The following is a 144,179-nucleotide window of genomic DNA, read 5'->3' as shown; positions in this document are numbered from 1 at the left end:
AAACGCATCGTGCAGCCCAAACCGTAAGTGCTGGAGCTTTGAAACTTTGTCAGATGGTAGTACAAAAATCGAGGAGAGGTTATCAAATTATGAGCCAGATTGGCCTATAGGTGGCGCTATAGCAATCAATTGCACGAAACTGCTCATAACTCCTAAACCGTATGTCGTAGACTCAAGTGTCTTATATCATTGGAAAGGTGAGTCCCTGGCAAACAAAACGTATATCTCCGATTTTATTTCCGTCATAATAGATTTTCCGCCATTTTGAATTTTGTCAATAAACTACTTTTGCGAACTAGTCGATGGATTTTAGCCCGATCGGAACCAAACCAGTGCAGAAATGTTCTCTGGTGTCTGAATATCAATAATTATTGAAAAAACGTAGAAATTTCGATTCACGGTCGCAAAGGGGCGGAAAACGAATGTTGTGGGAGGAGCCTATTTTACTAAAATGGCTATAACTCAAGAAAAAAATGAGATATCTTTACCAAACTTGGTACACATGTGTATAGGCTGAGTCTTTGGTCACGATAAAAAAATCGCGACGATTGAACACTTGGTGGCGCTATAACACGAAAAAAACATGAAAATGGCTATAACCACCCGACCGCTAGTCCGATTGACTTGAAAATTGGTATGCAGTGTCTTGGTCCAAGGTACCATATATGTCTATGAGGACATTGGCGTATTTCAAAAAACATGGCTGCTATCGGCCAATGAAGTTTGAGCACCTCTAAGACAAGGTTAACGTTGGCCGATCGGAATGAAACTCGATGGGCATGTTTGACTCATGGCCCTAGAGGTCTGTTAGAATTTTGAAAGAAATCGGCCACTAGTTGGCGCTAACGAGTTTTATGGCTCTGTAATCACGTGGTGTTGCACACATCCACGAAATATGCTTTTCATTTGATAGGTCTCCTCATACCAAACAACTTTGCCTCTGGAACTATTGCTGTCAATTAATATTTTCATTAAATATTTGCGATTATGTTCAAAACCTACTTTTGCGAACTAGTCCCTGGATTTTTGCCCGATTGGAACCAAACTAGTCTAGGATAATTCTCTGGACTCTCTAGATCAATAATTATCGAAAAAAAGTTTAACTTTTGCATTTGGATGGCTATAACAGGGTCATTTAGAAGAGGGGCGTAGCAAAATACACTCAAAAGCCTATAAATCCTAAAGGAAAACTCAAAACTTCACGAAACTTGTTATGTATATGTGACATAACATGCTGAAGAAGCATGCAGAGTTTCATGGAGATCGGACCATAGGTGGCGCTATAACTGTTAAAAAGCTTTGAAAACCATGTATTCCCTATGGTGAATTGCCTGTATTGGCTGTAAATGGTATTTTCCATCTCTGTAATCAGGTGGGGTAAAAAACATCCACATAATATGCAGAAATTATGATAGATCTCCTCATACTGAACAACTTTGCCTCAAGAACCAATACTATCAATCAAATTGTTATTTATTTATTCACAATTATGTTAAAAACGTATTACCTAAAATTGCCACCAGATGGCAGCAGAAGACCACTCATTGGTTCATTCTGCTTACTAAGCATATTTAAACTTTATAAAATCATTATAATAAATGTTGCAAATGACATTTTGTCAATGTTTATCAATTAATTTGTTCATTTGATTAATGTTTTTACAATAATTATTAAATTACAATTAAAATAATGCCTGAAAATATGTTTTAAAGGGGAAAACCTGGAATAAGCTATTTGTTACCCATCATTTATTTCAAATATCTATATCTCCAAACGTGCTTAACTCACATGCACATTTTGTTGAAGACATTAACTTGGAAAATGTGCACATTAAATGAAAAACAGACATTTAAAATGAAAATGAGCCAATGAGTGCTTCTCTGCTGCCACCTGCTGGGCTTAAATGGTCATTTTGTCATACTATTTACTTATCATGTTCTATAATTCCTATTTAGACATTATAAAGTCACTATCACAATATTTACAATTACATTTTGTCAAATTAATTTATTTCAAATATATTATGGCGTATTACCTAAAATTGCCACCAGATGGCAGCAGAAGACCACTCATTGGCTTATCCTCTAAACTAATATTGTTCAATCATATTTAAACTGTGATCGTGCAGACCAAAGCGTAAATGCTAGAGACTTGAAACTTTATCAGATGGTAGTACAAAAATCGAGGCTAATGTTGTCAGAGTATGAACCCGATTGGCCAATAGGTGGCGCTACAGCAATCAAAAGTGCAAAATGGCTCATAACTCCTACACCCTATGTCGTAGACTCAAGTGTCTTATATCATTGGAAAGGTGAGTCCATGACGAACAAAACGTATATCTCCGATTTCATTTCCGCCATGATAGATTTTCCGCCATTTTTTATTTTGTCAAAAAACTACTTTTGCAAACTAGTCCTAGGTTTTTTGCCGGATCGGAACCAAACCAGTGTCAAAATGTTTTCTGGAGTCAGATTATCAATAATTATCAAAAAAACGTCGAAATTTATATTCACGGTTGTTAAGGAGCGTAAAAATAATCGTACAGGGGGGAGCCTATTTACTAAAAGGGATATAACTCAAGAACAAAATGAGATATCTTCACCAAACTTGGTACACATGTGTATAGGCTGAGTGTTTGGTCACGATAAAAAAATCGCGACGATTTAACACTTGGTGGCACAATAACGTGAAAAAACATCAAAATGGCTTTAACCACCTGACCGCTAGTCCGATTGACTTGAAAATTGGTATGCAGTGTCTTGGTCCAAGGTACCAAGTATGTCTATGAGGACATTGGCGTATCTTAAAAAACATGGCTGCCACAGCCAATTAAATTTTGACCACCTATTAGACAAGTCTCATGGCTCTAGAGGTCTGTAAGAATTTTGAAAGAAATCGGCCACTAGTTGGCGCTAATGAGTTTTATGGCTCTGTAATCACGTGGTGTTGCACACATCCACGAAATATACATATCATTTGATATATTCTAAGGGAAAACTCAAAACTTCACGAAAATTGGAGGGCATATGTGACATTAGATCCTTAACAAGCTTGCAAAGTTTTATAGATCTCGGACCATAGGTGGCGCTATAACTGTTAAAAACCTTTTAAAACCATGTTTCCTATGGTAAAATTGCCTATATTGCCTGAAAATTGACTTTTCCATCTATTATTTCAGTGTTTAAAATCTTGCTAAATAAAACTTAATGTCTTTAGATGCTTGTGTGCTTAAAGGCCTTAAAGGCTTGAACCCCGCTAAATGCTGCTTGCAGCTTTAATTAGGGGTTCAAGCACGAAGTGCTGAAACCCTATTGTAATTGTAAGGGTTTTTATTATTATTATTCTCCGCTAAAACGCATCGTGCAGCCCAAACCGTAAAGGCTGGAGCATTGAAACTTTGTCAGATGGTAGCCCAAAAATCGAGGAGAGGTTATCAAATTATGAGCCAAATTGGCCTATAGGTGGCGCTATAGCAATCAATTGCGCGAAACTGCTCATAACTCCTAAACCGTAAGTCATAGACTCAAGTGTCTTATATCATTGGAAAGCTGAATACCTGACGTAAATAATGTATATCTCCGATTTCATTTCCGGTAGGCAAATTTTTCCGTCATTTTGAATTTTGTTGAAAAACTACTTTTGCGAACTAGTCCCTGGATTTTAACCCGATCGGAACCAAACCAGTGCAGAAATGTTCTCTGGAGTCTGAATATCAATAATTATCGAAAAAAAGTTGAAATTTCGATTCACGGTTGCTAAGGTGCGGAAAACGAATGTTGTGGGAGGAGCCTATTTTACTAAAATGGCTATAACTCAAGAACAAAATGAGATATCTTTACCAAACTTGGTACACATGTGTATGGGCTGAGTCTTTGGTCACGATAAAACAATCGCGACGATTGAACACTTGGTGGCGCTATAACACAAAAAAAACATGAAAATGGCTATAACCACCCGACCGCTAGTCCAATTGACTTGAAAATTGGTATGCAGTGTCTTGGTCCAAGGTACCATATATGTCTATGAGGACATTGGCGTATCTCAAAAAACATGGCCGCTATCGGCTAATGAAGTTTGAGCACCTCTAAGACAAGGTTAACGGAGGCCGATCGGAATGAAACTCGGTGGGCATGTTTGACTCATGGCCCTAGAGGTCTGTAAGAATTTTGAAAGAAATCGGCCTCTAGTTGGCGCTAACGAGTTTTATGGCCCTGTAATCACGTGGTGTTGCACACATAAACCAAATATACATATCATATGATAGGTCTCCTCATGCTGAATAACTTTGCCTCTAGAAGCATTGCTGTCAATCAAAGCGTTCATTAAATATTTGCAATTATGTTTAAAACCTACTTTTGCGAACTAGTCCCTGGATTTTTGCCTGATCGGAACCAAACCAGTCTAGGACAATTCTCTGGACTCTCTAGATTAATAATTATTGAAAAAAAATTGAACTTTTGCATTTGGATGGCTATAACAGGGTCATTTAGAAGAGGGGCGTAGCAAAATACACTATACAGCTTATAAATCCTAAAGGAAAACTCAAAACTTCACGAAAATTGTTATGTATATGTGACATAACATGCTGAAGAAGCATGCAAAGTTTTATGGAGATCGGACCATAGGTTGCGCTATAACTGTTAAAAAGCTTTGAAAACCATGTATTCCCTATGGTGAATTGCCTGTATTGGCTGTAAATGGTATTTTCTATCTCTGTAATCAGGTGGGGTAAAAAACATCCACATAATGTGCAGAAATTATGATAGATCTCTTCATACTGAACAACTTTGCCTCAAGAACCAATACTGTCAATCAAATTGTTATTTATTTATTCACAATTATGTTAAAAACGTATTACCTAAAATTGCCACCAGATGGCAGCAGAAGACCACTCATTGGTTCATTCTGCTTACTAAGCATATTTAAACTTTATAAAATCATTATAATAAATGTTGCAAATGACATTTTGTCAATGTTTATCAATTAATTTGTTCATTTGATTAATGTTTTTACAATAATTATTAAATTACAATTAAAATAATGCCTGAAAATATGTTTTAAAGGGGAAAACCTGGAATAAGCTATTTGTTACCCATCATTTATTTCAAATATCTATATCTCCAACAAAATGTGCATGTGAGTTAAGCACGTCTGAAGACATTAACTTGGAAAATGTGCCAATTAAATGAAAAACAGACATTTAAAATGAAAATGAGCCAATGAGTGGTTCTCTGCTGCCACCTGCTGGGCTTAAATGGTCATTTTGTCATTCTATTTACTTATCATGTTCTATAATTCCTATTTAGACATTATAAAGTCACTATTACAATATTTACAATTACATTTTGTCAAATTAATTTATTTCAAATATATTATGGCGTATTACCTAAAATTGCCACCAGATGGCAGCAGAAGACCACTCATTGGCTTATCCTCTAAACTAATATTGTTCAATCATATTTAAACTGTGATCGTGCAGACCAAAGCGTAAATGCTAGAGACTTGAAACTTTATCAGATGGTAGTACAAAAATCGAGGCTAATGTTGTCAGAGTATGAACTTGATTGGCCAATAGGTGGCGCTACAGCAATCAAAAGGGCGAAATGGCTCATAACTCCTAAACCGTATGTCGTATATCGTATATCTACGATTTCATTTCCGCCATGATAGATTTTCCGCCATTTTGCATTTTGTCAAACAACTACTTTTGCAAACTAGTCCTAGGTTTTTTGCCGGATCGGAACCAAACCAGTGTCAAAATGTTCTCTGGAGTCAGATTATCAATAATTATCAAAAAAAGTCGAAATTTATATTCACGGTTGTTAAGGAGCGTAAAAATAATCGTTCAGGGGGGAGCCTATTTACTAAAAGGGCTATAACTCAGGAACAAAATGAGATATCTTCACCAAACTTGGTACACATGTGTATAGGCTGAGTCTTTGGTCACGATAAAAAAATCGCGACGATTTAACACTTGGTGGCACAATAACGTGAAAAAACATCAAAATGGCTTTAACCACCTGACCGCTGGTCCGATTGACTTGAAAATTGGTATGCAGTGTCTTGGTCCAAGGTACCAAGTATGTCTATGAGGACATTGGCGTATCTTAAAAAACATGGCTGCCACAGCCAATTAAATTTGAGCACCTATTAGACAAGTCTCATGGCCCTAGAGGTCTGTAAGAATTTTGAAAGAAATCGGCCACTAGTTGGCGCTAACGAGTTTTACGGCTCTGTAATCACGTGGTGTTGCACACATCCACGAAATATGCATATCATTTGATAGATCTCCTCATACCAAACAACTTTTTCTCTAGAACTGTTGCTGTCAATTAATATGTTCATTAAATATTCCTGAGTATGTTCAAAACCTACTTTTGCGAACTAGTCCCTGGTTTTTTGCCCGATTGGAACCAAACTAGTCTAGGATAATTCTCTGGACTCTCTAGATCAATAATTATTGAAAAAAAGTTGAACTTTTGCATTTGAATGGCTATTACAGGGTCATTTAGAAAAGAGGTGTGGCAACATACACTCAAAAGCCTATAAATTCTAAGGGAAAACTCAAAACTTCACGAAAATTGTTTTTGCATATGTAAGATAACATCTTTAACAAGCATGCAAAGTTTTATGGAAATCGGACCATAGGTGACGCTATAACTGTTAAAAGCCTTTTAAAACCACGTATTTCCTATTGTAAATTGCCTGTATTGACTGTAAATGGTATTTTCCATCTATTATTTCAGTGTTTAAAATCTTGCTAAATAAAAATTAATGTCTTTTGATGTTTGTGTGCTTAAAGGCCTTAAAGGCTTGAACCCCGCTAAATGCTGCTTGCAGCTTTAATTATTATTATTATTATTATTATTCTCCGCTAAAACGCATCGTGCAGCCCAAACCGTAAGGGCTGGAACTTTGAAACTTTGTCAGATGGTAGTAAACAAATCGAGGAGAGGTTATCAAATTATGAGCCAGATTGGCCTATAGGTGGCGCTATAGCAATCAATTGCGCGAAACTGCTCATAACTCCTAAACCGTATGTCGTAGACTCAAGTGTCTTATATCATTGGAAAGGTGAGTTTATGACGAACAAAACGTATATCTCCGATTTCATTTGCGCCATGATAGATTTTCCGCCATTTTGAATTTTGTCAAAAAACTACTTTTGCGAACTAGTCCTAGGTTTTTTGCCCGATCGGAACCAAACCAGTGCAGAAATGTTCTCTGGAGTCTGAATATCAATAATTATCGAAAAAAAGTTGAAATTTCTATTCACGGTTGCTAAGGGGCGGAAAACGAATGTTGTGGCAGGAGCCTATTTTACTAAAATGGCTATAACTCAAGAAAAAAATGAGATATCTTCACCAAACTTGGTACACATGTGTATGGGCTCCGTTTTTGGTCACGATAAAAAAACCGCGATGATTGAACACTTGGTGGCGCTATAACACGAAAAAAACATGAAAATGGCTATAACCACCCGACCGCTAGTCCGATTGACTTGAAAATTGGTATGCAGTGTCTTGGTCCAAGGTACCAAGTATGTCTATGAGGACATTGGCGTATCTCAAAAAACATGGCCGCCAAGGCCAATTAAATTTGAGCACCTATTAGACAAGGTTAACGGAGGCCGATCAGAACGAAACTCGATGGGTATGTTTGACTTATGGCCTTAGAGGTCTATAAGAATTTTGAAAGAAATCAGCCACTAGTTGGCGCTAACAAGTTTTATGGCACTGTAATCACGTGGTGTTGAACACATCCACAAAATATGCATATCGTTTGATAGACCTCCTCATATTGAACAACTTTGCCTCTGGAACCATTGCTGTTAATCCAATTGTTCATTAAATATTTGCGATTATGTTTAAAACCTACTTTTGCAAACTAGTCCCTGGTTTTTTGCCTGATCGGAACCAAACCAGTATAGGACAATTCTCTGGACTCTCTAGATCAATAATTATCGAAAAAAAGTCCAACTTTTGCCTTTGGATGGCTATAACAGGGTCATTTAGAAGAGGGGCGTAGCAAAATACACTCAAAAGCCTATAAATCCTAAAGGAAAACTCAAAACTTCACGAAAATTGTTGTGTATATGTAACATAACATGCTGAAAAATCATGCAAAGTTTCATGGAGATCGGACTATAGGTGGCGCTATAACTGTTAAAAAGCTTTGAAAACCATGTAATCCTATGGTGAAATGCCTGTATTGGCTGTAAATGGTATTTTCCATCTCTGTAATCAGGTGGGGTTAAAAACATCCACATAATATGCATAAATTATGATAGATCTCCTCATACTGAACAACTTTGCCTCAAGAACCAATACTGTCTATCAAATCGTTATTTAAACATTCACAATTATGTTAATAACCTACTTTTGCAAACTAGTCATAGATTTTTCAACCTGATCAGAACCAAACCAGTGCAGTACAATTCTCTGGACTCTTTAGAGCAATAGTTATTTTTAAAAAAAGTTAAACTTTTGCATCTGAATGGCTATAACAGGGTTATTTCATGATGTGGCCTTGACCAAGTGTCCCCAAATGCCTATATCTATTCAATGAATGCTCAGATATTCTTAAAAACAAGTCAGAACATGTGTACTATGCCTCTAAACAAGCATGAAAAATTTCAGACAGATAGGACAATATTTGCCTCTATAACAGTTAAAAAGCTGAAAATTATGAAAATAATGGTATATTAAGCCAATAAGTGGTCGTTTGCTGCCCCCCGCTGTTCATTTTATTGTACTACACTCTAATATTGATCTACAAGTCATATTCAGCTTAAAATAAATCACTATTTTAACATTTGCAATCACATTTAGTTAAAATGAATCTATTAAGTATTACTATTGACAATTTTCACATTGAGAAATGTGAATCTTGAAGGAGACTGGCAGGAAACATTTTGTTTACTGCAACATCATAAAGTTCAAATGTCTGTATCTACAACAAAATGTGTGTGTGTAGTCCTATGTTTCTGAATACATTTTTAAAAATCTGATAAATAGTTACAAAGAGCTATGTTAAATGATTATAGACCATAGCATTAAAAAAGTGTGTGTGTGTGTGTGTGTGTGTGTGTGTCTGGCCTTGACCAAGTGTCCCCAAATGCCTATATCTATTCAATGAATGCTCAGATATTCTTAAAAACAAGTCAGAAGATGTGTACTATGCCTCTAAACAAGCATGAAAAATTTCAGACAGATAGGACAATATTTGCCTCTATAACAGTTAAAAAGCTGAAAATTATGAAAATGATGGTATATTAAGCCAATAAGTGGTCGTTTGCTGCCCCCCGCTGTTCTTTTTATTGTACTACACTCTAATATTGATCTATAAGTCATATTCAGACTTTAAAAAAAATCACAATTTTAACATTTACAATCACATTTAGTCAAAATTAATCTATTAGCTATTACCATTGACAATAATTGTCACATTGAGAAATGTGAATCTTGAAGGAGACTTGCAGGAAACATTTTGTTTACTGCAACATCATATAGTTCAAATGTCTGTATCTACAACAAATTGTGTGTGTGTGTAGTCCTATGTTTCTGAATACATTTTTAATAATCTGATTAATAGTTACAAAGAGCTATGTGAAATGATTATAGACCATAGCATTAAAAAAGTGTGTGTGTGTGTGTGTGTGTGTGTGTGTGTGTGTGTGTGTGTGTGTGTGTATAAGCATGCATAATGGAATTAACATGGAAGACCAATTTGATATATAACTGATTTTATAGTGTTTATTGCAAAGCAACTGTGAAAAGACTTTATTAATAAGTAGAATGTCCAGCAGAGGGCAGCAGAAGACCACTAATTGGTTCATTCTGTCCACTAAGCATATATATAAACTCTAAAAAAACATTATAATAGCATTGAAAATGACATTTTGTCAATGCTTATCAATTAATTTGTTCATTTGATTAATGTTTTTACAATAATTATTAAATTACAATTAAAATAATGCCTGAAAATATGTTTTAAAGGGGAAGACCTGGAATAAGCTATTTGTTACCCATCATTTATTTCAAATATTTATATCACCAACAAAATGTGCATGTGAGTTAAGCACGTTTGAAGACATTAAAAAACAGACATTTAAAATGAAAATGAGCCAATGAGTGGTTCTCTGCTGCCACCTGCTGGGCATAAATAGTCATTTTTTTCATACTATTTACTTATCATGTTCTATAATTCCTATTTACACATTATAAAGTCATTATTACAATATTTACAATCACATTTTGTCAAATTAATTTATCTCAAATATATTATGGCGTATTACCTAAAATTGCCACCAGATGGCAGCAGAAGACCACTCATTGGCTTATCCTCTAAACTAATATTGTTCAATCATATTTAAACTGTGATCGTGCAGACCAAAGCGTAAATGCTAGAGACTTGAAACTTCATCAGATGATAGTACGAAAATCGAGGCTAATGTTGTCAGAGTATGAACCCGATTGGACAATAGGTGGCGCTACAGCAATCAAAAGCGCAAAATGGCTTATAACTCCTAAACCGTATGACGTAGACTCAAGTGTCTTATATCATTGGAAAGGTGAGTCCATGACAAACAAAACGTATATCTCCGATTTCATTTCCGCCATTATAGATTTTCCGCCATTTTTAATTTTGTCAAAAAACTACTTTTGCAAACAAGTCCTAGGTTTTTTGCCCGATCGGAACCAAACCAGTGTCAAAAAATTTTCTTGAGTCAGTTTATCAATAATTATCAAAAAAAAGTCGAAATTTATATTCACGGTTGTTAAGGAGCGTAAAAATAGTTGTTCAGGGCGGAGCCTATTTACTAAAAAAGCTATAACTCAAGAACAAAATGAGATATCTTTACCAAACTTGGTAGACATGTGTATAGGCTGAGTCTTTGGTCACAATAAAAAAAATCGCGACGATTTAACTCTTGGTGGCGCAATAACGTAAAAAAACATGAAAATGGCTTTAACCACCCGACCGCTAGTCCGATTGACTTGAAAATTGGTATGCAGTGTCTAGGTCCAAGGTACCAAGTATGTCTGTGAGGACATTGGCATATCTCAAAAAACATGGCTGCCACAGCCAATTAAATTTGAGCACCTATTAGACAAGTCTCATGGCCCTAGAGGTCGGTAAGAATTTTGAAAGAAATCGGCCACTAGTTGGCGCTAATGAGTTTTATGGCTCTGTAATCACGTGGTGTTGCACACATCCACGAAATATGCATATCATTTGATATATTCTAAGGGAAAACTCAAAACTTCACGAAAATTGGTGGGCATGTGTGTCATAACATCATTAACAAGCATAGAAAGTTTTATAGAGATCGGACCATAGGTGGCGCTATAACTATTAAAAACCTTTTAAAACCATATGTTTTCTATGGTAAATTGCCAATATTGCCTGTAAATGGACTTTTCCATCTGTTATTTCAGTGTTTAAAATCTTGCTAAATGAAACGTAATGTCTTTTGATGCTTGTGTGCTTAAAGGCCTTAAAGGCTTGAACCCCGCTAAATGCTGCTTGCAGCTTTAATTATTATTATTATTATTCAGACCTAAAACGCATCGTGCAGACCAAACTGTAAGGGCTAGAGACTTGAAACTTGGCCAATAGGTAGTACAAAAATCGAGGAGAGGTTATCAAATTATGACCCCGATTGGCCTATAGGTGGCGCTATAGCAATCAATTGCGCGAAACTGCTCATAACTCCTAAACCGTATGTCGTAGACTCAAGTGTCTTATATCATTGGAAAGCTGAATACCTGACATAAAAAACGTATATCTCCGATTCCATTTCCGGTATGCAAATTTTTCCGCCATTTTGAATTTTGTCAAAAAACTACTTTTGCGAACTAGTCCTAGGTTTTTTGTCCGATCAGAACCAAACCAGTGCCAAAATATTTTCTGGAGTCTGAATATTAATAATCATTGAAAAAAAGTCATAATTTCGATTCACGGTTGTTAGGGGGCTTAAAATTGATGTTCAGGGCGGAGCCTATTTTACTAAAAAGGCTATAACTCTAGATCAAAATAAGATATCTTCACCAAATTTGGTACACATATGTATGGGCTCAGTCTTTGGTCACGATAAAACAATCGCGACGATTGGCCACTTGGTGGCGCTATAACATGAAAATAACATGAAAAAGGCTATGACCACCTGACCATTAGTCCAATTGACTTGAAAATTGGTATGCAGTGTCTTGGTCCAAGGTAGCATATATGTCTATGAGGAAATTGGCGTATCTCAAAAAACATGGCCGCCACAGCCAATTAAATTTGAGCACCTATTAGACAAGGTTAACAGAGGCCGATCGGAACGAAACTCAATAGGCATGTTTGACTCATGGTCTTAGAGGTCTGTAAGAATTTTGAAAGAAATCGGCCACTAGTTGGCGCTAACGAGTTTTGAGGCTCTGTAATCACGTGGTGTGGCACACATCAACCAAATATACACATCATATGATAGGGCTCCTCATACTGAACAACTTTTCCTCCAGAAGCATTGCTGTCAATCAAATCGTTCATTAAATATTTGCGATTATGTTTAAAACCTACTTTTGCGAACTAGTCCCTGGATTTTTGCCTGATCGGAACCAAACCAGTATAGGACAATTCTCTGGACTCTCTAGATCAATAATTATCGAAAAAAAGTTGAACTTTTGCCTTTGGATGGCTATAACAGGGTCATTTAGAAGAGGGGCGTAGCAAAATACACTCAAAAACCTATAAATCCTAAAGGAAAACTCAAAACTTCACGAAAGTTGTTATGTATATGTAACATAACATGCTGAAAAATCATGCAAAGTTTCATGGAGATCGGACCATAGGTGGCGCTATAACTGTTAAAAAGCTTTGAAAACCATGTAATCCTATGGTGAAATGCCTGTATTGGCTGTAAATGGTATTTTCCATCTCTGTAATCAGGTGGGGTTATAAACATCCACATAATATGCATAAATTATGATAGATCTCCTCATACTGAACAACTTTGCCTCAAGAACCAATACTGTCAATCAAATCGTTATTTAAACATTCACAATTATGTTAATAACCTACTTTTGCAAACTAGTCATAGATTTTTCAACCTGATCAGAACCAAACCAGTGCAGTACAATTCTCTGGACTCTTTAGAGCAATAATTATTTTTAAAAAAAGTTAAAATTTTGCATCTGAATGGCTATAACAGGGTTATTTCATGATGTGGCCTTGACCAAGTGTCCCCAAATGCCTATATCTATTCAATGAATGCTCAGATATTCTTAAAAACAAGTCAGAACATGTGTACTATGCCTCTAAACAAGCATGAAAAATTTCAGACAGATAGGACAATATTTGCCTCTATAACAGTTAAAAAGCTGAAAATTATGAAAATAATGGTATATTAAGCCAATAAGTGGTCGTTTGCTGCCCCCCGCTGTTCATTTTAGTGTACTACACTCTAATATTGATCTACAAGTCATATTCAGCTTAAAATAAATCACTATTTTAACATTTGCAATCACATTTAGTTAAAATGAATATTTTAAGTATTACTATTGACAATTTTCACATTGAGAAATGTGAATCTTGAAGGAGACTGGCAGGAAACATTTTGTTTACTGCAACATCATAAAGTTCAAATGTCTGTATCTACAACAAAATGTGTGTGTGTAGTCCTATGTTTCTGAATACATTTTTAAAAATCTGATTAATAGTTACAAAGAGCTATGTTAAATGATTATAGACCATAGCATTAAAAAAGTGTGTTTGTGTGTGTGTGTGTGTGTGTGTGTGTGTGTGTGTGTGTGTGTCTGGCCTTGACCAAGTGTCCCAAAATGCCTATATCTATTCAATGAATGCTCAGATATTCTTAAAAACAAGTCAGAACATGTGTACTATGCCTCTAAACAAGCATGAAAAATTTCAGACAGATAGGACAATATTTGCCTCTATAACAGTTAAAAAGCTGAAAATTATGAAAATAATGGTATATTAAGCCAATAAGTGGTCGTTTGCTGCCCCCCGCTGTTCTTTTTATTGTACTACACTCTAATATTGATCTATAAGTCATATTCAGACTTTAAAAAAAATCACAATTTTAACATTTACAATCACATTTAGTCAAACTTGTCACATTGAGAAATGTGAATCTTGAAGGAGACTTGCAGGAAACATTTTGTTTACTGCAACATCATATAGTTCAAATGTCTGTATCTACAACAAATTGTGTGTGTGTAGTCCTATGTTTCTGAATACATTTTTAATAATCTGATTAATAGTTACAAAGAGCTATGTGAAATGATTATAGACCATAGCATTAAAAAAGTGTGTGTGTGTGTGTGTGTGTGTGTGTGTGTGTGTGTGTGTGTGTGTGTGTGTGTGTGTGTGTGTGTGTGTGTGTGTGTGTGTGTGTGTGTGTGTGTGTGTGTGTGTATAAGCATGCATAATGGAATTAACATGGAAGACCAATTTGATATATAACTGATTTTATAGTGTTTATTGCAAAGCAACTGTGAAAAGACTTTATTAATAAGTAGAATGTCCAGCAGAGGGCAGCAGAAGACCACTCATTGGTTCATTCTGTCCACTAAGCATATATATAAACTCTAAAAAAACATTATAATAGCATTGAAAATGACATTTTGTCAATGTTTATCAATTAATTTGTTCATTTGATTAATGTTTTTACAATAATTATTAAATTACAATTAAAATAATGCCTGAAAATATGTTTTAAAGGGGAAGACCTGGAATAAGCTATTTGTTACCCATCATTTATTTCAAATATTTATATCACCAACAAAATGTGCATGTGAGTTAAGCACGTTTGAAGACATTAACTTGGAAAATGTGCCCATTAAATGAAAAACAGACATTTAAAATGAAAATGAGTGGTTCTCTGCTGCCACCTGCTGGGGATAAATAGTCATTTTTTCATACTATTTACTTATCATGTTCTATAATTCCTATTTAGACATTATAAAGTCATTATTACAATATTTACAATCACATTTTGTCAAATTAATTTATCTCAAATATATTATGGCGTATTACCTAAAATTGCCACCAGATGGCAGCAGAAGACCACTCATTGGCTTATCCTCTAAACTAATATTGTTCAATCATATTTAAACTGTGATCGTGCAGACCAAAGCGTAAATGCTAGAGACTTGAAACTTCATCAGATGATAGTACAAAAATCGAGGCTAATGTTTTCAGAGTATGAACCCAATTGGACAATAGGTGGCGCTACAGCAATCAAAAGCGTGAAAGGGCTTATAACTCCTAAACCGTATGACGTAGACTCAAGTGTCTTATATCATTGGAAAGGTGAGTCCATGACGAACAAAACGTTTATCTCCGATTTAATTTCCGCCATTATAGATTTTCAGCCATTTTGAATTTTGTCAAAAAACTACTTTTGCAAACTAGTCCTAGGTTTTTTGCCCGATCGGAACCAAACCAGTGACAAAATGTTCTCTGGAGTTAGGTTATGAATAATTATCAAAAAAAAGTCGAAATTTATATTCACGGTTGTTAAGGAGCGTAAAAATAGTCGTTCAGGGCGGAGCCTATTTACTAAAAAAGCTATAACTCAAGAACAAAATGAGATATCTTTACCAAACTTGGTAGAAATGTGTATAGGCTGAGTCTTTGGTCACAATAAAAAAATTGCGACGATTTAACTCTTGGTGGCGCAATAACGTAAAAAAACATGAAAATGGCTTTAACCACCCGACCGCTAGTCCGATTGACTTGAAAATTGGTATGCAGTGTCCAAGGTACCAAGTATGTCTGTGAGGACATTGGCATATCTCAAAAAACATGGCTGCCACAGCCAATTAAATTTGAGCACCTATTAGACAAGTCTCATGGCCCTAGAGGTCGGTAAGAATTTTGAAAAAAATCGGCCACTAGTTGGCGCTAATGAGTTTTATGGCTCTGTAATCACGTGGTGTTGCACACATCCACGAAATATGCATATCATTTGATATATTCTAAGGGAAAACTCAAAACTTCACGAAAATTGGAGGCATGTGTGTCATAACATCATTAACAAGCATGCAAAGTTTTATAGAGATCGGACCATAGGTGGCGCTATAACTATTAAAAACCTTTTAAAACCATATGTTTTCTATGGTAAATTGCCAATATTGCCTGTAAATGGACTTTTCCATCTGTTATTTCAGTGTTTAAAATCTTGCTAAATGAAACGTAATGTCTTTTGATGCTTGTGTGCTTAAAGGCCTTAAAGGCTTGAACCCCGCTAAATGCTGCTTGCAGCTTTAATACATTTTATTTAGGCTATTTTATTGTTTTACCCTTGTCCCAGGCCCATTTGCCCATCATATGTAAAAAAAAAAATATATATAAAAAAACATTGATATAGGGTTTATTACTGAATTAATTATGAAACTGGATGAAAGTTTTTATTTAAATTTTTTCTAATATACATATTCTCAAAACTACAAATGTAGTACTACTGTAGCCTAATTTTTTATCACTACCAACAATTTTACCCTCTAATAAAGTTTTATCAAAAGTTTGTTGGTTACAAATGACACAAAAGTGTCCGGAAAGAGCATGCGGTGAGACGTGATGTGTAAATAAAACAAATAAAGACTATGGTAAATATCACCTGTAAACCAAATTTTTTATTGTGTACCTTTTTCTAGTCACGCTGTAATTTTGTCAAATTATGCAAAATGTGTGAAAATATTATTTAAAGGATACTTAATTTGTTAGCTATAGCAGGGCAAATTTTAATTCCAAAAATTATAATTCCCATTTAAAAAAAGTTTCTGAAAGCTATTAAGCACATCATTTGAAATGTGTTGGACCTTTCAGAAAAATCATAGACATAAACTAAAGAGAGTGTACAAAGTGTGTTTTAAAAGAGACTTTCAAAATCAGTGCAGCTCCATTTCTGTTCTGTTCTGTTGAAGCTGCTCACAGCACTGACATGATTTTCTAGAAAACCTGAAAACAGTTGAAATTCAGCTAAATCTGCATTTGTAAAAAATAAAAATAAATTATAATGAAAGGAAACCTAACCGGGATATTGCTGACTCACAACCTCCCCCGTCAAAATCAAAATGTGTGTGTATTAGTATGAGAGACAGAAATTAGGGATGTGTTTGTTTCAATAAGGTAACCTCATTTTAACAAAACATAACATAAATAAACTATAAACATTAATTGAAATATTAGGATGTAATATCCAAGCCATGTTAATTTAAGTCTAAACATGGAGAGTAAAGAGCACATTCACTACTATAACCTCTCTCTCTCTCTCTCTCTCTCTCTCTCTCTCTCTCTCTCTCCTGCAGCATGTGCATGTCACCGTGGGAACGCTTCTGTCGGAATCCACTGAATCAGTTGCCATAGAAACTGTGTTCAATAATAGCTATAGTCACTGAATTAGTATTTATGCAGTCTGAGAATTGTTTCACACCCCCTTCTTTCTTGCAGAGAGGGCCTTGATATATATATATGTATGCAGATATATATTTACACACACACACACACACACACACACACACACACACACACACACACACACACACACACACACACACACACACACACACACACACACACACACACACACACACACACACACACACACACACACACACACACACACACACACACACACACACACACACACATTGCAGGGTTTGCAGTGTAAAGAGGGCATATTTCAGGTCAATCAAACTCTTTAGCTAAAATGCATTAAACATTTGCAGAGGTGTATATTGGACAAACACACACACACACACACACACACACACACACACACACACACACACACACACACACACACACACACACACACACACACACACACACACACACACACACACACACACACACACACACACACACACACAACACACACACACACACACACACACACACATACCTATATCATATCATGTGTGCAAATTGGGGGGCTATACACACACACACACCTTGCATTTTAGCTAAAGAGTTTGATTGACCTGAAATACGCCATCTTTACACTGCAAAACCATCACAGATGCTGCACAGAGCATGTATTTACACAGAGTATACTCTAATGTCATTTTTGTGTGCAATCGTACTTTGTTTTTAAATATAGAATGATGAATATAGAAAATGCAAAATTAGAAGAAGAAAAAAAAAAGCTCTGTCATGACAATAACAGTGGTTAAGGCTGCATCAATACTGCACCATCTACATTCATTACTGGGGGATTAAGTGGGTCAGGGCTGGCATATTTTATATTTTATATTTTGCATGGGTTTAATGCGCCATTACGTCTTTACACAGATTTTAGAGCAGGCAAAGAGCCTTAACTTGGCTGTGTAAACCACACACAATGCTTAAATGTTCTCATGCATCAAATCACATCAAGGTCTATTTCTTAGACAAGCCTATTATTAGTATGGTATCAAATTGTATTCTACCTGTAAAACACAGCACACCATGACACACACATGCAGGGGTGCATCAAAAAAGAGAGCATAATTCAATTATAAAATGAAGAGAATAAAAGAATTACAATAATTGAAATAAAGTTTCCCCCTAGTGGAAAGCAGAGATGGGGAAGTGCATGCGAGCAGTCAGACAGTCGGTGAAGCTGGACCTCAGTGAGTCTGTGCGTGATCGTGGGAGACTCGCATCAGCTCACTGCCCACTCCACGCCCCCGCAGAGTCTCCCAAACTCTCGGTCGCAGGAGGAGAGATGATGTGGGGGATGTAAGACACGGGGATCAGCAGACAGCAGCTGGATTCTCGGGCGAAAATCAGCCGCTCTGATGGAGTGAAGACAGCAGATACACGGTGAGATACTCTCCTGCAAATGTTCACGTTTAGGCTAACATATACTATTATTGTTATTATTATGTTGTATTATTCTCAGCTGAGCGTGGTCATAATGAAGCAGATTTCATTCCTTTATATCGCGGCGGTATCTTAACGTTTCCTTGCACCGTCTTCCTTAATATTTACATTTCAAACCACTTTTCTAGAGCAATTTTCCATGTTGAGAAGCATGCAAACGACTATGAAATCATTTTCTGCTGGGATGCATGCGCGCTGTTCAGAAATGGTTACTGGCTGCTGATTTTAGGTGTGAGTTGCTGAAGGTAAAAGCAAATGTTTGATTGGAGGAATGATGTGCATTTGGGTGCAGCTGTTCATAAGGCTTTATGAACGTTTATTGCGGTGTGAACAGCTGACGAATTCATGCAGCGCAATTCGGATTCTCGGCTATACAAAGATTGTGTGCTGGCATTTCCTTAAGACGCTTTTTTTTTAGATTGAATGCATGCCCAGGGTAAGGTTTAAGATTGATATTTATGCTGCTATAATGCTCATTCTCTCACTTTACTTCGCAAAAAACTTAAAATAGAGCCTTTATGTGGCGATTGGTGCACGTTAGCTCTTACAGAGGCTTGAAGTGTGTGTCTGCTGTTTGGAAGTTCATTTGTGGACACTGAGCTTTGCGTCAGGCAGGGAGCTGACGTGAACAGACACCAAATTTGATGCTTCGAGACTAAAAATAGTTCTGAGCCGAAGATATTTGCAGCTGGCCTGTTAGACGAGTCTGTAACACATCAAATTATGAAACTGCTCCGTTTTTGAGAATGGTGTTCAGCACCGCGGACAGCGACAGATAATCAGCAGTAATATTTCAAATTACAGAATCAAGTCATGAGAAATGTTGCTGCTTGCTTTCTTAACTGGTTATGTTAAGGAAATAATACCATTGTACAATGAACAAGTATGGTACACTCAAAAAAATAAATAAAAAGGTCCTATATGGCACCCAAAATGGTTCTTGGTTCGTAATCATAGGGGAACCTTTTTCAGTGGTTCTTCAGAGGTCCTTCACCCTTCACCGGTTCTTTGACTAAGGTGCTATATAGCACCGCTACCATATACAGAACATGTTAAGATATGGTGCTATATAGCACCAAAAGTGGTTCCTCTATGATTACGACGAAGAACCATTTTTGGTGCCATACAGAACCTTTTTTTTTTTTTTTGAGTGTATTGCAAAGGTTTATTTTTTTTTTTAGCAATACTTTGTTTTGCTATGGTGTACTATGTTGAAATGGTGGTTGTGGAGTTCATCTAAGCGCTATGTAAATATGATGGCACTAAAGTATTAATTTAGTATATAAGGCATATAGGCAAATTTCACTAAGGATATAGAAAAGATGCCCCAGTCATATTTCACTCCAAAAATCAAGAAAACTAAAGAAATTATATTTTGCACATAGAAAATGAAGCCTATTTGTGACCCTGGACCATAAGTCGCACGGGTATATTTGTGGCAATAGCCAACAATACATTGTATGGGTCAAAATTGTCCATTTTTCTTTTATGCCAAAAATCACTAGGATATTAATTGAATATCATGTTGCATGAAGATATTTAGTAAATTCCTTACCGTAAATATATCAAAAATGTGTTATTATAAGTAATATGCCTTGCTAAGGACTTCATTTGGACAACTTTAAAGATGATTTTCTCAATATTTAGATTTTTTTGTACCCTCAGATTCCAGATTTTTAAATAGTTGTATCTCGGTAAAATATTGTCCTATCCTAACACACCATCCATCAATGATAATTTTGATAATTTTACACCCCAGTTCTCATTACCCATTTGGAGAAAAAAAAAAAACATTATTTCTTGATCATGTTATAGGTTTATATATATATATATATATATATATATATATATATATATATATATATATATATATATATATATATATATATATATATATATATATATATATATATATATATATATAAACCTATGAAATTATCAAAAAATAATGTTTTTTTTGTTTTTAATGTATATATGATAGCTGAATATGAATATCTGAGCTGAATATCTTCAGATATATACCAAATTTGATGCTTTGAGACTAAAAATAGTTCTGAGCTGAAGATATTTAGAGCTCGCGTGCAAATCGAATCTGAAAAGCATGACATTCTGTAACTGCTCCAAATGACTACAAAATACAGTCTAATTTCAATTAATATCATGCGAAAAAATGCATTTATTGTGAATCATTTATTAATCATGGTAGGTTATTTTCTGCATATACACTGCAGTGGCAATAAGAATAAGCTTGTCTTAAAAAATGTCAGAATGCAAACATGCAAATCATGTATCATGATAGATCATAAATCATGATCTTAAACGCAAGACATATCCCAATATGCTGGATCTACATTGATCACATGACCACTTTCCTGTCTGCAGAAAACAGTTTTTTGTTTCTGACGTCTGCAGTTCGAGGCCAGAGAAAAATGTTTTGGTATGCGGTTGTGTGAAAGGAGACACAGATTGCTCTCGAATTGGAGGAGAATTCATTCTCAGCTCTGTAAATCACTGAACGCTCAGTCTAGTTGAGTCAAGTGGTTTTGTTGTCATCCGTCTCATTACAGACCAAGTGTAGGAGAAAAACGAACTCAGCACATCATGTACGGCAATGAAGGTGACATCAAGATCTAAACATGCCACAATAAACAATAAAGAAGAAGCACAAACGGCAGTAAAGGTAGTTTAGAGGACGTGTCAGGAACGTTTAGGACATTTAGTATGAAGGAGATAATCTTATTGCTCCTCTGCAGGATGGTTCTCTTTGAAGCTGCCAATATGAGTGATGAATTGCCTCAGCAGTTCTGATGCGACTGGGTCACAGGGTCAGCGGTGCACCGCTGATGAATGCTGTTCTTTCAGCTGCTGTAAAAGTGATTGCACCTGCCTCGATCCGTGTGATCTAATGAGCCAAACAGCAGCTCAAAGGCACCACGGAGCTCTTTGTGGGGCGAAAACGCTTGACTGCGCAGCCCCTTCTGATCACGGGCCCTCACGCGCAACCTCAGATGCAGCCTTCAGTCTCACACACACTGCTGTCGCGTGAAAGAGAAAGCCAGGGGTGGGGTCTCTCAGAGGCGTGAGAATGAAGACATGATATTCATTTCCATCATCTGTCGGGAGACCAGAGAGAATTGGATACGATTTGTCCCGACAAGACAGCGGGGTATGTCGCCTCGCTCCTATGGCGCAGCACTGATACGCAGACCCTCTGCAAGTGCTTCTCAACATGCTGCACAATTGGCAAGTTTATTTTGGTCACGTCAAAGAGCTCTCCACTACACTGATGTGTGCACACTCGAAGATCCATAGGGAATGCTGGGAAAAGCGAAGGCTTTGTTTAGGTGGCACATAATCCGATTTATCTATCAAATTTAATCTTTGGGACTGTCTGCACTGTCATTTTGCAAGTGACAGTGAAGTCAATATCTGATATCTACACATATACAGAATATTGACTGACAACCTTGATATCTTTTAATACACAACAAATGCATGAGACACGTCAATTCAGACAGCTATTAGAAAAAACGACTTAAAATCCATTTAGATACTACAGTGGTGGTCAAAATGATTAGAACACTTGGCATCTGGGAGTCGTCTTATTGGGCCTGGATTTATTTCCAAGAGGACAATGACCTGAAACATTCTTCTAACTATTGCCGGAACTCCCTATCCTGGCTGCACCGTCCTATGTACTTCCGCTCAATTTTCATTTTCCTTCAGTACCCCGTCTGGGATTGCGGTATACTCTCTGTTTTTCTCCGTTCAAATTTCAACCGGTCCAATCAGCGAACAAAGGGAGTGGCTGAGAACGATGACGTTGATGTCGTGCGCTAGTTTGAGATAACATACGTCATAGATATCCATAATAAAGGCTAGATGTCTTACGGCAGAGTCTCTAACGTCATCACCGGCGGCCATCTTGTCACAGGCAGGGCTCTGCAGAACCTGATGTAAGGCGAGTGATCTGCATGAACACAAATACTCTTATCTCACTGAAATCTTGACGGTTTTACAAATGGTTTGGGTTCTTACAAACGTTATTAACGTGGCTATAATTATGGATGCTTGAACAAATTATGAATAATTTTTCATAAGTATGCAGTGTCATAACTACATCTCTGACGTTTATAACAAACCAAACAGTTTGAAAATCAGTAGAAAATTGAGCAAGTTATGGTTATTTAAAAAGTGCAAGCACCCATGAAAACAATGTTACGAGTGAACGAGCTGACTGTGACAAGATGGCCGCCAGGTGCGGACGTCGACTTCCATTGGCCAGCCGCGCGGACGAGACGTCTAGCCTTTATTATGGATATCTATGACATACGTCCCGACCAAACATTACCGATTGGTTATGGCAGATCCAAAGTGGCTCTGGGCAGATCCAATAGTTTTAAACTTCAACAGAGTTCCCGCCTTCAAGGAAGTTAACGCTTGTCAATGGAGAGTGGCCAGACTCTCTGTACAAATGAAATGTACGAGAGTCTGGTAGGACCAGGCTAGGAACGCCCTTGCGACGGAAAGAATCAGCTGGGACATTGAAAATGATGGACTGGCCCCCTCGAAGTCCGGACCTCAACCCCATCGAGCACATTTGGGGCGAGTTGGAAAATAAACTGGACAGATCTATTGTACATTCAAAGGAAAGCCATTGGCTTCAGTTGCAGAAGGCATGGGATAACACTAGTGTTGAAGTTCTCAGAGGAAATATATTGACACAATGCCAGAGAGATGTGCTGCTGTAATTGCTGCAAGAGGTGGACATACCAAATATTAAAGTTAAAAGTGGATTAAAACAGTACGACTTGATTCATCTGATATTTGTTGGTCAGAGCAACCATCTGCATGTTTCATCATGTTTTGGAGGCAAAAAACGGTCAATATTTTCAGATCTGTCAGGTGTTCTAATAATTTTGACCATCACTATATGTACTTTCATAAATACAATCTTCTGCCTTTCATATTTATGTGGTTTGACTTTGGAGTAAGTCTGTGAAAATAATGATTGGCTATAAAAGTGCTACAGGAGATTTGAGTCGGAAATGTGTCTGTCTGAACAAAGACAGAAATGTTGACAGAGTGAACGATTGAAAGATGATGACGGTTGTTTGTCCACCTGTGTGAATTGAAAGAGAGTGGAAAAAAGTAAGTACAGCATCTTCAATATGTCATGTGTGACATAACGTCCATTTTGGCCTTACAAAAGTGAGTGAAGAATCAGACATCTGTAATGTCCCCCCCCCCCCTGGTGTTTGGAAGGGCCAAACACAAAACTGATAAAAACAGATCAAATTTATACATTGAATGCAACGTAAATCACTTTGGAAAAAAAGCATCTGGCAAATACATAACTGTAATGTTCACAATCCCTCCCTGAATTGTTCCAGGTGTTTCTTGTTTAATTAGTCTGTGTATAAATAACCCTCATGTTTCTTGAGATCTCTAAATTATGCAAATTAGAAAACAATCTATTATTAGAAAACACAGATGTTGGTGCAGAATTGCAATAGCTGCATGCACAAGCAAGCAGTCTGTAGCCTACATAGGAAATTGTTCCAAAGCAGCATCTTAACTGAACTCATGAAATAAACTGAATTCTTGACCAAAGACAAGGGAAACTTGAGCAGTGTTTTTACACAGACTTATGATTAAGCGAAGAAGACTTGTGAATTGTGATCACAGACAATGGCAATAGAATTAAACTTCAAAATATAGCTCTTGACAGAACTAAAGCCCTGGCCGATGTCCTTAAAGGGATAGTTCCCTCCAAAATAAAAATTCTGTCATCATTTACTCACCCTCATGTCATTCCAAACCTGTAAGACTTTCTTTCTGTGGGCTGAACATAAAAGAAGATATCTGAGGAATATTGGGGTCTAAACAACAGAAAAACAAACACAGACATTTTTCAAAATATGTCTATACTTTACACCCAAAACGCTTCAAAATATGAATGAAAGAGATTGTAAAATAAATCCCTATGAATTAACTGGTTTAAGTCTTCTGAAGAGACATGATTGCTCTATATGATGAACAGATTTAATTTAGGCTTTTATTCATATATAAACATTGATCAGCTAATATACACTCAAATATGGCAAATGGAAGCTCAACCATACTTGCTTGACACGCAAAAACAAACCTCATTGCTTCTTGCGGAAGCTCAATTTAATTGATGATTGATTTTTATTTTCTGGTGAACTTATCCATTAAAATAGGCTGGTAACAATACACGTCAGGTCAGGATACATACAAGAAGGCCCGTGGGTTTCGGCAGGCTGATCTCCTGAGAAACGACGTCTTTGTGCCACATCTCTCCAGTGAGTCTATCATGGAGATGAGTCATCCATGCTGCCTATGCGAGACAGGAGATTAACCTCACTGTCTCGAATCCATGAGACCCTGGTCTCTTAAAGATGGATTTTTTTTATTTTTTTGCGATTACACTTTCAAAGAACAGAGTTATTTTCCCTGTTCCTCTCCACCTCCCGTAATCAGTATGCAAAAACAGCATTCCTTTAGCTTTCCCTGGCTGAGCTGGCTCGGAAATCACAGAGAATTACTTAAGAAGGCAGGCAGGAGGAGCAGCAGCTCGGGGTCTGTGGGTGTATTGGTGTGATGCAGGAGGGTTGTGAATTCTGCACAGCTACACATGCTTGATGTTCCTAGTGTTCTTCTCATATTGCCAGAGATAGACTGGGCTTTGGTAGCACTTTGACCTCTTCTGGTGGGCCAGTCGACTTTAGGGACGGCTGTAAAATGTAAATATACAATGGCTTAAAGGTATATATGCAGTATATATAAGTAAAGCAGTACTGGGTGCAGCAAAGATGGATATGTTGTTAGGAAATCATAATATACACAAGTAAAATAAAATAAAAAATAACATTATACATAAGGCACATTTTTGTTGTTTTTATATAACAGCCATTTAAGGTTTATCAAAGTATAGTGAACATTCAGTATATAAGAGAGTGTTTTAATATATTAGGCAATCATTTGTATTATATACTGTTCATACACTTTTTAAATGTTTTCTTATGCTCACAAGGCTGCATTTATTTGATTAAAAAAGTACAGTAATATTATGAAATATTATTACAATTTAAAATGATCATTTTCTATTTTAATATGTTTTAAAATGTAATTTATTCCTGTGATGCAAAGCATCATTTCTCCAGTCTTCAGTGTCACATGAGCCTTCAGAAATCATTCTAATATGCTGATTTGCTACTGTTAACTATTGTTATTGTCAATGTTGAAAACAGTTGTGCTGCTTGATATTTTTTTCAGAATAAATATTGCAACATGTCTTTAATTTTTGATACATTTAACGCTGAATAAAAGTATATTTCTTTAAAAAACGTACTCACCCCAACTTTGTATTGGGTTGTTATCTTCTGTATGTTGTGTCCTGGGCCGGCATGGGTTATTGGCTGTTTTTTAGTCCCAGTACATCTTTGCATATCACTGCTTTATATCACCAGAGCTCAGGATCTCAGGAGTGAAAGGAAGAACACAAGGAAAAAAATCAAACAAATATTTATGGAAAAGTAGAGTAGGACTGTCACTTTGTTCAACAAATCAGACTGTACATCTCAGATTTTATCTTGTGCTGTTAGTTTCTCATTTCCCCCACTGACCTCAAGTAAGTCACTTAATGTCACCATCTTCCATAGCTGAACCACACTGACAACCCTCTGTGACAATACATGATCGACTGCCAACTTATAGTCAAGCCAATTTCATCCTCCTCCCCATTCATGTAGCTCATTGTTTCAGTTTTAAAAAAAGAGGATAGCTTCATCCTCAGTGACTGTATCAATATGCTATGTGACTTTGGGCTCACTGAATTTCATAAGATTGAACTGATTTTGAGGTCTGTGGTATGTTATTAATGCTGTTATTAGACTGGACGCCCTCCTGCCCCAACCCCTGTCGCTCGCTCTAATCATCTTACCAAGATTGTTAGCTCATACATTGCATGATGGGAAGGTTTCTGATTGAGGGTGAACACCCACCCCTAAGCATGGGGTATTTTTTGTCTGATAATTATAATCATCTTTCACACTAATCATTTTCAGCTCAAAAAAATCCTATACTGCCAAGAACAACTTGGTTTATGGTTTATTTGCCTTACCTTGCAATTGCAGTGCTTCAGATATCAAATGAAACTATTTTGAACAACAATTTTTGTGTTAGTAAATCTCTGGTATCTGTGTGTAAGATAAATGTATAACATAAATCATTTGTACGTGTGCAGAGCTGACTGAGCTTGTCACATGTCTTGATGCTCTCTGCACCACTCAGGAATTCAATTTTCTTTTCTTTACTGGACTGCCATTATCATCTCCTCTCCTGCCTTCATTACAGAGAAGATGGAGAGAAGACTGTGTTAAAGAGTACAGGGTTGTGCAGAGTGTCAGGACACAGTGTTCAGAACGCAACTGATTAAGGCAACACTTTTATAAGGTTGTATACATTAACTTTAGTTAATGCATTGGGTTACATGGTTAACTAACAATTAACAATAATTTTAAAGTGTTAATAGATGTTCAGATTTTGTTTGATTGATCTGAGTTGTGTTCCATTCAGAACTAAATCGAGAATGCCTGATAAATTCCAATTAAATTCTTGAATTTGAGTGTATTTGAATGTACGGAAGTACAATCCAAATAAATTGAAATTGAAAGAAATACAATTAAGTAAAAAGCAGAGTTTGTCAAATGTACCTCATGACAAAGCACTTTTTATTTGTTTTTCGTTCCAGGTTGATCAGAATCTGAGCCAGGATGTGCCAACAGTGCTGAGGCCGGAGGAGGAGAGGGGTGGGGGATTCTGGGATTCTAGAGGTGGAGAGCGAGACATCATGGGTGATGGAGGGGCCTTGCGCACAGAGGGCAATGCCCTTCTGAAGGCGGTGTTCCAGGGCAAACTCCGCCTCGCACGCCTCCTCCTGGAGGGTGGAGCCTATATCAACGAAGGAAACGATAGAGGGGAGACGCCAATCATAGCAGCCTGTCTGGCAGGATACGATGATCCGCAGACCCGGCAAAGAATGGTGCGGTACCTGCTGGAGAAGGGAGCTGACCCAAACATCCCCGACAAATCTGGTCGGACCGCCCTGATGCATGCATGTGCAGAAAAGGCAGGCAAAGAGGTGGTGTCGCTGCTGCTGGAAAACGCAGCCGATCCCAGCTTGAAAGACTACTCCGGGTCCTCGGCACTCGTACACGCCATCAATAAGGGTGACAGGGATACTCTCCAGGTCCTGTTGGATGCCTGTAAAGCCAAAGGCAAAGAGGTAATCATCATTACAACCGATACATCTCCCTCTGGCACTAAAAAGACCAAACAATACCTGAACTCTCCACCGTCTCCGGGTATAGTGGACAATCTCTCCCCTGCTTGTATGTCTCCATCCGAAGTGGAGATCCATACCACTGGCCCTGCCCCTGGTAAGGAGGAGGAAGGCATCTTCAGCTTCGCTGTGACTTCAGCACTCCCACTACCCTCCAGCAGACCCCAGGGGGAGAGAAGACCACCGCCCCGCAAGCTTCTGAAAAGACTGAACTCTGAGCCCTGGGGTCTGGTGGCTCCTTCCGTACTTGCTGAGAGAGCAGAGCGGATAGAGGGCGATTTAGCAGAGGAGGACAAGTTGGTCTCAGAGATGAACGGGATGACAGTTTCTGGTCCAGGCAGACCTCTCCTGTCCCGAAGGCACAGTATAGAGACCCATGACCCATCCTCTCCGAAGCTAATGGACCGGTCCTGTTCGGAAGACTGTGCAGCACTGTGTGGCTCTTCCTGGGCGGATAAAGTCCATCAGCACCAGTCACTGTATCGCAGAAACACGGCCCCTGAGACTCAGGACAATGTGGCTCAGGCATCGACGGGAATCCGTGGCTTACCCCACCCCAAACTCACCCGCATGGAACACTACGAGTCGGACACCCACCTGTGCCCTACCTCCATCCCTGGATCTCCAGATTCTGGACGTGTCTCAGTGGAGCGCCGCAAGTACAATGCCTCTCCCTTGTCGCTGCTCACTAGCTCTTCCCGAGAGTCTCTGGAGAGCATTCCCAACTCTGTGTCTCCTATCACAATGCGACGGCGTCCAACAGGACTGTTGGAACGGCGGGGATCAGGGACCCTCCTCCTGGACCACATCTCCCACACACGACCTGGGTTCCTTCCTCCTCTCAACGTCAACCCCCAGCGACCCATTCCTGATATCCGTGCCAACGGAAAGCCCACTTCTCCTGTTCACTCAGGGAGCAAGATCCTGCTGCCGGTTGCACCATCATCTCCAAAACGTGGGCCAGACTTCAAGATGAAGAAGAAACTGATGAGGAGACATTCGATGCAGACAGAGCAGATGAAGCAGCTTTCCACCTTCCGGGAAATCCTCACAGAAAAGGTCATGGAGATGAATGGAGATTGAGAGCAAGAGAGAAGGAGAATGCAAGAGAGTCAGTGCTGGCCGAGAGGCTCCTCACCGGGTTCATATCTATATCTTCTTTGAGGCACACCTGCTCTGGTCCAGTTCAGCTCATTTAAAACAAAATACATAAATCGAAAATATGCATTGTGAAAACAAATTCAGAATATGAAAGAAAATGAGTCATGGTCTCTCCAGATCATAAAGGGATCAGTTATTACAAATGATCTGTTCCATGTTTTTCCATGGAGACCATTCTAATGTTATTTGGGATTATTTCTTGACCATTGAGAATGTGTGACGATGAAACCATTAGTGTCTGTGGAAGTGCTTTTGGTGTTTGAATTTGCTGCAATCCCCAGATGAGACCTCACAGATTTGGTGTTCTACAGGTTTCTCTATGTATTAGCGCTGTTATGGCTACCAGCTTCCTTCCTGTCATGCACTGTCAGAAAAATTTCAAAAAGTGTATTTTAGGGGTACAACATATTGTCAGTGGGGGCAGTACCAGAACTAAATGTGTTTTAAATTAAATCTGTATATACTTTATATACTCCAAAAAGGTACTTTAGAGTAGTCCTAAGTACCCTTTTAACGAGTTTGTTTGCCCATATAATCTTAAGATATTAGGTTAAACCTATTTGGCTTGCTGTCCACTGATGAGGGGCTTGATGAAGCAGCTTCAACTCGAGCTCTGATATACCCCCACAGTGACTAAATAATATAGGATATGATTATGTAGGGCAAGGTACCAAAGATGAAGGTGGAGTTTGGGAAGGTGGTGGGATGCTGGAACAGCTGAGACTGAGGTGAGGTAAGCAGCTGCTTATATACTCTGGCTGTTGGCTGTTGATTGGACGATTAGATTGGCTCGCTCCTCCCTAAATTACGTTTAGGAACTTCACTAAGTACTTTAGGGGTAAATAAGGTGCAAAGATGACCCATTAAGGGTTCTGCCCAAGTGACAAGCTGCTGTACCCCTAAAGGTACACTTTTTGCACATTTTGTTTTTCTGAGAGTGTGGCTTTGTGATGATCCTGTGGAATAATCGGGTTAATGTTCACGTGTTTTCCATTGATAGGAGTTCAAAACTCAAAGACTAATTTCTTTGGCATTGCAATACAGTAAATACAAATAATTTAATTCAAATGTGATTATTTACTTATAAATAATATAATGCTACATTTGTTTTACTGCTGCTTTTTTAGTTTTTGACTGAATTTTAGTAGTTGCAGTCCTTGAAGGTCTTTTAATTTGGCAATGGCAACCTTCCTGATTTTTCCACAGGATGTTCCCTAAAGAGGACTGGAGATGGCTGACTGTTGAATATTCCTGTAACAAATGATAGTCTTAGATGAACATGTTTCTGAAGAACATTTGAAAGTGCAAAAAATGTTTAAACTAGATGAGTATTTTACTATAGGCCTATAACAAACAACAAAAAAAAAACAATACAAAAACATAATTGTACCAGTTAAACATACTGCATGTTTCAGGGCTTTTGGATGGGTTGTTTATCTTTCTTAAACTCTTATAAGTGATACAAAATAAGTGAAGTGCAATTCTTGAAACTCAAAATCCCAAAGAAACTCTACAAACCCCATCCAAAACCACACAGATCCACCCTGACCCCACTCAGACGAGGGGAGGGAGAAAGCCCTCGCCTAACGCACACTCCCATCCGGAGACACAGAGCACAGATATTGTGTACATACTGTACAGAGTACAATTGTGTCTCGAGCGTTTGAACATGCAATATTCCGTGCTGCCTCAGCACTGATTTCATATTATTATTATCGTGAATGTGAACAATCACTCGTCTGTGGTAACATGCTGCGGTAAATAGTTCAAGACGAGCTGGGAGCTCAGTTTACATTCAGAGGAGGAATTTCTGCACAAAATACATGAGATTGAATTTCCCTAACGAGCTGCAGTGCACAGTGTGTCCGTGTCAAACACATAGTTCAACTCAAGCTTATGATGTGAGTGAATTTAGTGCTTCTGCTTTGAGATGTTCTACACTTGATGTGAATTAACCTTAGTGTACTTGAAATATATCACGAAAACAAAAAGGAATATTTTTTTATGCCTGTAGGGTTTTATTCTTGTTGTTTTTTATTTTTATTGAAATGAATTTTAATGTTTAAAAACCCAATTGTTGGTGGTGCAATTTCACTTTGACGGTAGCTTTTGTGTTCCAGGAAATAATGTATGAGAAACCGGAGCTCAGTGGCTACAGCAATCTTCCTGAAAAGGGCCGCGATAAAACCCATCCGTCTCCTGTTAAACAGACAGACTGAAATCCAGATCTCTGATTACCCAGCTCTTTGTTATCCTGATGTGATTAGGAGAATCTCGGCACTTTGCTGTGTATCCATTGATTTTAGCGATTCTCCTCCTTTCATTTAACTCACAAGCGAGATAACCCGAGTCACAGGAGTTTGATTTGTTTCTAAATATGTTTGTATCTAAATATATCCAATATTTCTGACCTGCTGTACAAAACATCCATTTAAATGGGTTGAAATGTGTTCAAGTGTACCTGAAAAGATGTTAATAGTGTAAAGGGTGTGTTAGGTGCTGTACACAATAGACCTCTGTCTGTGCTACACTGTCGTTGGGTAGTTTGAGCTGTACCCCAGTGTTCTGCTCTCCATTCACATAGAAGGGTCACAGTTACACTATAAATGCATTATTTAATGGATTATGGATTAACTATTTCTTGTTATTTTGTATGTTTAGTGTGATACACAGGTCAAATGTAGTAAGCCAAATAATTTAAAAAAAATAATAAATTATTTAAAAGTAAGAACTCTTTGTTGTGCAACCTCTCTGAATAATAGGGAGGGATTGTTCCTTTCATGAGATTCAATTTGCTTTGAATAAATGCTTGACTGAATCAACAGCTTCAGCAGGTTTGCGCTAATAGGGTCACAGACAGGAATGAAAAACACTGTTAAATGCAAAATATATAATTGTTCATAATTAACATTGCAAAATAAACAAATTAACTTTTTAAAGAGAAGGGAAAACACTTTCCGCACCGCTTCTGATACTAACATGGACAGTTTGTAGCCTATAACATGTCCCCATTCTCGAAAAGCATTACAAAAAAAGTAATGGAACATAAACATGTTTTGTGAAAACCAATGCAAGAGCCGTGAAGTAAACAGACATATTAATAATTGTCGTGCCTATATGCAGTTCCTTGTAATATTAACATATTTGAATGTTTTGCCAAACAAACTGTGTTTTGGTACTGTGTGTTGGATTGCATTATGATGCTAAACTTAATGAGAACCACTGTCTTATTCAATGAATTAATTCTTCCAGTTTAAGAATGGCTAGTGAAAGAGACAAAGCTAGATGTCTGAATGCTGCTGCTTTACCGTATCCAATGAAACCAAGCAGATCATTCCGGACTCTGGGCATGTTCCATAAACAGTCAGAGGAGAAGTGACCTTCATCCCGGAGGAATTGCTCTTCTCATCCAATCTCGGAACCTCTGGCTGTCTCATCTCTTCTCTGTTTGTTAGACACACAGCAGTGTCAGCGACGCCTGATAGCACGTGTCCTGTAAAAACACTGCTTGTCAGTCTGACACACACACACACACACACACACACACACACACACACACACACACACACACACACACACACACACACACACACACACACACACACACACACACACACACACACACACACACACACACACACACACACACACCCAGCTGTGAGGCACCATGATCCAAAGTACAGATCACAGAGCCACTGAACTCAGACATCAAAACATCAGCTAACATGAAAATCTCTCCTACATAAAGCTACATAGGGTAAGGCTCAAAAGTGAAGCTTAAAAAAGCATGTTTTTTCATAACACTGGGACACAGTAATTTACAGGCACAGACAGACTATTTTGTACTGTGTTCATATTTGGCTTATTTCATGAGTTTAATCCATGAGTGATTGAAGGTAAATATAGTTGGCTTGCTGTTGATGGAGAGCTTGAACCCAAAACACTATTCAAGCTCTAAATGGCACTTCTCACAAACAGTCACTATTTTTTTTCCATCAACAAACAGTCAGTGAAACGAGGTGTGTAACCTTTAAAAATGTTAATCATTAACTGAACGGGTTCCAACTAAATTCTGAATTTTACCTAAGCTTTTTACTATGATTTCAGTAGTTAACTACATATATATATATATATATATATATATATATATATATATATATATATATATATATATATATATATATATATATATATATATATATATATATATATATATATATATATATTTACATTTACATTTATGCATTTGGCAGACGCTTTTATCCAAAGCGACTTACATTGCATTCATATATATATTAGTGTTGTAGTACTTCAGAACCATTTTTTTAAGGTCTTGGTCTTGTCTCTCAGTCTCGACCACATTTGTACTCGGTCTTGTCTCGGTCTCAGAGTTAGAGGACTCAGGATTTTGCTTCAAGACCGGTCAAGACCACAACTGCTGGGATATTACTAAACTGCCATTGCATTGTCTGATTTATTTATGTAAAACTTACTGCTTCAGATGCAATCAATAACTTATTTCTAATTTGATTTATTTATTGTGCCGGTTCAGAAATTAATGAGGGATTGTGTCAAAAATGTCACCAAAATAAATACAAATGCTCACAAAATTCAAGATATTGTTGCAAAAAAGTACTTGAATGAGATCTGGATTTTTATACTATAACATTATCACAAGAGCAAGAGAGCTGTTTTCACATTTATTTATTATTTGAGCATGACGGCAAACATGATATTGCTTTTATACAAACATTCAATATATATATATATATATATATATATATATATATATATATATATATATATATTTTTATTTTTTTTTTTTTTCTTAAACATTCTCAAAAATTTACCAATTCAGATGCAATTTTGTTGTTCATTTGATTGGCATAACAGCTCTATATGGTGTCTTATTCTAATTATATTTATTGATTAAAAATTAAAAAGTAATTTATCAGGCATTAATGTGGATCTCTATGAATTTAAAGAGTGCTGGTCTGGTCTTGACTCTGCCTTGGTCTTGTCTTGGTCTCAACCCCTCAAAGTCTTGGTCTCAAGACAAGACGCACAATATGTCTCATGTGTGTGTATGTGTGTGTGTGTGATATAGCTACATATGTACGATTAATCTATTTGACAGCACTAAATATATATGGGGTAAGAAGAGGGTTGGACTTGACAAATGCATCCCAGAAATAAGGAGGGGCTATTTGGGGTGCAGACAGACACTTTTAGGGCCCTATCTTGCACCCAGCGCAATTGACTTTGTACACCGACGCATGTGTCATTCCTATTTTGCACCCGCGCAAAGCGCACTTTTCCCTCCACAGAAGCACGTCGCTAAACTAGTGAATGAACTTGCGCTACCTGGGCGGTTCAGCGCAAAAAAGGAGGCGTGTTCCGGCGCAAACAATCCCTGGTGCTATTTTGCTGTTCCATTAAACAATTGCGCCACTGACCAGAAAAAACCTAGTCTAAAGTCAGTGGCGCGTTGCGCGTTGTTCATTATGCTATTTTAATGGCGCATGCTTGACCATAATGTATAGCGTGCACAACGCGCATACACTTTGCTCATGTAACCTACACAGATGCAACAGTTATTTTTGCAAATCATAAATTGTTACACTAAAAAAATATTAACACATGAGATGACGGAAATCATTGTGGTGTGCCACGAAGATGTGAAAAAATAGGCATAAATCTAGCTTACAAATGATTCAGGCTAATTGTAATAATTAAGGATAAAACCTGTTTGCCCAATAGTGGCAAGACATATATGTATATAAGGACATCTGACAAATTGGTTTGTCCGTCAAGAACCAGGAAAAAAAATCGACTGAAAAACTGAAAAAACTGAAAGACATAAAAAAAAAGAAGACTGTGAAATCACCTTTACCATAATGTACAACATTACAACTTCACTTCTCTGTCTTTCACTGCTCTTACAAGCACATCAGTCTCCTCGGCTGTGAACCGCTCCTGGCGTGCGCCTGGTAAATACGCCATAATAATAGCAATCCATAATGGAACTTGCGCACCTGCTTTTAAAGGGAATGTTGGATGACGCTCTGATTGGTTTATTCACGTTACGCCCAAACCACACCTATGAATAATGAAGCTCCTTCAGACCAACCCATTTTAGATTTGCGCCGGGCGCAAGAGCCATTTATCCCGCCGGGAAAATAGCAACAGCGCCGAGACCCGCCCACAAAGTTACTTGCGCTTCGCGCTTTGACACTTGCGTTTCAGATCGTTAAAATAGGGCCCTTAATGTTTAAAACGTTCTACGTTTCATGCTTGTTAGTTTACCAAAAGATAATAATAATCACAGCTAAATTCTTGCTACTCTAATGTTCAAAAGTATTGTAGCGTAGTCCTACACCCTGGACTATTTTGAATACTGAAGCAACACTATATGTTAATACAAACAACGGTTGCGTTGGAGTGATGGAAGAAGAATGATTACAGAAGTGAGGTAAGCAGCTTTTTAAATACCCTTATGTTGTGAATGACAGGATTAGATGTTCCATGTTCCATCCGAACTTGAGTTTATAAGTCCTTTATAAGTTCGAAAACACTTCAGCACAAACAAGTGAAGTGAAAGCCATACAAACGTTCATACATAAAAGTGATGTGTTCTTGTTTATTTGTCCCCTGTCCGCCCTCTGCTGGAGTATATGTATACTGCACACACCTGCACATTCTTATTTTATGAAAAAAATTGCTTTTAAACATGAGCAACAGTAGTTTTACTAACCCTAACCCTTAGATTTAGAGCTCAGAGATTGTGAACCAAAGCTAAGATCCTAGCAAAATGTGAGTGTGTGGAGTTTAATATAAATATTGTAATCAAGATTAACAAAAGACACGTATACCTTTTAAAATACCCTTTCAAGAAGATCAAAACATATTAAGATATACATATATCAGTGATTTATGAATAAAGAAGAAGAATAATGACTGGCAATGAATTTTGTTTATTCTCCCAGACTGGTTATTTGTGAAAAGTTTCATAGAGATTTTAGAAATATGTATTTGCTGGTAGGTCACTATCCCAGTAGCGGAAGTCTGGAGTTGTTCTAACCTCACTGAGCCTTTGTGAAACAAAATAAAACCAAGGCTATGTATGTAATAGAGAAAAAGCTCTGGATAAAAAGCATTTGTCAAAATATGCTGTAGTCCAGTGGCTAAAGATCTAAGCTGAAAACAGAATCACTGTAGGTTCAACCCCACCAAGAGCTTGTATCAGACATTTGGCTAAAATGTAAATAGTATCTTCCTCCCAACATCCAGTACATTTAGATTAGCAGTATCTAACACAATCTGAGGAAAATAATCACTTGGCTATATTAATAGACTGCTTTACCTTGATGCTGTTCTTGTCTTGAGTCTTGGCATTTTCATTTTTTCTTTCATCAAGTTGTAGCTAATTAAGGTAAAAGGCAGTTCATGAGACTCCACCTCCTAAGTGAAATTTATGCATAAAATATCTGTGATATTATGGGTGGCACAGTCATGGCTCAGTGGGTAGCGCTGTCGCCTCACAGCAAGTCTCTTGTTAGATTCACGGTTGACCAAGGAGGATGTGTGTGAAGTTTGCATGTTTATGAGACTCCACTTTGTGCTCAGGTTTTGTTCATAATCCAAAGACACGAAGGACAGGTGAATTGGACACTTAATTGTGCATAGTTGCATGTGTGTGTGTGTGTGTGTGTGTGTGGTAGCCCAGCAATGGACTGGTTATTTGTTCAGGGTGTTTCTCTTTTTGACTCCATGCAGCTTCCCTGGCCGTGACCCTAAAAGCAGGTTGGAAAATGGATGGATGTTTCTGAAACCTCACACTATTCTGGGATATGTAGCTTATTATTATACAGTATGCAGCAGTATAACTCTGGTCACTATTCTGATAAAATGTCATAAAACACCAAACATTTGAATAAGCTGGCAAGAGACTGTTTTTGATAATGTTTTATGATGATTCATATCTTGTAATCTTGTATTTACACCCATTGCACCTAATAATTACAGCAAAAAACTAAAACAAACGTGTTTATCACAAGTTCAATACAATACAAATGTTAGCATCTGTGACATGCATGCTGTTGATTACATTCTGAAAATAATTTATAACTCGTCAGGCTCGTACGGTTGTAAAAACAATGAGAAAACATGTTTACAGTGGTACATTTACAAAGGTAGCCTATGGGAGTATCACACTATTAATAATTAATATGAAACTGTCACACTGTTTTAAAGTTTAGCTCTCTAATACTTGATCATGTTAGCATGAGACTGTTTAAATTATATCCAGGAAAGTGAATAAGGAGCTCCAATAAAGCTCTGTAGCAAATTGATTTCATCAACAGATAAGAAATTGACCGTTAATTTCCTAATTAGTTTGATGGAATGTCAAAAGGACCTGGATTATAGTTCACTGGAGGTGCAGAAGGACTTGATTGTAGCTAGGTGGAGGTTCAAAAAGACGTGAATCATAATTTAGTGGAGGTGCAGATGGGACTGCATTAAAATTTGGTGGAGGTGCAGAAGGACTTGGGTTGTAGTATGCTGGAGGCGCAGAAGGACTGGGGTTGTAGTATGCTGGAGGTGCTAAAGGACTTGGATCGTAGCCTTGAAGCTCAATATTGTTGCCAGTCATGTAAGGCACATCCCTGTTTATGTAACTGACTGCAATATGTCTTGACTAAAAGAAACACAACAAAAAGAACATTATTGTGTTGCATTCATTATTGGATGTATCTAAATGGGATGCAGTGACTCCTAGTGGCAGCTGTTAATCTAACGTCTAATGCATTAATTAACCAATCAGAATGGATATGAAAATGAGGTCACTTGTTTCTGTCAAAAATGCAGCTAAACTCTGTATTTTGTTCTGTCTCAATGAAAGTACTAATATCCAACACAAATTGATTTAAAAATTTTATCAATGACACAAACAACCTCTTATATAACTGTTGGCTGATTGTGTTGCTTCTGTAGAGCTTAGAACCATCATTAAACAAATACAACTCTTTCTGTCAAGCTGCTTTTGTGAACTGCTTCAATTTATTCATTGAAAAGAAGAGCTGGTTTTCAGTGAAAAGTTGAATTCCTCACACAAAGCTATCCTTATTAAATATATTTAGAATGCTAGTAATATATAGCTGGCATCATGGACATAAGGATGACTTTTATTTAGCTTTTTTGTTATTCTGCAGAATTAAAGTCTCAGTCCTCGTTCATTTTCATTATATTGCATTCTAAATAATTTCACCTTTTGTGTTCCATGGAAAAAAAGTACTGTAATAGGGGTATTGAACGCATGAATGAGGGTGAGTAAATATTGTCAGAATTCAATTTTGTCTTACATTTTTTACAGATTATTTAAAGGCAAAATATGTCATTTTCGCCGCTAGAGGTCGCTTATTCAAAACAAAGGCGTAGCTTGATGATGCCTTGATTTTGCGGGATCATGGGAGATGTTGTCTTCACCTCAAAAGAATCCGACGGGACCCGGGCAGAAATCATATTCATGGATGAGCTATTGTATTAAAGATTTGTGACCCATGCTGGCAAAAAAAGGGGTCGGAATGCGCACAGGATAATTTCAAGCTTCAGGCAAAACAATTGAAAAATTACGATTTTGGTCAATTTTGAGGTTTCCAAGGTTTTCTAGTGATCACAATGCTCAAAATAGCAATTATACATTATACAATTATACTAAAAGTATCTTTATTTGTACGTTTTTGGAGAGGAGTACCTTTCCTTTGTTCATGAAAACGATCTTACTCGCACAAACAAGCCTCAGACAGCGCGCGATCCTGATATACAAGTAGGCCTACACAGTATTTCAAAATGTCTGTCTTGGCAAGTATTCACGCGAACATTATCTGTTATGTCTTATGTGAACATTTGGTTAACTGTTTGGGAAAAAACATCTGATGTGTGACATTATTTTAGGTCTGTCTGTTTCATTAATGTTAATCAAACAATTGTGGTATCATGGAGAAAAAAAAAGTTGAATATATATTTTTCCTATAGGTATTTGGTGTGTGTGTCAAATTTTGTGCTATTACCAGGGATTTTAAGGTATGGTTGATAGGTGATTTTTTTTAGGAACCTTCAGAAAACTTTAACTCGATTTTTCTCAAAATTGAGAATGTTGACTCTGTCAACCTCAAACAGGTGTAGCGCAGTCATTTTTGTCCGATTAAAACAAATCGTACACCATTTTGAAGGTTTTTCAATAGAGAATGTAATTCAATCTCATTTTTGACCATTTGCTCATTGCGACTCATTTTGCCAGCACAGGTCACATTTATTAACATTACTGGTATGAAGCAGGATGGGGCTGAAAACCGTTGGAGCGGAACGAGGCCGCTAGAGCGATTGCTAATGAGAGACAAGCACGACAGGCGACACACGGCTCAAGAGCAGTGGAGCTTTTATTATGCCACAGACGAGCGCTTCCACTTCTTACACTCATGCGTGTATGTGGGGTAACGCAGCGCTATTTTATCATATTAGATACATTTGAGTGTGTTGAAAGTTATGCTATAATGCTACTCTATGCGTTCACTCGGCGGCTACTCTGAGACACTTGTTGCACACTGCAGTAAGCTAGATTGATATTAGGCATGGTAAAACATTGTATTTGTGGTAAATTAAGAAAATGAGATTCAAACTATATAACAATGATTCATGTACTGTCTATGAGTATATCCAAACAGTTGCTCACCTGTCTAATAAAGCACATGATATATTAAAGCGTCTTTTATGTTTCCATGGTTTCTACAAAATCGAAAAACCGTTACCCAGAAATCGTGGGTAACGGGGATATGATGTCATTGATAGACTGGTTAAAATAGTTTATTTCTCTGGATTTAAACATCCTTGGAAACATTTGGGATAACGTAAGAACACATAACATTGTTCTAGTGGCTTTTGGATATTTGAATAAAAAAATCTTACATAGTGTGCCTTTGAGTTAATAATCTTTGAACTTCATCTTAAAGAGTTTTACCTTTGTCCTGCAGCAATCACAAGAAGTTGAGGCAACGATAACAGAGATGATGAAGACCAGAACATCACAGACAACCAAGATATTTAGAGTCACACCCTGAGTGAGTATAGACAAGATGATTTTAAACTTAAACACATTTCTACATTTCATGACAACTCTCAGAAAATGTTTTGCATGGTAATGGATATGACAATATTAATGTATTTGGTCTTGGCGGAATAGATCTACTACGTTGCTGCTGAATTGCGGCTGCTGTTTATTATTGCTGTTGCAGAGCAAGTACAGGAACTTGCTACTGCCAATACATAGGTCGATACGCTGCTGTGAGTATGTAAGACATGCTGCTGCTGCGCAAATAACATACCGTATTTTCCGGACTATAAAGGCCGCAACATACTCCGCAAGAACAGAGAAAAAAGTTCTCGCTCCCAGGGCTGCAAGAACAAAATTACGTCATTTTGTTCTCGGAGCCCTGGTTTGGGAGTTCTCGCAGCTCGTTCTCGACACATCGTCTGAGCAGAACTTTTTTCTTGTGGGTGTCCGAGAACTATTGTGTGATTGGTCCGAATTTTAAAGTGAGCGGGGTTAATGCGGAGAAACGGAGATTTTCGGCACCTGCTTTTCTCGTGAAGTATGTAATGTCCTGGCCAGAACGAACTTTGTTCTTGTTCTTTCCACCTCGAGAAAACAAACAAATTTCTTTGTTCTTGCAGAGTATGTAGCTACAGGAGCAGCATAGAGCGCCCTCTCGCGGCTGTAGACGTAGCTAAATGTTCATTCTTGTCAGTCAGTATGAATTAATTTTGATATATAAGTCGCACCTGACTCTAAGTCGTAGGACCAGCCAAACTATGAAAAAAAGTGTGACTTGTAGTCCGGAAAATACGGTATATCAATTACCCATAGCAGATCTATACAGGTGGAGCTGGGGAAGGTGGAGGATTTTAGACGATCTCTGAAAGCGCACTGCAAACTGTTATAGTGAATGGTAACCAGCTATTTAAATGTTGAGCAGCAAGCTCATTGGCTGCAGATGCGACATGACCCAATCAGCTTGTGCCAAGCAGTTAATGCTGTAATTATTATCAGCTGCGTTAAGAACCCATCGACCTGTGCCATCTAGAATTAGGTTTCATGACAGAATTAGGCATTTTATTAGTCATAAATAGTCATTTGTCTTGAAGAAAGGGTCAGAAATGGCACATTGTGACTGATAAAAACGTTATGAAGCACACATTAGTGTAGTAAATGGGGTACAGTTGAAACTTCTTTTATTTTTAATCACACTTATATTAGCACTTTTGATGTAAGTTTGGCAGATATATTTGATTTTTTTGTGAGATTCAAAGCAGGACATCTACTTACATCACTGTCAAGACAGTGAAATGGGATGGAGATAGCAGCTGCTATGGCATTGAAGCAGTTTAGAAATTGCGAGATTCTGACCTGAAATGGAAAAAAAGACCCTTTAGATATATCAGGAATGTTTAAAACATAATGCATTGCACTCTAGTACTATACTGTCCTTTAAATATTTTCTATTACATTAGATATTCAGACTAACCTGACAAGTGTTAAGCTTGCATGCAGCTAATACCGTCATAGATCCAGTTGAAACTGACTACAGTGAAGAAAATGAACATTATTGAGTATGTATTCATCGCACAATGTTGTCCTGGTGTTGATAAAATACTTACAATTAGACATGACCAGAGGAGATACAAAAATCCTGTCCAGATTGTTAAGACAATCATCCCCATACCCATTGATATTTCCAAAAACCTGTAAGATATAAAACAAGACAGTATCTGTTTCCCCATTTCCCCCCAAATCAAAATGAGCATGTAGCAGAAAGAAAAAGTTTTAAACAGTTTGCTTTACCCCCAGGACCTTTGGCCTGATCGTCATGAATTTAGACACCACACGCTGGTCAAATAGTGACGCTGGCTGCTGCAAAATGCTAGTCACATCATCACGTCTAGGCATCTTTAAACACACTGAGAGAGATATGAACGTTTCGAATCTGATGCATTTAACGATTTCGGTTGCAAGCTAACGTCCTCAAAAGAATATACTAATATTGGCTCCGGTTTATTAACCCTATACAAAAGTTAAAGGCATGCTTTTCTCTTTACTGTCAAACTAATCAGAGTGAAGAGGAACCAAATGTCTCTGTGAACATTCTCAGAGCGGAAAATCTGGATTTACTGGAAGAGCTGCTCAGACGACACGAGAAGCTAATCACTGTTGGCGAATTTACCTTTGTTTTTTCTCAATGCAACTTAAAAGTACAAACTAAAGATAACGGCACATGAGACTATTTTCTGGTGGTCAAAAAACAAAGTTTGGAAGGAGCATGTTCACTTGATGCATGTCAACATATAAAATCTGCACAAACTTACAAAACTGCCATCTGTGTAAATGATATACTTGATATACAATGAGCCAATAAAGAGGATTGATATATGATAGTTTGCACTGGTATTCTATTCTAGCCGCCTAGTCCAGCTTTTCCATAACCCACAAACACTGAGAGACAGACGATAGAATTGCAAAATACTCACACTATGTAACAATATATCAGCCCCCAACTTAAAATACATTCATATTAGTAGTATGTGAAGAAATATTTAAAACTTATGAAAGGAGTAATTATTGAGGTTGATGGCGTGTTTGTCTTGAGTCATTTTCCTTTTGTGTTTGTTTTAGTTTTTCTTAGTAAGTGTAGTTTTTTAGTCCACAAAATATGAAGAGAATGGGTCTCAAACATCACACTTTCAAGATGTAAACATTGGGTGAATTCAGGCTATATACTGTAGATAGGATTTTATAGCATAGGAACAAATATCCTTAATTTTGGATGGTTTTTTTTGGAAGAAGAGACTTGCTGATCTTGAGGCATTTAGAGAAATTAGCTTGGCATGTTTTGCAATCCAGGAAGTAGTTATCATCAAGTATATCGCTGCGCCACTGCATTGTCAGAATGGCCGAGTGGTTTAAGGCGTCAGACTCAACAGGTCATGATTATGAGTGTTGAGCATTCTGTTCTCCGGATGGAGTCGTGGGTTCAAATCCCACTTCTGGCAAAAGGCTTTTGGAGTGACAGGATTAGAGGACACCGCTTCAATGACAGAATGTAAATAAGAGGGTTTTGTAAGCTCAGGATGTGTTAGAGCAATGCAATAACTGATCACTATGATAGTTTTTTGTTTGTTCAAATAAAATACAATACAGTACAGGAAACCTAATGCCTTTATTTGTATTATGTTAATCGTATATTTAAATAGTTAAATGCTGAAATAGAAACACAAAATAAAGTCATATGACAATTTTAGAGTCTATTTTAGACCTCTATCCATCTACTGTAGCCCAGATTAAAGGAGAATACATGCAGAGAAGCTATGAACCACAAGGGGGCATCCCTGCACAAAGATTTTAGAGCCAAAAGTATTGTAATCTCTAATATATATATAATGTGTAAAATGTTATTGTTACTAATTCACTGATGAAGTAACATCATCATACATACAACATTCATACATAGTTGTTCATAGTTGTTTTTTTGTTTATATTTAAATAAAAGATCTGCACACTGTTATTCTCCCCTTTATTTAGAAAAAATTAAAAGTGGCAACGTTTCGGTCAAAGACCTTCGCCAAGCACGAAGTGTCCTCATTTGCCACAACAAAGCACAATTAAAAATAAAAAAAATTTGACAACAAAAACAATAGTGACCAGTTACAACTGTGATGTGCAATATTATGGACCTCCATCAGGCATTAAAATGTCTTCAGATGAAAACTAAAGCAAAACTGAAGGATGATAAAACAGAAAAATAATCAAGTACTGTACAAAACTACAATATATGATACATTTAGGGTCTGCAAACAGTTTGTGTAACAGATGGGTCTTTGGTTCAAAAACAGTTTGTGAAATCCTGAGTTACAAACCCTTAAATGCATTTAAATCAGGCCTGTCAAATTATTAATCACGATCAATCGCATTCAAAATAAATGTTTGTGTGTACATAAAATATGTGTGTGTACTATGTATAATTATTATGTATATATATAAATACACACACATGCATGTATATATGTAAGATTTTTTTATATTTATATATGAAATATTGATATTTATATATAACATAAATTATATAATATATATATATATATATATATATATATATACATACATGCAATTATTTCATAAATATACACATATACATAAATATATATATATGTATGTGTGTATTAAAATAAACATAATAATTATACATAGTACACACATATTTTATTTAAACACAAACTTTTATTTTGTATGCAATTAATCGTTTGACAGCCCTATTTTAAAATGTAAATAAATATTTTCATTACAATGTTATTTGTCATCCACTCTGTGCTTGTAATAACAACCCTGTCAAGCACGAGGACAACTTCCAATGAAATTAAAATAATAGTTTGATTATCATTATGCAATTATGTTTTCTTAATGAACATTATTATTATTAGAAACTTACTATAGTGGTTCTCTGGGTTGGCTGGTTAAGCCCTGCTGTACAACCAACCCCTATGCTGTTAGAGGTTGGATAGTTTTACCTTGACATCCCTTTTTGTTTTTATCTCTCATTCTACAACACATTAGGCCTAATAATAACACCATAATACTTCTTTCAAATCATCATGCTCTTCCTCACCGCGAGTTCTTTCTCTTCCCTAATGGACTTTGTAGGCCACCCAATAGCCAATCAACCCCTCCCCTTCTTATTAATATTCATATTCTAGCGTCGTTCCGACGATGTTATTGGCTAGGGAAAAAGCCGGTCGTCTGAGAGTGAACGGATGAGATCACCTGTCAATCTCAAAATGGGCGGGATTTGCCAAGCCCCGATATATGTAAAAATACCATTCACACGCTCTCAGTGGCTGTGACACGAGAGAAGGGGCATTTCGACATATCATATTCAAATCAGTCTCCGGCGAGGGACGGAAGAAGTGCCTAGTTTGAACAAATGGAGGAAGATAGCAATGAACAGATGAAACCTCTCTTAACCACAGTAAGCATAAAGTTATTTGTTGTTGTCTCTTCAGAGCGGAGAGTTTGGAAGCCTAGAGCGTTTCTGCGCGCGTTTATTTCAAAGAAAGAAAAGAGTCGGGGGGATGAGGGAAATGGATGGTGGGACTGGTTAAAAGCATCACTTTCTCTGGGTTGTTTAACGAGCCATGATATCCACATGGTCTTAGTGGACTTGAAAGGTGCCTGTTTTGCGATTGTATTGCCGTGGAAATGTACTTTCATTGTTTTGGGGTGATCACGCTTCTGCCAGGAAGTGTCGTTCAGATCATTGCGTCACAATAACGGTGAAAAGACGAGCGCATTAGACTATGAATCTCTCTCTCTCTCTCTCTCTCTCTCTCTCTCTCTCTCTCTCTCTCTCTCTCTCTCTCTCTCTCTCTCTCTCTCTCTCTCTCTCTCTCTCTCTCTCTCTCTCTCTCTCTCTCTCTCTCTCTCTCTCTCTCTCTCTCTCTCTCTCTCTCTCTCTCTCTCTCTCTCTCTCTCTCTCTCTCTCGATAAAAAGGATGTGGAGTATTTATACTTTATAGTATAACACACGTTATGGCTTTTGTTGTGTTTGATTTTTTTTATATATATAGAAACATACAAGCAATAATGAGTCTTTATTCTCTCTCTCTTTGATTTTTTATATATAATATAATATAATATAATATAAAAAACAGACAGTTTCTTGGTTGTATGTCACCATCACATTTCCCTTAAATAGTGATGTAATATTCCAGAAATTCAGAGATTAAACCAAAAAACAAACAAAACTAAGTCATAATCACATCATCCGTTCAGAATATGAACACTTAAAGGCACAATATGTAAGATTTTTGAATTAGAATATTCAAAAACCACTAGATCAATGTTATTTTGTTGACTTGTGTACTTGCATTATATCAAATGTTTCCAAGAATGTTTAAATCCAGAGAAATAAGCAATTTTAGCCAGGGCACGGACCATGTCCGTGCATCGCCTATCAAAGACCATGATATTTTGTAGAAACCATGAAAACTATATATTAAATTTGAAAATGTCTCTCGCAGTGGACATGCACCTACGATGACAATTTCAGACCCCTCCATGATTTCTAAGTGGGAGAACTTGCAAAATAGCAGCGTGTTCAAATACTTATTTTCCTCACTGTATATATACACACTCACCTAAAGGATTATTAGGACTTTCAACACACTCAAATGTATCTAATATAATAAAACAGCGTAAGAAGTGGAAGCGCTCGTCCGTGGCATAATAAAAGCTCCACTGCTCTCGAGCCTTGTGTTGCGCTTGTCTCTCATTAACAATCGATCCAGCGGCCTCGTTCTGCTCCAACGGCTTTCAGCCCCACCCTGCTTCATATTACAGTAATGTTAATACATCTTTAATACATTAGCTCATCCATGAATATTATTTCTGCCCGGCGGTAGAGGTGAAGACAACAACTCCCATGATTCCATAGGAATTTATTGTGCCTTTAAGATTGAAGTCCACTCATTTTTGTCACTTATGTTTGTCAGTAGAGGACTGTTATAAAATGTCAACCCAGTTAACATGAATTTTTATAGTAAACAATTGATTATTCACTCTCTTTCTGCTTTTATCGTTTTACATGTATGAGAAAGTGTGCACTAGGGCTGTAACGATTTGACCAAAAATAAAAACCTCGATTAAGTGAACATTTGACCTCGATTACGATTAATGAATGATTATTTTGCTTTTTTTCTTCTTTTTTTTTTGCCCTCATAAGGTTTTTGAGTAAGTTCACTGATAAGGTTTGTACTGTAAATATTTTCTACTATTAAAGGTGGAATTTTTTTTCTAATGAAAAAGTGCATTGTGATTTTAAAATACTTGAAGGAAACGGTTCACTTTCAGCAGTTATTGTCTATGGAGCAGATTTCTATTTGTTGTACATCAGATCACATACAAGAGCAAAATAATCGTTCATTAATCGTTATCGAGGTAAAATGTTAAAATAATAGTATGAAATTGAATGAATAAATGTAAAAATAAAACACTACATATACTTCACTATTAAATATACACTGATTATTATTAAGCTACTGTATTAATGTTTTTCAGTCAAGAGCAGTGAGTGATTTTCTCTTTGTCTTTTGTTGTTGTATTAACATTAAATGGATAGTTCACTCAAAAATGAGAAATGAATACAGGTTTGGAACAATATTAGAGTGAGTAAATAATGACATAATTTTAGAGGTGAACTGTCCCTTTAAGGACAGCGTGTTCACTGGCAAGGCTGCTTTCAATTTAAGACCTACATGCATCTGATATACAGACACACGCGATTTTACTTTCACTTTAGACATAACCGACTGTGTTTATGTTAACCTTGTGTGTATTTGACAGTATTAGCGCAGTAAGACTACTTAGTCCAGTAATCATGTGTTTGACATGCGTTTAGTGCGCGCGCTCGGAGAAGCTCTTGTTAAAACAGTGCATATGCACGCGAATGAGCCGGCAAGGCTTTAAAACGCATGCAAATGATGAACTTTCGTGATTGTGAATAACTATAGTGTTCCGTGAGTATAACTCTACCAGTAACGTGTGATGTGAATATATATATATATATATATATATATATATATATTACTCACCTAAAGGATTATTAGGAACACCTGTTCAATTTCTCATTAATCCAATTATCTAATCAACCAATCACATGGCAGTTGCTTCAATGCATTGAGGGGTGTGGTCCTGGTCAAGACAATCTCCTGAACTCCAAACTGAATGTCAGAATGGGAAAGAAAGGTGATTTAAGCAATTTTGAGCGTGGCATGGTTGTTGGTGCCAGACGGGCCGGTCTGAGTATTTCACAATCTGCTCAGTTACTGGGATTTTCACACACAACCATTTCTAGGGTTTACAAAGAATGGTGTGGAAAGGGAAAAACATCCAGTATGCGGCAGTCCTGTGGGCGAAAATGCCTTGTTGATACTAGAGGTTAGAGGAGAATGGGTCGACTGATTCAAGCTGAAAGAAGAGCAACTTTGAATGAAATAACCACGTGTTACAACCGAGGTATGTAGCAAAGCATTTGTGAAGCCACAACATGCACAACCTTGAGGCGGATGGGCTACAACAGCAGAAGACCCCACCGGGTACCACTCATCTCCACTACAAATAGGAAAAAGAGGCTACAATTTGCACGAGCTCACCAAAATTGGACAGTTGAAGACTGGAAAAATGTTGCCTGGTCTGAACGGTCTCGATTTCTGTTGAGACATTCAGATGGTAGAGTCAGAATTTGGCTTAAACAGAATGAGAACATGGATCCATCATGCCTTGTTACCACTGTGCAGGCTGGTGGTGGTGGTGTAATGGTGTGGGGGATGTTTTCTTGGCACACTTTAGGCCCCTTAGTGCAAATTGGGCATCGTTTAAATGCCACGGCCTACCTGAGCATTGTTTCTGACCATGTCCATCCCTTTATGACCACCATGTACCCATCCTCTAATGGCCACTTTATCCAGCAGGATAATGCACCATGTCACAAAGCTTGAATCATTTCAAATTGGTTTCTTGAACATGACAATGAGTTCACTGTACTAAAATGGCCCCCACAGTCACCAGATCTCAACCCAATAGAGCAACTTTTGGGATGTGGTGGAACGGGAGCTTCGTGCCCTGGATGTGCATCACACAAATCTCCATCATCTGCAAGATGCTATCCTATCAATATGGGCCAACATTTCTAAAGAATGCTTTCAGCACCTTGTTGAATCAATGCGACGTAGAATTAAGGCAGTTCTGAAGGCGAAAGCGGGTCAAACACAGTATTAGTATGGTGTTCCTAATAATCCTTTAGGTTAGTGTGTATATATACAGTGAGGAAAATAAGTATTTGAACACCCTTCTATTTTGCAAGTTCTCCCACTTAGAAATCATGGAGGTGTCTGAAATTGTCGTCGTAGGTGCATGTCCACTGTGAGAGACATAATCTAAAAAAAAAAATTCAGAAATCACAATGTATGATTTTTTACTATTTATTTGTATGATACAGCTGCAAATAAGTATTTGAATATTTGGTACAGTAGCCTTTGTTTGCAATTACAGAGGTTAAACGTTTCCTATAGTTTTTCACCAGCTTTGCACACACTGCAGGAGGGATTTTGTCCCACTCCTCCACACAGATCTTCTCTAGATCCGTCAGGTTTCTGGCCTGTCGCTGAAAAACACGGAGTTTGAGCTCCCTCCAAAGATTCTCTATTGGGTTTAGGTCTGGAGACTGGCTAGGCCACGCCAGAACCTTGATATACTTCTTACAGAGCCACTCCTTGGTTATCCTGGCTGTGTGCTTCGGGTCATTGTCATGTTGGAAGACCCAGCCTCGACCCATCTTCAATGCTCTAACTGAGGGAAGGTTGTTCCCCAAAATCTCGCAATACATGGCCCCGGTCATCCTCTCCTTAATACAGTGCAGTCGCCCTGTCCCATGTGCAGAAAAACACCCCCAAAGCATGATGCTACCACCCCCATGATTCACATTAGGGATGGTGTTCTTGGGATGGTACTCATCATTCTTCTTCCTCCAAACACGTTTAGTGGAATTATGACAAAAAAGTTATATTTTGGTCTCATCTGACCACATGACTTTCTCCCATGACTCCTCTGGATCATCCAAATGGTCATTGGCAAACTTAATACGGGCCTGGACATGTGCTGGTTTAAGCAGGGGAACCTTCCGTGCCATGTATGATTTCAAACCATGACGTCTTAGTGTATTACCAACAGTAACCTTGGAAACGGTGGTCCCAGCTCTTTTCAGGTCATTGACCAGCTCCTCCCGTGTAGTTCTGGGCTGATTTCTCACCTTTCTTAGGATCATTGAGACCCCACGAGGGGAGATCTTGCATCCAGTCCGAAGGAGATTGACCGTCATGTTTAGCTTCTTCCATTTTCTAATGATTGCTCCAACAGTGGACCTTTTTTCACCAAGCTGCTTGGCAATTTCCCCGTAGCCCTTTCCAGCCTTGTGGAGGTGTACAATTTTGTCTCTAGTGTCTTTGGACAGCTCTTTGGTCTTGGCCATGTTAGTAGTTGGATTCTTACTGATTGTATGGGGTGGACAGGTGTCTTTATGCAGCTAACGACCTCAAACAGGTGCATCTAATTTAGGATAATAAATGGAGTGGAGGTGGACATTTTAAAGGCAGACTAACAGGTCTTTGAGGGTCAGAATTCTAGCTGATAGACAGGTGTTCAAATACTTATTTGCAGCTGTACGGCTGTGCAGCTGTATACAAATAAATAGTTAAAAAATCAAACATTGTGATTTCTGGATTATTTTGTTTAGATTATGTCTCTCAAAGTGGACATGCACCTATGATGACAATTTCAGACCCCTCCATGATTTCTAAGTGGGAGAACTTGCAAAATAGCAGGGTGTTCAAATACTTATTTTCCTCACTGTATATAATGACACATGTACATATACATACATTAAAAAAGAGTAAATCGAACAATCAGCATTTTAGAAGTGTGCTGTGCGTGCGTCTCTCTCTCTTTCTAATTCCTCAAAAGCTTAATTCCCATGTAGTCATTATGGCTTCAGCTTATATTTCCATTGCGTCACAAAATATTTGTCTTCAATAGATACTTACATCCTTGATGCACTTTGAATTCATGTGTATATTTAAATAGGGACAGTACTACGTCACTTACTGAAACAGTAACAACTATTAAGTAAAGATACAGTATGAATATTGCTCGCTTGCTATAAGCAGTTAAGTCTAAGTATATAAGCTCATATAAGTAAATACATACAATGCTTGTGAATTCAATAGAAACATCTTAAGTGGAACACTAAATTGCAGTAGCCCAAGCAGTGGCTGTCTGGCTGAAATTTTATTTATCTTTTTATTTAAATAGGCAGTGTGAATATTGTTACTTTTTGTTTTATCTTTTCAAAGCATGTAAAGCATAACATAAGGGCTTATGTTTTCATATAAACAGGAACCAGTAGGCCCTCTCTACACTGAATTTTTTTTTTTTTTTTCTAATGACAGCGTTACACTTTTAAAATGTTGGTAATACTCAAAGATAACAATCTCTGACTTGCTACCATCACTCACTCAAACACTCTTGTGTTTTCCCCACAATTTTCGCTCTTATGTTAGTGCAGGTATGTTGTCAGTATTATGTAATGCTGATTAAGGTTTAAATGGAACATCTGAGTTGGACTGGAATCCAGATAAGGAAATGCTTGCAAGTTATTGCATAAGTATGTATATTGTTTAGACATCACTAAACAAAGTTAGCATTCTATTTATCTGAAATGTTGCAATGGCAGTTTCTGTTGTATAACAAAGAGCCTTGTTTTAATTTCTTCCTGTTGCTTAGTTCACTGTTACTCATCACTCAAGTGTCTTCAGGACAATGATGCTCCTCCTCTGTTCTCTGCCGTGACTCTATCAGGATATTATGCGACGAGGGAAGATTTCATGGTTCGTTGATTGTGCGGTAACGTTACAGCACCGGTTCAGAATGGAAGATTAGACAGGAAGTTTTGTCATTGTTCTCCGGCTGGAGGATCAGCAGCTCTCGGGGTTGCTGGGACCCAGCAGACAATGCTGTTGATAAAGCCACAGAGGGCACAGCCGTAAGCTCAGCAGATTTAGAGTAGTTGGGGACAGTAGTATGAGACTCTTTGACCTGACAGTGTGCAGTAGTCAACACAGCTGCTCTGTTATAGCTAATTCACAACGTGTATTTCCAGTCTCACTTGTTTACCTATGTTGAACTTGAGAGACATAATGTTATATTGATCAGACATATGGTTGCCACAATGGTCTATATCTGTGCGTTAACTAGGCCTAGAGGGACTCTGGAAACCTTTTATTTTATGGGAGAGTCTGCAGAATGGATTTAAATGGAGCTGAGAATACTATAGTTTTATTTTGGATCACAAATATTTAATAAATGAGCACAGAAGTGGTGGGATCTTTTATATAGATTATTTTAAATGACACAATCCCTAATCACATGTAAAAAAAAAAGTGGGTTTTGTTGTTTCACATTTTTGACATATAAGATTTTGTTAATCTTAGATGAGGGTTTAAGACTGTTCAGCAGTGCAAAGTCTGTTTGCCAATGCCTAGTATTAGTTTAGTCTGTTTTATGTTTATAAAAGCGTATCTGAGAGAAGTATGGTAATACTTTTTCTTTTTTTTATTTGTTCTTATTTTTAGAGATGCACCGAAATGAAAATTCTTGGGCAAAGCTGAAGCAGAATAATAATAAAACACTTGGCCGAAGCCGAATACCGAGTGCGGTGTTCCAAATTTTTTTTTCTTCCATTATGCCAACTTTTTCACCATTGCATAAATTAAATAGTAAAAATTAGCTTTTTACTATTTTGTCTTGCTTTTTTTTAAAGATAAATAAATGACAAAACTACTGTGCTACTCAGCACATCAAAATACAATATTTGTTTATTAATTAGTGAATTCTTGAAGCATCCATTTACATTTGTTTCTAAGTATTTCCTTTCAGACAAACCATGTAACAGTGGTTCCTCCTAGATTAGAATGGGGCGTTTTTATTTTATTCTTCTTTGATGAAGCCCCCATCATTCATATAGACTGGCTTTAATTACAGGCATTAGCAGCTTTACTGGCTGAATGGCACGACTTCCTATAAAGGTTACTCTGTTGTCAGGGGCAACAGGTATGCATTTCTCTTCAGAAGCATTGTATATCAGGTCTTGACCACATTAATACATTTTTGTTTTAAAATGCATCTTTTTCTCTCCGTTTTGGCCTTCCATCCACACTGAGATGGTGTTAAAAAAAAACAAAAAAACGCTTTTTGAAAACGCTCTCTATAAAGTTGATACATTTGAAAATGCTGTTTTCGCGTTGTAGTGTGGCTTGTGAAAACGGAGGTATTTGAAAACGATGAGACCTGTTTAGTCAAGTGACGTTGTACCAATTCATGTTTATACCGGTATTGTGCCTGTTATCTGCTATTTGCTTTCACACAGTTGCTAAATATGTTACCTTGTACACTCTTCATATAACAGTACTGCAAAGATGACAGAAAATGTACTTGCATTTGCTGTCCTGGGACAAAACATGAGAGCAGTTGCGTTTTAGACGTATAATGGTTATTTAGTGCGATCTGGATGCATCAGTGAATGGTGAGATATTTTGATCCTGCCAGAATAATTGCGTGATAACTTTATTATGTCTTGGTCTGTCTGTATCATCCCAGTGAGCTTTTATGAGTGTGAATTTAGCGTTTTCCAACGTTTCAGTGTGTATGAGAAACTTTTGGAAAATGCTTGAAAGCGCTAGTTTTGAAACGAAAATCACCGTTTTCAAATGTACCCGGATTAATGTAGAAGTAGCCTCAGTTTGCATACAGCTTTAGTAGCATTGTGTCTGTGTGATAGCAACATTTGTTCTCTTTTACACATTTTAACTTTTTACTATTGGATATTATTTTTGTTTTTTATGGTCTTATAATATCTGGTTGCCATTTATGTGGGGTTTACAGTATAAAAACAGCAAGATGTGTCATTTAGGTACTTACATTTTTTATTGACATGGCAAATTGTAACAAAAAATGACAGTGCTCTAACAACAGTTGTTAGCTGAATAGTACATTAATAAATGACAATTGACATTGTAATGAACTGAGTTCCAGTGAAATATCTTCACAATCCTCTATGATGTCTTTATGTCCTTCATTGTGTGTATTCTGAGTGGCAGTTTCTCTCTGCAGATGATGATGTTATGGTATGTGACAGCATCTGAAATACACATTGGCCCTCATTTATCAATCTTGCGTAGAAACGGACGTATATGTTGGCGTAAGATTATGCTTATGCTCTCACCGCCTGATTTCTGAAGCTGTGCGCACCTCTGAAATCCAGGTGTACGCAATACCTGCCCTTGATAAATGCCGCGGCTGAAAACGATCGTCATTAGAATAACACGCCCCTATATATTCAAGTCTCTGCCTCCCCCACGCCCTCATTTTACGCCATGGACACACGGAAGATGGCAAAGAAGCGAAACTTCTCTGACGTGGAGATCGAGACCATCACCGGGGAAGTGGAAAAAAAACTAAATTGTTTTATTTGGGAGTTTAAAGAGTGGGATTAAAGGCGCCCACAAAAAGGTGTACGGTGGAAATCCAGTTTAAATAGCTGTTTGGATGAGAAATTACCTATCACAATTCATTATTTTACAGCAAATAATTAACATTTAATTTCGTATCACGTCACATGTATTGGAGTGTACAATAGTGATGATGATGTGATGTGGAGTACCATTCATTCACATTAATATAATTGCATGACAATTTGTAAGATTCTTCTTATTATTATTATTATTATTATTATGATTTGTATTATTAATGACGCTTATTGTTATTTAGAAGAAGAATGTTGTTGTTATTATTATTATTATTTATTTTATTATTATTTAAAAGAAGGAGAATGTCATTTTTATTATTTTGTCAGTCTGAATTATTTTCAGTCCCAGTCCATGCGCAGCTGCCGGGCCTAACCTTGAACCGTCAGGTAAAGCGCACAGGCTCGCAACTGGAGGAATACATATGCCTACAAATCAAATGCTTTGGTAAAGTCACACAAATTAAACATTGAAGTCCATGTTGCACAAAAATAAACACTGAAGTTTATAATAACTATATCCCTATTCGCACGGGATTAGTATATGTGGGGACCTCTGGTGATTTGTAATAATTGCAGAGAATGTCTGCGATCTTAATCCCGTGTGAATCGGCCATGTCTGTAATATGTAAAGTAAATATTCCCCCGCAAATAACCATATTTCGCCAAACACCGAGGTCCTGTGATAACATTAGTCATTAGATCAGTCTATGATTGAGATGCATGCCATGAATGCACACTGTTAGTTCGTCCGTAAAGCCTCGTTTATACTCGACGCGCCCGCACGAACGCGAGGGTGCGCGCGGCAAAAATAAACGCGTGCAGTCGGCGTAGCGCGGAGGCTCGCACTGCGGAGCCAGGCGAAAGTAAACAATGCGCGCTCTGTGCGGCCGTGCACATTTTACTTTCGGTTTTGAATTAGCGCCAATTCGGCTGTGGGTTGCTTGAATTGTGGGTTCATTAGCCTATTATTTTTAATGAAAAACACAACAACAAAACAAATGACAAACTCCCTTAAATAGGCGCTTTTACGTTTCGCTTTGAAACCAAATCTTCCGCGATCATCTCCGTCAGCTCCTCACTTAAATCTGATGAATGACTCCTGCCGCTGCCGAGACTCACGGTCGGATCCTGCTTTATTAAGCAGATACGTTCAGTTTTTATTTGTATTGTCTGTTCTCTAACTGAACTAAATAATTTTATTACTATACAAAAAAAATAAGACGGTGGGCGGTGCCACGGTGGGCAAGTGATGTAACCGGTGTTGAGTCTGGACACCGGTAACACCGGCAACACCGACTATCGTAGCAAGCCTACAGCTTATCCCGTGCGAATGCGCCACGCAAAATTCAGATGTGGGGGAGTAATTTCTAAATCACACGAGGTCCCCAGATAATAGCCTACTTATCCCGTGCGAATAGGGCTTTAGTTGTTGTTGTTGTTTTTTTCACAGTGGGTCATAATATAGCATATCTTTGTCAGTGCGTTTTGTGGTGTTAGGAATTGTTTTTCTGCGCATTTTTGCACTAACTCAAAACGTGCGTACACCACCTCCTGAGCTGGCGTAGGATTTGAGCGTGCCGTACGCCAACGTCCATATTGATAAATCTCAAAGTCACCTTGGTTTTGGGTGTACGCCAGGTGTACGCTGGAAATTTGGTGTACGCACTTTTGATAAATGAGGGCCATTGAGTTTAGAGTTACAGTGTGTCTCTTCCAGTTGATTGACTGTATTAAAAGGAAAAAGTGATATAAAGTAATGGAATAGCTTTGATGTTTTTTGATGGGGGGGGTTATGTTTAGGCATAAAGTAGTAAAGGGGACATAACACACACACAGTTTCTGCCCATCTCTTGTTAATCTTGAGTACCCATAGAGTAGTATTGCATCCTTCATATGTCCGAAGAGTCTTTAGTTTTATCATATTTATAAAAGACTGATATGCTGTACTGATTTTTTCCGAAAATATCCAAACTCGTGAAGGCGTGCAGTGGGCGGAGCTAAAGAATCTCGATCTCGCACACAAAATACATCATGGCATTAACCCTGGATAACTTTCAATTCACTATACATTCATGTTGTTGACATTATATGCACTTACACTAGGGCTGCACGATTTGGGGAAAATATCTAATTGCGATTATTCTGGTTAAAATTGCGATTTAAAATGCGATTATTATTTATTAATTTTTACAAATGAAAAGTGTGTATATAACATTTTGTTTATATATTAATGTGACTAATAATTATAATTATTATTACTACTAAATAAAAATAAGAAATATTACTATTACAATAACATTCATTATTAAAATATTTAAATAGAGCATTTGAGAATAAATATAACAGTATAATAATAATATTTATATTTTACAGAAAAAAAATTTATGGGTTACCTGTTAGTATGCAGACAGCCTATGACTAAAAATCATTGGAAAGATCTAAGGCTTTATTGTAAAAAACAATTATTATTATACAAGTCTTTAATATGAAATATGAGCCTCTTATGCATCCACTGTGGGGATTAGAACTCCTGTACATTGAAGAAAAACATATGGATTGTCATATACATTTATTTAGAGAGAAGTAATATTTTTCTTATTTTCTACCCAAAAGTTTAATTCATACTAGAGGCCAGAGGGCGCCCTCGAGCAGAAACGGCACATTTGCGCCAGAGTAATCGTTTTCAGGAAATCCCTATGGGAAATCCCTAATGTGAAGCTCACGCTGCAGGCTGAATAAAACGAAGATAGAAACACGAAGATCATACTTCTACGACAAGATATGGTGTATTTGAGTTCTTCAAGCCTTCTCGCGTACTTTCATAATAATAAAAGTATGCAGTGCTGATTGACATTCTGTGATAAGAAGCCACATCAGCTCGACTGACGATATGAAGTGAGTTAAAACATTGTATTAAACGTTGTATTTGGTTGGACAACAGGTTTATGAACGCTTCGCATTACTAGTTTGTGAAGATGTTTGACACATGTTGCTCAAACTCGCAGTCTTTCAGACGGAGCAGCGTTTACTCCTTATCATTGAGCCGCTCTTCACTGACACGCTGGGCATTTATTTATTTCATTAAAATCGCAGCCTTTGCGCTTTCATAATTGCACATTATGAAAGTGCAATTAGGAAAGTGCCAAATCGCGATTGCGGTTCGATTTCGATTAATCGTGCAGCCCTAATTTACACGCAGATTGGCAACAAAACACAGACATTTAATGCAGTTTCACTCACCGCCTGCGGTTTCACTCATGACCGGGAACAAACAAACACACTTGCAGAACTCTGTTGCTGCCCTGGAAAACTGCATCCACTGTTTCCTTAAAGCTTGGTTATTTGGGAAGCTGAACAAGGTTATCTTTCCCTCACAAAATACTACTGTAAATCAGCCGTGGGCTGCTGTATTACCTAAAACTGTGTCTATTAATGCAGGTTGTCTGTCATTCTTACTACTTTGAGTAAAGATAAAGGATGGAGCAAGATTTGTTTTGCAAACATTAATGTTTACATCAGCTGGGCTAACGTATGCACTGTTATTGATGCAGTTCCCACATGTGCACCGCAATACATTAGAATATGTGCGCGTTAATGCTGATGGTGAGGAATTACAGTTGAAACACCTCATAATGTACCTCAAACTGAGTAGCATCACTGAGAACCTGTTGTTGGAGACCTACAAAACAAAATTAGGAAACTTTTAAATGGCATAATAGGGGCACTTTAACTGAAAAGAGCTGCTCACACTTACATGTTTTGTTACACTAAAAAGAGACAAATCAAGCTTATAGCATCAGTTCTGGCAGGTCACATTAGTCAAACTCGCATTAGCTGTCTGTCAGCTACTCACGTCTACCTATAGGAATACGACGTCTATCACCGCATATATATTTATATATAGCTCCTCAGTACTATCAGAAGCTATCGTGTTTCTCGAGAGCTCATTTACCCTCCTCCACCCCCAGCTCCTCCTCTCGTCCAGTCAGGATTTGGTATTCTAACTCTCCTTGAATCAGACTAAATTCCTGAATTATTTTGTACATTTAATATCAACGTTAATGATATCTGCAATACATTATGTTGGTTCTGTTCTGTTTACCCTAAGGGCGGTTATTGCTGCTCTTATCCATGCTAGGCTGCATGGATGCGCAGGGAGTTCTTGCCCAGAACAGAACAATACAATCCAAACTATATGCTAATAGTCAATTAATCATCTTTGACGATAGTGGTCCTGACAGAAAGACATGATTGGTAGGAAACCAGTTTCATTTTTTTTTAAGTTAAAATGTATAGACATTTAAAAAAAATCATGTACCTGTTGAGAATGTGTTGACAGTATGTGTAGTTGTATTATGTTTAGCTGAGCTCCAGAAAATCAATAATTAGGTGGCTTTGACAGTTACAGATTTGAAAAACAAAAAGGTGGGAAAAAAGAACCCTAAACTCTAACAAAGAACCATTTCAGCATATAAACGGTTCTTCAAGACGGTACTAAATAAAACTGTTACTGCGTGTAAAGAACTTTTAAAGAACCATCTTTTTTTAGCGTGTGGACATGGTGTAAATAAGAGGATAATTGTGCTATATATATTATGATTGTATAGTAGCTTATATTGCTTCATGCCCTTAAACACCCTAGGGCAATTGCATGCTGTCCTGGCTTCCCAGTGCTCAGGCCATGTATAGCTCCAGTGCTCGTGGAAAAACACATGCACGCTCACAACACCACCCCCTGACACACTGAAACAGCTCTCGGATATAAATATCGTCTCTTGTTTAGGTCTTTGCAACCAGGAGTGAGACCCATCCGACGTCAGCATAAGAACTGTCCACTGGCACAGTCGTGCATAATTCTCTCTCACTTCTGCTTCCTAGTTAGAGTGACAGATCTTGGTAGAAGCAGACTGACAATTTTAGGAAGTGCGTGGAGACTTCCTCTTTCACTGATCCTGATTGTAACTTGTGATTCCTTTTTGCTTTTAACTAAATGTTTAATGCTTTGATCTTTGGTTTTAAGATCTTTATCTAGTGGACCATATTAATGAGCTATAGCTGAATGATCAGTATCTCTGGACCTGGGCCATCATTGAAGCTTTTGTGGTCTTAAGTGCAGTTTGATTTTCTCCAAGTGACAAAGGTATAAAGTTCCTCCCCAGGGTCTGTGAAACATGCAGGACTTCTGGGGAGATGTTGTGAATTTGAGGACCACCAGAGGAGCTACAAAATTCTCGGTATGTTTTTTTTTTTGTGTGTATCTGACCTAATACAATTTTATTTTTGTTGAGCTTTGTGCATGATTCAGATTCTGCGTAGCTCATCAGATATGCTTTGGCTTGGTGTTAGTGTTTGCTCTGCGGGTTCGGTTTCAAAATATTGCCTTAAGAACTCTGTATATTGTACAGTACAGTATTTTCGACCACACATTATTGTTATTTCTGTTACAAAGAAAGTGTCACAAAACTGGGATAAAGTATATACTTTGAATATAAACACTGATGTCTATGGAAGAAATCAAAATCTTATTAACCCATCATGGCGCTTCTAATAATGATCACATCGGTGGCGACAAGTGAATGTTAAAAACATTTGTCATTGAATCATTTATTCAAGAGAATTGAAATCCAAAGTCTTTATGGCTACGTTCACACTGTCAGTCCAAATCCGATTATTTGTGTATCTGATTGGAATCAGATCTAAAATTATTGACGTCGACACTATGTATCGCAACTGTTCAGATCCGATTTGTTTGTCCATGGCGGCTCTTTCGTTTTCCGGAATATCTGCATTGGTTTCTATGGCAATGATGTTGCGTTGGTAGGCATAAGAAAAAAACAGCAACAACCGCAACATAGAGGGTTTTGCAATACAGATGTTGTCTTATTTACAACATGACATTGTACTTCTGAGGCCGCGGCAGAACCGTATGAGGTTGGTTCGTGCTGCTTTATTCTGTGCTGTTGTCTCTGACGGTTTGTCTCCGTTATATTGTAATTTTCTGCTTGTTTCCTATAATAATGTCTGACGTTTAAACTTTACGTGGTGTGAGACTTGGAGCTTAAACCGATTTTTGGCCGTTCAGACTTGCTAAATTTGATCGGCTTTCAATTGGATATGCACAAAAATCAGATTTGGACTGACAGTGTGAACATAGCCTATAAGTGACTCATTGAATCATTAATTCACACCGATTTAAAAAAAATAATTCATTCAGATTCATCAAACAGATTAAATAGACTGCAGCAATTAACATTTTGTCAGAACCTATATTAAACGTTTTTTTGTTTAGTTTTCTGTTCAGAATCGTGTGAGGATCGTGATCTCTATTTGAATATCTATGTGATTCTCAATTTATCCAGAATCGTGCAGTAGAAGTTTTTTCGTCCCGCTCCCGCTAGGTTCGATTCCGCACCCACCCGCTCCTGCTTAAAATTCGCACTGTTCACCCGCTTACTGCTTACTTAATTTTCTTTCCAACCTGACCGATCCCACTAAATTTAGACCTTGTTTCCTGATTCAAATTTCCCCTAAAGAAAGAGAATGACTGGGAAAACAAATATAAAATGTTGGTTACTACTATATTTTTTATATTTTTGTCATGTTACGGTCAACACAGTAAAAAAATGTCATAGAGAAAAATAGGCTAAATCAAATAGGACATCTAACACTCAAAATGAAATGCCAAAAATACAAATAAACGGAAACTGTCAGCTTACTTGCTATAGCTAAATTTTTTTTTGTAACATCCATTCAAGAAATGTCACTGACTGGAGACAGTTTCATTACCGAACATCTCTCCTCCAAAATCTGATCACAAAGGCTGAATTTTCTCTCTGAGGGTGCTCTCGTGGACGGGATGCAAAGAACATATATTGCCAGGCTCAGGACAGGGAACTGGGAACAGTTTTGTTCACTTCAAGTTCAAGTGCAGATACGCTGTTGTCAAAGGATGTCGGGAGCGGCCGCTCTCGTCCAAAGTAGGCCTACACCAGAGTTACCGACTGATACAGTCTTTGATATGGAAATTGACTCCCGCGCCGCAAGAAAACTGACCGTGTCCCCTTGGGAAAGCAGACCTCTATCGTGCAGCTGTAGTGTTTAGTGTGACATTTAATTTACATGAGATTGAAATTTGGTGGCATTCTGGTGAAAAAGTGCAAAGCGTGTCAATATGGTCTCGACACCTTGTCTGTCACGTGTCGTTATGGTATTAAATTCTAAGTCCACATTTGACCTTTTGCTGCGTTTTGCCCTTTGGGGTGATATCTGATGCCATGGCACTCATGCTTGGACAGAGGCCCGTGGTGGGACTGAACCACCTTGGGTTTTTTTAATACACGGGACTGTACTGGAATGTACTGGAAGAGAACATACTTATCTCACATCTCACTGCATAATATAGTCTAGCTAAACCTTGATACACCTTGATTCCAGTGGTATCTACATGAATGTGTATCCATGAATGTGACAGAAATGTGTGTGTTGTGTGTGCATAAACCACATTCTACAGGCTTAAGTCTATGAATAGTGAATACTGTGCACTTGTACCAATCCGCTTGTTAAGTCTGCTGTGATGTCACATGTCGCAGTTTTGGGGTCTAAATGTTCTCCCTCGGTTTCACAGACAAGGCCCAGACTAAAATGAGCAGTTTTAACTGAAAGCAACTTGCACTGACACATCTTAAAATATGTCAGTGCCATTGTTTTGTCTCAAGATGCACACCAGTAATGTTTTTTTTTTCTAGGGCATGTATACAAGAGTGCTAATATAATCTTGTCCCCTCTACAATTTCAATAAATTAAATAAAAAAAGACTCATCAGACATCAATAAGGATAAATGTAGAGGTGAGATGATGGTTCAGAAACATGCACAGAAAATAATATTGAGTTAAAAACACAAAACAACCACTAAATATCCTTTTTTTTCTTGAAAATCTTGGCTCTGTTTTATGTTTTCTGAGAACTGTTCTGCTTATAGGTATTTTAAAGGTCCCATGGCATGGCATTTTTCTATTATTTTATAGTGTTTCCTGAGGTGTACTTATATTGTTAGTATGATTTTTACATCATAAAATGTCATAATTTAGAAATAAAAGGCATTTTTTCTATACTGCTGTTTGCCCTGTGGCTGACTGCCCTGCTTCAAGAGGCGTGTCTGCTGTGAGACTTCAGGAAAAACGCCCACTGTTGTGATTGGCTGACATCTTTGCATTTTAAATGAGCGGAGGGGGCGTGGTTTAACGAGGCACGAGCAGGCACGAGTCTGCCAGAGACAGATGGACCTGTGTTCACTTCACATCAGTTCTCTCAGCATGTCTCAGTTCAGGGTGAACTGTTGTAGTTACTAGAATATACTTCAGGTTATTAGTTTATTTCTAGTCGGAGGGGCTGTCACTCATGTCAGAAAGTAAGTAAATTATGGATCAGCGCTGACTCGAGACGCGAACCGTTTAGAACGATTCAGTCCGATTTGGTGAACTGGTTCGGTTCACTAAAAAGAACCGATTCAAAAGAATGATTCGTTCGCGAACAGGACATCACGGAGACGGAGCGATTGCTAACAAAGTTATTTATAGTAACTACTGAGTTATGAGAGCGCTGTCAGTCAGCGCGAGTTTATTGTGTTTGTATCTGAGAGTTCTGAATAAACACGAGTCCCAGTCACACCGAGTCCTCTTCATCATTATTCTACCAACTTTGTAACACATGCAATGTACCATTACAGCGAGATGAACGAGTCAGTAAGTTTGATTAAAGCATTATTTCTAGATATGTTCCAATCATATGAATAGCGTCAGTGATGCGCATTGAGTAACTTACACAGCGCAAACAAAGACACAACAGCAGTAATCGAATGTAATCCAGTTTATTGTGGGGAAAGCTGGCTAGCCTAGCCCAGATACCCTCACGCTTACCCCCCTTCTGCTTAATCTCACGCCGCGTTTGGTGCCTCCGCTGTGGGCCAGATGCAGTACTGGGGGTCGGGGATGTTGAAGGCCGAGCTTCGGCGTGTGTGAGGTTTATCTCTAAAGATGTTACTGCTGATGTTAAACAGAAAAGACTGTATGCACATTTTAGAACAGATAGACGCGACGAGGACGTACAAAACACTGACTCACAAGATAGAAAACACGAAAACACCGTTCTGTCGGGAGAGAGAGAGAAGCCGCAGTGTGTGCACGAATAATAAATAATTAGCTACACATCAGAAATCAATGATCACAGATCAGAAGGAACTGAAGAAAGACTTCTGTTTTCATTTGTACATCCAAACACTGAGAAACTGCCAGTTCACTCGTTCACAAGTAACGTTAATGATCTCTCGCGTTTGCATGGGCGTGCCAGATTCTCTGGGCGGAGGAAAGGGAGGAAACCGTTCCTGCTTGGACGTCAAACCAGGAGGCTTCAGGATTGGCTAGTCTGGCCTGTCATTTTCTCAAAGGCAGAGAGAGACAGCCAGAACTCGGGTTTACACCGATCAACATTTCTATCCACTTGGGGACAATATTCAGGCTAGGGGAACTCATATTAATGTTGAAATACCTCATAAAATGAAAATTTCATGCCATGGGACCTTTAAGGTAACCTCATTGGTGATTTAGCCCTGGCACTATTGTATCACACTATTGGCTGTCTCAAATTGTGATGGCCAACGTATTATCCAATTGTTGGTTGGTTATGGTAGAATTTATTTTTACACTGCTCTTTTGAATGAGCTCAGAAAAATGTGCCCTGAAATAGTTCCGGGGTAAGTATAGCTGGGAATGTGATCTGACCATGGTTACATCATCCTTGTCATGCAGTTGCCCAGAGGACGTAGTTGCGTCTTTGTTTATCCCATACTTCTAATATGCAGTGATAGTCAACAAGTTGTCCAACAAGCAACTAGTTGATTTGTAAGTTTGGCTCATTTATTCTTAGATTTTTAGTTTAGAAATGTTTAGCCCTGCTTTAATTAACATGCTGACATTGTTCTGTCCCCAAAGTTTTCTTTCTGGAAAAAGTCATAAAATGAAAGCATCACCACTACCATAACATTCAAATGTAACACTCAAAGATCGGCTGTCTTTGGCTGATGCATTGCATATCATGCCTAAAAACGTCACACCATGAAAGTGAAGTTCTTTAAGATTCCCGTGACAAGTTAAGTTAAAATAATCCCAAATTTTAAATGCAACTGCATTTTCTTTTTGTTGCACTTTGTATAGTGGTTTTTGAGTGCAAGAATGATCTTACACACCGCTTAAGGTCGGCATGAGGATGCTTTTTTTAACTTCGTAATTTATCATAACTAAAATAAAATGTCATACATTATATATATTAACTTGGGGTGTGCGATACATATCGTCTGCGATTTAATATCGTAATTGTTGTTTTAACTATGTGCGGTCTGACATTATTGAGTATATCCCTCACACACAGAGATAGATGCATACACTACGTGATGTAGTCTTGAAGATTAGACTAGTTTGTGTGCGCATTTAGAGTGCACACTTTCACTGCGTTATTTAATCTATATTTATATAATTTAATATAGTAAATAAATATCACACGAAGAGTGCAGTTTTTCTCCAGGTATTAGCATGATAACAAATGTGAAATCGATATTATACAAGTTTACTAAACAAGTTAATATTAAAGGTAGGGTAGGTAAGAATGATCTAAAACACTTTTGTCCAAATTTGTTTAAACTTTCTGTATATGTCAATTAGGGGTGGCACGGTACATGGAAAAAAACCGAACCGTTCGGTTCGCTTGTGTCGGTTCGGTGTGTGTGTGTCGCACGGTTCGCGCCTGCGCAATGTATCCTCGTGCCCGCATGTTACCTCAGACAGCTGGTGTCCTTTTCGCGCGAAATAAGAGGTTTGTGTGGACATACAGTAAAGTAAAAGTGGAGTGCTGCAGGTCACGTCACATGTAGAAATGAAAGTGGGAGAGATAAGGAAGGCTGCCGGAGTTGGAGGATGCGCTAGCATCGTATAGCAGGGGAGATGCAGTGCGAGAGCGGGTGCTGCGCGACTCGCGAGACAAACCCTGCCAGTGTGTGTATGCGCAGCGGGCACGCGCGGCGCGGCACCCGCTCTCGCACTGAACCGCGGCTGGTGTGAGAGAGAGTGTGTCTGGTGTGTGTGTGTGTGTGTGTGTGTGAGTCTGTGGGAGATTGAGTGTGTGTGTGAGTCTGTGGGAGAGAGTGTGTGTGTGTGTGTGTGTGTGTGTGTGTGTGTGTGTGTGTGTGTGTGTGTGTGTGTGTGTGTGTGTGTGTGTGTGTGTGTGTGTGTGTGTGTGTGTGTGTGTGTGTGTGTGTGTGTGTGTGTGTGTGTGTGTGTGTGTGTGTGTGTGTGTGTGTGTGTGTGTGTGTGTGTGTGTGTGTGTGTGTGTGTGTGTGTGTGTGTGTGTGTGTGTGTGTGTGTGTGTGTGTGTGTGTGTGTGTGTGTGTGTGTGTGTGTGTGTGTGTGTGTGTGTGTGTGTGTGTGTGTGTGTGTGTGTGTGTGTGAGTGTGAATCTGTGGGACAGGCAAATATAGTCTGTCACATTTTCCGGTGTTCTCCTCCGACCCCTGTCTGTCTCGTACTTTGATTTATGAAGGGCAACATATCTGCTGCAAATGCGACCGTGTTCCCCTCTGTCTCATACACACATTCATATAACATGCTGTGTATAAGTAGTTCACATGATAAATGTAACATTTAAAAGTTAAGATATGCTTCTAGTTCTAATAATTTAAACATGCCTTTGAAGTTTGGGCAAAAACTTCTGGCAGTGTTGTGTTTTCGTGTATTTTATGTTATTTTTTCCCAGCGCTGGATGTCATATGGTGATTGTGAAACACACGGGACACTTGGTGAAATGTGTTAATCAGGTCAGCTGAATTAAAGCCACAGTGCATTGTTCTGATCAAAATTGATATGATTAACATGAAAAATGTACGGCAATGTGTCGGACTCGGTTGACAGCCAGTTAGGAAACAACTTGATATAACAATTTTTAATACTGTATCCTAATTGTGGATGATTAAGCCATATATATCATATGCTGAAGTAAATTTCTGGAGTGTTAACGATAAAAAATAACAACAAAAAGAACCGTACAGAACCGAAAACCGTGACCCTAAAACCGTGATACGAACCGAACCGTGGCTTTTGTGAACCGTGCCACCCCTAATGTCAATACATAATTAAAATTTAAGTACTCTGAAAAAGAGAGTATAAAAATCGAGTGACTCTAGACTTCTTAATCTGCAATAAACACAGCTCATTATTTTCGTTCGGGCCGAAACAAGTGATTGGCTTGGGCGACTGTCACTCTCTCTCGCTACCATGGCTACCACCGCTTTTGCTACAGGATCTGCCCACATGCGCGCGCCCCAGTGTTGCCAAGTTGGGCTACTTCAAACACTGTTGCCGCAGGCTGTTTTTCATGTCCGCGGGTTGAAGCGACCCCAATTATGTGATATTTTGCCCCGGGATTGGCGAAATTTTAGCAGGCAGCCCTACCAAAAAGACACATATTGTACCCCCCAAATGCGATTTTTACCGGAGAAACACGATTGGGCTTGTTTTGGGCTAGTTTTAAGTAGCAATTGGGCGGATTTTGTTGTCAAAACCTGGCAACCCTGGCGCACCCATTTGATTTGAGGAGTTCAAGAGGCTGTATTTCTGCTGGACAGGTAATCATTTGATTATACATTTTTTTGGTTTATGTTTTCATGAAGTATGTATCACTAGCACACGTAGCTGCCTAATAGAGCCCGACCGATATATCGGCGGGCCGATATTATCGGCCGATATTAGGCTTTTTCCAAACTATCGGTATCGGCATTTATGATGGCCGATAAATGAATATTTTTTAAAAAATAAAAAAAACGGACGAAACACCTCTCAAACACATTGAGTGTTGGCGTTTCATAGTTTGTCCACCAGAGGGCGCTCTACAACGTGCCGGCTGGCAACACCACCAGCTGATCCAGCAGAGTCATGCTGAGCTTCAGCGCTCTGAGCGCTGCATTCACAACACAGATCATCCGCGAAATGCATGTAAGTTGGCAACGAGACATACATTGCTTGAATTGAATAACAGTTAAAAGAACATCCCCATCAGTTCTCTTAACTCAAATAACATGACACAATTTGTAACTGCCAAGTCCAGTTTTGCTGTTACATGTAAGCCAAGAGAGCTGGTAATTACGCTAGGTTACAGTTGACTGACTTATTTTACCTCGGACAATGTGACTGAATAAAATGTATTTCTTTAATAGTCTGACAGTTTGACATCATGAGACGTATCATCTCTCCCCTGCCCGTTATTTTGAAAAAGTATACATATTTCTAAATTATAACTTATCATAGACGCTAACCACAAAGCTAGCTAATGCCATGGCTATCAGTGGGAGACCGCTAACATTAATGCGCCTTGAAAAACACAACAAACTTATTCTGCCTAAATAAAGTAATGATTACTGTATTTATAACTAGTATATTTGTAGTTCCAGTCTCTGCATTGTAAATCGTAAGTTAGGCTCGTGAAGAGTGAACGAAAGTGCGTGACTTCGTTCAGACGCCGCATTAACGAGTCAAATAATGGATTACACGAGTCATCATCAGTAACGTTAGTAGATTTTAGAAGGCAGGCAGCAAATGATGATTGAAAATGGTTTGTGGTAGCTTGATGGATAGAATTAAAAGTGCATGTAAAGGGATAAGCAAGTTGACATTGTAATTATAAGGTGGCTCATATTTATACTGTATATAGTTTATGTTTTGCTGTTGTTGTTATTTATCAGAACTTCTAGAACTTAACTGAATATTTTTTTTTCCAGTCTTGCTAAAAGTTATATTTATAAAGCTTACCACATCTATTAATACTGGTAACTTTGATTTTTTTGTTTTTGTTAGCCTATTGTGTTTTCGTCCAAACGACTTTAAGTTTCATATCTTAAGTTTGTATTTTTATACATTTTATTTATCAGAACTTTAATATATTTTATGTTCCTCTGTTCTGTTGTAACAATAAAACAAACAAGTTTATTTTTAAACTGCATTATCATATTATTTTAGAGAGGCTGAGGGATCATGAATAACTACAAATAACTGATGTATAAGGGAAATCTGTTTGTGTTTTTTTACGCGTTTCTGTTATTTTATTTTTTAATTTTTTATATATATCGGCTGATATATCGGAATATCGGATTTTTAAGTGACCAAATATTTGTATCGGTATCGGCCTTAAAAATCCTTTATCGGTCGGGCTCTACTGCCTAATATAGCTAACATAACATTACTTAGCATAAAGTTACAATGTTATACACTTAGCGATCCATTAGTAGAGATGATAAATACTCAATATGCTTAGCTCAAGTTGATCGCTATCGTGTTGAATTTCGCAAAATGTAACTTTAGATAACAAAATGCATGTGTAAAAGCTAGTACACCGCATCCAGGAACTTTTTTTAGAACTGAGTTAGCTTTAGCTACTACCCTCTGTCTAAACTCTTTTATCATGTTCACCGGGAACTTTACCTGCACGTTTATTTCGGCCCTTGGTTTGTTTTTATATTCTCTACCAATGTTTACTAATGTTTTTATCTTGTATCTGTGTGTGTCGTAGTCACTGTGTTGTGTGTGTATTTTAAACTTTACCAGTATCGTTATTCTAGCTTGATAGTGAGTACTAAAATACATCTTATTTGTTTATATTCATAATGATAAAGTTAGATTTTTTATTACATATGATTCTGACATGATGTCACTACATGCACTTCTTCTCCGCTCGCCTCAGGTAAATAATGCGCTTTTCAGCTGAGCGGTGGGCGTAGCGCGTTCATGTGTTTTGGGGGCGTGGCTTTGGAAAGAGCCCAGAAGGGAGAAGGTGGAGTGAATGGAAATAATGAGCTGTCTTTAAAACAGTTGTGAGAGGTCTACAGACACTCAATTTTTATACTTTCTTTTTCAGAGTACTTACGTTTTAATTATGTATTGATATATAAAGAAAGTTTAAACAAATTTGGAAAAAAAGTTTTTTAACCAAATCTTACCTACCCTACCTTTAAGTGACTTAAGTGACATTTTAAACACCATATTGTAATTTAAGACACACACTGTAATTGCGTCTATGAACAACACACGCAATGTTTCTTTACTGAATGATTCCGATTTTTGAATGAATCCGTTGAATGAAAGATTCAATTACTAAGATAGATTAAAGGTTCAGTGCACGCGTGTAACGTTACCGAACGGTTTCCGGGTGCAATCTTTAACAGTTCACAGTCGGCTTGTTTGAAGCGCGGAACACACTTTAATCCGAGTTCCCATCACAGTTCAAGTGGCCGCGCGAATCATCTGAACGCGATCATCTGTATTGTTACTTTAAGCTGTTAGCAATTGGCTTCAGGTGAACACGTACCAATCTATTTCACTTGGCGTCCTTATAATAGATTAGTCAACTAGTCACTCATATATATATATATATATATATATATATATATATATATATATATATATATATATATATATATATATATATATATATATTAGTGCTGTCAAACGATTAAAATATTTAATCGCGATTAATCGTATGAATGCCATAGTTAACTCACAATTAATCACAATTAATCGCACATTTTTATTTATTCTAAATGTCCCTTGATTTCTTTTTGTCCCATTATTTTTTCTTATTTTAATGCTCTTATCAACATAGAAAAGTGGATCGGCTTGCTTTGTTCAAATGTTTGTTTTATTGAAAACAACATTGGCATACTTTAGTGTTCGATTTCACACCAACATTCTCACTTGGAGCAAATAATCGCTCACACAATGTAACACTGCCCATCAATAAAAGGGTGAAAAAAAATACTTTGTTGCACAAACAGCCCCTTCAACAGCCCTTTCTAAGGGATCAAAACAGGGTGATACAAAATAAAATTACAAAGTGCACATGCAAGGTAAACTAGGACTCCGCCTATAGTGCAGTTAAACTAGGGGTCGCCAACTAGCGGACTCCGGTCCAAATCCGGACCGCGAAGCCTTTTGACGTAGGCTAATGAAACAGTTAACGTTGCAATGCTCACTGTTGCGTTCAGACCCAGACGCGCGGTCAAGCATGCAGGTACACCGGACGCGACATGCACGCCGCTTAATTCGCGCCGCAGAATGTCTATTTGCGTCTTTGCATTGACTTAAATCACTCGCGCAAAACGCTTCATTCGCGTCCGGTGTGAATGCACCATCAGAGCAGAAAGCAGCGCTCAAGACAAGCACTTTTAGTTGAAGACCCCTGAGTTAAACCATGGCATAATACGTTTCTCATTTCGGCGTCTCACGCTTGCCATCCACGTCTACTCTTTTAATGGCCCAAACAAGTGTGGGCAGCCGCAGCGTGCCTGATGTTTTGTTTCCGGTCTAGCTACATCCGGAGTGGTGTTGTAGTTTTTCTAACGTTACTAGTTGCTGCAACAGCATGTGAAAAAACTACAAAGTTTGTTAGACCAAAAAGAACGTTAATCTCGCGATAAAAAAATTGACGCCGTTAAAATAGGTTTGCGTTAACGTCGTTAATAACGCGTTTAACTGACAGCACTAATATATATATATATATATATATGAGTAACACTTTTCAGAATTGTATAATTATTATTATTGTTTTATTTTTTTAAGTGGTGTCACAGGAAAGAAAGAGGTTACTTTGTTTTCTCACAGACCTATGCAATGTTCTGTCTGGAGACTTGTCCTGTGCAGCAGCAATCGTAGGGAATTGTGGGAATTGGGGTATTGTCTGGGGAATTTAAACAAATATGCTGTAGAGGGACTCAAGCATAGTCATGAGAATACCCTGGCTCGCATCTGGAAAAATGTCACATAATCACCATCTCCAACACACCAGCTCCTTCTACATTGACCACCAAAATGTTCTCACAGACATGCGGGGATCTCTTGGGAAATTCAGGATAATGACGATGTAGTGCATTCTCTTGTGTCCCAAGCATACTTTAGGATCCCTTCTAGGCTGAAAGTGGAAAGACTTTCTCATTTCATGATAATCATTCTGCCTGTAAATTGCGGCTTTGTCCTGATAATGGACAAAATGGAGTTAACTTGGTTTGTGCCCAATTTAAGCTCATTGTCTTTGTATAAAAGTGAGTGGGCAGCATGTAACAATTATAATCACTCGTTTACATGGTCACCAAATGTGACTCAACCTATTAAACAGATGTGGTTGGAAAATATCGTGCAGTAGACGTATTATAGACTGGAAGTCGACATGTGAAGCATGCATTTAAAGAAGTTTAGTCTAAGCCCTGACTTAGACAAAATTATACTTTATTGAAGTGTCCTGTGTCCTAGTCCCTCATAGTGGAGCATCGATAAGCAAGGGCGGAGAAACCATTATCATTTGTGGGGGACATATTCCCCCTCACTTTTTAGAAGATAGTCATTATTTTTCAAAGACTAATGCCTTAATGTGTCACCGCCACTTTTCAGATCTTTCCTGCTTCCCTGCACAAAAGACAGGTGCCAACTGACAGCAGCTGTTAGTTGATAATATGGTCTTATAGTACGTCTTATTTTAGAGACATGTTATTATGGCCACTGTTTATTGTAAGTACTGCAAGTATTTTAAGTGGTGACTGATGCCAAAACCTATATTTTTACATTTAAGTGTTCAATAATTGATGAGCAAAACCATTTTTGATGTAATAAGTACATGATCATTAGACCACAGTCATAAAAGTCAAAATGCATTAAAAAGAATGTAATAAACGTTTTATTATTATTATTATTATTATTATTATTATTATTTTTTTTTTTTTAGTAGTAATAGTATTTATTGCAAATACAGTCAAACCAAGATTTATTCCGACACATTTTTCTCACATTATCACCGTTTATTTGCTATAGTTTAGAAAATGGTAATAAAATATGACAAGAACTCAGATTTAAACTAAAAATTTATCTTGATAAATTCAGGTAACTTAAATAGAAAGGTATGTAATGGATTACAATCGACCAATCAGATGTTAAATTTAAGTACACAATTAGATTGTACCAATTTAGGTCAACCAATTACAAAGCAATTCTTAATTCTGTTCAGTCTGTGGTGTAAAAGGTCGCATTAGCAATTCAAGAAAAAACACTTGAGCAAAACGTGGTCAGGTCAAAGTGTCTGAATAATTTTGGTCCCAATTGTTTATCAATTTTTGTATGAAGAATTTTTGGGTATAATATGTCACAGTTTACTTTATTTTGTTTTCCTCACTTACGTAAATTAACTATAGTGTCCTGCACTCACTAGTAAAAAATTATATCTGGTGTCTGAATTTTTTGGGCTTGACTGTAATATGATGGCATAAATAATAATAATAATAATAATAATAATAAAGTATCTTCATTACTGTTTAAAGCTTGTCTAATAAACAAGCTACACATTAAAAAAATAAATAAAATGTATTTGGCCACAATTTATGTCTGTAGCTAAATAACGTGGGATGAGTTACAGTGTATGCCAAAGTTTAATATTTTAGGTTAGGAGTTTTTTCTGATCCCAAAATGTTAGTGTGAGCAATTGTAACTAATTATATATATATATATATATATATATATATATATATATATATATATATATATATATATATATATATATATATATATATATATATATATATATATATATATATATATATATATATATATATATATATATATATATATATATATATATATATATATATATATATATATATATATATATATATATATATATATATATATATATATATATATATATATATATATATATATATATATATATATATATAATGTATGTATGTTTATATATGTATGTATATATATATATATATATATATATATATATATATAATGTATGTATGTTTATATATGTATGTATATGTTTTGTTTCTTGGAAACATTACAGATTTGATAAAAGCTCTAAATTAAGTGAGTTTTTGCTTAAAACAAGCAAAATTGTCTTCCAATGGGGTAAGAGAAATAATCTTATTTCTGTTTGGGACAGAAACAAGAAACAAGATTGCAAACAGAAACAAGATTATTTTTCTTACCCCATTGGCAGATAATTTTGCTTGTTTTAAGCAAAAACTCACTTCAGTTTCATTTTATTTTCCAGAAAACAAGAAAAAATGTCTTATGTCATTTAACCTATCTAGTAATGCATCTTGATTTAAGATTTTTTTTATATATATTTAGACTAGAAACAAGACAAAAATACTAAATAAGAGCATTTTATTATCTCTATATCTAGAATGGCTTTATTGTGTATAATGGCACAAAACTGCAAGTTTATAACAAAAATAGTCTGTAATTTGGCCTTTATTACTCATTTAATACATGTCTACATTACAAATGAAATAAAATTAGATATTAACCTACATTTATGACAAATTACCACGGTTACAGTTAGTGTTACCAGAGTAAATCCATGATAAATGTTGGTGAATTGTTGTCTGAAAAGTATTTTAACTGGACCAGCTCAGAGTTTCTCCTGATTTGCAGGTTAGTGTTGTTGATTAAGTCAGCGCTGTTTTAACTGCTTTAAACTAAATAAAATCACAGAGAGATGCAGCTTGTACCGGAGACCTCTACGCCGAACTCGAACACTTCTCATTGGCTGTTTAGTGGTCATGTGATCGAGACACTCATTTGTTCAGACTCAGCTCGCAAGTTGCGCTGCGCACAAGTAGCACAGTTTCGTTCCAATTTGGGCATGGTTTCCTTGGCCTAAAATCTAGTACTGCCACCTTGTGTTGACATTGTGAAACTGCACGATTCGTAAATTATGCATGGCGGGCCACATATAATATATTTTAATAGACAAGCTGCGGGCCGTTTGAAATTCATCCTCGGGCCGCATTTGGCCCGTGGGCCGGACTTTGGACACCCCTGATTTATGTGGACATGCCGTGTGTATTTCATTTTTTAACTACTATGTTCTTGTTGGCAGTAGTGCTGTCCATGTGCTTTTTTTCATTTGACTTAAAATGAACTCTTGTTGTTTATTTTGTGACCTGTTTCCTTCAGTTTTGTGCCAAGGAGTGTATTGTCAAAAACAATAGTCTTAAGCCCAATTACGTTATAAATTCTAAAAACTATTGCACAATTCTCAGTTAGCCAGATGAAAGCAGCAATGGCACCCTCTCGTGTTGCCATGGATTGTTTGTTTACTCTGTTGTGACACAAATTCATCTGTCTTTATCTCTCTCCATTCAGGGCAATGATGAGGAAGCTGTTGTTGATCAGGGGAAAACCAGCTCTACCATCAACACAAACTTTGAAAAAGAGGAACTTGAAAGTAAGTCACTCCCTCCTTTCACATAACCCCTCCTTTTATTTACCCCTCAAAATCATATGCTTTGTTTTTTTTTTCTTTTTTTGCATGCCGTCTTATCCTCAAGCATACCATCTGGTCTTTTGGCACATGGACGTCTACAGTGAATACCTGAGGTTCTTTCACTTGTTACTTTTGGGAGTGTTTTAAAACACAATGATTAAAACCATCAGCTTCATTTCACTCTTTGGCGGAGTTCAATGAGGTTTTTGATCTTAAACGTGTCTTAAACCGCCCCCTTCCCCTGTGAGGGCTTTCCCATGGGCCAACGTCATGTTTCCATGTGAACTGATCCTGCTATCAGCCTTCTGCATGTGTTCTGGAAGCTTGTGCGTGTTGGAAAGGAGGCACTAGGTGCTTTGCCAGATGAGTAAGGCAAGGAATGTCTAGAACTCTCTGGAACTCAGTCTTAAAGTGACTCGTGCATAGTGTGAGGGGACATATGACCTACATCTGGCTCTTACAATTATGGCATTCATAGTCTGGGAATTGATTCCCTTACTATGGCGTGAATGGAAACACAGATGTGAGTTGTGGTGGACCGATATGTACTGATTTATACATAAACAATCCAATTATGTTATATTGTTGTATTGTTATAATTCAATTTGATTATTTATGTATTATTATTTATATGTTGTATTTATATTTATGTCAGGTCTTCATGATATGCTTTTAAAGAAATATCGTAGTGTAGTGTTACAGTGCACATTCTGTCAGTTGCAGTTCTGGAATGACAACCACGTCCCAACACACTGTACACAGCAACGTACATTAGCAACATAGTGGTAGGGTTACGCTCACGTGACATTGCAGTTCTTCACAGTGACGAAAGTTTATTATTCGCATGCGTTTTAAAGACTTGCCAGTTAAAGGTCACGTTTTTCATGTTTTTTTGAAGCTTTGATTGTGTTTACAGTGTGCAATATAACATGTGTTCATGTTTCATGTGTAAAAAAACACAGTATTTTTCACACAATTTACTTATCTGTATACTGCTGTTTTCACTGTCCTCAAAACGGCCTGAGAATTTCCTCGTTCTATGAAGTCCCTCCTTCAGAAATACGTAACGAGTTCTGATTGTGCCAGCGATTCCCGTGTTGTGATTCGACAGCAGCTTAGCTCACGTTGCCCGGGAAGGTCACGCCTCTTACCATAACGGGGAGATGAACGCGCTCAAACTACAGCCCCTGAAGGCCAAACAAAGGTGATTTGACTCCGGGATGAAAATAACAGCGTCTGAACTACATGGCGACAAACGCAACCGAACCGAACGCAACACTTCCTCTTCTCCACGAGGGAGCAACAAGACCACGCCCCCTTTTTCGTGTATTCTTGTGGGCGGAGGTTAGTCGACAAACTGCTCTACTGACGTAATTAAAGCAGGATGTACATGGATGTAGTCCAAACCGGCCGTTCGCTGTAGGCTTTGAAAGGGAACTTCTGTCAAATAAAATATCTCGCTTGGCATTGAACTTTGAGCTTTATAATTTTACAGGTATTATTTATGCTCTAACAGCAACATTACACACTAACTAAAGTTTGAAAAATGGGATCACGAAGAACAGGACCTTTTAAACTTTTTTTTTTGCACACTGTTCTGACATACACTTTTCTGAGTGGATACACCTGATGCTCACACACACTAAGTGCGTTCACACTTGTAGTTTGGTCTGGACCAAAACAAAACACATAGTCCTGGTCCGCTTAGCGTTCACACTTGCATTTTTAACAGCGAACCTAAAGTTACCGAACCAAAGGCATAGGGATACGGTCACAACCTGATTGGTCGGCTTTTATGACGTATTTTCCGCAATGGAGCTTCCTCACCGAACATTCAAAACAATGCTGTGTGCTGGATTAAACGCCATCATTTTATGCGTGTACATAGTTTTATTTTTACCAGCTGAGAACTCACGAAGAGCTCATAAAATGTTCAAAACATTCAAAACAGAAACAGGATTTCCTCCGTTGTATGCAGAAACGAAGATCTGCATATATTGATGAGGCACTTTACCTCCTCGTTGCTCCACGTTTGCCCTCTACTCATTTTGGATACACCAATCTTTCCGCGTCGTCTGCTGATCAGCTGACTTGTATCGTCACATCTTGTGACATCAAGTCCTGTTTTTGGTTTGTTAACATGTCTTTGGTCCGTGTTGCGTTCATATATCAATTGAACCGCACCAGAGTTTGTTTGGAAGCGGACCGAGAGCAATCTTTTTAGCGGTCCCGGTCCGCTTGTTTGGTGCGCACCAGGGTTCGGATGGCAGCGTTCACATATGTTCAAATGAACCGCACTAACCGATCAATCGCACCTGGGTTCGTTTTAATCGAACCAAACATGACAAGTATGAACGCACCCTAAAAGCCTGTCACACAGCTTGTGAGTACTGAACTAAGTTTTGCGTCTTATTACACTTAAACTGTCAAAAGGTTTACATAAACACAGTCAGTTATGTCTTAAAATCGGATGTCTGTATATAAGGGTGCTTTCACACTTGGTTCGATTGCCTGGACCAAACCTGAGTTTGATTGTCCCCCCCTGCCCCCGTTGGACTGTGTTCATATTATATTATTTGGGTCCGAACTGGGGTGCGTTTGCATCATCGAAGCTGCAGCTGTTTACCCGGTTGCTTAGTAACGACAGCGAGGGTGAAGGTGGCAAAATCCATAGCTTGCTCACCTCACTTTTATATTTTTGTTTTTGAACTGTTGGTTTTGTTTCCAAAACTTCAGTACGTAATGGCACTTGCGTCTGTCTGCCGCGAATGTACTGCAAATGCTCTAAAGAACACTGAAGACGAGCAGAAATTAGATCTACAGCTCTCTGCTTGCAGTACGTCAGTCACGGTCGCCAGGAAAATGAGTGAAACACACATTTTTATCAAATCATACGTCATCTTCTGCGATTTAGTATGATTGCGTTCACATCAGCAGCGAACCGTACCGGAGTTCACATGAACCGTACCCCAGACCACCCTTTTTAAGCGGACTCGGGTACAGTTCGTGGGTGCGCACCCGAGTTCAGAAGCTCACATCATCCAAACGAACCCGAACTCTGACGTCAATCTCTGACATCTAATCTGCTAGTGTGAAAGCACCATTAGATCCATGCATGAGGTCTTAGTGACAGCAGCCTAATATACCTGCTGCCGTTTGTCACAGACCTACGGCCATCCAAAGCGCTTTACATTTTTGCCTCACATTCACCCATTCATACACTCATTCACACACTGATGTCAGCCATGCAAGGTGCCATCCAGCTTGTCGGGAGCAGCTGGGGTTAGGTGTCTTGCTCATGGACACCTCGGCACTTGGTCAGGTGGAACCAGGGATCGAACCACCAACCTTCCAGTTTGTAGACAACCTACATGAACCACTGAGCCACTGCTGCCCCGGTTCAGTGTGTAGAATATATGGGGATCTATTGACAGAAATGCAATATAATATACATAACTATGTTTTCAGTGGAGTATAAAGACCTTACATAATGTACTGTTATGTTTTTATTACCTTTAGAATGAGCCATTTCTATCTACATACACCTTACAGTGAAATCGCAATTTTGCGGCGTCATGTTTCTACAGTAGCCCTAAAGGGACAAACTTCTCTACAGAGCGCTAGTCGCTCTCTGCTCTCTCCGATGACACAATTTTTGTTCTGTGTCGACCCCCGTAGCTTCTCTATGTGCTTCGAAAGGGAGGGGTGAGCGTTTTGTGATTGCAATTCACAACCTCGCCACTAGATGCCGCTAAAATTCACACACTGCACCTTTAATCATAACAAAAGACATAGAAAATCATGTATTGCTCTTCACTGAATAACTTCACTAGCTTTAATAAGAATCAGAATATAAGTTATGCAGTGAAGTCTATTTAGTGTTTTACTTTTAAATTTGTTTATTCAATTTCTCACTTGAATGCTACTGTTAAATACTTTAAAAAAAAATTTAAAACGCTGTTTATTTCATTTGTATATTATATTGTATTTGTCCTATTATTTGAAATTTGCTTCTTTGTTCTTATGTTTAATAACAAAGATAAAGTAATGAAATAAAGATCTTCATTTTTGCCCTCCCCTACTTTGGTCGAAATGTTCTGTCATTCTTTTTTTTATATATATACCTTGGAAGGCTAAATTTTTTAAATGGGCAAATTAGTTTAGCTGGATTGCTCAATGACATAATAAAAGACATGACAAAGAATCGTGATAAAATCGTGAATCGTGATCTTCCTGAAAAAATCTTGATATGATATTTTTGCCATATTGCCCACCCCTATTCTATGTTCACTTACACTACAGTTCAAAAGTTTGGATTCGTAAAAGTTTTTCATGTTTTTGATATAAGTCTCTTTTGCTCACCAAAGCTGCTTTTATTTGATAAAAAAATACAGTTAAAACAGTAATATTTTGAAATATAAATTTTTAATGAATCGTTTCTATTTTAATACATTTTAAAATGTCGTTTATTCCTGTTATGGTAAAGCTAAACATTCAGCATCATTACTCCAGTCTCTAGTTAGACTGGGTAAACCCAGCTTGATCTGCCAGCGATTTGATTTCCCCCGGCAACTCAGTCTGGAAACCCGTACGCTCATTTCCACTGCTTCTGTTACACTTTTGCGGGAACCAATCACAGACTGGCTTATCCACCTGGCCTGCTATTGGAGGGATTATCACGATGACGGAAAGAGAAGCGATGGGTCGTTGCCCGTTGATCACTCCTCTTGTGTTCCGATTGGTTGAAGGACTATCCAATTGCGTACAGAGTCATTTGAATTATGCTTGTTTATCACGCCTCTTGTGGTCCGATTGGTTGAAGGACTATCCAATTGCGCACAAAGTAATTTAATTTATGCGCGTTTATGCTCGCGTGTGGCCGTGTGCAGTAGAAAATATAGAGCAGACTCCCCTGACCAATGTTCAATCTTAAATTGAGTTTGTTCTGGTGAAAGCCAGACAAGTCTCTATTATCACATGATCCTTCATAAATTATTCTAATATGCTGATTTAGTGATTTATTTAAGAAATATTCTTATAACTTCAGTTGAAATTTTTTGTAATATTTTTGTGGAAACCATGATAATATTTTCTGGGTTTTTTTAATGAATAAATGCTATTCTTTTGAATTTCTTACTTGAAATCTATGTTCTGTGCATTTTTAATTTTTTATTTACAAGCAGGTACTCAACCATACAAAATATTGAAGTACATGTTCTTCTGTCCATCACAGCCTTATTTTCATTTGTGTTCTGCAGAAAAAATGGCATCTTCTCAGATTAAGGTCCATTTTTAAAACAACTTTCAGGACAGGTTTACGTTTCAGGCACTGTGCCATACAGGTTTAATGTAATTCTGATATGATTGTAATGAGTTAAAGAGGGAACCTGTAAAAAATAGCATGCGCTTGCCTACCGCTCACTTTAATAGCATTATGATGGATTAGACAACAGCTCAAGTTCTAATTCATTAAACTGGGCCTGCTCGGGTCATGCATTAACTGCACTCTCTGTTCCTCATGTAAAACATTCTTGTTTGTTCTCTTTTACTTTGTTTTTGACAGCCAATGTAGTCTTAAGGGAAGTTACAGGAAACCCGTTGCATATTATTCAGTGTAATGATTATAAAAGCACATGTCAATTCCTACATTTCTAATGTAGCCGATTTAAGTTCTTTAGCACAATGTTTAATCTGCTCTTTTCCATACAATGAAAATAAATGGTGAGCACTGTCAGCAAACTTTTCAAGCCAATATTTTCAACATTTTATAAATATTTTCAATATTTCTGTTAAATGATTAAAATTTCAGTCTGTTCTCCACACAAAACTAATGTGCGGCTGCATACGATTTGGAATATAGTGCATGAATCATATAGACTACTTTAATTGTCCTTTTTGGGGCTTGATTGCCACAGATCCCATTTACTTTCATTGTATAGAAATGAGCATGAGCATTCTGCCTAACATACTTTTGAATGATATGAGGATGAGTAAATGAATACAACTTTTCCTTTTTTTTATTTTTCTATACCTTAGACAGGATTCTTTAATTTGTGATCTTTGTTCATGCCGTTCTGCCTGACGCATGTAATGATATAATCGTAACAGACGTAGGTCAATGTCATTTTGGTGCCAATTTTAGCTCCTCCACTTCATGCACTTTGATATCTTGATCATTTTCTGTTTTTCCTGCCAAATGAGTGCCTTGGCTGATTATGGTAATTAGTGAGGACCAAGATTGGTTTTCACAGGCATGCAGCTCTGCATAGGGCTGTTGTTTTGTAACTGGTGATTAGGGGAGTGTTGAGATAATGTGGGAGGAAGGTTTAGTATTGGTCGTCCCACCTCCACCCCCTTTCCATATTGCTTGCCGTTGAATGTGTTGCTTTGTATCCACACCACTGTTTTCTTCTAAATCTAAGTAAGGCTCTGTTTTGCATGCCATCTAATTGCCATTAGAGACTTAATTTAGATTTAATGATATGCTTTGGAGACCTTTGACCCCAGTGTGTGTGGAAGTCAACAGTGACTCTGTTTACGTCAAGTTGGAGAATACATGCTTTGAAGGATTGATGCACATGAGATAAGTGATTTGCTGGTTTGGTGACACAATTGCATTGCCTCTATGTGTCTGGAAAATTTGCCAGATGTTTTTTTCAAGAGCTGTTGTGGCTGACAAAGTGTGTACTCGAGTCTCAGCCTCCCATGCATTCTCTGCAAAGACAAGCGTGTGAAATTGGTGTAGACACAGCAGGCATTTGAACAGACCACACATGTGTTCACACACTTCCCACCCTTACACTATGAGCGTTCCCTGCTCAACGGCCGGCTAAATGAAGTTAGGTTCAAATTGCTTGGTTTTTTTCTTTTCTTTTTGACATCATTCTTGTGACGCATGCAGCATCTGCTTCCCAGAAATCTGCCTTCAACACAAAAACTCAAGCATGGGTGGCAGACTTAACTTTTAAGCTCCTTAAAGCACAGAAGAGACAGTTAAGATGTTATTTATGTCTTTGTCAAAAGCACATCAGTTCTCTTGCACAGTTTGTTCACCATGTCAGATTGAGTTTAGGAGGGTTGCTCTGCAGAAGATTAGGATGTGTGTATTGGAACATAAGAGCACGTCACATTTTACTCAAGAGGTTTGGTTTAAAAAATACCTGCCTCCATGACACTGGAGTGTTCTGGGTGTATATACATGTTCAATGTTGGTTATCCACCCATATAAGAGAGTTTTTTCTCAGTTGAGATTGAATGATATTGGATATTTAATTGTGCATGTTTATTCCCCCTATATTTACATTTAGATTACTTTGGGCATCAACACTCACTAAACCAAACCCTAACCGTATGGTAATTACATGTTGTTAATTAATATTACTCAGTACTTATTTGAGTAAGTACAATGTAACTGTCACCTTGAAGTAAAGGATAACCAATGTTTATATTTTGAGAACATTTAATAATTTAATAACACTTTTAAATGTAATATTTATCAAATCTCAAAATGATTTTTTTTTTCATTCTGTACATTAGAATATTGCAATGGTTAAATGTGCTCGTGGCATTTAAAATTATGTAAAAAAAAATATTAAAAGCATATTTAATAATTTTCTTTATATAAAATACTATGCATTTACACACCCCAATAAGATATAAACCTGTGCTTGGTATTAGTGGATGGAGTCCATGTGTTTTGGGTAGATCTTGTGCAACATTGTTCATTTGTTTGTTGTCAACATATTTTTTAATGTTTTAATTTTTGCTCATTGAAATGTGGTTCAGGAAGTGCTTACTTCTAAGATGGGAATTTCTGTGTCTGGAACACTGTTGTATTTGATCTCTTCTTATTATTGTCCATAGTGGACCTTTAAAGGGCCTCTTCTCACATGCAGTACCAGACAGGTGGATAAAGTCTTTCTCTTTATAGGTCACAGGGCAGTTTACGTGGGCGTACATGTACCTTTAGGAAGACAAAGCAGACGTAGGCATCGCCACCGTGGGCACAAGCATCATCGGAAAAGGAAGGACAGAGGGTCTGAGCGAGAGGATGGGAGAGAATCACCATCATACGGTAAGAATAACAGTCTAGAATGTCTCTATGCAGCTAATTTTCATGAAAAAATTGTAATCATTTCCTGTTTATTCCTGTTTAATTGTCTGAGTATCTTGACTCATTGGCCTCTCTCACTCATGGCTGCAGACACTCCCTCACAGAGGGTCCAGTTTATCCTCGGCACTGAGGATGATGATGAGGAACACATTCCTCACGACCTCTTTACTGAGCTCGACGAGCTGTCCTTCCGTGATGGAAACGCTTACGAATGGAAAGAGACAGCCAGGTGAGGACACAACATGAAGCCTGAGAGTGCATGTGTGTTGGGTGTTCTTGTGTGTACTGGTTTATTTACATTTTACATTTACATTTAATCATTTAGCAGTAGCTTTTATACAAAGCGACTTACAAATGAGGAGAGCAAAAGAAGCAATCAGACCAACTAGGGGCAACAGCATGCAAGTGCTGTAACAAGTCTCAGTTAATCTAGCTCAGCACATAGGTTTTTAATTTTTTTATTATAAATAAACAAACTGAAAAACAAATAGAATAGTTAAGTTTGTTAAGTGCTAGTCTTTTTTGATCAGGTGCTGCTGGAAAAGATGTTGTGTCTTTTTAGATGTTTTTTGAAAATGGCTACAGACTCGGCCGCTCTAATTGAGATAGGCAGGTTGTTCCACCAGGTGGGAACGGTCCAGGAAAAGGTCCGTGAGTGATTTTGTGACTCTTTGGGGTGGCACTACGAGGCGTCGTTCACTTAAAGAACGTAAGCTTCTGGAGGGCGCATACAAGCGAACAAGCGAGTTTAGGTATATTGGTGCAGAGCCTGTGGTTGCTTTGTAGGCAAGCACCAGTGCCTTGAATTTGATGCGGCAACTTAAAAGTTAAGTCTGCAACCCATGCTTGAGGTTTTGCAGCAATTGGCAGCCAGTGCAAACTGATGAAGAGAGGTGTGACGTGGGCTTTCTTCTGCTCATTGAAGACCACCCTTGCAGCTGCATTCTGGATCAGTTGCAAGGGTTTGATAGTGCATGCCGGAAGGCCTGCTAGAAGAGCATTACAATAGTCCAGTCTGGAGAGAACAAGAGCTTGGACCAGTTGTATTGTAAACTGCTACCGGCTACTATATATATTGCCCAAAATAATAATTAGCGGATAATTTTAGAGTGATTTAACACTAAATTAAATAAATATATAATGAAGTTATTAAATATGTCATGGAATGGTGTACAATGAATAAAAGTACAATAAAATGCAAGCATAAATAAATAAGGCATGAAATACTTTTAGACTAATTTATTGATTGAAACATTTCATTATGTATTCAGTTATTTTGTGATTATTTCGTATATCATGAAGTTTTTCATTTTAAGGCATATTTCAGGTGGTTTCGTCTCCTTTTTTCATGTTACATGGCAAAACAATTATTTCATGCCTTATTTATTTGTTCCTACATTTTATTTTATTTATTGCAACATATAATTTCATGATATATTGATTTATTTAATTTTGTCACTCCATAATCAAGGGCCATTTTGACATTATTTGCAGTGGCTGATTAACAGAACAAAAGTGTACCAAGTTCCAAAAAGTTGTCAATCGATAATGTGCATTTTTTTTGTTGTAAATTGAGTATGAATATGATATAAAATGCATGTAATTTCAGAAATGTTGTTTTCATTTTTTAATTATTTGTTGTATTATATTTTATATGCCCCATTATATTAACCAGTGTCCACCCTGTTCTCTAGACATGGACTTCAGCTTTGGTCTTAAAAAAGTATTTGGACAAATTTTAAAATGTCTGAAAGTCGTTTTATTTAAAACACAAAATATCAAGTGGCATCTGCTAACAACATAATACTAGACATTTTATCAGAACACTTTTCATAGCCATTTTTACAAAGACTTTAAAAGGTAGTTTTGTATGATGTCATTTCCTCTCAAGTTCATCACATAAACCATGGACAACCTGAACAATTGTCCACCGGAAAGTGTCAAAATACTTGTCTTAATACTTGGTCAACATCACATCTTATTTGTTGCAGGTGGTTGAAGTTTGAGGAGGACGTAGAGGATGGAGGAGAACGCTGGAGTAAGCCCTATGTTGCCACGCTTTCCCTGCACAGCCTGTTTGAGTTACGGAGCTGCATTCTCAATGGCACAGTCATGCTGGACATGAGAGCAAACACCATTGAGGAGATAGCAGGTAACACTTGGCTGTTAGATAAACCCTCATATCTCAGCATGAACACAATGAACGTCTAAAAAATGAAGATCTCTTTCTGCTCCCAGACATGGTATTGGACAACATGGTGGCATCCGAGCAGCTGGATGAGAGTTTGAGGGAGAAGGTACGGGAAGCCATGATGAAGAGACATCACCACCAGAATGAGAAGAAGCTCAGTAATCGCATCCCGCTTGTACGCTCCTTCGCCGACATAGGCAAGAAACATTCAGACCCGCACTTGCTTGAGAGGAATGGTGAGACTTTTTGCTGTGCTTGACTTTTTCTAATATTTACTCAAAAGAATTAGATTCTCTTAAACCCACTGCTTACTGATCCTTTGTTTCCACTCAAAAACAAGAAATGGAGGCAAGTAGGGGTGCATAGGGTCCTTGTGCCTGTGGACAGCAGTTTTTAAAGATGCCTGGCAGGGAGTGTATGTGACTAGATGGTCTGTTCCTTCAGTGCTGAAAGGATTGAATTGGACTGTGAAGTGCATGGCGCATTTCATTGACTGATTTCTGGCCACTGTGTGCTGTGTTGGTTGCATTTCCTGCTTTTAATCACACCAAACACTTTCTCAATGAAGAGCTAAAGTGATGGTGTTGTCATTGTCAAGGCCTGTTCCACAAGAAATGCTTGAACCAATTGCGTGACAGAACAGCGGCGTAATACAGAAAATAATTATGGGTTATTATATTATATTATATTATATATTTAATTATATTATATACAAATGTATTTATTTTTATCGTCTTGACATCTAATTTTCACGAGTAGTGACATCATATACCATTTTAAAAAGTTTGGGGTCGGTAGGATTTGTAAAATTTATTTTTGATAGAATTCTCATGCTCCATCAAGGCTTTTTATTAAAAAAATGCAGTATTCTTTGATGAATATAAAGTTTAAAATGGCAGCATTTATTTGAAATTGATCTCTGCTTTTACTTTTTATCAATTTAATGCATCCATGCTAAATTAAAATATTAATTTCTTAATATAAAGTTACTGACCCCATTACTTTTGAACGGTAGTGTACTTGCATAGAAATGGTGATTTTAATATATGTTTAGAAGAACTCAAACACCAAAATCAATTTTTTAAACTGATTGGATCATATGAAGGCTGCATGTTCGTGTCAAAGCATATTTGGAACTAGCTTCAGCAGACAATTTTAAAAGAAAAGAGTATTTTGCTAAATTCTTTTGCTTCATAATTTGTGTAGCAAAGATTGTGTTGATTAAATATATTTACAGAGCGTTTTCCAAAAAAAATCTGCTTAGTTGAGAGTGTTGCGTTGCAAAAATAGGCTGCTGTTCTCTGCTGCTTCTGTGAAACAGGCCTGATTCTCAGAGTTGAGTGTGGGTTCTGTGATGGTTTACAACAAAAAACAAGCTCGTCTGATTTATTAAAAGGACGATCAGCGTGTGATGGTCATGTCTTTGGGTTTTGAATCGTGACTGATTTGCACTTTCCGTTCTTGCTACCATCTCACTTCCTCACTTCATTCTAACCTTCCCAACTCTCTCATCTCAACATGTTTGCTCTTTTATTTTATTCAACAATGTTATTTTATTCCATCTGCAGTCTGTTTACTTTGTTTTCCTCTCTTCATACTTTTCCTCATCCTTTGACCTCCTGCATCAGGGGAGGGTATCTCTGCCTCCCGTCTGTCCCTCCTTAGACGTTCCTACTCCACTTCCACTCCCCCCAGCTCGCGCCGTCCCTCCAGAGAGTCCCGCGGTTCCTGTTCCTCCATCATTTGTGCCAACTACACCCCTTCCGCCACCCCCAACGGCTCCCCTTCTGCCACCCCTCAAAACACACCCCCTACCGCCCACCGTGCTTCATCATTTCTCCGCTCCCCAGAACCTTCTCAGCAGGGGCCAGAGCTGCTGGTGGCGCGGGGAGAGAGAGAGGACATTCCAGAGGTCATGGTGTTCCCGCCCGAGGAGGAGGAAGAACCGCAGTCACGGTCTTTCACCACTCAGGATGAGAAGGTGGTTCATGACCCGGCCGGGCTGGCACAGCTATTGCCCCTACCGCAGTCAGGCAAATATCCAGCCCATCAGCATGATGTGTCTCCTGCATGATACATTTGCTCAGCCTCTCACTCTTTTTATATTTGTCATGAGTGTTTGAGTTCAGAAAACGAATTACTTTAGATACGAAATTAATGTGCTACACTGTGTCAACTAAGTAGCTCTAAGTAATGATGGGCATTTTGAGTATTGTTTTCGATTATGGCACATACACAACTATTCAAAAATGTTTTCTCACTTAGTTTATTTTATTCAGTACATTTTTTGTTATATTTTTTAAAATAAATTAATACTTGTTATTCAGCATGGCTGCATTATATTGATCAAATTATGACATTTAAAGTATCCTACATTGTTACAAAAAAAAATACTATTTTAAATCAATGCTGTTTAAAAAAAAAAAAAAATCTTTCTATTCATCAAATAATTTGATTCTGTATTAATGACTCAAATTCAGTTTTGCCATCACTTAAATTATATTTGAAACCATAATAAAATAGAAAAGTTATTTTAAATTGTAATAATATAAATCAAATAAATGCAGACTTTGTGACCTTAAGAGACTTTTTTCAAAAAGTAAAAAAAAACTTACTTGCCCCAAACTTTTGAACTGTAATGTATGTTTTTTTTTTTTTTTGGAAAGAAAAAAATATTATTGTATTATATAAAATGAGTAATATAAATGTAAACCTGAAGTCTCTCACCAACAGCTCGCTAAACTCAAACTTCAGCAGGAAAGTTGCACGTGTTTGTGTGTGTGTGTGTGTGTGTGTGTGTGTGTGTGTGTTTATACATAAAATAAGCTTACATTTTAACCATAAAATATTTATATATATTTTTAATTAATTATAAACCCAAATCTGGAGTCATATATGAAAATCAATTATATTTATCAGTAAATAAAATAAATACATTTGAAAAAAAATAGAAAGAAAAAACACATCCAAGACAATCTGATTACACACTATTTTCAACACATTTCCTCCAACACGCTCATTCTCTCCTGTCTCTTTCTAACCTGTCTCAGTCACACTCTTCCCTCTGTCACCCTGATAAGTATTTGAATGTCTTTGTGTGCCCACGTTTTTTGAGTTTCACCATGTCCAGTCAATCAGACGTTTTAAGGAGAGTTTTATCTTTCCCTGAGAATACACGCATGCATACAGAACATCCAGTAACAGCACCTGCAATTCTCATACAGTGGTTCAGATATTAGTGTTGTCTTTGAAGAATACTTAAATAGTCTCTATATAAAACATCAATGTCATGAAGTACAGTGGCCTTAAAAGCTATTTATATTTGCACCTCTAACATAGTGGTATTTAGAAAAGTTATGCTAGTTCTAGCATAATTGGGGTGATCATCAAATATTTCGTATTTAATGATCACCCCAATTATGCTAGACATTTTCTCATAACTTTTCTAAATACCACTGTGTGACTTGCAATGGTCCTCCACAATGGATGAGGGCACAGGTTTCTGCTCTAGCTATTGTGGCATATGCACACAAGAAACCAGATCAATAAAACAAATCACCACAAATTAAGCACACTATGAAGGGTGGTAGTACCGCACAGTTGTTATGAAGGGTGGTAGTACCGCACAGTTGTTATGAAGGGTGGTAGTACCGCACAGTTGTTACTAAATGATGTCATGCTGAGGAGCAGAATGTTTCCTGTGACACTTTAGGTCATTGGCCTCTTGGAATACACTTAATTCCATAAGTGTAAACTGAGCCTGTTGAAATGGGAGTGGGTGATATCATGGAGTTGCTCCATGTTGTACATTGCTGCGTTCATGTTGGCAGAGTGTGCCGCTCGCGTGCTCGCAAACCTTCGTTCTGAGTGCCTGACCAGGCCATAGCAAGGAGGCAGTGACATTAAACAATTGCGATGACTGATTTGTCAGTGGGAAGGCCATAGAAGGAGGGTCTTTTTGCTCCCTTTATTTTTAAGTTTGCATGACGTCAAGCGGCAGGCTCAGATAGCAGGACAGCTTGTTTCCATGAAATGTCATCCCTGGCCTACACAGTTTTACAGTGCCTCTTTATGGATATTGGGAGAGGGTTTTCGATCGCTCTGCTGTGTGAAGCTGAAAACCTCACACAGAAGCCAGGAACAGTTTGCTTAATGCTCTCCTCAAATGAACTCCTGTCCTGTCATTCCATAAAAAAAGGTTTGATTTCTATCCAACAAAATCTGTGGGTTGGAAAATCTTAAAGACAACTTTCTAAATGTTTGAAATTCAGCCTTGCAGCATAGTATCCATGAGCGTACACACGGTTGTGTGATGTTATCCAGAAAGCATGTGACCTGCTCTGCATGTCCACACTCTAGACCACACAATGGGTGTGCAGTTAACCGTCCCGGCATATTTGAGTCATAAACACACATCTAACACTGTCCTCCTCCACCACTTTCCTCTTTTCTCATCCCGACAGGTCTCCTTGCATCCCCCCAGTCGGCCCCAGGGAGCCTGGAGAACAGTAAGCCCAGTGAAAGCCGAATGAACGGCGCTGGTGGCAGCCGGGAAAACAGCACTGTGGACTTTAGCAAGGTGAGCTTCCTCTGCAACACATCCTGCTGTAAACGTTGTGGATAGGCATCACTTAAAGGAATAGTTCAACAAAAATGACATTTGTCTCATCATTTTCTCATGTTTTCTCTTGGCTTTGGAACATAATAGAAATTCTTGGACAGGAATGTTCATGCTATTTTCCATGCAACTAAAGTGCACAGTGACCAGAGGCTGCCAAGCTTATTTATGTTACACAATATTAAATCCATGCAATTACAAATAATTTCCAGATGATCATGAGACCCACTTTATTTCTAGTTCACCTACCTATTGTTATTTAACTTTTATAAAAGAAACTAGTCCATGGCATGTATCATTTCTTAATTCCTGTGATTCATAGTAAGCCCGTATGTTAAATAACTGTGGGATAAGAAAGATTGTTTTACCTGTTTTAATATTTAAAAGCACTGTGGATAATGTTTTGTGTAATTTGAAGCACTTTTGAACTTTTAAGGTGAATGATTTCTTAGGGCTGAACAGTAATCAAAATAAAATTGTAATATGACGGCGATTTATGTAAAAAAATATATGCGCTGTGGTTTTCAGAGTGAATCGCGTCACTGTGTTCATTTGGGAATGCAACATGTGCCAACCATTTCTCCAGCTTCTCATTACAAATCTTTTTTGGGGAGCTGGTGGGATGAAACAAGAGTAAAATAGCTTTAAGGGTTCCCTGTGGTTTTCAGCCAAAATAAAAGCATGATGGTTTAACTTTTGAAACGAAATTAAGACTTAAATATTAGTGTAACGAGGTATGTTCGTGTGGGAAGAAGGAGGCGGGAACCGGCGAACAATACAACAAACTTTAATCAAATAAACAAACAAACAAAGTGAAAATAAAAGCGGCAGCCCCTCACGGACGACTGCCGCACACATACATAAACAAAACCATAAATAAAAATACAACTTAAAATCCAGGCCAGGGGCCCGTTCTTCGTACCTCGCTTAATACATCTAAGATGATTTGACAGATCCCAGATCTTTTAATCGTGATAACTGATCTCTGGCTAATTTGGTTCTTCAAACGAATTTGCGGATTGGATTAAAATATCTGGATTAAATGATCTAAGATCACTGCGCGTTCTTGTGTTCCCTGAAGAGGGCAGATGCATCGATACTCGAAACCATGATCAGCAATGCAGCGATTGGCTGGCGTCAAGACAGCAACGTAATGACATCATATAATTAAAAAGCCACCTGGCAAAAAAACTTGACAAATTACACAAAAAAACCCCACGAATTTCTGAACGTTTATAAGGAAACAGCCAAACGACCAAACCAACATAAAAGTTATAATAGATAAATGATAAATGTTTTTTTTTTTTAACATGATTACCAATTATTTATATTCACGATTTTATACAGTATTTGTACACCCTTTACATTTTTATTTCAAATGTTGTAATTTAATTTTTAATTCAATTTGAAGCAGATTTGTAACGTGACAGTATTCAAGTTTCTTATGGGTCAAGATCAAATTATCAAATTATCCTCTCTTACGCATCAAGCCACTCCCATAATATCCGTGATCACTTAATGCACGGCTCAGATTAACTGTACAACATGTGTGTAAACCAATAAAAATAAAATTATATAAAATAATTATTCCATCACAAATAAATCGCTCAATCAAGTGGCTGTCTATAGTATTATACACAACATTATACATTCTCATATACATATACAATATAACATTTTTATATTATTATTTAAAATTATTATTATTGCCCCTGGTTCAGTAATGCACTCTTGTAATAAAGTAGCAGTGACTGGGACAGATTTTAAGTATCACCTCAAGATGCAATCTAATCCTGTTTACATGAAATAAGCCTGCTCGCGAGCAGGTTTAAGCTTACGGACCTGTTACTATGACAACAAGTCCAGGATGAGCTTCGAAGAACCAAACAATCCGAGATCATGTCAAATCGTCAACAATCAAATCCAGCTAACTGAGTTAGCGAGGTACGAAGAACGGGCCCCTGGTCCTCTCTCGTCCTTCACTGTCGTCGCTCCTCCTTTATACTCCCGTCACTCCTCCGCGAGAGACGAGGCCAATGCGGCACGCAGCTGGCGCTCATCATCATAATAATGACCGCGGCCTCGTCCCGCTCTCACGGTCCCTCAGCCTCGCTGCTCGCCACAATTAGTATTGTAATTTTACAGTTGTACTATAAAATTATATTTTTTATTAAATACTCTATTTAAAAAAAGAGTATTATTACAGTAGTGATATATTTATTTTGTTTATTTTTATTTAATAATAAATAATTATTATTAATCACAATATATTGTGCAACCCTTTTTTTTATCAGAATAATCACAATTAGATTTTTTTTGTCCCCCAAATTTTTCAGCACTAGTTTTTTTGTATTTTTATTTATTTTATCAGTCTCAGATAATGACCAATATCTTATCTTCTTTAAAATATAATGAATTATCAGTTATCACGCAAAATTAATTCCATATCAGCTCTTAACCGTTTCAGAGGGATTGTTTTCACCACTAACTCTTTTGTTTAAATGTCACAATGTAATTCAGGCTTTTCACGGAGGTTATAAGTAAAAGATTGTGGTAAAATTTGTTTGGACGATGGTGCAAAACGTTTTTTTGCACATCAGGGCAAAATCTTTATAGCATTTTTAAAATGCATCAAATTACCTGTTTAATTAAAGGTATGAGATGGTTTTGAACATAAGTCTCATGGCAAGATGGCAGATATATTCAGAACACTGAACACTCTCTGTCTGTCTGGTTGATATCAGGGCAGCCAAACCTCTTTGCACTGTAGTTGCAGCTCTCTGGGAAAGGGCGGTAGAAGGCCTACAGTAAGTCGACATCATTATAACTGTCTTCCAGTGTGTCGTCATCGAGTGCTTCATGAGGTTGTGTTTGTGCCTCTGGTCTTCTGTGATGTCTTCTTGAGTGGTTAACCATGCTTTGATTACTGTACTGTGTGTCGTGATAAATGAGGTTTGCAGTGTCTTGCGAAAAGGAACCGTGTTTCTGTTTTGATGTTCTGCCTAAATCTGAGTCCTTAATATAGGACCTTCAGACAGGCTGCCATTTCATTAACAATATTCTAGTTGGATGTAACACTGTCCAAAATAGTGGTCGACAAATGTTTTTTATGTTAATTTGAACTGTTGTTCATTGTTAATGTATGTTCCTCTTTATAATACATCTACAGTAGATTAATGCATGCTATAAACCTAGAACCTAGAAAAATTTGAATGGAATGCATTAACTAATGTTAAGAATTTAAAGCTTATTTTAAAGTGTCTTCAATATTACTTTGTTGCAAATGAGTTGAAATTATTTTTTTTACTACACATTAATTTACTTGCTTGTATTCACTAAATATTTAAAATGTTTTTTTGTGTGTTCATTATCATTGAGACAATGCTGTATTGTATTGCAGCTATTGTAGCCAGTAATGTGACATAGTGACAAAGAAAGTGAGCCAATATCTGTGGGCTCTACTTGAAGTTGCTATTGAAACTTAGTGAACTATTTGTTTGAGCATATTCTCACGGTCATTGTTTCATTATGACAGCTTTGTTTCAAAATAACACAGATACCCTAAACTGAAATGTGATTGAAACCTGTTTTTCAACGAATGTCCACTTGTCTAGGAAGTAGTTAGACAAATGTTCTTTGGGTGTTAAAAGCACCTGGGTTTATTTGATAGCTTATTTTGATTCTGCAATTGATCCTGAACTTCAGATGATGTCCTATTTTGTTAAGAGTTAGGTGACATCTTCCCGGGAATACTGATCCTGGTTAGAAAAACGTGACTTGCTAAGAGAAAAAACATTTTTCCAGAATGAACTGGTCTACATTCTGCTGTCCTGTGGATTGTGAAATATCACTTTTCTGTCATGTGTCAGTGGTTTGGTATATAATCTGGTTGTGTAATTGTTGCTTTTGTTCATTGTCAATGGTTTATCATAGAATTATTTCTCAAGATTTATTTTTGTGTTTGGCAGAAATTAATTTCCTGAAGTCTTGAAACCTTTTAATTATTGCATTATTACTGGAAAACCCCATCACTAGACTAGACTAGTGTGATTTACTAGTAAGGTTTTTGTAAAACTGTGGAATGTGGTTTAAAGCCCAAAGTATACTAAAGTATAGTAATACATTCAAAATGTAAACACATACAATTTACTCGACTTAACTGCTTGACTTAAATATGCATTCTTTTAGTTAAGCCAGGAGGTCACATCATGACCTATATCGATCTTCTACTGGTCACACGTCTTCATGTGACGCGAATGCGCAGGTCAGAGTTGTGGACTTAAAATGGCTGCCTCGTGTGTATTTGCGCAAGACTGTAGGGTGTCCGATTTGTCATTTTTAGGTTTCAGAAGGGTGCCCCTTTGCGTTCAATATGCGCCCCAAAACTGTAGTTTAGCCGTGGTTTTAACAGGTGTTACACTTCTTCTTTTTTTTTATTGCTAACTTTGCAGGCTTGTCTTTAAGTGGCTTTGTTTTCGCATGAGCATGCGTTTCCGGTCTGACGCATTCGCATGCGTATGAATGGAAGTCAGTGGAACAAAATGTGTAGTGTGACCGCCCCTGTATACTTTGGGCTTTATAATGCCTTCACGTGCTATCGAAAATGTCCCACTTCCCACTTCTGAAGTTGTGATTACGAGCTCATCACATTCAAGCACTTTGTTGTCATAAAGAACAGGAATCATGGAGGAGACCGGTTTTAATTTTGCCTGTTTATTGGGAAAATCGCATTAAAGCCGAAGGATATATTTAGCGTTCCATTGATTGACAACCATATAAACATTCATGCGCTATCTAGATAGTCAGCTTGCTGACAATTCTGGAATTTCGTGTGTAAAACATACAATGTGCTTCAAATGATTATTCATATATGTAAATATACACTACTTTAACGACAAAACAAGGCGATGTAGAATACCAGTCACAGCAGTAATCGTTCTCCCCTCTGCCATGTTTAAAGTTTATGGCACACCCAAGTCAGGAACTTGGGCATCAAAATGATCCCCGAGCTTCCCAGTGGTAAATACGACTTGAGGTTGTTCATGTCCAATTTTTTACTTGGAAACTTGTATTTACGATAATCCCGATAGCAGGTGAAGGCAGCATTACACCAACTGCACCATTCTTGAGGTTCACGAAAAAACACATGGAAGTCTAAGGCCAGCACTATGTACCCGATCTTCTTATCTGTACCTTCTACTTATCTGTACTCTTAAGGTGGACATGAATTTCATGAAGAAAATTCCTCCAGGCGCTGAGGCTTCAAATGTTTTGGTGGGGGAAGTTGATTTCCTTGAGCGTCCAATCATTGCCTTCATACGTCTCTCACCTGCTGTTCTTCTCACTGGACTGACCGAAGTTCCTGTTCCAACAAGGTAGCGCTCGAGCACCCCTGAAAACATGACTTGACATAAATGCAAATAACACCCCTTGTACCCTAGGGAGACTTCAATAGGTATCTTAATATGGTTGGCATAAAATGTGAAGCCTTTTGTGCAACCTTTTCCTGCAGTTTTATTTATTTCCTCCACTTATTTACAGATTTCTCTTCTTGATGTTGGGACCTTTCGGTAAAGGGGGCCAATACCACGAGATTGGCAGGTCTATAGCTACTTTAATGACAGATGAGGTAAGGCATCTACCTTAAACAAAGCTGTATTTCTTAGTGTGCGTTCCTGTAGCTCAAACAGTTGAGCAAGTCCCTAGCAACGCCAAGGCCGTGGATTCAATTGCCAGAGAATGCATGAACTGAAAAATGTATACCTTGATTACAATGCAAGTATCTGTCAAATGCATAAATGTAAATATAATTTACATTTAGAGAGCTAAAGTACTGTCCATTCAATAATAAGTTGTACTGTCTTAAGGTTATAGGGCATGTCTAATATTTACAACCTTTGCATCTTGCTTCATGGAAATTTTTGGAAAGATAAGGTGCGCTCACACCATGTTGTAATTACCCTAACAATTCTGAACTGTAAGGCCTTCACATGCCTGTAGAACTTGTAATTACAACATGTAAACTTGTAATTTTCTGAGAGCTATCACTTGTACCACATGGTCTGTATACCACCTGACCAGTGCAGATTTAAGGTGTGTTCGACTTGAAGTGGCACTGTGCAGACCGATCAGTTGTATGACGTCAAAGTGCCGTGAGAGCGATATAGAGCTTTATTTACGGTAATTATGACATGGAGAGAATGCACATTTTTTGCTTGGTTAAACTTTTTTTTTAAAGTTGTTTTTTATTTTTATTTATATGAGCCGGGACTCTGTGGCACTTATATGTCATAGCGCTGCCCACAAGGTTATGGCTCCGACCTAAATTGAACGATTTATGACAAGTTACACAACAGATCAGCTTATTGGACTTTTGAACCTCACAACCGTGTTTTCATTAAATAACATCATATTAAATATTTGTATATCTATTATATTAATATTTAATATCTACCCTGACAAAGGTCCATAAATATGAGGATCTTCAGTAGCATTTTAATAGTATTGTTTACAATACTATTAGAATTTACACTTCTGTTCAAAAGTTTGCGATCAAAAACCCCAAAGACATAATGTTACAAAAGATTTCTATTTCAAATAAATGATGGTTCTTTGAACTTTCTTTACATCAAATAATTGATCATGGTTTCCTTAAAAAAAGCATCACAACTGTTTTTAACATTGACGATAATAAGAAATGTTTCTTGATCACCAAATCAGCATATTAGAATGATTTCTGAAGAATCATGTGACACTGAAGACTGGAGTAATAATGCTGAAAATTCAGCTTTGCATCACAAGAATACATTACACTTAAATTGTAATAATATTTTGTAATATCACTGTTTTCTACTGTGTTTTTGATCAAATTATTGAAGCCTTGGTGAGCAAAAGAGACTATTTTCAAAAAACATCAAAACCCAAACTTTTGATTTGTATTGTAAGAGATGACATTGATGGAAGCTCAGACTGTCTTTACTCATAATCATAAATTTAAGATTGCAGCAGCAGTTCCATTACTTCTGCATAATAGCATGTCCATGTCTTCTCTAACACCATGACAGATCTTTCATGATGTAGCGTACAAAGCCAAAGACAGGAATGACATTCTGTCCGGCATAGATGAGTTCTTGGACCAGGTGACAGTGCTGCCTCCAGGAGAATGGGACCCCACGATACGAATCGAGCCGCCAAAGAGCGTCCCATCTCAGGTAATCATCGCCTGAGAGATGTGGAGTCTGGGCTGTTTTAGAGTAGTGGTTATGTCTCTGAAGTGGTAACTAGAAGGTTGTTGGTTTAATCTCTGCAAGAAGCCAGCCATGAGCCACAGGGTTAACAGGGTGCTGTTTTTGCTCCTTTTGGTCTCTTACATTTTGTTGTTTTAATTTCATGGCTGCAGGAGAAGAGAAAGATGCCTTCCACGCCAAATGGCTCTGCTCCACTATCAGAGATTATCAATGAAGAGGAACACCACACTGGACCTGAACTCCAGAGGACAGGACGGTCAGAGCTAGTCCAATCTCCACCGTTTACATACTGCATATACTTTTAGATGCATCACCCATATTATTTTTGAGTTTGTCAATAAACGTAATTAAAATTTTGGATTCATATGAGGCTCAACGCATATATTAAAATATATATATATATGATGCCCTAGATATGGCTGATGGGTTTATATAATTTACATACTTAGACGTGTTGTGCTCTTGCATTAAGCCATTAAGGTATCTGGACTTTAAGGACATGCGGATGAATGCTTGTCAAAGCTGAACCCTGCTGAACACAGTGTTAGGGAGAGAGAAGGGGGTAATGTTGGATTTACTTAAGTCTCTTTTGATGAAGGAGGATCTTATTAAACGAGCATTAGGTGGAGGGGGGTAAAAATGTTTTTATGGTGCAAATTTTCTAAGCCTTTCATGTCTGAGGTATTGAAGGCTATTAAAGAGTATATTTAACAGTGGCGCCACTCCTTTGATGTGCAGCTTGAGTGGCCGGCCAGAGACGGTTGTGTAAGCGAGCCATCCATTAAGACGTGTTTTAAGAGCCCCAAAGCGAACTGAAAATACAGCACACCCAAAACAGCCATTAGAACAAAATGAGAAGCCCTTAAATCATTTTCAAATGCATTTCCTAATTTTATTTTCATCAATGTAGTGACTTTACATCGTTAACTCTACTGTCATAACCAACAGTGATGCTTATTTTCTATTTTATTATAATTGAGTGTATGCAAGCATATAAATAACAACAATTATTATTATTGTTTGTTGACATATTCAAATGATTGTTTATTTAACTCACTGCTTTTGTAAATACAACCTGGCTGAATTTTTTTGTTCCCTTTTCACACAGGATATTCGGTGGTCTTGTGCTAGATTTGAGGCGGAAAGCTCCGTTTTACTGGAGCGATGTGAAGGATGCGTTCAGCCTGCAGTGTTTAGCTTCCATCCTTTTCCTCTATTGCGCCTGCATGTCCCCCGTCATCACCTTCGGAGGCCTTCTGGGGGAAGCCACCAAAAACAACATAGTGAGTCAGACTTGTAGACTTGGAAAGATCAATGGAGGATTAAAGCTCTGAGCGTAGCCCTTCCCTGTGCCTTAAATATTTAATTTCTACCTCCACAGAATGCTGTTTTCTTTGCTTGAAACTCTCCCACAGTTTGATGACAGTCCTTTTGTCTGTGTTTGTTTTAGAGTGCCATTGAGTCTCTGTTTGGAGCTTCACTGACCGGTGTGGCCTTCTCTCTGTTTTCTGGTCAGCCTCTCACTATCCTGGGCAGCACTGGGCCAGTTCTAGTTTTTGAGAAAATTCTTTTTAAGTTCTGCAGGTGAGAGAGGCTCCCTTTCAATAGAGTGTCACAACGGTCCTTATTCTGTACTTCAGGCATTATTCTCATATTTTAGAATTTGTGCTGATAAACTGTGGCAGTTAGTGACTTATTGGGACAGTTGACTATATTTTAACTATTTATAAAATAAACACTGTCCAAATGATAGGCTTGTAACAAATTATTGTATACAGTCTTAAATTAAGTATGGCATGATGGTGCACTCATTGCTTGACATTTCATCAGCTACCCATTTAAAAAGTTACAGTAAATAAATACAACTTTGTTCAGATGTCAGATATTGTTTCCTCTTAGGATAGGCTGATTTTTAAACCATACATAGCATGGCGCCATCTATTGGTGCAGAAAAGAGTTGGCGCAGAACTCTGGAGATACAAGACGCATTTTAGTTCTGCATAGCCTTATTTTAATCCTACTTTTAATTCTACCATTTGAAGCGTTTTTTTTTTTTTTTTTTGTGCAGCAATGCAAATATAAAAATGCATAACTTGTTGGTTCTTGGTTCTGTATTGAACTTAAGAAAAACACTGCTGATAATCTGAATAATCCAGTAGATGATCTTTATATTCCTTCATTTAGCAGATGCCTTTATCCAGAGCAATATATAACATTTCTGTTTGTCTCTCTTCAGTGACTACGATCTGTCCTACCTCCCTCTGCGCACTAGCATTGGCCTGTGGACGGCCTTCTTGTGCCTTGTGCTGGTTGCCACAGATGCCAGCTCTCTGGTGTGTTATATAACGAGATTCACAGAGGAAGCCTTCGCTGCTCTCATCTGCATCATTTTCATCTATGAGGCCTTAGAGAAACTCTTCCAACTAGGGGATATGTACCCTTTCAACATGCATGACAATTTAGACAACCTCACATTTTACACGTAAGGAAGTATTTAACTTGGTGTTTAAATGGACCATATATTCAGAGGATAGATTAAAAATAAACTTGTCCCCTTAATACCTCATTTTTTTTCCTCCCAGATGTCAGTGTTCACCTCCATCCAATACCACAGAGGAGATGGTACAGGCATGGAATCAGTCAGGGCTTACTCCTGAGACCATTAACTGGAGTGAGCTCAATGTGAAAGTATGCATTTCATTATTCAGACTACAGTTGAAGTGTCTTTTAACATGTTAACTTGTGAGTAGAAATACTATTGGTCCCTCTTTTGGTGCCAAACCAGCCCTGACCCGTCGAGGTATAGACTCTACTAGACCCCTGAAGGTGTGCTGTGGTATCTGGCACCAAGATGTTAGCAGCAGATCCTTTAAGTCCTGTAAGTTGCGAGGTGGGGCCTCCATGGATCGGACTTTTTTGTTTAGCACATCCCACAAATGCTTTAGATTGAGATCTGGGGAATTTGGAGGCCAAGTCAACACCTCAAACTCGTTGTGCTCACCATTCCTGAACCATTTTTTGCTTTGTGGCAGGGCACATTATCCTGCTGAAAGAGGCCACAGCCACCAGGGAATACGGTTTCCATGAAAGGGTGTACATGGTCTGCAACAATGCTTAGGTAGGTGGTACGTGTCAAAGTAACATCCACATGGATGGCAGGACCCAAGGTTTCCAAGGAGAACATTGCCAAAAGCATCACACCTCTGCCAGCTTGCCTTCTTCCCATAGGGCATCTTGGTCCAATGTGTTCGCCAGGTAAACGACGCACATGCACCCGGCCATCCCAGTGATGTAAAAGAACCTGATTCATCAGACCAGGCCACCTTCTTCCATTGCTCCGTGGTCAAGTTCTTATACTCATGTGCCCACTGTTGGCGCTTTAGGCAGTGGACAGGGGTCAGCATGGGCACCCTGACTGGTCTGCGGCCATGCAGCTCCATATACAACAAACTGATGCACTGTGTATTCTGACACCTTTCTATCAGAACCAGCATTAACTTTAGAAATTTGAGCTACCACACGGACCACACGGGCCAGCCTTCACTCCCCACGGGCATCAATGAGCCTGGGCCGTCCATGACCCTGTCGCCGGTTCACCACTATTCCTTCCTTGGACCACTTTTGATAGATACTGACCACTGCAGACCGGGAACACTCCACAAGAGCTGTAGTTTTGGAGATGCTCTGGGCCAGTCGTCTAGCCATCAAAATTTGGCCCTTGTCAAACTCGCTTAAATCCTTACGCTTGCCCATTTATATATATATATTATTTAATTCAACTAATTTTTTTATTTTAAAATTGTAATCTTTTGACAACCATAATTTTATGTTGCATTTGTATCCATATCCAGATAAATAACATTTAAATTATTATTTGTTGTTGTAATTGTCATTTTCTCTCTCTCTGGAAAGGATTGCAAGGTACTCCATGGCGAGTTTGTGGGTCCTGCTTGTGGACATAATGGCCCGTACATCCCTGATGTATTGTTCTGGTCTGTCATTCTCTTCTTCACCACTTTCTTCCTGTCATCCTTCCTCAAGCAGTTCAAGACCAAGCGATATTTCCCCACTAAGGTTAGTAGAGTCATTCCTCTGCCTGATCATGTGCTGATACAGTGTCATTTACTCTTAACATTTTTTTTCTATCCTCTACAGGTCCGCTCTTCCATCAGTGACTTTGCAATTTTTCTAACCATCTTGATTATGGTCTTGGTTGATTACTTGGTGGGCATCCCCTCTCCTAAACTACATGTCCCAGATACCTTTGAGGTACTAAACATTTCATTTTCTATTTTTCACTTTTTTTGTTCATCGTAATCTGATGAGTTGTTAAACTCAATGCAAGAAAGCATGTTTGGCTGGTTTTAGGGTTTTTAACTTTGGACCTTTTTTTCCACTCCTCCAAATTTGATCCATGTTTATTTAACTAAGAAAAGTTGGAATCAATATTTTAAAGAGCAGATACTTTATGTAGCTTTGTCTCCAAAAAGAATTGCAATTAGTATATCATCATCTGATCTTGGAGGCGAAATGGTCAAATTTGTTGTAGGCAGCCCAAAATAAACAGAAAACACCCTTAAGCAGGGAGTCGTTGACTCTAAACTACTCCAGCTGTTTCGGTTGTCTGTTATCATGCTGGGCTTTGACTATTGATTTTAACCTCTCTTGTCCAACTATGTTTTTCTATGAAGCCTAAGAACCAGACGCTGTACTGTTATGCAAGTATTGTCATCAATAATGCTCAAATGTTTAATAACGTTTAAGTTTGAGTTCAGTAAGAATTTTGAAATCATTTATTACTTTTATTCAGCAAAGACATTAAATCGATTAAAAGTGACAATAAAAACATTTATAATGTTACAGAATATTTTGATTTCAAATAAATATAGGGTGCAGGCTGATAGGGTCCATTAAATACAAGCAATCTGCATCATTACATTATCAGAGTTCCACCTCCCCTCGCTCCACCTGCCTAGATCTGATACAGGATTTATGCATGTCTGTTTATGCAGCAGCATATCTTACATGTTCACATCAGCACTTGTGTATCCATTAGCAGTAGCAAGTCCATACTTGCACTGTAGCAGCAGCATAGCAGATCTAGTCTGCCATGACCAAATACATTAACATTGCCATATTCAATAATATGCTAAACAAGTTGTCATGGTTGAAATGCTGTTCTTTTGAACTTTCTATTCATCAAAAATTATTAAAAAAAAGTGTAATGATTTCCACAAAAATATTAACCAACACAAATGTTTTCAACCTTGATAAAAAATGTTTCTTGAGCATCAAATCAGCATATAATTATTTCTAAAGGATCATGTGACAGTTATTGTGAAATATTCCGTGTTTTTACTGTATTCAAATAAATGCATCTTTGTTGAGCATAAACTTCTTTTAAAAACCCCAAACTTTTGAACGGTAGTGTACAGTATCATTAAGTGCTTCTTGGCATTGGTGACTCTTAAAATATTAATTCCGATTATAAATAGGGATGATGATTTTTTCTAAATGAATAAAAAATGAAAGCACTTCAAACTAAAATCAATCATTTTAAATATTACAAGTGAATTTAGGCATCACAACATCACAACAATCACTGTATGAAAAACGGATATTAATTTTTTTATTTAAACTTAAATAAAAACATTTTAAGATTTAACTGTGCTTTTAAAAATGTACTGTATTTAAGCATTAAATCACTGCAGCTGTGATCTAAATGTAAAAATAGGAGAGAGGAGAATATACTAAAATATCCAATACCAATAAGTATATCCGTTTCTAATGTAGGCTGATAACCGATATGTTATCTACAATTGTGCATCCCTAATGAATCACATTTTATGTTTATCATAAAAAGAAGAACATGAATGTGAAGTGTTTTTCTCTTGTCCCGTAGCCCACCTCTAAGAATCGAGGCTGGCTGATCTCACCTCTGGGTGATAACCCCACATGGACGTTGATAGCAGCAGCCATCCCTGCCCTCCTGTGCACCATCCTCATCTTCATGGATCAGCAGATCACCGCTGTCATCATCAACCGTAAAGAACACAAGCTCAAGGTCAGTTAAACACCTAATCCAGCCTATCAGAGCCCTGCAGCGGTGCTGGCGCTCACGGTTCTGTTCTGCTACAGAAAGGCGGTGGGTATCATCTTGACCTTTTGGTGGTGGCTGTGATGCTCGGCGTGTGTTCTGTGATGGGCTTGCCCTGGTTCGTCGCTGCCACTGTCCTCTCCATCTCTCACGTCAACAGTCTGAAGGTGGAGTCGGAGTGTTCGGCCCCGGGAGAGCAGCCCAAATTCCTGGGTATCCGTGAGCAGAGGGTTACTGGGCTCATGATATTTGTGCTTATGGGTCTCTCTGTCTTTATGACATCTATTTTAAAGGTAAGCTCAGTTTAATGTGCAGAAAAATCTATTCCTCCTCTAGTATAAGCTCCAAGCCTGATATATCAAATTAAATACTCTAAAAACAGTTGTATTGCTAGTTGTATTTATTAAATTTTTTAAATAATATTTTGTCTAAAGGTTCAACATTTGAACACTTTAATTTAAACAAAAAAATCTGCCTATTATATATGTCTGGCTTTACGGGGTTTCTCTTTTTTTTCTCTCCGTTTTTCTATAGTTTATACCAATGCCCGTGTTGTATGGAGTGTTCCTCTACATGGGTGTTTCCTCACTCAGAGGCATACAGGTTAGTGCACTTTCATATTCACAATAGTTTTTCACTACAAGATTGATGGTATTTTTCATGAAGGCAGCTCAGTCTAAGACTGATGGATTTGTGGTCATGTTGTTTGTGTATTCATTGCACTGCAGTTCTTTGACCGTATTAAGCTGTTTGGGATGCCTGCAAAGCACCAGCCTGACCTGATCTACCTGAGATACGTGCCGCTGTGGAAGGTTCACATATTCACAATAGTTCAGCTCACCTGCCTGGTGCTGCTGTGGGTCATCAAAGCGTCTGCTGCCGCGGTGGTCTTCCCTATGATGGTAAATATAAAATTCACCATTAAATCTCATTGACTCGTAGGTACCCTATAAACCTGGCATTAACATGCCTTTTGAGTATTTTATTTTTTTTAGCCAAATTGTATTTACTGTTCACGGGGTAACAGCTGCATTTCGTGCGTGCGTGCGTGTGTGTGTATCTTCATTCAGATTGCACTGCTCATCATCCATTGTTGCATGTTTTTTTTTTTTTTACTCACTTCTTGTATTCATCTTCTGTAGGTTCTTGCTCTGGTATTTGTGCGGAAGCTTCTAGATTTCTGCTTCATGAAGAGGGAGCTTAGCTGGTTGGATGACCTAATGCCAGAAAGCAAGAAGAAAAAGGAAGATGACAAAAAGAAAAAAGAAAAAGAGGTACTTTAACTGAAAATGTATTAAGATAGCTCTTCATATGCTTTGTTTTACTTCTCCTGATGATAGGCAGGTTTAGAATATTTCTGAAGCTCCACCATCTTAATAGATTTTTTTAATAAGCTCCTTTCTTGTCAAAATCTGTCTACCCAGGAAGCACAGCGCATGATGGAAGTCGGAGGAAGAATAGAGATCCCCTATGATGGGAGTGATCTCCTGGAAATCCCTGTGAAGACCCTTAAAGTCAGGTTGGTGACAGGTGCAGCATAAAAGAGATCACATGAAATGTTTAAGTATGTGACTTAAGAACTAAGGCATTTATTTATGTGGGTTTCTTTTAAACAACCTGTGTTGGCCTCATTCAAGGCTCATTCAGTAAGTTTTGACATGTTTCTTTTGAGACAGATCTGACAGTGTAGCCTCCGGCACCTCATACGAGGAAGACACGAGCGGAGTGGTTAGTCTTTTGTCTATTTGCAGGCCTGCTTGTGTTCTGGTTCCTGCATACTCCCTCTTTACAGGGGCGAATTCCAATCTGTGTTTTTGCACCCTTGAAGGGCACTTCAGGAAGGGGACGGCATTTGTAGGGTTGTTACAAACTGAATCCCTTCATGAAGGGCCCTTCCACAAGTCTGTTAGCGAAGGGTACATGCAATGGTCAACTAAAGCAAGTGATTATATCGTTTATGGTCACGTGACCCAGGGTGAAGAAACCTCGCAATTCATTTTGAGGGAGAGTTAGAGTTAACATGTATAAACGGAGTAATTCTAGTTGTTTTGTATGTGATATATTACACACATGTTTCTCATACATTTCATATGAAGTTTAAATAAGTTTCATAGGTAAGAAACGTGACTACATGCAGGGTCCGAAGAAGAGAAGCGCCCTCTTCCCTCCAAAGTCCTTACTTTGCATAGAGATGCTCCCTTCCGATTGGAATTTGCCCCAGCTCACGGTGTTAATCATCACTTACAACTGATTAACACAGAGTATTTTGCACATCACCGTGTGAGTGCATGGTTACGAGTCTAAATCTTCTGACAGCTTTGCATTGGTTAACAGTGGTGAGAAACTACAGATGCAACTCATTCAACTCATCCTTTCACAATGCAGAACAGCTTCAGATGATGATTGTTGCTTATGATTTACCTTGAATGCTCAGTAATCAACATTTCAAAGTGTAAACCAGTGCTCAGCAATATCTAAACAAATTAGGCTGACCACTGACAGGCTCATTGACATTGGCCAATACACTTATTAGGCTTCACTAACAGGTTTCAAGAGCATTTTACTCCTTGTCGCAGGGCTAACTCTCATTACATTATTAATAGAGGCATTAATATTAGAGCAGTGACTTTCATTTAACATTCAAATGACAGTTGAAGTCAAGTTATGTACATTTTTAAACGGTAAAAATGTTGTGGTGTTTTGTATTATTAAACCACCTGTTTCGTTTTAGGTTGCCCTGTGAATGTGATTTTTGCTTTGAAAGTCTACGGATTTGTTTTTTTTGGTAGTAATAATAGTAGGAAAGGTCATCCATTTAGTCTCAGATCGGCTTAGTGTCCCTTTTCATAGTTACTTTATCTAATCTAGATCCGATAGACAGGCCTTACAGATGAAAACCAATTCCAGAGGTTGATGTTTAGCTTTCATCAAGTCATTTTTTGTCTTATCTGCTGGTAGAGAGGACTCAATCAAATGCTTTGACTACTAACATGACATTGCTTATGAACATCATCACTACAACATTAAATGCTCACCTCTGAAATAACATACAGGGTCTGTGCTGGGAAGGTTTGTCTTTGGTACAATATGTTTTGTTTTCATGCTTTATTAATCAAATGGCCATCAAGCACAGTGCTGGTGAACAGAAAAAGATAAGAGTGTGTTCAAGTGTGCCCGACCAGCCGTAAGTGCTCTGATGTGTCTTCTCTGCAGCACTGACCCCTCTGTGGTTAACATATCTGATGAGATGGCCAAAACTGCTGTGTGGAAATCTGTTGCCATGAGCTCTGACAGTGCCAAAGTATTGAAACCTAGTGCCAGGTAGCCATTGTTCCTCTAACCTCATCCCTGTTTTTAAAAGACTTCTCACATAATACTCTGCTTTCTGTCATTGCTTCAATGCACAGCCTGTTTCCTTGTATATATTTTAAACAGTAAAGGCCTGTCGGTTCAAGTTTTCATTTTAATGTATATTGTTGCATTTGATTCGATGCAATTACTTACGAATAATTTAAGTATATTTTTTAACAAATAAGGCTCAATGTACAGTATTAAAGGAACACTCCACCTTTTTTGAAAATTATTTTCTAACTCCCCTAGAGTTAAACAGTTGAGTTTTACCGTTTTCGAACCCCTTCAGCCGATCTCCGGGTCTGGCGGTAGCACTTTTAGCATAGCTTAGCATAGATCATTGAATCTGATTAGACCGTTAGCATCTCGCTCAAAAATGACCAGAGTTTTTATATTTTTCCTATTTAAAACTTGCAGGAGGCGCAATGATATTACGTAGCGCCTGAAAATAGGCTAACTTCCGTCAACATAACCAACATGATGGGGACTATTTTCAGGTGCTGTGCGTAATATCATTGCGCCGCTGCACCCATGGTACGGCAGCAAAGTGCCTTGATCATTACGCAGGAATGAGAGTATAGTTCCTAGCCTTATCAGCCTAGAAAATCGCAACTTTTCATTTTCTGTCGGTCTTAGTACACGGTGTAACTACAGAAGAGTCAAGTTTTAAATGGGAAAAATATCTAAATTCTATGGTCATTTTTTTTGAGTGAAATGCTAACGGTCTAATCAGATTCAATGATCTATGCTAAGTTATGCTAAAAGTACTACCGCCAGAACCGGAGATCGGCTGAATAGATTCAAAAACGGTAAAACTCAACTGTTTAACTCTAGGGGAGTTGGAAAATGAGTTTATTTTTTTTTTAAAATTGAGTGTTCCTTTAAGTTCTTCATGCCAAAATAGATTATATATAATTGAATATAAATATGATATACAATTTTTTTTTGTGAAGGAATAAAAAAAAAAAATTGCCTTGTTCGTACAATTGTTTGTGAATTGTACACTTTTATATGTTCTGTTTAGACACGTTTATTTTCATGTGACCAGGCCTTTATCTATTGTTTAAAAAGAATACCTGTGAAAAGTTCAGTGTTTCCCACACATAGACTAATTTGTGGCGGGTGCGCCACAGAATCAACACTGGCCGCCACACATTTAAATCTCATGCCAAACCTGCTTTAGATATGAAAGTCTAAGCTTTTAAATTTAAATACGAAATTCAAACAATAAATAGCGTTTGGTGCTAATGTGGCATAACAGTTAAAGCCAGAGGTGTTGAAAAACAGAGTTGCGACATGCTCTCATCTCCCAGCGGCGCGCGCGGTCACGTGGTTCACAGAGCTTCTAAACAAACCAGCTCTCTGTCAATGCATTTGAATGGCTTAAGCGGATACACAACAGTTTTACTATACAGGTATTTGTAGCAATGTTTTATTACGTCAACCATATTTACAGGATCATTTTATTATGGAGAGTGATGGAGATGCAACATTGTTAACATTAATGTTAATGTTTTTCTTGTATTTAGCCCTCATTGCTTACTAATTGGTCACACTCATACTCATTGGTGGTCAAATGTGACCACACCTTAACTATTTTTCAATTAAATAAATGTTCTATATTTTAGTTTAATACTATTCATTGAATATTTTGAGGAGATCTTTTGGTACTAAATAGGCCTACTATTTGTGCAATAATTATGGTCCATTAATGACCACTTAAAATATTTATTATTATTTATATTACAATTAGTGTAGTAATTAAGGTTAAAATAGAGAATTCCAATGCAAAGAGACAAATTAGAGTCATTTTGTGGCAGGAAAAATATAATTTTCATTTGTAAAGCCATGGTTTACCCACTAGTTGCTTGCATGGCTCTTTAATAAATATACATGCATCTAGTCTGGTTGCTCAAAAAAGTATTGCAGATCATAACTTCTTACTTATTTTTAGGTTTTGCATAAATAATTGAATAAATATTTAGACATGATCAAACACTAGATTTCTTTTTAATGTGAAATTTTAAAAAGTTAACAACTTGCATCCTAATATTTATAATGGCACTTATATAAGCACACACAAGTGAATATTAATGAATGCAAGCAAATATAATTTAACCCAAGAAAAGTTTAAAATAGTGCTAAAAAGACAAACTTATTTTTCCTTATATGTACAGTAGGATATGTACATTCGAATTGATACTGAATCAAGATCGAAATCGATATTTGTGCCAATCACATGCCCGCCCGCCCGCCACCACAAATTGGTTTCTAACCTGTGGGAAACACTGAAGTTTGTGTGTTGGATATGCTTTTGCAGAATTCTGATGTATAACATTATTTTTGTGCTTCATCTAATGTGATACTGTATGTTGCTAGTATAGTCGGGATAACATTTAGGAAAATTGTGCTAGGCAACTTTTACCGAGTTAATTGTCCCTTCATCTTTTCTCTTTACGTTGCAGTGAAGAGAAGACGGCTTTCGTTAGGATCGATGTGGAAGACGAGCAGGGGGATAAATGTGTGGATGCAGAGACGTCGATATGAGAGAGCTCACTGTGGACACGCCTCTGCTTTGTAACAGTGTTGCTCTGATCTGTGTGCCCTACCAACCTGCCTGAGTCAAGCCAAAGGTAGACGTGCCCGATAGAGGGCTGAGAAATGAGTTCCAGGTATATTTATCTAAGTTTCGATTTTTAACCACACCGACAAGCCCTTTTGTTTATTTTGTACAGTTTTTAATATGAATAAAGCACCACGTTTTCAGACATATAGGGTGTTATGAAGAGCCCCGGCTTCTTAAGTTTCATATTTGATTTTTATTTTATTTTAATTTACTTCTTTTATTTTTCTCAAGATATAAAGACAAAGTCTTTTAGAATTAGTTTTACACGCGAAAAAAAATCCTGTCTTTCACGGTACCACAGTTCAAGTCATCGCTTTAGATGATTTTCTTTTCCGTACATTAAAATGCTGTTTGTTGCAGAGTGCTGCTTTTTAAAAGAAAGAAATGCACATATGAGAAAATGTCTCATTGAGACCAAAGGTAGTGACATTCAGCTGCATGACTGACTGTTTTTGGAAAAAGAACGTGCAAAGCAAACACTTTAAAATGTCACATGAAGGACATAATAAAGCTAAATGCTAAATAAATTATTACTATTATTGTACTTTAATTGTAAAAATGTCATTCCAACTGACGGTTTGACAGAATGCTTGGTGATTTATGGACACACGTACTATATGAACGTCGATAGCGCAGAATGAGAACAAACTAAGATTGGTTACATTCATTCTTGCAGTCACTCTGAAAATAAATAGCAGGTCAGGAAGATTCAAACTCGAGCGATGTCAATTGTTCCAGAATGTGTTATAGAGCTAAACAATATCATTTGTGCCCCCATGTTTTCATGTTTACACGTCTTTTTTAGTGTTATGAACTAGAATTTTGTATTGTTAGTACTTTTGATTTGTACAATGTGTTAATCAACTAATTTATTAACGGTCATTTAATGGTCAAGTATGCAGAGGCGATGGGGCAGAAGGATTGCTGCAGTGTTGTTGGCCTGTCATTTCTTTCCTCTTCTGTTACTGGTGTTAATGTGCACTTTAGGTAGGCTTGCCATCACGACTGTAGGCCTGACAACAACTTATTTAATCTAGAGCAGTCTCAGGAAACTCCATTTTTGCACTCTTTCCCCACACTACTCAATCTCTTCAGTGTTTCAATCACATGTCCTCCTTTTTGCTTTTTATTTGATGAGAAATATCTTCATTTTACACTGGACAAAAAAGTGCTCCCCCCCCCCCCCCCCCCCCCCCCCCTCTGTTTATGCCATTTGTTTCATGCTAAAAACATTTTTAATGGCAGGCTACAGATGTTGAAGCTCTGTCGGAGTATCATAAATATTGCAAAAAAAAGTGTCAATTTTTTTTTTTAATATACATATATATATATATATTCTTATTTCAAGTTACCAAGTGTAGTTCGTTTGAAATGAGTAGTTTACGTGCAGCAGTGAACACAGCACTTCATAAATCCCAATGAAAATGAAATACCTCTGACTACTATATGTGAAGGCACTCAGATTTTTAAATCGGTAGGTTGTACACTTTTACTCTTGCAGCAAGTTGCTTGTTAAATTTGATCAATTAATGTCTGGGAGTAATGTTGAATATCTGGAAGATGGTTTTCTGTCATGCACCATTAGTATCTTCCTGTATACGCCTCACAGTAGGACTCTGAAGAAGTATTGCTGCCGTGGTGTTCTGAGCTTCTGTCTGCACAATGTACATGTACTATTTCCGAATTCTACGCAGTTCAGACATATGGTTCCTTTGTGAACTGGCCAAATCAAGATTGAAGATATTGTAGGAGATATGTTGCATTTGTACAATATACAAACAAGGGGAGAGAGTTGTCTTTTGTAACGTTGAAGTTGTTTATTAAAGCAATAAATGTAATAACTGTTTCTGTTGTCTTAAGTCTACCATGTGTTCATTCATTATTTTGATATATTCCTGAATAGTCTTAATGCTATTCTTACACTATGGGTACTTTTTAAAGAAAAAATATTTTATTCAAATGGGAAGGTGCCAAAAAAATCTGATCTATTTAACAATTTCATACAACTAATGATTTATAGGATTGAGTGGTGAACACAAGCTTAAAGGATTAGTTCACTTCAAAATGAAAGTGTTTATTTTTTTTTACTCATTTACTCACCCCCATGCCATCCAAGATGTTCATGTCTTTCTTTCTTCAGAGGAAAATAAATTAAGTTTGAGGAAAACATTACAGGATTTTTCTCCATATAATGGACTTCAATGGCAACCAAAATGTTGAAGGTCCAAATCAATGCAGTTTCAAAGGGCTCTGCACGATCGCAGCCGAGGAATAGGGTCTTATCTAGCAAAACCATCAGTAATTTTGTAAAAAAAAAAAAAAAAAAGTATATACTTTTTAACCTAAATTGTTTTTTTTTTTTTACAATTTCATTAAAAAATTTTTTTTTTTTTACAATTTCATAATACTATTCATGCGGATTTCTTGGCAAATTGCATACATACATCATCTGTACACAGATCCCTTTAACCAAGGAACCGTGTGCAACCAGAACGCAGAGTAACGCATCATTTTCAACACACTCCGATGTATCTAATAAGATAAAGAGTTGCGTTACCTCATACTCATGACCGGAAAAGCGGAAGTGGCGCCAGCGACTGTGTCATAATAAAAGTCCCGCTGCTTGCGAGGCGTGTGTTGCGTTCGTCTTACTAACAATCCCTCCAGCGGCCTTGCTCAGCTCACACAACACTCAGTCCTGCTCTGCTTCATCCTACAATAACGTTAATAATCACATCTATGAACATGATTTCTGCCTGAGTCCTATCCCGATTCTTTTCCACCGGCTGTGAGGTGAAGGCCACATGTCCCAAGATTCTGCGCTCAAACGTGGCGTCATCAAGCAACGCCTTTGTTTTGAATAGGCGACCTCTAGTGGACGGAAAAGTTGCATAGTGCACCTTTAAAGGTGAACTATGTAAGATTTTTGCAGTAAAATATCCAAAAACCACTAGGCCAGTGTTATATATTTTGTTCAGTTGAGTACTTAGCAATTTCTTACGATTTAAAAATAGTTGGAAACATTTGGGATATTCTATTTTAACCAAGGAACCGGGACGTGTGAGCTATGCGTTTGAGGGAGTCGCCTGTCGATTGCGTCATATCTGCGTTACCCTCGGTTTCCGGTTTTATTTAGAAGAAACGCTGTACTCTCACTGCAATGTGAACAAGTGTCATAGCAGCCGCCGAGCGAACATCATAACTTCCTTTTCAACACACTCAGATGTATCTAATACGATAAACAGAGTTGCGATACCTAAAAGCCCGGGTATACTTCGGCCGTCCGCGTTCGTGCACCGCCCGCATGACGTAATTTTCGTCATTCGGAGGGCTCGAGGCCGGCCGCACACCCTGTCCGCGCGCAGCCCAAATTTCGAGACTGCGCGGACAGTCCGCGTGCAACAGCGCATGCGCCAGCAGTACAGAAGAGTCCACTAGGTGGCAATACGCACAGTATTGAGCACAGTGTTCAGCCGTCGAAGAAGAGTGTGCAAAGACCAGTTTAAAAACAACACGCTCGAGGAAAAAAAAGATTTTTTGATTCTTCAGTGTTTCTTCCAAACTATGTTGCAATGCACTACAGTTCTTCTCCGATCATGCCCAGCGAATGTCCCGTTGATGACAGGACTCGATGCTGCCCTCCGATGTCTGGTAGAGCATAGAAAAAAAATGTACCACGAATGTGTCGAACGCGATCATCCGCGCGCATCCGTTGTTTAGTATACTTTGAAAGACGCGCCGACAGGGCTGCGCGTGTGATGCGTCCGGGTGCAGTAAGTGAAGTATACCCGGGGCTTAATACTCATGACTGGAAAAGAGGAAGTGGCGCCGGCGACCGTGTCATTATAAAAGTCCCGCCGGCGACTATGCCATAATAACAGTCCCACTCTTCAATCGCTCCTGCGGCCTTGCTCAGCTCCACAACACTCGGCCCTGCTCTGCTTCATCCTACAGTAACGTTAATAATCGCATCCATGACCATGATTTCTGCCCGAGTCCTATCCTGACTCTTTTCCACCGGCTGTGAGGTGAAGACCACATGTCCCAAGATTCTGCGCTCAAACGTGGCGTCATCAAACTACGCCTTTGTTTTGAACAGGCGACCTCTAGTAGATGGAAAAGTTACATAGTGTAGCTTTAAAGATCTGGTTTCATATAATTTTAAAATGTTGGACCTTTTTTTTAATGAAGGGAATTTTGGTAAGGCACATGTAAACAAAGATCTGACTTTTGTAAATGACGCCAAATTTCGTCTGCTCTTGATAGCAATTTACAAACAAAAAGGAGGACTACTTCACCAGCTAAATAAACTGCCCACATTATCAAATCCAGTCAATTAGTGCCTTAATATGTCAAAGAAAGACCCAATGAATGATTAAAATAACAAAACATTTAATTAGTGAAATACAAAATGTTCGGTACCTCACATTAGATTAAAAAACATGACTTTTTTTAACAGTTCACATGCATGTCAAATTAAATGTAAAGGACACTTGAATTACAACAGAAAATATGCTACAAATTGATACCTTTATGGCAGTTATTACAGTCCCTCAGCTTGAGTCTAAAGGACTGTTATTATTCAATGACATCAGGAAAGACGATTGAGATAAAAACTGTTGCCATTTCCTGACAATTGCATTTCACTGGCAGAACACTGATAAACCTCAGTACAGAAAGAGAAAATGACACTGACATGATCCAAATGAAACTACAGCGAGGCTTGACAACATAAGATAAAAATACTATTTCACAAGATAGCTTCTCTTATACATAACACTGACCATGATTTTCACACACACAAACCCTAAAAGTAACAAGCAGTTTATTTACAACAGATGGCTAATAAAACTAAGTTGGTAGACTTAAAAAAATAACACTATATAGATAGACTATCATAATCCTCCCTTAAACGATATATATATATTTTTTGTAGGTCACTTTGGTAAGAAAATCTGCCCAAAACGCATGTAAATTTTAAAAGTTTACACAAAAAGGGTTTTACGAAACTTCACAGATTGAAAATCCTAAAAGAAGCAGCACCACGGATGGCAAAAGTCACCGTCATCCAGACAAAATAAATACACTTCAACAAGCATGAGAGCAGATGGTTAAGGGAAAAGGGCTGATTCAATACTGACCGACTCTGCGGCGAATCACCTGATTCACCACGGTTTAAACATTTCATACAGTTTTATCAAAACAAAACGGACACCAAAGTGGCAGAAGCAGGTCTCAAGAAAAACAGAACTGACTTTTACAAAAATAATCATTGCTGTGTATATACACACACGTATCAAAGACAGAAAACAGGAAAGCTGAGGGGAAAACTGCTGTTATCTTATATCTCTCACTGTTTTGGGAACTCGAAGGACTTTGTAAATGTTGTTGTGAAAGACGGTGGAGAAGTGAGGACGAGAATCCCTCGATATGAGAGTGCAAAGTGGCACTTTTCCTGCATTTTGGCTGTCCTCCACATCCCAGATCTCAGGCATGCTGCATCCGGGCCTGGAGATGAAGGAAAACATGTGTGAGACACAAGACATTATGGAAGCTTGTTTCGGTCACAAAAAAGGGGTAATTGTGACCTTTTTTCACCTCACAAATGAGAGTTTATATCTCACAATTCTGAGAGACTTCCTACTTTCCTTTCTGTGACTTAATTTACCCGAGTTGCGACTTGACTTTGTGACTTCCAACTTAATTTCTATGACTTAATTTCTCTACGAGTTCAGACTTTGCATCATCCGACTTTGTTTCTCCGAGTTGCGACTTCCAACTTAATTTCATCTCCGACTTCACTTCTCCGAGTTGTGACTTCCAAGTTCATCTCTACAACTTCATTTTTCTGAGTTCAGACTTTGCGTCATCTGACTTTGCACCTTCCGACTTTGTTTCTCCGAGTTGCGACTTCCAACTTAATTTCATCTCCGACTTCACTTCTCCGAGTTGTCACTTCCGACTTCTTTTCTCCGAGTTCATCTCTACAACTTCATTTTTCTGAATTCAGACTTAGCGTCATCCGACTTCATTTCTCCGACTTTGCACCTTCCGACTTCGTTTCTCCGAGTTGCGACTTCCAACTGAATTTCATCTCCGACTTCACTTCTCCAAGTTGTGACTTCCGACTTTTCTCCGAGTTAATCTCTACAACTTCATTTTTCTGAGTTTAGACTTTGCGTCATCCGACTTTGCACCTTCCGTCTTTTTCTCCAGGTTGCGACTTCCGAATTAATTTCATCTCTGACTTCACTTCTCAGAGTTGTGACTTCCGACTTCTTTTCTCCGAGTTCATCTCTACGACTTAATTTTTCTGATTTCAGACTTTGCACCTTCCGACTTTGTTTCTCAGAGTTGCGACTTCCAACTTATTTTAATCTCTGACTTCACTTCTCTGAGTTGTGATTTCCGACTTCTTTTCTCCGAGTTCGTCTCTATGACTTAATTTTTCTAATTTCAGACTTTGCGTCATCTGACTTCGTTTCTCTGACTTTGCACCTTCCGACTTCGTTTCTCCAAGTTGCGACTTCCAACTTAATTTCATCTCCGACTTCACTTCTCCAAGTTGTGACTTCCGAGTTCATCTCTACAACTTCATTTTTCTGAGTTCAGACTTTGCGCCTTCCGACTTTGTTTCTGCGACTCCACTTCTCAGAGTTGCGACCTCACTTCTCAGAGTTCATCTCTACAACTAGATTTTTCTGAGTTCAGACGTTTCTCTGACTTTGCACCTTCCGACTTCGTTTATCCGAGTTGCGACTTCCAAATTAATTTCATCTCCGACTTCACTTCTCCAAGTTGTGACTTCCGAGTTCATCTCTACATCCAACTTTGTTTCTGCAACTTCATTTCTCAGAGTTGAAGACTTGTGACTTCTTTTTTCAACTTCATCCCTATGACTTAATTTCTCCGATTTGGGACTTCCAACTTTGTTTCACAGATATAAACTCATAAAGTCCAAATTTATATAAACTTGCAATTCTGAGATTAAAAAGGTCACAATTACCTTTTTTGTTTTTTATTCCTTGGCAGAAATACATATCCCGCACATGACATGAGGACAAAAATGTGTAATTAGTTTCCACAACTTAATTTGCTCCCCCGTTTTAGTCAATTGTAGCCATGTCGCATTAATTCCTTCCCTCGTTTTGATTAAACTAAAACGAGGCACCAAATTATTACAACATGGCCACGATTTATCTAAAGCAAGGGAACAAATTAATAAAAAGAGGGAATGAATTCTTCATTCGTGGCCATGATATAGATATATATACGTGTATATTTTTTACCCACATGCCATGTGTGGGGCTCTGTAGAAACAAGCTTCCATAAGAAATGATCAAACTCAGTGGTAGTAATTTAAAGTATGCATCATTTACTTGGAGCGTCTGGTGCACCATGAGTCCTCTAAGATGAAATAGTCCACCTGCAGCTTTAATAAGTTTTGCTTTACTTCCTCAGCTGGCTTTCGGCTGTACATGGCGTACACCATCTTTGTTCTTTCTCTGAATAATAAGTACAGAATGCAATCAAACACTTTACACTGACAGAACAATACAAAAAGAATCTAATAATAAGTTAAGTACTTCAATATAGAGACAAAATGTATGTTAAATCATGTCTACCTCAATCCTGCGTCTTCATAGTGTGGGTGATTCACTATGGCTCTGCTTGTGGACAGTTTCACACTTGCCATGGTGGGCATAGCACCAGCAAACACGGCATCTACAGGATGCAGGAGTCAGAAATGTAGTAAGACGTTTCATTTTGCACAGTTAAAAAGTAAATCCAAAAAGACAGAAGTTTCTCACCAGGGCTTGTGTTGTCCTTAATCCACTCCAGAAGCTCTTCTTGGGGGAAGTTACTGAATTCTCCAATGATGCCCCATTGACTTTGCAGGTTGGTGAGTCCTTGGACTGCCATGATGGACAATATTCCCACAACTGTCATCTGGAGTTTAATCTTCTCTCCTATCCAGCCAAACAGCTGCAGATGAAGAGCCAAAGAAATGAAAACATTGAGTCCAACCGCATCTTCGATTTAAATGCTTTTGCCCAAATCAGCTTTGTTTCATTCTGAATATTTTGGAGCGAATTGCTTAAGAAGAAAGGTGGATGGTCAGGTCACCTGTCTGGAGCAGATTAAACAGGACATGATGCACATGTGAGGAGTGAGGAAGAGCTTCAGTCTCATGATGAGCACAGCCAGCACTGCAAACGCCACCAACTGCAGACTGTGGTACACCAGCTAGAGAAACAACGGACACAATCATGACAAGATAAATACAGCCTCTGGATATCAACTAATACTCCATGAGTCACTATATATTTTTGATTATCAATTTTTTTGTATATAATTTTGGTAAAATAAATAAATAAGTGGAGCAATTCCATTAGAATCATAAAAAGCTATATTACCACTCCTTTCGCCAACAGCTGGGCCCTGAGAGAGATAAAAGTAAAGGTGTAATTAACCAAAGAAACGGTCCAATGTAAAACATACACTACCGTTTAAATGTTTGCCATCAGTAAAACTTTTTGCAAGAAATAAAAAAGAAAATTGGTGACACTAAAGACATATTATGTTACAAAAGATTTCTATTTCAAAGCGGTTCTTTAGAACTTACTATTTGTCAAATAATCCTAAAAAAAACTGTTAAAAATTGTTTAAACTGTTTTCAACACTGATAATAAGAAATGTTTGTTGAGCAACAAATCATATTAGAATGATTTCTGAAGGATCATGTGACACTGAAGACTAGAGTAATGATGCTGAAAATTCAGCACATGAATAAATCATAAAATAGTTAGTGTAAACTGTAATAATATTTCACAATATTAATTTTTATGTATTTTCGACCAGATTGATGCAGCCTTGGTGAGCATAAAACACACAAAAATAATAATAATAATAATCTTACAGACCCATAAATATATATAGATAGACAATAGAATAACATTTATTTTACTGTATATTTTATTATATATATATTGTTGCGTTTTTACTTTTGCATCACATTTTCCCTCATTTGTTTCTGTTCACCATTTATGTCCAAAACAATCATGCCAATAAAGTACTGTAGATTAGTCTGAAAAAACAAACCCCACATAGAATACTTACTGCTCGGGTTCATCATCCTCTGACTTTTCTGCCTTCTCATTTTTGAGAAACATAAAAACATCCTGCATAGTCTGTACTCAGGAAGCAAAAGGAGGAAGTATGTTTTAGTGTGTAAATAACTCGGTTTCCTTTCTAGAAAATGACAACTGTAAACTAACTGATAAACTATGAAAACTGATGGAAAACTGGAAACTTTGAATATTTGGGGCAGTTAGACAAAAGCAGGGCACACATGATAAAACTTGGGAGAGGAAAATCATCCATTATCTAAGTGAAAACAACTCACCCTTCTAGCAATAAAACCCACAATCAGCACGTTAACTGGAAGCAGCATGGTTTTGATGTACCGAATTAGAGTCTGAAAACACATTCATTACAATGAAAAAAGCTTTTGAGAGGCAACCGTTGACTTATAGCAAGAAAATAGATCGCCCTGATCCCATCACCCACCTCTGCTTCAATGAAGTCAAACTCAGCTGCACACGTGTACATCATTGTGTCAAAGTCTTTGTAGCTTGTGAACTTGGATTTGATCAGACTGCTGATGTGGGCCTATTGCAAAACAAAACGAAAATGTCAAAAGCCTTGAGAAATGTTTCAAGGACCCCTCAGGCTAAAGCTAACTGATGTTCACAGCTAGAGAAAACAGCACAGCTCTCATTTTACTCACATCATCAGATGCCCCAAAGATCACAGACAGCATGAACTTCAGAATGACAGTGGAGACCACCCATGCAAGACACTGCACGACCTAACAAAAACATCTTGGTTAGGCAATTTTTTGTTAAGACAGGCACATTTTTACTGATGCATCCAACAACACTGGACGTGCTCTTACCCATGTTAAGATTCCAGGTTTGAACGTACCAACCAAACGGTCCCTCAGTGCAATAACCCCCTGAAAAGAAAGTAGACCAACCAGTAAAGCTGAGGTTTATTCACAGTATGTTTGTGTTTGCGGTCATCTATTTGTATGCACTTTGTACCTAAAGGGCTAGTTCACCCAAAAATGTGTCATCAATTACTCTCCTTCATGTTGTTCCAAACCCGTAAGACTTTTGTTCATCTTCGAAACACAAATGAAGATATTTTTGATGAAATCTGAGAAATTTGTCCCTCCATTGACAGTCCACACAACTACCAATTTGTGGCTTTAAAAAGTTCATTAAGAGATCATAAAACAAATTTTCTGAAGAGACAAAATCACTTTATTTGATGAACAGATTTAATTTTATTTACGTATAAACATGGATCACTAACAGAAGCTCAACCATACCTGCTTGACGCACAAGGACAAACCACATTGGTTTTCTGTTTCCACTTCCTGTTTATGGTATCTGATGTGCGAGTTGATGAATGTTTATATGTGAATAAAAGCCTAAATTACATTTGTTCATCATTAAAAGCGATTGAGTCTCTTCAGAAAATTTGGACTAAACCACTCAGTACAAACGAATCCATATGAACTATCTCTTAACTTTTTAAAGCGTGGAGGGACAGAAATATCTTCATTTGTGTTCCAAAGACGAACTAAAGTCTCATGGGTTTGGAACAACATGAGGGTGAGTAAATAATGACAGAATGTTCATTTTTGGGTGTACTAACCCTTTAATCATGGATACTTATGCAATCAGACAATGGCACTATTTGCCTAGCATGTTCTCTGGAAGACAACATTCATATCATATATCACCAATCATTTGACAATCATACCAGCTTCTACAGCAGTGGTTGTCCTGGAGGCACCCCGGCCCTGCACATTTTGTGTGTCTCCCTCATTTATCACACCTGATTCAACTCATCAGCTCATTAGGAGAGACAGCAAGAACTAAATTAGGTCTGTCTGAAAAGGGATACATACAAACTGTGCAGGGCTGGGGTGCCTCCAGGACAGGTTTGAAAACCACTGTTCTACAGTGCTTAAAACCATCCATCCTGAGCAAGTAACAGATGGAGGCAAATACGAGGCCTCACACTCACCCAGATAGAAACCAGTGAAGAGGCGTAGAAGGACGTCAGCAGCATCGAGTTCCCGAACATCAGAAGAAAACAGATGGCCAAGGAGATCTGTGAGGAGCAGTCAGTTCATCAGCGAATCAGAAAGACAACATGAGCAATATTGTGGCTATAAAGATTACTCATCAAAAAAAAAAAAGACTACATTACCATGTGTGTCACTAAGACGGACTGCATTTTTGTCGGACTCAGATATCCCAGGATATATGAAGCAAAAAGGGATGCAACCTGTGAAACACAGAAACGTTCTTGTCATAGCATCCTTTGCTATTGTACTGCAAAACAATTCTCTCATAAAGGTTGAAATTGAAAACAGGATATTCCTGAGGCATGCCAATCATGTTAGACTTATCTACAGTCAGTTTTCATCAGGCAAAAATATGATTACAAACAGGGCTTGACATTAACACCGGCCAAATGTGTGGATTTCAGCAGACGCAGTCATTCCTACTATCCACTTTAGCAGGTTGAATTATATATCTATAATTTTAATTATGGTCTTTAAAAAGGAAAATAATAAACCAAGTGCAATGTAATGTTGTCAAAAATATAGATTTTGATGCATATCAATACTGAAATATCTGAAACACTTCCAATACTGATTTTCTGCAGAACAGATACATGATACCAGCTGCGCTTTCTCGCTCTCTCATCTCTCTGACAGCAAGTTGACTCACAAACCCGTCTCCCCTTACTCACTCATACAATTTTACTCATTCCCGCATTTTGTGCTCACGCCTAAAGTGTGCACACATAAAGCTGCCTCTCAGTAGTAAATTGAGTGCTTATTGAACAGTCAAATACACACAAAATGCCAGTCTTGGCGAGTATTCAAATAAACACAGTCAGTTATGTTTTATGTGAACAGTAACAGTTGAGAAAGTAAATGCATGTGTAACAGTATAATGGAGCTGTGCGTCAGGTCTTAAAGTGACAGCAGCCTAATATACCTGCTGCCAAATAATGAGATGTTAAAAATATCTATATGGCAGTTTTTCCTCATCTTCGTGGTATCAATGTCAAAATTGTGGACAGTGAAAATGCTGAGTGGCTAGTAATTTTGGAAAACCACTAGCTACCGTGGTTGGTGAGCAGAAAAAGTTCATGTCAAGCCCTGATCACAAATGAGTCTGTCTCTGGGGGTGAACTGCATACATTTCTTTTAGGAAACATAAACAACTGTTCAAAAGTTTGGGATCAGGAAGGTATTTCTTTGCAAAGAAAGAAATGAATACTTTTATTCAACAAGAATGCATTAAATTGATCAAATGTAAAGCAGAAAACATTTATAATGTTACCAAAGTTTTCCATTTCAAACAAATGCTGTTATTTTGAACTTTTAAAGAATCCTGAAAAATGCATTACAGTTTCCATAAAAAAAAAAAAAAAAAAAAAAAACAGTTTTCAACATAAATAATAAGTAACCCCTTATTTACACTGCATATGTCTGTGCCGCATTATGGCTCAGATAAATTTTTCCGTCCTCCACGCGGTGTCAACTCACAGCCGGAGCATTTCAGAAGTGAAGAGACTGGATGTGCGAAACCATGAGATTTGCATGTCCGACGTTGTTTTTCTTGATTTTTGGGGTTCTACCATGGTTAAGTTGGCTAAATGGTTATGTTTTTCAGGCTTGTGTTTATTGCTATGTCCTACTTTTTTGTGCTGTATACTACCGACAAATTTATACACTTAAAAGTTATGAATGACTTACATCCTCAATTATCTTGTATCTATATTTCACATTCAGTGCCTGTGAGAAAGAGGAGAACACACGCCTATCTTTAGCGAAGCAGCGCGAGAACCGCTTCTGGGACGCTCCTGAAACGTGCCACAGCGCGGCTGGTATAAACACAGGCATTGATATAGCTTTGTCATCACAGGAATAAATTATATCTTAAAACATTAAAATAGCAAACAGTTACTGTAAATTGTAATAATATTAGTGTTTTTACTATATTTGATCACATAAATGCAGTCTTGATGAGCAGCAGAGACTTCTTTCAAACACATTAAAAATCATACCAACCCCAAACTTTTGCATGGTAGTGTATGTTCAGTATTTCAGGAACACTTCCATCTAGTGCAAAATTTGTTAATTGTGTTCAATTTCAGCGGGATATTCAAGGATGAAAGGTCGCAGAAACTAAATGTTTCATTTGGCTGCTTTCTTGTACTCCCTTCAAATATCAGCATTTAGTTTGGCATGCTTACAATCAGTCATCTCTTCCATCACTCACCTGGGTAAGCAAGACAAATTGAGCAAACTGCCACGGCAGCATGAAGAAAACATTGGAGATTCCCAGAGCCATCATCGTATGCTTGCTTGGGTTTTTTGTCCTTAAAATAAAAAATATACTTCACTGTATAGAATAATCAAAATCTGTATTTCTAATGATAAATAAAGTCAACACAAACAACAGCATTAAATTACATGGGAACAATGTAAAAGTAGATGGGTTAGAGGAAATAAACATAAACATTGCTTAAATGTCTGACATCTAAAAGGTCTTAAGCCATCTCAAAGTACAAATAATGAGTGAACGTAAGCATGAAAGATTTAATATGAAGTGGGAATACGTGGGAAGAAAGCAAGTTACCGGAGGATGTATGTGAGCAGAAGCATCTGCAGAACCAGGAAGGGGTAGGAAAAACTCTCTCTCAGAGGTGGCGTCCACATGACCCGAGTACTCTGGGATTCAAGGGTTCAAAAGAGGGATTGAATCTCTAAACACTAGGAGACCGTAGCAAAATAAAACACTATATGCTTAAGAAAACTTCAGCTTTACCTCTCCATGGTTAAAGAAGAAACACAGAACCGTAACGGTGCCACCCAGTCGACTGCCACTATAAGAACATTCAAAAAAGAAAGAGCATGTTAGTTTTTGAAACAACACCGTTAAGATCAACCATTTGGAATCAAAAAGATCCACTTTCTTCTGTATCGATTGAAGGACTCTTCTCTGACTGAGGTGTTTATTCTAGATTATCTAGGCTCTATTACCTTAGATATGTTCCATAAATAAAGAACAGACTCATCATCGCCCCATTTAACAGGAACACAAAGGTGACATAGAAGTATGCAGGATCTCCCAGACCTGTGGAAAAGCCACTCAAGTAAGTAAAATATCTGCAAAATGAAGAAAATTTGGCTTTCAGTCACAGTCAATAAAATAGCACCTTCTGCCTTCACTTTTTTTGCATGTCAAAAACACTTTAAAAATAAGCCTTCCTTCATGACGAGTGTGTTGGCAGAAGTAAAAGACGCTAGAAAATGAGTAAGTGCAAAAATAGGTTCAAGACATTTCATGCATTTTTAATTGTAACTACAATCAAGGAAACTTTAGGACATCAAGACAAATTAGAAGGTCATTGCAATAACAAATAAAAGTTATCCCATTTCATAGTGTTAGCTACTGCAAATGCTCTAATATTAAACAAGTAGATGTTTGGGTCAAACAAGGCTTCTCAAATACCTTCACAACTCTCCACTGGATCTAGACCCTCCCCTCTGTTGATAGTCCAACACATCTTGGTAGAAAACCCAAAGAAATCCATTGTGCTGGTGAATGCTCTGTACCAGCTGGCCAAGACCACCTGCAGAACAAGAGATGTTCATTTCAAAGCTCAAGCTAAAACTGTGGAATAAAGAGATTCCATTGGCATTCAGAAGATGCCAAAGAGGTCACCTTACCTCGGGGTACAAGTTGAACCTCTTTAGAGTGTTTATCACCAGAGGGTATTCAGTGAGCCGGTCATTCATGACCATGTAAAGACCATCCATGAAGGAAGGAGCCTCAATGATGGTCTTGAAATATGAGTAATACAGTCCCTATAAAAGGTGAAAAGTGTGAGTTATACACACACACACACACACACACACACACACACACACACACAGAGAGGTTGGACAATGAAACACTGGCCAACCTGGTGTTGGAAGTATCATGCCTATATATGTGAGGCCTGGAGGCCAATCTTCACTGAATTTACACATTAGTTTGTGTCTTGCTGGCTCATCTGTGACCAGGACAGCAAGTCTTTGTGGTGTATTGAGAGCTTTGGAATCCAGGGCAATGTCGGCATACCTCCATGAAGGAGTAACTGTTGACTCAAGAGATTGTCTAACCCGGATTGTATCCAAAAAACATAAATCTACAGCTGCCAAACTCACTGCAGAATTAAATGTGCACCTCGACTCTCCTGTTTCCACCAAAACTGTTTGTCGGGAGCTACACAGAGTCAATATTCACGGTCGGGCTGCTATAGCCTATGTCGGTTGCAATGGTGGCAACAGTGCAAACCATGGGCTGTGGACAATGTGGAAGATGTATTGTTCTCTGATGAGTCCACCTTCACTGTCTTTCCCACATTTGAGGCTTAACACCCGACCAGAGTAAAGTAGGATGGTGAATCAGTGTTGGTTTGGGCTGCAATATCAAGGTATTCCCTACTGAGCTTGAAGGGACGTCAATGCCAAGGACTACTGAACCATTTTGGAGGACCATGCGCACCTAATGGTTCAAACATTGCACCCTGAAGGGAGTGCCGTGTATCAGCGTGATAACGCCCCATTACAAACAGCAAGACTAGTTGTGACAGAAAGGTTTGATGAACAACTTGTGGTGAAGAATGGTGAAGTTGAACAACTCCCATGGCCTGCACACTCACCAGATCTAAATATTTTTTAGCCACTTTGGGGCATTTTGGAGGAGCAAGACAAAACATTTCCCTCCACCAGCATCACATGGGGAACTGTCCGCTGTTCTGGAATTCGTCATTTCCAAGACTAATTGATGCTGTAACCCTAACCCATACGAATAAATGATTGTGGTCTACCAGGTGTTTCAGTTTCATTGTCAAACCTGTGTATTTAACATACATGAACACACACACACACACGTGTGTGTGTGTGCGCATGTGTGTGTGTATGAATTCAACAAGGAAGTAATTACCATCTCCGTTCGAAAAGCCATCTCCTTTTCCAAAGATGACATGTGTGAAAAGTGTCTGTCATTTTCAAATAGATGTGAGAGATGATACCTGAGAAATACAGGAATACGTATTTATTTTGTCATAAGAGGAACATTATTGTCAGTTTTAAATGTCTAAAGATACTTACCAGTGTAAAAATCCTGCAATAAGAGCTGTGGAGAGAAATACAACAGGTTAGGTGACTTTGTCCAGGACAGACCAGACCGCTACGTGGCCAGACTGAAGGACTCTCATCTTAATCTGACCAATCAAACTCTAGTCTCTAGTAGATGACGTGGTAGAAGTTGCCTAGTTTAATACTGATTCTTGAGTCTGAGCAATTATTTTAATCAATTAGCATCGGTGTTAAAACAGTGGGTGGTTGTGGTTGATATAAACAAATCTTGGGAATTGTCAGTAAATTACATGTGTGGTCATCATTGGCTAATAACTGAAGCGAAATGAATTAAATTTGATTGGTTGCCAAGTACAGTTAACATGTAAGCCTTCGCAAATAATACACATTTTAAACTGGGAATTTAGTGTTGTTTAAGAATAAAAGCTCTACACAACTTTGTTGTTTACAAGGCGAGCTGTTTGATCCTGAGGACATGCTAGATGCTAATCAGAATAGCCGTTAGCTACCTAGCGGCTAAGACACAAAGCCTTACCGAGAATAAGCACTGTTATTCCTCTTGCAAAAGCAGACGGGCTCAAACCCAAATTGTTCATAATGAACCCAGCAAAAAGTCCGTTTTTACTCTGGAGAGCCGAGCCTTTCCCATCTTTCCCACGCCTGTTTTTCCCCGAGACGGATTGACTCCTGTCCTTCTCGCTGCTCTGGTCCTTGGCATTTGTTTTTCTCGTTTTAGCTACCATGTTCTCATATTTCTGTCCGTAATAGAGGAACAACAGGAGCGTAGATACGCGATACGATCAGTTGTTTTACTCTTCCAAACGCCTCACATCTGTGTTGCTGCACAGTTTGAGAGCTCTGGGACTTCACTGATCTGTTGAATGAAGCGGGCATCGCCCCCCTCTGGACGCAGCGCTCATCTGTCAGCGTCACTTACCATGGCAACGCGTTTAATTAACCCGTGGGTAGCCATGATGATAAAGAATCTCGGCAACTCGTAAAAACCAGCCGGTAATGATGCATTTAAATAAAATGGATATATACTGGCATATTATTATAAGATATTACATGTAGCCTAAGGCAGCGGTTTTCATACCCATGAAGAGTCGTCAAACATAGCATTTAAAGGGTCACTTCAGTGGTTTAGCATTAGGCTTTGTATCAGTAGATATACTGTATATCAGTAGGGAGCAGCTATAATTTTTCGTGTATTAAGACCCATTTATACTGTGAAAAATTGATATTATAAACATATGTAAAATATGATTTGGTAAATATTTATTTTCTATTAAATAATAATTTAATAATAAATATAACGGTAGCCTACAGTGTGAGTAAAACAGGTAATAATGTAGCCTGTATTACCTTTTTAACTCATACTGTAGCCTACAGTTATATTTATTATTAAATTATGATTTAATTGATCTATTTAGTCTATATATCTTTTTTTAAAATAATTTATTTATTGATATATGCTTAATCTTAATTTAATTCGTGTGAAAAGCCCTGGCATAGGGAATGTAATCTCTCATTCATTAAGTTCTTTAGCATGTACACTAACAAATCTCTGAGTATTTTTTTAAATATATATATTTCGGAAATATTCTTGTTAAATGTAGCTATTGACTTCAGCTGTCTGTTGCCAAATGATAGGCCTACTATCATTTGAGGTGCAGAAGATAATACAAAATCAGAATGATCCAAAATTTGCAAAAGGACAAGGTGTGTTCACACAGACTTTTAAATACATTTTCAAAGAAAGAGAAAGAAAGAAAGAAAGAAAGAAAGAAAGAAAGAAAGAAAGAAAGAAAGAAAGAAAGAAAGAAAGAAAAAAAGAAAGAAAAAAGAAAGAAAGAAAGAAAGAAAGAAAGAAAGAAAGAAAGAAAGAAAGAAAGAAAGAAAGAAAGAAAGAAAGAAAGAAAGAAAGAAAGAAAGAAAGAAAGAAAGAAAATGCAAGCTAGCTAGTCATCCGTTTGGTAACTATGGTGGTCGCTTTGCCCGTTTTTGAATGACGAAAGAACCGGTTCATAAGAGTCATTTGTTTGGGAATCGGAACACACTGCACTGCCTCATGTGTTGTGATGAAATCAACCGCTTGATGTCGCTGTGATACAACAAATCGAGCTGTGAGCCTGACGACCATAAGACACATTTGAAAGAAGGCCATACACTTTATAATTTGTATAATAGGCATTAACTGTATACTAATAGTAAGGTTCATATAATGTTGATTTAAAACCATAGTGCATATATACAGTAGGCTATATATATATAAATACATTTTGATACCCTGCAGCGTATACAGGGCTGGTTTCACAGGCAGGGTGACAGACATATTAAGCCAGTATCAGGCCTTAGCTTTTTTATTTACCCCCGGTTTCACAGACAGAGCTCAAGCCTATAACCCCAGACTAAAATGCATTATTGAGCAGTTTTAACTGAAAGCATCTTGCACTGGCACATCTTAAAATATGTCAGTGCCATTGTTTTGATTCAAGATGTTTTTGTTTTCTAAGGCACATTTATAAGAGGTGCTTAAATGTACTTTTGGCAATAAGTTGAATGCAGTTCTTGAAGTGGGCAAGGAGCTGATGGAACTAAAGCCACAGGAATCTGTTTAGTTTGGAACATGCTGAGAATAAAGGCTGGACTCCTTTTTGATGGTGACATCACAACCGTTTCTCTTCATCTCAAGAAACAAGGCCAAAGCCACTTCTCAACAGGGTATCTGAGGGGGAACAGTTTTTCAGTTCCTTTTTACTTGTAGGCCTTGGGATTAGAAAAAAAGCTTACTTTCACTGGAAAACATGCATGAGAACCTAATGGATACAGTGACTTATACAGTTTGTTCCCATAGAAGTAAGAAATCACTTTAGATAAAGCTGTTTTAATTCATTGTAATTAATTATCATAACAAATTCATGTAATGATTAGGGTAACATGGGACAAGATGCCACCCTTAAGAACAATGTACATTTACACATATATATATATATATATATATATATATATATATATATATATATATATATATATATATATATATATATATATATATATATATATATATATATATATATATATATATATATATATATATATATATATATATATATATATATATATATATATATATATATATATATTAAAAGTGTCATTAATGTAAAACACTAAATTAACTTTCTATAAAAAATGTAATGTTGACAATCTAGTTGTATGAATAACCGAAGAAAGAATCCCAGTAAAAGAGATTCATCTGAAAGGTGAAATTAGTCTTTTAGATATATAATAGCATATTAATATTTGCATAGGCCTATTTAATTGCCCATATTTTAATTGAAGATATGTCATAATAGCAACACTATGAATGCAAATTTGTGATGAAATGTACATCTAATTCATGGGAATACTGAATAACCCCATTAATTACAATAACTATTCAATTAAATGTAAATATATTATATATAAACATATTATATAAATATTCATATACAATTTTATAATTTGATCTTTTTACTTCAAAATAAAAAGTATAACTTTTACTTAATCCCTCATTAACAAATACACACAAAACACAATGTTTCGCCTGACTAAATCTCACAAATGTTGATATTCAGATGAATGACAAAATAAAAAATAGCATAGCCATTCATCAGAAGTGCTGAAGAGATTTTGTGTCACCTATGGTCAGGAGAAAAAATTAAGGTGGGGAGAATGACTCTACACCATGTGTGTATATTATTAATGACAAATTATTATTGAGAATTAGTTATTAATCAATCATTAATTCATTATATATTAATTTGCTGTTGACAGTTGATAGTCATTGTATTGCAATTATTATTATTTTTTTACCTTATATTCTTTATTACAAATTACGGACCTACTTTATATTAGGTGGCCTTAACTACTATATACTAACATTTTAATTAATCATTTGATACATTGCAATTATTGTGTACATATGTTTTTACATTGTACTTACGTTTTTAAAAATACCTGCATGTAATTACACCTGTCCCTAACATTACCTGTATCCCACCACAATATCAGCAAATGTGTTATGCAATACAATATGAACACAGTTAGTACATTGTACTTATTTTTTGATGTAAGTACATAGTAGTTAAGGCCACGTAATATAAAGTGGGGCCCAAATTACTCTTGGCTTGTCTTGTTTACCTGGTCTATTTGGTTAAGCTTTTTATCTCATACTAGATGACGATGATGGTCATATTGAGCCTAATCACATAATAAGGCATGAGCTGGTACAGACAGTCCTGCAACATCCATCATGTTGAAGAGGTGTCCGTTCAATGACGGTCTCAGGTGCCAAGCGATGAATTGTTTTCTGCCGCTGTACTGATCTCACCCTGGCCTTTCACGGCCTCCGAGTGAATCACTGGTGCTAGACATAACCTAAATACAATAACGAGACTCTGTGCCCATCTTGAAAGTTATGGTTAGGGGTGCCACTGAAAATGTCTGTGGTGTTAGCACAGCTTGTGGCCACACTGAGTCAATTTGTTTTTTCAGCAAACATAGCTGAGATCTGGCCCGTTTGGAGGGTGAGAGCGTAGGTTCTGCTGTTAGCTGATGACACCTCCTGTCCAGGCGCTCGGGTTGCCAGTTTACTTGGCCCATCATGAAAGCCAACAAGCAGATTCAGCTGCGTCATCATTTAAAGCATGTTGGGTGGGAGGATGTTTATTCACATTTTTGTCCTGTTTGAGTTACGCACTTAGATTGAAAAGCCATGCATAACTAAGTGCACATTATTTTTTAAATATATAACACTAAATCATTTTCCTTTCGTTCTAAATAAAATACACATAAACAAACATTTGTCTGCATTTGTACATCTAATCTGGTGTTGACACCACTGTAGAGTTCAATCTGATCATAAAATGTAGTATTATCAAAAGGACATTCAGCAAAGCCACCCACTGACCACACGTATGAAAGGCCTGGCTGGCTGAAGTGTGAATCAGGGATCATTGTTTATGTAAAGGGTTTTCTGTGCCCTGAAGGTTCCCCAAAACTCAAATATCTCCCAGATGGGCTAAAGGCGTGCCAGTATAATCATGGGACAGTGAAAATTTGCACTGAGCTCTTTTTCTCTCTCCCTCAATCTCTCACTCAGTTTGTAAGTATGGATGCGAGTGTCAAAACAGTTTAATGCATGAGTACAATCAAATTCAATTTTTTTAAATACAAATTATATAGTTACCGGCCACTTTATTAGGTACACCTGTGTTGGATTCCCTTTTGCCTTCAGAACTGCCTTAATTCTTTGTGGCATAGATTCAACAAAGTGCTGTAAACATTTCTCAGAGATTTCGGTCCAAATTGATTGACATGATAGATTATATATATATATATATATAATCTATAATAAGATGTGTCGGCTGCACATCCATGATGCAACTCGTGTTCCACCACCACATGCCAAAGGTGATCTATTGATTGAGATCTGGTGACTGTGGAGGCCATTTGAGTAGGGAAATCATTGTCATGTTCAGGAAACCAGTTTGAGATGATTTGAGCTTTGTGACCTGGCATGTTATCCTGCTGGAAGTAGACATCAGAAGATGAGTCCACCGTGGTCGTAAAGGGATGGCAACAATACTCAGGTAGGCTGTGGCGTTTAAACGATTGGCTCGAGGGCCAAGATATATCCCTCACACCATTACACCACCAGTCGCCTGCCGTTGATACAAGGCAGGATGGATCCATGCTTTCATGTTTTTTACATCAAATTCTGACTCTACCATCTGAAGGTTGCAGCAAAAATCGAGACTCATCCGACCAGGCAATGTTTTTTTCATCTTCTATTGTCTAATTTTGGTGAGCGGGTGTGAACTGTAGCCTCAGTTTCCTGTTCTTAGCTGACAGGAGTGTCACCCGCTGTGTCTTCTTTTGCTGTAGTTCGTCTGCTTCAAGGTTTGACGTGTTGTTCAGTTGTTCAGCTCTTCTGCAGACCTCGGTTGTAACTGGTGCTTATTTGAGTTACTGTTGCCTTTCTATCAGCTCGAACCAGTCTGGCCCTTCTCCTCTGACATCAACGGGGCATTTTCAACCATGGACTGCCGCTTACTGGATATTTTCTCTTTTCCGGACCATTTTCTGTAAACCCTAGAGTTGTGCGTGAAAATCCCAGTAGATCAGCAGTTTTGAAATACTCAGACTAACCAGTCTGGCAGCAACAATCATGCCACATTCAAAGTCCTTTAAATCCCCTTTCTTCCTCATTCTGATGCTCAGTTTGAACTTCAGCAGATGTTCTTGACCATGTCTACATTTCTAAATGCATGTCGTGTGATTGTTTTGTGAGATATTTGCTCTCAATGTGCAATTGAACAGGTGTACCTAATAATTATTATATATATTCAAAGGTGACAGTAAATACAATTACATTGTAACAAAAACAATTCTTTTGTAACAAAAACAACACAAAAAGAAAGAATAAAGAAACGTTTCTTAAGCACCAAATCAGCATTCCTTGTAATAATATTTCTCAAAATGACTGTATTTCTGATCAAATAAATGCAGCCTTGGTGTGCATAAGGTACTTCCTTCAAAACATTACAAAATCTTGTGGACCCCAAAACTGGGTTTTATTCTAAGAACTGATTTTGTAGTTGTTATTCTCTGTAACGTCTTTGTGGTTTGAGCGCAGTGTGTGGTGCAGTGAGGTAATTGCGTTGCAGCTACTGACTGCCCGTCTGTGTGACATGTTTATTACTGGCAAGAAACACATGCTGTCAATGATCACTTATTCTTAGGGCTTCAGTTATCTCAACATTACGCCCCATTAGTATTCTCTGGAAACCAATTCAATTAGAGCCCTCCTGGGTCCCACAGATGCCATTTATCTCAGAGAACAGAGCATCAATCACTGTGAGAGTTTATCAGCTGTCTGAGCAAAGCACAAGAAAAGTGTGTCTGTGCCTAATTCCCTTTGCGACATGCTTTTTGTGTTATTATTCAATTGATTATTAAACTATGATCTTCAAAATTCATTCTTTTGTGCATAACTAATGACAGCATTATCATTTTGATGTGAACGATTCCTTTGAGGTTTCTATCTGCTCTTGGCTATCCAGGCACACCTGCCCAGACGGACGTACGGCTGCAGACCTTGCGTTAATCCCAAAGCAGCGCTCTCAGGATTACAGCTGCTCTCTCCTCTCAGTATCTTACAGTCACCTGCTGCCTCTCCAAGGTGATCACACACATGTTGATATCAGTCTCTGCTCGCTGCCTTATCCCTAAGATACATATCATGACTGTTATGCAGGGTTTTTCAGCAAAAGGAAAGGGTGTTTTGTAAAGCAGCTTGTCTTTACAGTGGTTGCATGTTCTTCAAATGACCAGAAAGGTTTAGCTAAAAACACACACACAAACATGTCTGGTTTACTATCTTTGTGGGGACTTTCCATTTACGTAATGGTTTTTATACAGTACAAATTGTATATTCTATCCCTTTACACTAACCCTACCCATCACAGAAAACTTTCTGCATTTTTACATTTTCCAAAAATTTTACATTTCCTCAATTTAGGTCCCCACAGTAACGTCCTCATGAGTCAGTGTGCATTCAGGTTGAAGTCCCCACTAAGATAGAAAAACATAAACACACACACTCAAGTTTCGCTATCTTTATGGGGACCCATAGGCAAAATGGTTTTTATACTCTACAAACTGTATATTCTATCCCCTAACACACACACACACCCACAAAAAATTAATTATATCTCTTTGAGAGGATTTGGATATATTTTAACTTGTTATAGGTGTGGTGTGTGTGTATTTTTGTTTAAACGCTAAAACACTCATATCCTTTCTTAGTATGAGGAGATACTTATAAATAAAACATTCATAGGTTGATTTTTACAGAACACAAAAGGAGGATATTTTGAGAAATGTTTCCTTGTCTATACAATAAAGGTCGATTGAAATGACAATTTTTGAGTTTTTGAGAGTCCTAATATTTTTAATAATGATTCTCAATATCATAATTTAATTTACTTTTTTAATTATTAAAATTATCCATAAAGGCAATATATAAAACACTAAAACACTAACATATCATATACATATTCTTAAAAAAAATGTGTGTGACATACAGTACATATACACCGAACAGGCATAACACTATACACGTGAAGTGAATAACAGTGATTATCTCTTCACCTGTTAGTGGGTGGGCTATATTAGGCAGCAAGTGAACATTTTGTGGTGAACCGGCGACAGGGTCATGGTGCATGTGGGGAGCGAAGGCTGGCCCGTGTGGTCCGATCAAACAGACGAGCTACTGTAGCTCAAATTGATCATGAAGTTAATGCTGGTTCTGATAGAAAGGTGTCAGAATACACAGTGCATCACAGCTTGTTGTGCGTGAGGTTGCAGAGCCGCAGACCAGTCAGGGTGCCCATGCTGACCCCTATCCACCGCCGAAAGTACCAACAGTGGCCATGTGAACATCAGAAATGGACCACGGAGCAATGGAAGAAGGTGGCCTGGTCTGATGAAACACGTTTTCTTTTACATCACGTGGATGGCCGGGTGCGTGTGCGTCACTTAGCTGGGGAACACATGGCAACAGGATGCACTGTGGGAAGAATACAATATTAGAAAGGTGGTCATAATGTTATGCCTGATCGGTGCATATATTGCCTGTATAGAGGCAATATATCAAGCATTATATATAGATATATATAGATAGATAGATAGATGATAGATAGATAGATGATAGATAGATAGATGATAGATAGATAGATAGATAGATAGATAGATAGATAGATAGATAGAGAGATAGATAGATAGATAGATAGATAGAGAGAGATAGATAGAGAGAGAGAGAGATAGAGAGATAGAGAGATAGAGAGATAGAGAGAGAGAGAGAGAGAGAGAGAGAGAGAGAGAGAGAGAGAGAGAGATAGATAGATAGATAGATAGATAGATAGATAGATAGATAGATAGATAGATAGATAGATAGATAGATAGATAGATAGATAGATAGATAGATAGATAGATAAAATATTTTTATATAATTGATAAAATCACTGCTTTAGATAATCTATCATTTTTAATCATCAAAAATGTAGGGTCCAGTGTTGTTTTAACTTTCGTTTTGTGAATAAAAACAGCTGAAACGTTCTAAATGTCTTTTTTTGTGTTTCACAGAAGAACATACTTCAGGTTTGCAATGACATAATGGGGAACACAGGGTTTTGGGGTGAACTATCCCATTAACTGAACTAATCTTAACCCAACTGGCTACAATCCGTGGCCCTTACATACATCAAAACTTCTGCTAAGCAAACGTATTGTGGCGATAAATACAGGCCCCCTTCAGTCGAGCATTTAATCAGAGTTGTATCAAAAGCACTTTGTGGGTAAGATGCGGTTGGAGGTTTGCGAGAGGACATGATTGGCTTAGTCCAGTGCAGAAAGATTGTTTCCTTTGGCCCCGTTCCGTGATTTCCTGCCCTGTGATCATCTCTTCCATATGATTAGACCGATGTGCAGAACATGCCGTCATGTGATGGGCTTATGCCACAGGCCGAGACTTTGCTGGCCGTCAGTGGGTGTGAGCATAAAGAGAAATGAACTGCAACAGGCTTTGCGAGAGACAGGGTAATTACTGGGAGAGAGCAGTAAAAACCCAACATAATTTACCAGAAGATATTAACATTGGGCCTGATGCCGCAAAAGCAAAGATATTTCTGTCAGCAGCCTAAGACAATATTATTTGTTGAAATAGCACAGAACCTCCTCCCCTACACACACAGAAACACATATGGCACCACAGCTGAGACACACTGGGTCTGTAATGCAATTACTCCGACAAGATGTCTTTTCATTCAAACCCAACACAATACACAGAAGCTTTTCTACAAAGTTGCAGCTGCTCCTCTTTAGTTAATACAAGCACATGCAGAGAACAAACTGTCAAGTAGTTGGGTGGTGCGGACACACGAGCGAACAGGTTGAGAGAGGATTTTTAATCGAAATCAATCATTCGTCTGACATAGCCAGTAAGGCCTCCTTGCCTTTTTTGCCTGCTGCGCATAGCAGCTAATTATGCGAAATATTTTCCCACTAAGCCTCTTACTCAAAGATATACCTGATCATCTATAGATAGAAATGTGGAAAGCCAATTACTTTAATTAAAGTGGAGGGCCTGGGATGATCTTGAACCCCTTGGTGTGTGATGCCTTCGGAATGCTTTACACACTAGAAGAGACTCCCTGTCACTTGTCAACACCCAAATGTTTTAATCTTTCCTTCCTCAGTGCGTATTAAAAGATTATGAGCTTTCTGCATGGCTGGGCGGCACACAGTCCCTTGTTTTGCAGCTTTCTAAAGGCCCCGGCACATGTGGAGGCCCAGGCGGGGCGGGTGGCAAGCTAGGGCTTTGAGTTCGACCTGAGGTGACTAGATGAGGAGAGAACTTGGTGAATCGCACAGAGATATTTGTTCTGCTCACAAGAAAATCTAAATTATATTTTGGATAAAGAGAATAAAGGCTGTTGTATAGGCCATTATGATTATTTGTGTTTGTTAGTCCTATTATTTTTTAATAATGATTCTCATTAGTTTACCATAATATAGTAATGTATGTTTGGGGTAATTGAATTATTAAATTATTGTTTTAAACAAATCAGCATAAAGGCAATATATCAAACACTAAAACACTCACATAACAAACACTTTCTAATTAAAATTTTATATATAATATATATATATATATATATATATATATATATATATATATATATATATATATATATATATATATATATATATATATATATATATATATATATATATATATATATATATAATCATTTATAAGTGATATATATAATTAAGGAAGGCTGGAAGTGAAAAATGCCTTATATTCAAGTGTGCATAAATATTAAGCAGGGTTTCTTACAATTAAAATGGGCCAAAAAAGAGATTTAACTCGCACTGAAAAGTCAAAAATTATGAAATGCTCATGAGAAGGATGCAATTCTAATGCAATACTAGAAATTACAATAATTTTTAATTTCTCAAATATAATTTTTTTAAGGAAAAATATAGCTTAGGTGTCGTGAAAAAAAGGCCACAAAGCTAGACAATTTTAATTAAAAAATTAAAATGATTTAACCGAAAATATTATTTTAATAAATAAAATAAAAAAATAATAATTTTTTATATATAATTGAAATCCCCCCATTTTTACTCCTATTAATGATTCTCATTGCCAAAATATAGCAATTTCTTTTATAATTATTAAAATATTTTTTAAAAATCGTATTACGGCAATATATCAAACTAAAACACTAACATAACGTATAACCACTTCCTTTTTTTCTTTAAAAAAACCCCAAAACTATTTATTTGAACAAATAACTGTTAATTTCTCTATCATTTTTAATAATGTAAATAATTTTTTAAGGGAAATGGGTGCTTAATTGTCATGAAATAAATGTATCAAAGTTAAAAATCTTACCATTTACTAAAAACATCAAATAATAATAATTAAATTAAGCAATACCTACTTAAGCATGATTGTTGTAATCTTTTAAATATTAAAGTTTATGACGATCCAAATATCAGAACTTGGTATTGTTATGTTCATACTTACATGTGCTAAAGTGATTAGTGTTAGCATGAGTCTCAGCATAAATTTGTGTATGAAAACTTTGCCACATTACTCCCAGATTCCATCCTGACACTAGGCTCACTTGTTGGTGCCCATTGCAAAAACAAAACAAAAAAGTGAGAAAGTGAGAGCACAGGTTTGTATTAACACTCCTTACAGGTAGAGAGCAGAGGCGTAATAGCCTCTTTCAGCACCCAAGCGAGGCGGCGTGCTGCAGTAATCTTTCAGCAACTTGGCTCCCCGCTAACAGGCCTTCTCTGAGAGCGCCTTTCAATTAGCAGTTTATTATTGCAGAGGCCCCACAGCACCGGGCGCTGATAGCCACATGCCAATACCGCTACTGACACTTCGGGGGTAAGCGCTTTCACCGTGGGGGTGGGGGTGGGGAGAGGGGGCTGGCATCGAAGGGACTGACACCTCTCACTTACACCGTCACTGGCATCTGAAACAACTACAGCTGATAGCGCTACCAAAGTCACACCTTTGTTACATGTTTGGTCTCCAACTTGCATAAATACTCTATCTTTTGAATGCATTAAATGGCTCAACATTGCAACTGTCAAAACACTGCACTTCCCTGTCCTCTCTGAGAAATGCTTTCACATAAACACGTATGCACACAGACACACACACACACACACACACACGTGCACGGCTCTGTCCCTCTCCATCCGAACCCTGGGCTTCTATCTGCCAATGCGCTTGTAGAGATATTGTTAGCATTCCATTTGCCATTTACATTTTCTCTGCTTGACATAATTGAAGAATGGATGCTCTTATGAAAATTAAACTTGCGGTCCTCCCGGGTTACTGTAACCCTGTTAAAATGTAATGAGATTCTTTATGCGTCTTCTCGTGATTTTTTATTAAATAGAATATCAGTATGACTAATTCCCCAGGCCTAAATGCAGACTGGGACACGGCATTATTGATAGGGCAGCGCGTAAGTGGTCTCCCATCCCCAGCCTCTAATGGTCTAATAATGCATTATACCAGTATCAGTGGGCCTGTGGCTTGCAGTGCTTATTGTCGTTATTGAAAACACCTGGCCGGACCATTCATCAAGGTTAAATCAAGAGGGCCCATTTGTTCATTAGCCTGTCACTAAACATCTTTATTTAGTTTTGCCGTCCGAGGCAGATCGGCGGCCGTGGAATTCTGAGCAGAGGAGTCCCGGAGTCCTTCCGAACAGGGAGCGATGCTAAACGGTGTCATTCCGGACGAATGATAAAGAGAAACAGATTATAGTTGTTCCCGGAACACAGGCTATTTCCCTGTGTATGAATTCACCGCACTCATTTATCTGGCCGTCCTGTTTATATGGGAGGGTGAAAAACAGCCTGTCTCGTTCTTCTTCTTCTTCTTCTTCTTTTTTTGTTTACCCACACTAACATACAAGAAACAGTCTGAAGAAAAAAAAAAAAAAAAAAGCGATGCTCATTTCCCCACAAATATTGACATGTGTAATTAATAGAATTGATAATTATCAGACGTTAATTAATTCTCCAAAATAAATGAGAAAGTCCTCTGAAGCCTATTATGAAATTACTGGCACTGACAACTGAGGTCATTAGTATTAATTATCTTGCCCACAACGAGGATAGAAGGCACCCATATGAGCGTTTAAGAGCAAATTATATCTCCCTTTAAGCCATTTATTACGAATAAAATCAATGAGGTAATTTTTTATCATCTCCACTATGCACAAATGTTAATTTGGAAATGTAAGGCATCATGTAAAGTAAACTGCACAACTTAGTTCTTTTTATAACATATAATGTGTGTGTGTTTGTTTTTGTGATTTATGAGGACACACATTTGTATAATGACACGGGTATAACACTAGTATTACGAAGTAAACATGAAATATGAGGACATTTCATATGCCCTCATATTTAAAATAGCTTTAAAAACATACTAAACAATGTTTTATTAAAAATGTAAAAATGCAGAATGTTTCCTGTCTATCTATCTATCTATCTATCTATCTATCTATCTATCTATCTATCTATCTATCTATCTATCTATCTATCTATCTATCTATCTATCTATCTATCTATCTATCTATCTATCTATCTATCTATCTATCTATCTATCTATCTATCTATCTATCTATCTATCTATCTATCTATCTATCTATCTATCTATCTATCTATCTATCTATCTATCTATCTATCTATCTATCTATCCAGTGTGTGTATAATATATGGGTGTGTATGGGTGTGCTCTTCAGCTGTATGCATTCATACAAATTTTTATTTTGGCAGAATAATACTTTTCCATAAACTTAATACAGCCAATTCTTTATATCTGATCACTTTTATATTTAAGAGGATTGTCATTGCAATAAAACTTATTGCAATATCACAGTGAAATATTTTCATTACTTTTAGTAATGACATTTATAAAGCTAAAAAGGTACGTTAGTTATATATCATATAGTGAAAAAGTTTTCAAAAAAGCAACTGGTTGTTGGTGACAGAATAGGATCTATTGTGTACTTCTGACAGTTTGAAATACGAGGCCAAAACTGCCACGGTTCGATATACTGTACACTATTCTGTGTTTGATTGTCAATATACAACAGTCAACAACAGTCACTTCCCACTTCCCAGGTTCACAGAAACCTGAACAATGGCATCATAAAACGGCAGCATTTCACAGAGACTGTAAATGTCATGAGCAATGAAGAAAAAATAATACACACGCACACCTTGGCTACATTGGGCGGAAACCCCGGCACGTTAGGCAATGGAGGGGCACCGCGTTGACGAACACATGCGCCAGAGAGGGACGCGGCGGGGCTCGCTGTGAACCGAGTTCACAGAACCATATATCTCTCATGGCCGTGGCACACGGGCGTCCACCAGCCTCAGCCGTCTGTCAGTGTCCTGGGTCACACAGACCAAAGACAAACAAACACCCGCAGCTGGACCTGCACCTTTATATACTTGCTTTCTCAGAAACACACACACTCAAAAATCACAATTACCGTATACATCTTCACCCACATAAACCTCTGGTCACATTTGGACATGGTGTTTTGTGGACCATTGTGTGTGTGTGTGTGTGTTTTTGCTGATTCTAAATCTCGCAGAGACACATACATGTTTGCTAAAAAAGGAAAAATGGTATGCAGCCAAAAGCTGCAGGGATGCAGGACAAAAAGTATATGTTACAAGATAAATGGCTAATATAAATAGTCATGAACATTAGTGAGCAGAATCTCTAGCAAATGCATCGTTTGGGTTACTGCGGTGTTTATATTGCAGTGAAATGCCAGTAACTCTGGGTGGAGACTGTTCTCACGGACAAGGGAAAAGAAAACGGAAAGAGAGGTTGAGCACCAAATCATGTTGGCAATTGCTGACTGTGGTTCATATCTCAGTTATACTCTCCCTTAAGAAGACATTTTATGTAGATGGACAACATTTTATAGAGGGTCATTTGCTGTTCTTCAGTATCTTCTGAAACTTGAATGAATATAAATATAATATCAATATATTTAAAGGGTACATAACACACAGTTTCTGCCTTGTAACAATCTCATGTTAGTACCTATAGTACTTTAGAGTAGAATTGCATCCTTCATATCTCCAAAGAGTCTTTAGTTTTATCACATTTATAAAAGAGAGATATACGCAATACCGATTCTTTCCGAACACATAGTGCAGTGGACGGAGCTAAAGAGTCACAAGCACACACACGGAATATATCCCTGGATAACTTTTAATTCACTATACGTTTGTGTTGTTGACATTGTATGCACTTACACGCCGATTGCCAACAAAACAGACATTTGATGAAGTTTTACTCAACTCATGACCGGGAACAAACAAACACACTTGCCCCCAAAAAGCAAACAAAAGTTTCCTTAAAGGGGCACTTCAGCGCTGGGAAGAAGAATGTGTATTTAAACTGTGTCATTTATGTAGTAGAAATGTGAAATTATTTTTGAATTTGGTGCCTTCTAGACTGAGAAAAGACAGAAAATGCATTTTTGTCTCATGTGGATGAAAGACAACAACTCCCAGAATGCACTTGCTTCGCTGCCCTACGAGGCCACTCCCAAAGCCACGGCGATTGGTTATCACTTGCCCACCGCGGCACCGCCCCAACGTAGGATTTCTTCCAGAAATAAAATGCATAATTCTCTCAGGGGGATATGAGGGGGGAAAGTACCATCATTCAAATATACTACCGGGTTTCTACTGATACAAAGCTTAATGCTAAATCACTGAAGTAACCCTTTAACGCTGGTTATTTGGGAAGCTGAACAAGGTTATCTTTCCCTCACAACCAAAAACACACTTCTTTAGTGACATTGTTGATTTCGTGGTCTAAAAACAAAATGACAGCGCTGCCGACGACTGTAACCCGGACGAAGAGCGTTGATGGACGTGCTTTTGGGGATTCTGCCCTTTATGACGTCATACAGGGCCATACTTTGAAAAAACTTCCCGAAACTTGTTTGAATCCTGAAGGAGTGTATTTGGCACAGAAATACTCCGTCATACGTCCGACTCATTTTTTGAAATTTTGGCCAGGTTTTGCATGAGAATCCAACTCTTTAACAGTGTAAATAAGTCAGAAAGCATGAAATAGCATTAGACCCCCCCTTTAAGTTAAGGTTGCCTTCCCTGAAAAAGACTTGCTCTGATCAAAATCAGACACTTTGATACAAATTAATTGATAAGGAAATTAAAAAGATGCTAACAGAATTAACATATAAAAAAACTGAACAGGATTTCATGAATGGAAATTTTAGGATGCAAATAAAGTGCTTTCATGTTATGAAATGCTGTATTCTTTCAAACCGGAGGGAATGTTTTAAAGTGAGAGAAGCCATTTGATACAAAAACAACCTGATAGAATGAAAAAAAAAAAGACTTCACTGATATTTATACTGTTGCTTGCCACAAAAAAAATGTCACTTTCTAGAGAATACAAATGATTAACAGAGTCTGAAATGTCGTTGCCATGACGTGTTGCTATGGTGCGTGTGTCTTGCTTGACTGCTCATTCTGACACTGTCTCCTCTATATTTTTTTTCTTTTTGTTGAAATTATTCTGCTCATTGTAAAAGTAAAATACAATAAGTTTGTATCTGTAAACCCATATTCATAATTGTGACCAAACTGTCTGCTTACAACAGCAGTCGGGAACCTCTAGGCTCGCGAGCCTAATGGGTCGTTCAGTGAACGCCTGTGGCTCGATGGCAGGAAAAAACAGTCCAAACAATCACGATTTTGAAACCTTTTTCATCATTAATCAAAGCTATTATTCGAAATGTAGGCTGTCAAGAAGGAGGCAAGAGGGGCAGTGTCTCTTCAAAAAAACTGAAAGAGACAATATATAATACTACAAAAAATAAAACAACGTAAATATATGTATAAAATAAAATTACATTAAAAAGTATAAAAATCACTCGTTTTTATAAACACTAACACTGTCCAACAGCGACACCCACAGGTAAAGTTACAGCGGGTTGCCTGAGCAACAGAAAAAAGTTGCGCTATGATTGGACGTCGGACAGCGTAGCGTAGCATAGGGACGTAATGACGTGCCATTAATCGAGCTATGTTCTATAACATGTAAAACGGGAACATGAACAGAATATTCTAAAAGCAAATGTAAACACCTTAATCAGAATATTGTCTTATTCAGAATAAGGTCAATAATTAGATTACTGCTGTCCGCGTAAACGTAGTCAGTGTTATGTTCATTTGTATTCCTGTTGCCTTGTTTGAGTTCTTTGAGAAGTTTGGATTAAAGTTTATGTTTGCTTATTACCTCCTGAGTCTTCAGCCTGTTCCTGTGCACACCAACTGTTACAACAAGGTGGGTCCAAAAATCATTTTAAAACAATATTCTAATTACATTACTTTCTTTCTTTTTGGAATCAACTAAGGAAAAACTAAAGAAAACCTGGAATATTTCCAATTTTCCATTCTAGATATTAGTGTAGTGTAGCAACCGGGAGCATGGCAAAAAATGGCACCATCCTCAAACCAAGTAGTGAATTATTTAAAGTTGAATTGTGATACTGAAACTAATATGAACGGAGTTATTTCATAAAATGTCATCCAATATTAAGATGCATATGAATAAATGTACTTAATCGCTGCAGTAATGAGCAATTTTCATTCCTGTTACTTTACCAGAGATGTTCTACTAAGACCAGACCAACAAAAATAATGACCATAACGCCATAATAAAGGAAGACAAATTATGCTATAAACGTCTCACGTATGAGTGACTGTACAGTGTTTCAGAGTAAAAATGGGCATGTTTCTCACTCGAATATTCAGGTCTAATAGACTTGATTGTCTGTCAAAAGAGGGAGAAAATGTTGTGGTGTGGATTCATTTAGTAAAAAGGAGCAAATTATTCTTCATTCCTTTTAACAATTTGGCATGCGCTTGATGCGGGGAGAAAATTATTTTCAATTGTCTGCATCACTCAAGAAGCCCGAGGAGCTATGAATTGCCAAAAGTGATTTGATTAGGTTGAGCCTAATGACTTGAATCCATCTTCACATTTATCCTCTCTACTCAAACGGAGACAATGTTCCTTGTCAGCAAATTTTTACAACTGAATGGCTGTCTCCTGTTTTTCTGGCGATGACAATGAGGTTTTTTGCAGGCCTGTATGTCGCAGCGCACAGTAGCTCCCATTACAGAGCAACCGAAGCCATCATCATCTGTAGCATCACTCTCTCTCCATCTCATGGTCAGCCTCTCTCTCTCGCTCAGGGTCAGGCCAAGGGCCTGGGAGGGTGGGAGAGCTTTCCCTCCGGACTGTTTATTTTAATTTGCGGAGTTGCCGGGGACAACCAACAGCGGTTAGTTGAATGCCTTGGCAGCTCTTTTTAAACAGCCTACTTGTCTGATGTCATGACAGGATTAGGGGTAAGCGTGCGAGTAACGTATTCGTAATTGAAAAGATCATAATCGGGTTCATAATGATCAACACCTTCATATGGGAAAGACATGGTGTGATCTAATCAGCAATAGATAGGCAACAAGTC

At 37.7% G+C, this 144,179-nt stretch overlaps 4 protein-coding genes across 11 annotated transcripts; 2 read left to right on the top strand and 2 right to left on the bottom strand.

Annotated features, from left to right (window-relative positions):
* Positions 1-27,710: 27,710 nt before the first annotated feature.
* On the top strand, positions 27,711-30,749 carry ankrd34a (ankyrin repeat domain 34A). The gene has a single exon (XM_079836704.1). It carries the CDS (start codon positions 27,755-27,757, stop codon positions 29,327-29,329), a length of 1,575 nt encoding a protein of 524 aa, XP_079692830.1. The 5' UTR covers positions 27,711-27,754; the 3' UTR covers positions 29,330-30,749.
* A 6,605-nt stretch (positions 30,750-37,354) lies between these two features.
* Positions 37,355-42,615, bottom strand: LOC307138414 (uncharacterized protein). 3 transcript variants are annotated; one of them, XM_079836701.1, is made up of 6 exons: positions 42,306-42,577; positions 42,122-42,206; positions 41,989-42,045; positions 41,790-41,870; positions 40,425-40,520; positions 37,355-38,105 (listed from the first exon to the last, which is right to left on the bottom strand). In XM_079836701.1, exons 2-6 carry the CDS (start codon positions 42,188-42,190, stop codon positions 37,836-37,838), a joined length of 573 nt encoding a protein of 190 aa, XP_079692827.1. In that variant the 5' UTR covers positions 42,191-42,206; positions 42,306-42,577; the 3' UTR covers positions 37,355-37,835. The 3 variants fall into 3 exon arrangements, with proteins under 3 accessions (XP_079692827.1, XP_079692828.1, XP_079692829.1); XM_079836702.1 differs by lacking the exon at positions 41,989-42,045 and having other exon boundaries at positions 37,365-38,105; positions 42,306-42,615; XM_079836703.1 differs by lacking the exon at positions 41,790-41,870 and having other exon boundaries at positions 37,365-38,105.
* Positions 42,616-45,338: 2,723 nt separating this feature from the next.
* On the top strand, positions 45,339-109,764 carry slc4a7 (solute carrier family 4 member 7). 5 transcript variants are annotated; one of them, XM_079836696.1, is made up of 27 exons: positions 59,751-59,879; positions 74,881-74,962; positions 82,932-83,075; positions 83,205-83,343; positions 85,106-85,266; positions 85,353-85,541; positions 86,934-87,338; positions 89,769-89,884; positions 92,668-92,730; positions 95,141-95,298; positions 95,465-95,552; positions 96,988-97,134; positions 97,323-97,426; positions 98,279-98,453; positions 98,621-98,754; positions 99,407-99,652; positions 99,753-99,858; positions 101,083-101,244; positions 101,326-101,439; positions 103,073-103,234; positions 103,309-103,560; positions 103,802-103,870; positions 103,996-104,169; positions 104,410-104,541; positions 104,692-104,786; positions 106,481-106,588; positions 109,084-109,764. In XM_079836696.1, exons 1-27 carry the CDS (start codon positions 59,817-59,819, stop codon positions 109,163-109,165), a joined length of 3,870 nt encoding a protein of 1,289 aa, XP_079692822.1. In that variant the 5' UTR covers positions 59,751-59,816; the 3' UTR covers positions 109,166-109,764. The 5 variants fall into 5 exon arrangements, with proteins under 5 accessions (XP_079692824.1, XP_079692826.1, XP_079692822.1 ...); XM_079836698.1 differs by lacking the exons at positions 59,751-59,879; positions 92,668-92,730 and adding an exon at positions 45,339-45,480; XM_079836697.1 differs by lacking the exon at positions 92,668-92,730.
* Positions 109,765-113,614: 3,850 nt separating this feature from the next.
* dpy19l1l (dpy-19-like 1, like (H. sapiens)) lies at positions 113,615-126,399 on the bottom strand. 2 transcript variants are annotated; one of them, XM_079837768.1, is made up of 22 exons: positions 126,026-126,399; positions 125,503-125,527; positions 125,336-125,423; positions 124,075-124,212; positions 123,857-123,977; positions 123,385-123,478; positions 123,170-123,227; positions 122,981-123,072; positions 122,621-122,720; positions 120,531-120,608; positions 120,345-120,431; positions 119,203-119,262; positions 119,035-119,115; positions 118,815-118,916; positions 118,651-118,722; positions 118,365-118,435; positions 117,662-117,686; positions 117,372-117,491; positions 117,056-117,230; positions 116,870-116,969; positions 116,624-116,749; positions 113,615-114,752 (listed from the first exon to the last, which is right to left on the bottom strand). In XM_079837768.1, exons 1-22 carry the CDS (start codon positions 126,231-126,233, stop codon positions 114,581-114,583), a joined length of 2,193 nt encoding a protein of 730 aa, XP_079693894.1. In that variant the 5' UTR covers positions 126,234-126,399; the 3' UTR covers positions 113,615-114,580. The 2 variants fall into 2 exon arrangements, with proteins under 2 accessions (XP_079693894.1, XP_079693895.1); XM_079837769.1 differs by having other exon boundaries at positions 119,035-119,106; positions 126,026-126,395.
* Positions 126,400-144,179: the final 17,780 nt, after the last annotated feature.

The sequence above is a fragment of the Gobio gobio genome, assembly GCF_949357685.1.
Source record: "Gobio gobio genome assembly, chromosome: 15".
In the NCBI taxonomy this organism is placed as follows: Eukaryota; Metazoa; Chordata; class Actinopteri; order Cypriniformes; family Gobionidae; genus Gobio; species Gobio gobio.
Note: the sequence above shows the minus strand (reverse complement) of the source record. Positions and strands in the feature narration are given on the sequence as shown.

Coding starts and splice junctions, on each gene's coding strand:
- dpy19l1l (XM_079837768.1), bottom strand. CDS start 126,233: ATGGTAGCTAAAACGAGAAAAACAAATGCCAAGGACCAGAGCAGCGAG. Junction 119,263..120,344: donor CTTCACTGGTTTCTATCTGG/GTGAGTGTGAGG, acceptor CTTTCTTTTCAG/GGGGTTATTGCACTGAGGGA. Junction 118,723..118,814: donor TTGACTTCATTGAAGCAGAG/GTGGGTGATGGG, acceptor ATGTGTTTTCAG/ACTCTAATTCGGTACATCAA.
- ankrd34a (XM_079836704.1), top strand. CDS start 27,755: ATGGGTGATGGAGGGGCCTTGCGCACAGAGGGCAATGCCCTTCTGAAG.
- LOC307138414 (XM_079836701.1), bottom strand. CDS start 42,190: ATGGGTATGGGGATGATTGTCTTAACAATCTGGACAGGATTTTTGTAT. Junction 42,046..42,121: donor TCCTCTGGTCATGTCTAATT/GTAAGTATTTTA, acceptor TCTTCACTGTAG/TCAGTTTCAACTGGATCTAT. Junction 41,871..41,988: donor GCAAGCTTAACACTTGTCAG/GTTAGTCTGAAT, acceptor TTTCCATTTCAG/GTCAGAATCTCGCAATTTCT.
- slc4a7 (XM_079836696.1), top strand. CDS start 59,817: ATGCAGGACTTCTGGGGAGATGTTGTGAATTTGAGGACCACCAGAGGA. Junction 98,755..99,406: donor ATTCTTTTTAAGTTCTGCAG/GTGAGAGAGGCT, acceptor GTCTCTCTTCAG/TGACTACGATCTGTCCTACC. Junction 104,787..106,480: donor GTGAAGACCCTTAAAGTCAG/GTTGGTGACAGG, acceptor TCTTCTCTGCAG/CACTGACCCCTCTGTGGTTA.